The sequence below is a fragment of the Scomber japonicus genome, chromosome 7 (genome assembly GCF_027409825.1).
Source record: "Scomber japonicus isolate fScoJap1 chromosome 7, fScoJap1.pri, whole genome shotgun sequence".
Taxonomy (NCBI): domain Eukaryota; kingdom Metazoa; phylum Chordata; class Actinopteri; order Scombriformes; family Scombridae; genus Scomber; species Scomber japonicus.
In genome coordinates, this window is record NC_070584.1 from 2,728,867 (window position 1) to 2,866,266 (window position 137,400).

At 40.8% G+C, this 137,400-nt stretch overlaps 4 protein-coding genes across 4 annotated transcripts; 1 reads left to right on the forward strand and 3 right to left on the reverse strand.

Moving 5' to 3' along the window:
• Positions 1 to 28,080: 28,080 nt before the first annotated feature.
• On the reverse strand, positions 28,081 to 42,871 carry phb2b (prohibitin 2b). Its single transcript, XM_053321773.1, has 10 exons — positions 42,818 to 42,871; positions 41,714 to 41,846; positions 38,578 to 38,662; positions 38,421 to 38,500; positions 38,115 to 38,299; positions 37,699 to 37,828; positions 36,824 to 36,927; positions 36,097 to 36,174; positions 30,052 to 30,131; positions 28,081 to 28,756 (listed from the first exon to the last, which is right to left on the reverse strand). Exons 1-10 carry the CDS (start codon positions 42,836 to 42,838, stop codon positions 28,732 to 28,734), a joined length of 921 nt encoding a protein of 306 aa, XP_053177748.1. The 5' UTR covers positions 42,839 to 42,871; the 3' UTR covers positions 28,081 to 28,731.
• Positions 42,872 to 54,886: 12,015 nt separating this feature from the next.
• pde6d (phosphodiesterase 6D, cGMP-specific, rod, delta) lies at positions 54,887 to 71,131 on the reverse strand. Its single transcript, XM_053321775.1, has 5 exons — positions 70,910 to 71,131; positions 62,087 to 62,175; positions 59,687 to 59,812; positions 57,017 to 57,122; positions 54,887 to 56,479 (listed from the first exon to the last, which is right to left on the reverse strand). Exons 1-5 carry the CDS (start codon positions 70,957 to 70,959, stop codon positions 56,398 to 56,400), a joined length of 453 nt encoding a protein of 150 aa, XP_053177750.1. The 5' UTR covers positions 70,960 to 71,131; the 3' UTR covers positions 54,887 to 56,397.
• Positions 71,132 to 101,231: 30,100 nt separating this feature from the next.
• rpl36 (ribosomal protein L36) lies at positions 101,232 to 103,926 on the reverse strand. Its single transcript, XM_053321779.1, has 4 exons — positions 103,873 to 103,926; positions 102,761 to 102,855; positions 101,630 to 101,764; positions 101,232 to 101,356 (listed from the first exon to the last, which is right to left on the reverse strand). The coding sequence occupies exons 2-4, from the start codon at positions 102,851 to 102,853 to the stop codon at positions 101,267 to 101,269; spliced, it is 318 nt and encodes a 105-aa protein (XP_053177754.1). The 5' UTR covers positions 102,854 to 102,855; positions 103,873 to 103,926; the 3' UTR covers positions 101,232 to 101,266.
• A 5,050-nt stretch (positions 103,927 to 108,976) lies between these two features.
• Positions 108,977 to 124,293, forward strand: lmnb2 (lamin B2). The gene is made up of 13 exons (XM_053321754.1): positions 108,977 to 109,398; positions 111,465 to 111,601; positions 111,739 to 111,895; positions 112,695 to 112,820; positions 113,363 to 113,461; positions 116,822 to 116,893; positions 116,977 to 117,102; positions 117,189 to 117,409; positions 117,893 to 118,130; positions 118,698 to 118,805; positions 119,800 to 119,919; positions 121,358 to 121,435; positions 122,172 to 124,293. Exons 1-13 carry the CDS (start codon positions 109,186 to 109,188, stop codon positions 122,205 to 122,207), a joined length of 1,731 nt encoding a protein of 576 aa, XP_053177729.1. The 5' UTR covers positions 108,977 to 109,185; the 3' UTR covers positions 122,208 to 124,293.
• The last annotated feature ends 13,107 nt before the right edge of the window (positions 124,294 to 137,400 follow it).

A 137,400-nucleotide genomic window follows, 5' to 3' on the forward strand; every position in this document is an offset into this window, starting at 1 on the left:
AGTAAAATGAGAAGTCTTTTAGAGAAGGGTTTAACATACGCCAAATATCAACCATGCCTGTATCGGCTGCCCACTGACGCAGTGCCTCGGATACAAGACGTTGGTCTCTGGTCTCAATGTCGCCCGTTTTGTCCATACTGCTGTCCCACACTGCGTTGAAATCTGCCCCTAGAACTAAATGAAATCCTGTGAGATCAAGCAAAGCTTTAGTTAATAGTCCATAAAAAGCGGCATCAAATGCGTTAGGGGCATAAGCAGAAATAAGTGCAATGTTACAGACAGATTTTGGCAATGGCCATCCGACCCGCATTGTCTGCCCAAGAATCAGTCATATCAAATTTCAGTTTTCGTTTACACAGTACCATTACTCCTTTACATTTAGTAGATGCAGAAGAAGTTGCAATGGGGTGATAAAACTTATTGGCTAATCGACCTGCATCTTTGGATAATAAATGTGATTCCTGAATCATGGCAAAATCTATATTTTTCTTACGGAGAAAATCTAGTACAGTAGTTCTTTTATGTGGAATGTTAAGACCCCTGGCATTGACTGAAATGAGATTAAGAGCAGTCATATGCTAAAAGATGTTGTAAAATAAAAAATGAAGTTGCCTCCATGGTAGCAAGAGAGAAGTCTGGATCCATAAAAGAAAAACACCCCAAAACAAGAAAGGACAAAAAACATCAAAAACACCAAAAAGAACAAAGGAAGGTGAAGAAGATAAGTACTTTCAAACCTTCCTGATAAATCCACAACCAGACAACTAACTCAAAGAACTATGGGTTTCTGGCCACCCAAGCAAGGCAGCAACACCACCAATTATCAAATATCAAAAATAGCAGCAGTGTGAACTTTTTTTTTTTTCCCTCTTCCAGCTATAAAACATCTGGTTTGTAACAGTTATGTGACACCTTTAGCAGTTTATGACATCTTTGGTCAAGCTCCCCATCCCACATACACACCCCGTGGATCCACATCACTTGCAGCCTAGGCACTGATACAGTATGAATGCACACCTACTGATAGTGCACATATGGCCTGTAGATTATAATAAAGTGTATGCCAATAAAAACAATAGTGATGACGCCGGGATGAAAAAACAAAACAAAACATTCCCATCTTCAATGTAACGAAACGAAAAATGTTCATCTAAATGTCCATCAGAGAGGGGGCTGAAGATATGAAGATAAACATAAACATAAATCACGTTGTCTTACCCAGGTCACTCTGACAGGGGGGGGGGGGGGGGGAGTCATTTGAAGTCAGTGTCACTTACAGGTTTTTTATGCATTTCAGAGCCTTCTTAGGGTCATCAAAACGATGCTTTATCCCGCTTGCTGTTGTGAATGAGAGCACAGCTGGATAGCCGATGCCAAACAGGATTTTAGCTGAGTGAAGCAGACGCTTACACTCCAGAAAGGAGTGTCGTTGCTCCTGCGTGGCCTTGGAGAAATCTTGATAGAAGCTTATTTTGTGATTCTGCCAACGTACGTCTCCGATTTCTCTCGCCAGTTGTCTCACCCGCTCCTTCTGTTGAAACCTCAGGAAGCGCACGATGAAAGGCCTTGGGGGGGCTCCGGGTTTAGCTGGCAATAGCGACCGATGGGCACGCTCCAAATCCAGGCCCCCTTGGAAGTCAGCTCGGAGGATTTCGGGGAGTGTAGCTCTCAAAAACGATATAGCATCTTTATCTTCAACCTGTTCTGGGAAACCATAAAAGCGTAGATTAACTCGCCTTTCCCGGTCCTCATACTCAGTTAGCTTGGCGTTCAGCCTTTCAACCTCAGAAGCCGCAGCCGGGGGCGAGTCGCACCGCTGCCTCTCTGCTTCTTCTAGCACGTCCAAACGAGCCTCTGAGCTAGTCATCCTGGTCAGCTAATTTAGCTTCGACCGCCTCGACAGCTCTTCTCGTTTCTGACACTTCTTTGCGGATGTCTGCAAAGTGTTTGGTTTGGTCGTTGAGGATTTTCGTTTGAGACTCTGACAGTTTCTGAAGAAGATTAGCAGTGGAAGTTGACTCATCCACGGGCTGCCGGGCTGGCGCAACAGAAGAGGTCTGGTTAGCTTTGAAGCTAGTGGTAGCCCTGGTGCTCTGTTGTTGTTGAGATGCATTTGCATCATTTTTCCGGTTATTCGGCATATCGGTGGTGAGAAAAAGTTACAATTGGCAATTTGTGAGAGAAAAATTTGGAAAAAAATGCGAAAGCCGATAACCTGAACTAAACAGTTAAGTGTAAATTATTGTCTTTACCTTTAACAAAAAGGGAAGCACTGGGCAGCTGATCATGTAGTGATAAAGGATGTAGACAGCTTTCAGGTTCATCTGTAACATCTGGTACTTGGCTGATCAGGGTTTGCATGTGGGTGTGTCTGATTTAAACTAAAATTCAAGTTAAAATAAGGATATAAATAACACTGTACAGTGCCTTAAAAGTATTCACTCCCCTTGGACATTTTCCCCTTTTATTGCTTTTATAAATTAAATCATGGTCAATATAATTTGGCTTTTTAACAAATAAAAAGAATTTACCAAAAAAACAACTCTTTAATGTCAAAGTGAAAACAAACTACAAAGTAATTCACCCCCTTTAAAGTGACTGACCTTATTCAATAGAGGTCCAGCTAATTATTGCTAGTATTCTCACAAATAGTGAAATGGAGATCACCTGAGTGCAGTGAATGTGTCTCAGGTGAATAGTATAAAACACCTGTGTCTGGAAGGTCCACTCACTGGTTCATCAGTATTCCTGCTATAACTACACCATGAAGACAAAAGAACACTCCATGAAACTCCAAGAAAAGATTATTGAAAAGAATATGTATATGGGGTTCAGTTCAATCCATCATTAAGAAATGGAAGGAATATGGCATATTTTGTGTAAATCTGCCTAGAGCAGGTTGTCCTCACAAACTGTGACCACACAAGAAGGAGACTGGTGAGGGAGGCCACCAACACACCTATGACTAGCCTGAAGGAGTTAAAAGCTTCAGCAGCTGAGATGAAAGAGATTCTGTATACAACAACTGTCGCTTTATGGGAGATTGGCAAAGAGAAAGCCATTATTCAAGAAAACTCATTTTAAATCTTGACTAGAGTTCACCCAAAGTCATGTGAACTCAATCAGTAGAAACTGAACTTTCTTTCAGTAGACCTCCAAGGCCTACTGGAAGAAAGTTCTTTGGTCTGATGAGACCAAAATGGAGCTTTTTGGCATCAGACTAGATGCTAGACACCAAACACTACACATCACCACAAACACACCATCCCCACTGTGAGGCATGGTGGTGACAGCATCTTGAAGCATGGTGGTGGCAGCATCATGAAGCATGGTGGTGGCAGCATCATGAAGCATGGTGGTGGCAGCATCATGCTGTGGGGATGCTTCTCAGCAGCAGGCTCTGGAAGGCAGAGGGTAAAATGAATACAGCAAAATATAGAGAAATCTGACAATCTGATTCAGTCTGCAAGAGAACTATGACATGGCAGAAGATTATTTTTTCTAGCAAGACAATTACATGAAGCATACAGCGGAAGCTACACAGAAATGGTTTAAAGTGGAGTGGCCGAGTCAAAGCCCAGACCTCAATCCAATAGAGAATTTGTGGCTGAACTTGAAAAACACTGTTCACGTCTGATCCTCTTGCAACCTGACCAATTTGAGTGGTTTTGCAAAGAAGAATGGAGTAAAATTGCAGTGTCCAGATGTGCAACCCTGATTGAGGCCTATCCACACAGACTCAGTGCTGTGATTGCAGCCAAAGGTGCATCTACTAGATACTGACTTGAAGGGGGTGAATATTTATGCAATCACTTATTTCACATTATCTATTTTTTTCACTTTGACATTAAAGAGTTTGTTTTTGTAAATTCTTTTTTTTCAGAGCCAAATTATATTGACCATGATTCAATTTATAAAAGCATTAAAAGGGGAAAACGTCCAAGGGAATGAATAGTTTTTATAGGTACTGTATATAGGCAGGAAAGTACATGAGAGGAAACAATACATTGACAGGTAATATGAAGCATGTAGGTTACTAAGAAGGGTATTTAACATTTTGGAGTTATACTGATAGGTGTTAATAATATTTTGTCCATTCCATAGATGAATTTGGGTAGACTAAAAGGTAAAAGGCAATACTTAACACTGTAGAAATGGGAAACTGTACTGATGACTGAAGTGATGCTTGACACACCCTGTGACATAAAATAGGCACACAGTTGTACAACAAAATTAACAACATCCTGTGATTAATGCTTAAAATAACCATGGAAATGAAAAAGCATTCAACATTAAAGTATAAAGTTTAACTTTAACCAAAGAGACAACACACAAACATGCTGCTAGCAAGCAGTAAATGTGGCTTGTTAATACAACTGGGCTTTATGATTGGTAGCAGAAGTCTGTCCTGATGAAAAAGGGGGAAATATCTGAAAGATGTTCTCCCCTTAGTCCCTCACACTTCTATGGAACTGCCACGCGGCAAGTTGCCTTTTAGCGCAGGTGGTTCCTTGAAGCTCAGACCTCCTATAGGCCAGCTCTTTCTAAGTCCCTCCCACCTCCTCCTGGCTGGCTGAAACCTGACACCATCTGTTCCTGCAGCCTGTGATGGAAACAAGAGACACACCTATGCAAAGATCACAACTCACATCCACAGCAGCTGATTATCTGTCTGCTAATCAGAGCAAGTGCCTAACCAAGTACATGTTTTCTTATGATAATCTGAGACCTACCTGAATAAAACCATGTCCATACTTCTGTACTACACATTAGGCTATTATCTCTGTATGCTATCAGCTTCCAGTGCATGTAAACCTAGTTGCTGTTTCCAGTGTATTTTAGTATCATTGTAGCCACTTTTCTAAATGTTAATATCCCACAGCTCTATGTTCCCACATTACTTAGACCTTTTTTTCTCCAAAATTAGGCCCTATGTTCCCACAGCCCGATGTTCCCACATTTCTAACTTTTCTTTTCAAAATTAGGCCCTATATTCCCACAGGGTTAGGGTTATATTTTACAACTGCATCCATTACATTCACCCCCCAAAATGTTTCCCATACTCGTCCGGGTATACGGCACCCAGTGTCACACGTGAATCTTTTTGGCCCAAGTGGGAAACAAACCCCAGTCTCCAGCATGATAGTTAGGCATAAGCAGATTGGATAGAACTTCAACATTTAAATGTTTTAAATTTGAGAAATTAAAAATTAATGAAAAATTCGGCTCGATAAGTCCCTGGTTATATCAATGCTCAAAGCAAATGTGCTGTGCCGTATCAGATGGATTGGTCAACCCGATGAGGAGAAAAGCCTGGTCTACCTGATCTTGCGAGCACAAAAAGATGGCCCAATCAGGACAGTGTTGTGCCTGCCCCAGTGTTTAATTTGTAAAATATTGCTCATGAGGGACTTTCACTCGTAGCCTCACAGAGGTACCAGGACACCCCACATGTCTGTGGGACGGAGGGCTGTGGGAACATAGGATGTAAATTTTGATAATTTCTTATAAATGTGGGAACATAGAGCTGTGGGAACATAGGGTCTATATTTTAATAATCTCTTGGGTTGTCTGTATATTTATTTGTATTTTTATATCAAGTAGGCCACACAAAAAGTTCTTCACCCTCTGGTTATGATTATATAGCTGCAAAAAGTAGATTAAATTTAAATGCCCACTTCCCATGCTGTGGGACTTACAAGCCTCAATTTCAGTTAATATCCATGGTATAAATAATATGAAAAAATAGTTTACAATTATTTATGCTCTGCACAGCACAGGTAATTGCCCACATCACCACAGGTGGGACTTACAGTAGTCATACAGTCAGCAATTAATTTCCAGGTCTAACTTGCAAAATATATATTTTTAAAAAACAGAGCTTGCAATATATAACACGGATCTTCTATATTATTATCTTATTAATCTTCATGTTCGAAATAAAATAAAATCAATCATCGTTGGCACAGCGGCCTATTAATAGACAGTATGCTTACCATATTTAGTTGTTCAAAACACTCCACATCACGAGCAGGTCCGGATTCTCCTCCCCCTCTCTGTTTCGGGTTTTACTGCGTGGGTCTGTGGCAGTTCTGTGTCCTTTGGCAACCCACGACCTCACGTACGGGACTGGATTGAATTTATCCAGAGGGGGTCCAACAAGATTTAAGAAGAGTAAAGATGATATGGTGGATGTGAGCAGAGAGGCGCGGTTGGGGGTGCAAATCAAGTTCATTTGAGAAAATCCACGCTCACATTCAGCACTTGCAATGGGAATGCTGTTGACAGCCACAAGTAACTCCATCAGTTCATCAGGTGTCTCTTTTCCATCGGAGTCTCTGCACTTTCTGTAGGCCCGTGTATCTACTCCGGTTAAGAACCACGCTTCTTACTGATGTCCACAATCACTTTATTCACCTTCAGTGATGAAACACCGTGAAAACTAGAAACAAACAAAAACATTTCAGCAATCACATAAATCAATCTCAGTCATCCATTTCTTTGACACAAATGCCCAACAAAATTAACCAAAATAATTATTCTACCCTGTGCGCCTTGCAAACCAGCAGTAGATAAGTTGAACATCGAAAAAAGGTCCGCCGCACCATCATCCTCTCTCTCTCTCGTCTCTCTTTCTAACTTTTAATTTCCGCTCACAACATTCATCACATGTAGCCCCGACAGGAAGTGGTTGCGCACAAAAACATTCCCTACAAAATAAAGATTTGGCAGAAAACCATGACCATATAGTATATAAGCATGTATATATATATATACACACACCTATAAAATAATAATAAAAGGAATCAGATAACATATAAATTACACACTGACTTCCTGTGTTGTCATGGCAACCCATAGAACATTACTATGAGCGTCAGCTACACTCCCACCAAATTACCCTTTGATTAACACAATTGTAGATGTCAAATACATTTACACTCTTCCAAATAATCAATGGTAATTTCAAGGCATTGTTGTGTCCTTATAGAAAATGAACCATATGAAATGTTCAAATATCCTAACTTCAGCAATACAAATTAACAATAGAATTTACATTTCTACACAAATATTACCCAATTATGGATGAACTACTGTGTAATGACCACCTTTAACTTAGAAAGAAGATATTTAATCAAAATCTGAATTCTTCCCCTTTTAGCTACCTTTAACTAGAACTACCAACTTCTGAATGGATCTTTGAATGATGGAAAGCTGGTTGAGTCGTTCCCCCCTTTTTCCTAACTTTCTCTCCCCCATCTGCACTGTCACTTTTCGTACTAGTCCGTCATCATCCTCATGTGCTTCAACAACCCTGGCAAGTTTCCAGTCATTGCGAGGGACGTCCTCCTCTTTAATGATCACGATATCACCCTCTTCCACGTTGCGCCTTGGTGCAAGCCATCGCTGTCTGAGAGTAAGGTTTGATAGATATTCTTTTCTCCATCTGTGCCAAAATTGCTCGGACAGATATTGAACCCTTCTCCACCGTTTTGTAGCATACAGATCTTCCCTGATGAACTTGCCTGGTGGGGGAAGTGGTACAGAGGATTTCATTGTGATCAAATGATTTGGTGTGAGCGGCTCTAAACTTGTGGGATCGCTGATGTTATCGACAGTGAGCGGACGGTTATTTACAATGGACATAGCTTCATAAAAGAAAGTCCTTAAGGAAGTATCGTCCAACCTTCCAGCACTGTCGGCCAGGACTGTGCACAGTACGCTTCTCACTGTCCTGATTTGACGCTCCCATACACCCCCAGTGTGACTTGAGTACGGCGTATTCATCTGGAAATCGCACTGCCTGTCTGCCAGGTATGAAGCCACTCTTTCCTTATTGAGTTCTTTTAGAGCCTTTGCCATTTCATTCTTTGCTCCCACAAAGTTAGTGCCCTGATCAGATCTGATGTGTCTAACAGCTCCACAGATAGCGATGAAGCATCTTAAGGCACTGATGAATGCATCGGTCGTCATGTCCTCTAGCATTTCTATGTGCACTGCCCTGGAGCAAAGACATGTGAAGAGGAGGCCATACCGTTTTTGTTCTTTACGACCTTGTTTGGTGTGGAAGGGACCGAAGCAGTCCATACCACAGTAAGTGAACGGTGGTGTAGGATCAACGCGGTCAGTAGGTAAATCTGCCATCCGTTGTTCCTCTGGTGGTGCGCGAGCTCTCCTACACTGTACACACTGCCTGATGTGTTGGGCCACAGCTTTACTTCCACCAACAATCCAATAACCATTGGTTCGTAGTTCATTCAGAGTTTGTCCTCTGTCTTGGTGTTGTATGTTGTCATGATGGTGTGCGATGATGAGGTTTGTGACAGCACCACTTTTAGGGAGTATTACTGGATGTCTCAATTCAAGAGTCACAGGTGCCTTTCTCAGTCTTCCTCCCACTCTCATTATACCATCTTGGAGGAATGGGTCGAGCTGATAGAGTTGGTGGTTACAAGGAAGTTTTCCTGATTTCTGGCTAAGCATGTTCAACTCCCTTTGAAAAGCATCTTGTTGTGCAAGCTTGACGAGAGTCAGTGCAGCTTGCCTTCTTTCTTCCACATTTAAAGGTTCTGTGGTTTTGATCCTCTTAGCCAACCGCCGGATGCGAGCGATGACCTTGACCGCTGTGATCCATCTGGAGAACCGTGACAGATGCCCTTGGATGTCAAATTGCAGTTTTCAGCACCAGTGTACTCCTCACCTCCGGATCTCCCATCAGAAGCTCAGATGTAACCTGATTTGTGGCTATTTTTCTCTCCCATAAAAACTTGGGACCGGAGAGCCAATTTGACTTGATAAGGTCAGCCACCTTATGGCCTCTGGAGGCATGGTCGGCAGGGTTTTCTCCTGTGTCGACATAGTGCCATTGTCTTGTGTCAGTGGTTTCTCTAATTCTCTGGACCCAGTTTGCAACGAAGACATGAAACCGTTTGGCTTCATTGTTGATGTAACCTAGAACCACTCGAGAATCTGTCCAAAAATATTCCTCATCTATCTTGAGCTCTAGCTCCTCCCTTAACATGTTGCTCACAGCTGCTGAGGTTACTGCAGCGCTTAGCTCCAATCTCGATATGGTGAGTATTTTGGTTGGAGCAACTCTCGCTTTGCCCATGACCAAGGAGCAGTGCACATTCTCTTTGCTCACCACTCTAATGTAAGAGCACTGGCCATATCCTTGGCTGCTCGCATCAGAAAAGTGATGAAGCTCAACTCTCTGAACCTCACCAAACCTGTCAGGTATGAAGCATCTTGGAATCTCAATTTTCTCAAGGTTCTCCAAATCCTTCATCCAAGTCTCCCACCTTAACTTCAAACCCATGGGTAGCGGTTCATCCCACCCCGTACCTCTCTGACACATCTCTTGTAGCACCCTTTTTCCTTCAAGGATGAATGGAGCTAGAAACACCTAGAGGGTCATATAAAGAGGCTACAATTGAGAGAATCCCTCGTTGTGTCGCTGGTTTCTCGTCAAGTGACACCTTGAAGGAGAAGTGGTCGCTTTCAACCTTCCATCTTATCCCTAGCTCTCTTTGCACTGGTAAGTCGTCATGGTTGAGATCAACATTTTTCACCTCCACAGCACGTTCTGCAACATCGATAGACTCTAGCACCTGTCGGTTGTTGGAAAGGAACTTGTGCAGCTTTCCTTTGGCACACAGAGCTTGAGCTTCCTTCACTAGCTGAATCGCCTCACCAACCGACTCCACACTTATGAGCCCATCGTCAACATAGAAATGCTTCCTGATGAAGCTAGCTGCAGAGGGGAACTCTTTCTCATTTTGACTGGCAAGGTGTTTCATGCCATAGTTGGCGCAGCCAGGGGAAGACGATGCTCCAAATAGGTGCACCTTCATGCGGTATTCTGTGGGTTCTGAGTTGGTGTCACCGTTTTCCCACCAGAGAAACCGCAAATAATCTCTGTGTTCTTTGTTGACATGAAACCTGTGGAACATTTTCTCCACATCACACATGATTGCAACAGGATGTTTACGGAAACGGCACAGTACAGCTGTGAGACCATTTGTAAGGTCGGGTCCTGTTAACAGATGATCATTTAATGAGGTGCCTTCGTACTTTGCAGAGCAGTCAAAAACCACCCTGATTTTGTCTGGTTTCCTGGGGTGGTACACCCCTTGATGAGGGATATACCAGAGTTTCCCCCGCTCTGGTTGGGTGTCTACTTTCTCTGCATCATCATCTTTGAAAACGCCTTCCATGAACCTTACATAGTCACTTTTGAACTTGGGATCTCTGTCCAGCTTCCTTTTAAGTTGCTTCAACCGGGCCAAAGCCAGCGTCTTATTGTCTGGGAGGTGAGGACGTGCTTTGAAAGGAAGCGGCATCTCAAGGTGACCATGCTCATTTTGCTGGACTCCTCCTTTTAAGATCTGCAGGAAGCAAATGTCTTCTTGAGATATGCTTTTGTCACCTGGTTTTGTGTCTGCAAAATCGGACTCAAGGGCCTTAATGACAGCTGATGGTGTTATAGGTGGTAACTCTCTGACAGATACCCGATGACAAAGCCCAGTCACGTTTATAGCATTCAAACGCTGTGATGCGCTTCCCACAATGCTCCAACCAAGGTCTGTTTTAACAGCATAAGGCTCATGGTCACCTCCAGTGATGACCTTTCTTGGAATTAGAGCTCTGGAGCAGTCATAGCCAATCAATAGTCCGACACCACAGTCCATCAGTGGGGGTATCTCCTGGGTTATGTCGGCAAGGTGCTTCCATGTATTGGCTGTGTGACAGGTGGGAATATGTGCGCGGTCAAGAGAAATGAAGTCTCTCGTATAGGCTGGAGGCAAGTCAATGGAAATGTTTGAGGAGAATCCTCTGACTTTAAGACCACATACTCTTTGACTTTTCACCACTGAGTCTTTCCCCATCATCGTGGAGAGCTTGAGCTTAACTGGTTCCATTGCTGCCTGGAGCTTTTCACACACCTGCTGATCGACAAATCTGCTTTGTGTGTCCAGTAGGGCATATGCTAGGGTCTCTGTATCAGGAGCGTTAGGTGCTGAGATCCACACTGGCACAATCATTGATGTGCTTCCACCTTCGCTTCCATTCACACAGCAGGATAGTGAGGATGTATTTTCATCAATTGTACTTTGTGTTGATGGTGTCTCTGTTGGAGAACGATCTTCATGTAATGCAGTTGGATGACTCTTTCTGCATATGCCACACATGGCTGTGTTTCTACAGTCCCTAGAGTTGTGACCCCTTCTCAGACATGCAAAACAGTTTATTTTCATGTATGCATTTTTTCTTTTCCTCTGTAGACATTTCCATTAGCCTCTTGCATTTATGTATGGAATGGTTTTCTCCACAGCAGATACACTTGCCTGTGTTTGAGTTTTGTAATGGTGTGCTGCATTTCTTTGTTTTCTCAACATCTTTTGACTTGATTTCATCAAAGTCAAGTTTGGCTGTGGAGCTCGATGGAGCTGGGGCTTTCAAATTTGTGGCAAATGTGTTTGCTTTTGAGCGCTTCATCTCTCTCACTGATATCTCAGTAGAGTGTCTTAAGGCATGTAAGGAAGATAGTGGATTGCATGCTATGCGTGCCTCTTTAGAGATGAATGACACAAAGTTATGAAAGCTTGGATAGTCATTACCTCGATCCAGCTGCTCTGTGACGTGACGGTTCCACCTGGATGTCACCCATTCAGGAAGTTTAACCAGCATTTTCTGGTTCTCCTCACAGTCATTCAGAACCTGTAGACCCTTTATATGAGGCATGGCATTACTACACGTTTGGAGGAAATCACTGAATTCTCTCAGCTTGACGTACTCTTTTCCACCAATCTTTGGCCAACTATTGAGCTTCTCTCTGAATGCCCGTTGCACTACAAAGGAATGACCATATCTGGCATTCAATCTATCCCATGCCTGTTGATAGGCTTCTTCATCCTTTCTGTAGAAACTGCCTTCAAGAGAGGATTTTGCCTCCCCTGCTATGTACTTTTGTAAGTAGAACAGTCTATCTGCAGGGTTAGAGCACCGCCTCTCTATAAGAGCTTTAAAGCTTGTGCTCCATTCTGTAAACTTCAAAGGATCACCTGAGAATACAGTGGGTTCTGGAGTTGGAAGTTGGCGAGTAAGAGCTAATGACTCTTGTAATGTCTGGACCAAGGTTGTCTCCTTTTGCACAGTTTGCAGTTCTTGATCTGGGATGTAGTGAGTGGGTGGGTTTGTATCATTCACTTTGCTGCGTACAGAACTGCATGTCCCATCCCTTTCCTTTATTTCTTCTTCTGTGTAAACACTTAACCTTGCCTTAATGACTTCAATGTCTCTCTGATTTTCAAGTTTTTTCAACTGCTGACGTTGAGCTTCAATGGCCCCTTCCATATCAATTTCAGCTTTCTTTGCAGCCAACAGAGCAGTCATCTCTGCCCTCTTAGCTGTAATGCTAGGTGACTCTGAGAGGTGGCCAGAATGGTGACAACTGGGTGCAGTAATTCTGGAGGCTACAGATCCATATATGGATCTAGCATATTCATTATCGAGTAGTATGCGTAACCTTGATTTTTCTGCCACAGCATCAAATTCACCTCCATCTTCTGTTAGACGCACTCTCATCAATTGCAGTAATTCTGCTGTCACAGCTGAGCATGCATCTACCTTTCTCCGAATTTCTTGACTTGGTGCTGTTTGGAGTCGAATACTGTCATATATCTCCTTTAACTCGGACTCTAGCTTCTCAGCTTCATCCATCATGTTGTACATGTCTCCGTCAGAGCACACTTGCTTTAACCTTGTACGAATGTCTCTTACATTGTTTTTCCACTTCTCATATGTTGCTTTAAACTTCTTCTCCTTTTGAATTAGCTCTTGCTCTTTCAGTTCCTGCATTTTAGGTGTTAGTATTCTTTCACGAGAGGATTTTCTTATTTTTGTCTCAGATTTCTCAGATGCTTCACTCTTTCCCTCATCTTGCTCTTGCAGCATATCATCAGACTGTCTATCACCACTTTGAGACATTTAGAACCTTCAAGAATTATTATATGGAGAAGGCAGGGTGAGTAAGATAAGTTACGGGGATATAACAGTTGTAATTGGCAGTAAATAACCAAAAAAGCATTAACACTTAGTTAGCACCTGAGCTTAGCTTATAGGCTTATAGAAACCAAATAGATTTTAAACAGTCTCAGCCTCTGTAATATACAATATGGATTCAAGTTTCAGTCTTGCAAACAAAAAACAGCAAAATGATAGCAGTTATTATCAGAACATTCAAATGATATCTTTACACACTTTTTGAAGTTCTGAGTCCCTTTAATTTCTTGTTTGTTATGATTAATCTTTGGCATATGTTCTATCCATCAACCTCCTGAGGTACAGCAAGTTGCACAGTCTAACCTGAGGACTCACGCTGTAGCCTGAAGAGGCTCCAGGTAATGCACGCTGAGACCTGTAGCACGCTGCAGGATGAGAAGCACCGTTGTACGCCGAAGCCTGTAGCTCGCTGCAGGATGAGAAGCACCGTTGCACGCCGAGGCCTGTAGCTTGCTGCAGGATGAAAGTACCGTTGCACGCCGAAGCCTGTAGCTTGCTGCGGGATGAGAAGCAACGTTGCACGCCGAAGCCTGTAGCTTGCTGCGGGATGAGAAGCACCGTTGCACGCCGAAGCCTCCGGATGGATTAGGACACGTTTTCACTGTATCTACTCCGGTTAAGAACCACGCTTCTTACTGATGTCCACAATCACTTTATTCACCTTCAGTGATGAAACACCGTGAAAACTAGAAACAAACAAAAACATTTCAGCAATCACATAAATCAATCTCAGTCATCCATTTCTTTGACACAAATGCCCAACAAAATTAACCAAAATAATTATTCTACCGTGTGCGCCTTGCAAACCAGCAGTAGATAAGTTGAACATCGAAAAAAGGTCCGCCGCACCATCATCCTCTCTCTCTCGTCTCTCTTTCTAACTTTTAATTTCCGCTCACAACATTCATCACTTGTAGCCCCGACAGGAAGTGGTTGCACACAAAAACATTCCCTACAAAATAAAGGTTTGGCAGAAAACCATGACCATATAGTATATAAGCATGTATACATATATATATATACACACACCTATAAAATAATAATAAAAGGAATCAGATATCAACATATAAATTACACACTGACTTCCTGTGTTGTCATGGCAACCCATAGAACATTATTATGAGCGTCAGCTACAGCCCGTATAACTGAGTGTGGGTTGGCAATGTTAAAGCGCTGACACAGCTGTGTCACTAGTGACTCAACCTCAGTCTCTCCATACAGCGCACCTGCATCCTCCGGCCAATACTGTGTGTAAAGCACCTTCAACTCTAGTGACGTGCGGTCAGGGGAGGCAGGTGAGGCCGTGCCTCACCTGTTATCATGGAAAAAGACTTAAAAATGAAAAAAATAATAAATGGTTATATTTGTCCAGTGATTTGCACTATAAAGTTATTTTCTATCTAACTTTACCAGTTTCGGATTATTTTTAATTCAAAATCGCTGAATTTTCACATGTACTGATCAAACACTGAAAAGAGACGCGCAGTGAGGCAGCAGCGAGGCGAGCCTCACCATGGATTGCGCAATGACTCGGTTTACTGCGCTGGCATGCTATGCAGTGAGACAGTACAGCTGTACAGCTGTCTCTCTGTATGTCGCTATTAACATGTTCAAACACTTTTACTATATGAACTAAATTTCCATAGTTTAGATGATGATATAATGTACAGTGTTTGTAGCGTGTTTCGTGTGCTGCGCAGCATAAAACGGCTGCAAAAAGTCACTAAGTGAGGCACGCAGTTCTCCGGCCTCATGGCAGGGGGCGCTCCTGATCCCAGTGATTCTTATTACGACTCATTAGCTGCAGAATAAGTGACAGTAAACTACAACTCATACAGTCTATGCTACAACTACAGTGAGCTAGTCGGCAAGTAAAGTAAGTAAGATAAGTAAGTAAAGGTAAGACAATAATAACGTTTTTTAAATTAAATGTGTTTTTTTGTGTGCTACAGTTTGTATGTGTAAAGAAAGCTGATATGAGATTTTAAACATAACCTGTTAACTGCTGCCAATCAAATGGTGAATAAGCTACTCTGTAGGGTTCATATGTTTGTAAATCTGATTGTGATGAAGTCAGTGCCTCACCAGACATGAACCTCACCGCACGTCACTGTTCAACTCCTCAATGAACTTGTTATATCCAGTTTTATCTGGCAAACGGCCTCCCTGTGATAACATACGATCCTCCAAGTTTTTGGCCACAGGAAAAACTGCTTGGGGTCGAGTGTTTTGTCGCTTGATTTTCCTCCATTCAGTGTGACGCCATGGAAAGAGTTTTCCTCAATTCCCCTTTGGCTCAGTTCAGTGTAGCGCCCTGGCCGATCTGACATTGCCTCAAACACCCTGATTTCCCAACAAATTGTCTTGTGTGCTGAAATGATGCTAATGTCTCGTTTTTGAAGCTTGACTGAGAGCTCGGATAATTCTTGTAATGAATCACACATGATGCCCAGGTTATTCACAAACGCATGTGAAGATATGCGCATAGCAAGCCCACTGTAAGTTTGCTTCGTGATGCTATCACGGGAGGGATCTTCTGATGCCGTTTTGAAATGCTTGTGAAGTGCTGGGTAGTTCTTCCACACAGCTTCAACGGTTCTAAAACTTGATGCCACCCATCTAGTGTCTAAAATCCGACCTATTTTGCATAGCTGGACATCGTGGCTCTCAGCACACTCTCTCAACTGCATTCGATTTTTGTTTGATGCACTACACAGTGCATATAACTTGTCCATCAATATTTTAAAGTGATTTATAGCGCCCATCTCTTTCACTACGTCTGAGACTGCGAGCTCAAGCCTGTGGGCTGAGCAATGCCACAGAGTGATGTTGGGGAAAATGGCCTGGAGTCGACACGCCACTCCGCTTTTACGCCCCAACATAACAGAAGCGCCATCACAAGTCACTCCAATGAGGGTTTTAGAGAGAAAATCCTGAGTCAAATGCAGGTGCTCCAGAGTAGATAATAGTTTGTGGACAATACCTTGTGCAGTAAGATCATCTAGCTCTACAAGTTCAGTAAAAATGTTCACAGGCTTGTCCATATCAGGCAACTGAGCCCTAAGGTAGATTATCAAACAGCTCTTTTTGCTTAAACTGGTTGACTCATCCAGCATTATACTGAGTTTAGGTGCGCACTGTACTATTTTTTCAAACAGTTTCCTTTTCATTTCTTCTGAAATATGTTTCTGTATGTTTACGCAGGCAACATTGGAGTGTAAAATACTCTTGGCAATCAATCTTGTGTTCAAATCCATGTGCGGGACGGTGGCGTTTGGCCTCTTTGTATGCTGTGCGAAATACGCGAGCTGTAGTGGCCATCTGTTCAGACTGACTATTAATTATAGACTGTCCTAAAGTGTCTGCTTTAGCCTTCTCAAGAATGATTGCTGCTGCTAAGTGAGCTTTGGTGCGGGCATGTTCAAATACCTTTTTTCTGAGTGCGCGTTGCTGTTTTTTAATATCTGGAGCAGATGAGGTCACTGTATTTGAAACCCACTCTTTTGCAAGTTTCATCCCTCCCGTCTTCTCTGGCCCCAAAGTCCCCACCGCCTTACAAACTGAGCAGCCCAAACCTGAATTTTCCATAAGAAGCCAGGGGTAATACGTCTGCTTCAATTTGAACTGGTCTGCGGTCCAAACAGCAGCCCTACCCCAGCTCTGACCTGTCACTGCTGGAGGTCCCACATTCTTCTCCGCTCAGTGCACTCTCTTCTCCTGGATCTTCCTGTGAGCGTGCTGATGTCGCGGTTCCCGCCTCTTGCTCTGATTGTATCGGGCCTGCCGGTGTCGGGGTGCTGGCCTGTTGCTCCGGCTGTTGGTGGTCCACCTGACTGACTGCTGTAGATGGCTCTGATTCTGGCTGCCGGTTGATGTGATCAGCTGCTGCCACAGAATCAGCCTCCCGCCCCGGCTTGGCTAGCTGTCCATGAACCTGGCTAGCTGTTGCGGCGCTAGCCTCCTGCTGCAGCCGGTTTTGCACGTCTTGTCACGCTTGTTGCTTTTCTTACACGTTTTGACGCATCATGTATCTCCTCCTTCTTTTTAAAAAAGGACAGTAAATTCAATTGTCTTTTAGACATGTTTCCATTCAAATGCTGTTTGTTGTTCTCCTCTTGCTAGCAGCTCTGATGCGCAAATTTCAAAAGTAGTTTTTTTTTGTCAGGGGCGTGGTTTGCTGGCCCAGTGCATCAACAAATCTCTGACTCTAAAATTACATTAAATCTTAATAAATAACGTAAAATTCGTGGTATTGATTTTGTAAATGAGCATGCATACTATTTTATTTTATAAACATATTTTATATTAGGCCATTACTATTTTATACACGAGAGGTGCCGGATCTGCCCAAATAAGTCCCGGAACACAGGGGGGTCAAAGTCAAGAGGTGCCGGATCCTGTTCTGGCAGGATCCGGCACAAATTAACCCCTGGCGACGCATGAATGGCATGATTGAAAAGGAGTTGGAGCGACCTTGGTTAATGATTTCAACGACTGAGATTATCATAGTGTATAAGAATGGATTAACTAGACTATTCGTGTCCCCATAGAACAGCGGTGGCTACTACGGGGGTAGATTTCGAAGAGGCGGAGGAAGCGACCTGGCAATTGTCCATGAGTTCTGGGGGCCATTCTGATGCTAACCATCTACCGTTGTAGAAACCCCCAAAATCAGCAGAAGGAGCGGCATCAGTGTAGCTGGATGTCAAGGGAGTTGTGCTGATCATCATAAAAAGAAGGAGATACCGTTCCAGCTAGAGAGGAGATGGAACCACAAGCGAAGCTCGGCGAGACAGGATTGGTTCCGTGACAAGGAAGACAGAAGCGACAGGACGATACGATAGACCGCAGGTGGCTCTAAGAGCGTCGATAATGAAATAGTTATGGTGGTGAAATAGGACGACATATATATGTTACTTTGAACGTGTGACAGGGGCATTGATAATGAAATGGTAGAAGTGATTAGATAGGACGAAGTGTAGGTTACGTTAAACATATGAAAGGGGCGTTGATAATGAAATGGTCGAAGTGACGAGAGAGAACGACAGGTAGTTTACGTTAAACGTGTGAAAGGGGGTGGTCTCAGCTGGCCATTTGGCGGAGAACGATGCATCGTTCTGTCTGATGAAGTTGCAGGAGTAGCACTTGGGGGCAATGACATCCCGGTGTCACTGCCCGGGAGAAATGAGCTGCAGGGATCAGTGTAGTCAAATATGGGTTATCCTGATACCTTGATGATGAGACAGCGGGGCGCTGGAAGCCCAGGGGCAGATGTTCCGGTTGAAGCAGAGTGCTGGCAGCTCTCGGTGCCAGGAGCCTTGACTAGAGCAGGCTTCTGTGGCAACTAGAGCAGGATGTCCACGATAAAAGCTGCCTGCTGTCGAACTAGGCGAGCCAAGGTTGGGTTGAGTAAACGGCGGGGTCACTGACATCAAACATCCTGGCCGAACTGAGGAGACGTGACAGTGGAGCAACTTGAACCTGTGAGTTTTGGTCTATGTAGTCTCTGTCCACTTATCCAACGTACTTAAATATGGGTAATATTTCAGAAAAACGCTCTAGTTTAGTCAATGTGTCAGCTTCTATTTTTGCCGGACATCAGAGCACGGCGCATCAATCACACAGAGCAGATCGTGCGGGACAGGAAATCGTGTACAAAATACAAAATGAAACACCGGGTTAATTTTCAAAATAAAATGCAGCGTGTTTACAGCGGATCATATTTCCCTCACTACAGGTCTGAAGTACAGGTCCGAGGTTTAGATATAAAGTTTATTGTGACTTTGCTACTAACGTGTGGGCTAACAAAATAATAATAATAATAATAATAATAACATAGTAATTTCAGCATTCTGGGGATATAAGCTGTATTATTACTCATGTTGACAATCATTTGTTGACACAAAATAAATGGCGATTTCATATCACTTTCACCTACAGGACACACAGCTAAGTAGTTTGCTTTCTATTAGCACTTTATTTTTTAATTTTACATTAATTTCCATATTGTGTAAAGGACCGAAAAAAAAAAAATTGGCACGCACATGCTGCCCTTTTCTGACTTTGAGCCCCTGCCTCTCTATAATCATGTGCACGTCCCTGCTGATGTCCCTGTCTAAACGAAGCGCTGCGGTCGTATTGAGGAAATGGCGTGGTTGCTGGTATCACTGTGACTGATGTTCCGTCTAAACAGAACACTGTGGCTGGAGTAAAGAAAACCGCATGGGCATCCCGGTGCCTGATGTGCAGGGGTGGATTGGCCATAGGGACTACCGGGACTTTTCCCGGTGGGCCGGTCAATAATGGACCGCTGGCTGCCGTTTTTTTATTTTTTTTATTTATTTATTTAGTTTTTGCTGCTCCTTGCCATGGTTACTCTTCCGGCCCAGGGGCAGAGACATGCACCGGCCCACAGAGCTCCGCTGCAGCCTGCAGACACAGCAGAGGCCCATTGGCTTGTCTGTCTAAAGAATACCTGGCCCAGTGGCCCTATGATAGGCTACAGAGGCCCAGGAGTCCCACCCACGCGGGTTCTTGACCCCCCCCCCCCCCCCCCCCCCCTCGTCCAATCACCTTTGATGACAAGCAATCAGATGAGAGATAGTGAGAGATACTACTACAACAAAATGGACAATGCGGCTAAAAAGCGAAAAGGCGGAGCGGAAAAACAAAGAGATAAAAAAAGAAAAGCTCTAACAACCGACGCTGCTACGAGCAAAAAAATGTCAGAAATGTTTGCTGCGGGGGCCAGCGTGGCCGGAGCGGCTTCAGGAGTGGGTCCCTCTCAGCAGCAGGTGTCGGACAGTGAGTCAGGTGAGGATCCCGCTGCCATGGTGGTGCAGCAGCAGGTTGAGGAAGACTCTCCACCATGTGGAAGTGATGATAGAGTTTTAAGCATGTGTGATCCTGCCAGCATGGTGTGGATAAACACTCATTAAATGTTCAGAATGGTTACTAACTGTCTATGAACTTTACTTAACATAAATAGCAAACTCTGCATAGTGTGGTGTGTTACAACTAGGCCTAAATCTAGTTATCTAAAGTATTGGAAAACAATCATATTCATATACTATCCTGATTCATTGATTAGTTGCTTTTATTAACCACTTAACCACTATTTTCATCAAAGGATGCCACATAATTACAAATCTGCAAGTTTATAACTCACATGTTGCAATGTGATGTGGTGTGAGCATGTAGATCTGCTATTTTCACAATTTTTGATCATTTCTACCTATAATGACTTCCCCCAAATCAGGTCACCAGAGTTAAAGTGTTTTAAGTGTCAATATGCACCTTTATTTTTTTCAGTCAGTGTTTATGGTTTATTGTTCGTTCAACAGTTTCACATTATACAGTTAAAACTAAGTCAAGCCTATTCAAGTCTCCAGAATATAAGGGATATTGTTCAGTATAGTACTGTTATTAAGGGCTTGTGTGTTTAAATGTACATCACTACAATCCATGCACAGTATTTGAGCATGGATTATAGTGGGCCGGTCTGGACCAAAAAGTCCAGGGCCGAATTTTTGTCCCAGTCCAGGCCTGCTGATGTCCCTGTCTAAACGAAATGCTGTGGCTGGAGTAAGAAAACCGCATGGGTCGCAGGCATCCCGGTGCCTGATGTCCCTGTCTAGGAGCGGCGCTGCGGTTGGAGTGAGGAGACGGCAGGGGGTTTATGACTCAGACAATATAGAAGCAATTTCAGGTTAGTTGTATTTGTGATAAATTGTGTTAGTACCTTGCGATCCAGCTTTTAACGTGGACGATACGGAGTGATTTCGGTTAGTATTGTGATAACTGTGTTAGTAACATGCAATACGATGTGTTTAATGGCAGATGATGCCTAAAATGACAATTGACTCGATATACTGGCAACGTGCAACCTGGTGTTTGTAATGTTCAAGCACGTGTAACGGTGTGCAATGGCAAAGTTAGAGTTAGAGTAGCTGCGCGAGAAGCTTCCAGCTGGTATATGGAAAAGACAATGTGGAAGTAACTTTAAATTAATTATGAATCTTTACGTAGTGGAGATGGATAACGTATGATGCAGGACTGATGCCGTTGGTATAATGCCATAGACTGTATAGAAGACATGGACGTAACAATGTGACGTCACCCACTGGTTTGTGGACTGCTGCTCGGGAGCCAATGGTTTCTAATCTGCACTTGAAATTGTGAAAATTTCAAGTGCATGCTGGGAAAAATAAAAACACAGATTCTACTTGAATGAGGCGGAGCGGGGGAGGTTGCGGGGAGGTTGCAATCAACCTGTCGATCACGACGTAACCATGCCCTAATGCATACCCTGCTTTATCAATATAAAATCAGGGATGTCAAATTTTTACAAATGATCATACTGCATTGAAAAAGCTTTAAACTAGCGATTGAGACCACAACACATTTTGAAAATGTTTACTGAGGTTAGAAATCAAGTGAGAAGTTGGTAAATTCTTCATTGACTTGTATAGAGACAGAAGTCCTTTTGACACCAAAACGATAATGATAATACTGACAAGTCTGAGTAGAATTAGTAGCGCAATACTACCTGGCCGCTGCCGGGGGGCGCTGTGGCCGTGGGGCTACGGGGCTCTGTGACGTCATGCGTGCCGAACCGGGCGATGATTGGCTTAGACGAAAACCCAGAAGGCGGGAGCGCCGGTTGCTGTTGTTGATGCTGAGTAAACAATGGAGCTTTAGTTTAATGTGGCTGAGGTTGATAGGGAATGCATCCTATGCAGGAATCGTTGGCAGTTCGGTCGCTGATGTCGGGGTTCGTTTGTGAAACTGGAAAGCGAGAGTGAACGAGGGGGAAGCTGTTAGGTCTGTTTATATAGGAGCCGGAAGGGGTGTAATTGGTGTGTGTTCCCGCTCCTGAAACTGCGCTTATCAAGCTTCGATTAATTGCAACAGTCGTTTTATAGTCATTCATGTGGTGTCATTATTACTGTCAGGCCTAGTGTTATATTGCTATGCTAATGAAATTGCCATCAGAGCTTTGATGAATATGTGTATTATTGTTGTTATTGAGATTATAAAAAGTGACCAATAATGTTGCAAAGGTGGTATCAATTAAGTCTGTGACAAGGGTAATATAGTATATATATAGGTCCAATTCCCATTCACCTGTTCCCTCTTCATAATGGCGTGCCCTTTTTTGAAGGATGTTCTGGACGAGGAAGCCCTAATCATCAGACGAGTATTTAGGTGTGAGAGAGTCTTCCCGGGACATCTTGGACCCATTGGCTTTTGGAGATGACCATCTCATTGAGAGGTATCGATTCTCAGGCGACGGACTGAGATATTTATGTAGGCTGCTGGGGCCAAAAATACAGCACCAGACAGCACGAAGCCAGGCCCTCACTGTTCCACAGATGGTCTGTGTTAAACTGAGGTTCTTTGTGGGAGCTTCCTGTATTCTGTTGGGGATGCAGAGAACCTCAATAAAGGAACCATATGCCGCACGATAAGACATGTTTGTCTGGTGCTGAAGTCTCTTGTGCATGTATTCATAACCTTCCCTGGCCACAGAAGACCCCTATACATTAAGGAGGAGTTCTACAAGATTGCAGGTAACATAAATTTCAACTTGCAAATATTAGTTTCCAATTGTACTGTAATCAGAGTTGGATAATCACTATTTTTTGTCACAGCTTTCCCTAATGTCATTGGTGCAGTGGATTGCACTCATGTCAAAATCAAACGGCCATCAGGGGAACACGAGGGGGACTTCATTAACAGAAAATCCTTCCACAGCATCAATGTTCAGGTAAGAGTGGTTTGTGGTTACTGTGACTTACATGAAGTAATAGACCTTAAGGCAGTCAGCATCACAGATAATCTGAAACGATAAGATCTAACCATTATCAGCAATGTAGAGGCAAAATGGCCTGGCTCAGTCCATGACTACAGAGTCTTTCATGCGAGTCCAATTTATGAGAGACTCTCACAAGGTAAGCCACACATCTTATTTGTAAGCACCTTGGACATTATGAGTGTTTAACTCTGCTGTGTAGTTTCATAAATTATATCTTGCATCATCAGGTGAATTATCTGGTGTGCCTCTGGGAGACAACGGCTATGCCTGCGAGTCCTTCCCCTTGCAGACCCCCAAACCTCACCACAGCAGGCCTACAACCATGGTCATGCAAAGACAAGGGCTCGAATTGAGGTGACCTTTGGCCTTCTAAAATCCCGATTTCAGTGCCTGTATTACCTGAGGGTGTCCCCCGGACAGGGCCTGTGATCTGGTTGCAGCATGTGCAGTGCTGCATAACACTGCATGCCTGAGAAAGGAGAGCGCCCCCCCCCCCCCCCCGGGTGGCAATTGATGTTGAATGGGAAAATGCTGCCATTTTTCCAGACAACAGAAATGGCAGGCTTGTCAGAGCATTACATTGAGATTTTTTTCAGTTAGCTTTGGATTTAAGTCACCTATAAAAGATCATAAGTCTGGCATTGGTAGCACAGTGTGTGGTTTTCACTTCACTAAACACACTCATGAAGGAGGGAGGACATCACAATGTTTTCCAGTTGAAGTTTTTATTTTATTTTGCGGTCCTCATTTGTCTGGAACCTGGAATACAGAGGGCAAAAGTAACAATACACTGCATACAGTCAAGAGCAGCTCAAGGCCACGTTAGCCAATCAGAATCCCACATAGCAACAACAACAACATCACTTCATTCCTCCACATAGAGGAGAGGATGAAATGTCCGTTTATGAAAATAGCCATGCACGTGTAAACGTAGTCTGATATTGTCACAGTCTGTTCTGCTCTTCTCCTGCTGCTGGTAACTTGCCATTCACCACACCCCTGCTCTACCCCTGCTAATCAGCCACACCCACCTCATCAGTTAACTCTGTTCACTTGGGCTTCATCAGTAATCACCTGGACTCTCAGCTGCACACCATCTGTAATCAAGCCTGTGTATATATCCTCCTGTTGTCCACTCACTCTTTGCCAGATCTTCATTTTGCAATTTCTACATGCCAGACCTTCCAGCAATTATTCACTGACTGTTTTCTTGGTTTCAACCCTGGTTGCTTTGGACCTCCTCTCCTTGTGTCTACCCAGGTGAACGCACCAGCCTTCTGTCCCTGACCTCGAATATTGCCTGTTCCTGTTTGCCTGTGGCTGTGTGGCGTCCTCCGGCTTCGATCCTGTCAGGAGATCCCAGGACATCCAGCTTGGTCAACCTTATGTCCCTGAGTGCTACTGGCATTATCTTACCTGCTGCCAACTCTGTCTTCAGTAATCCTGAGCCCTGCCTGTTGCCCTACACATTCAAAGATCATTTCAAACTGCTCTCTGGTACTCTGTGCTGCAACTGGGTCCTACCACCTCCACCCGTTACAGATCTAGTCCCTGCAGCAATTTCTGAAAATGCTGCTGCTGTAGTCACAGCTATACTGCATACACATTTTTGCTGTGTTTACTGTGATTATAATATTAGTTACTACCACTATTGTTACTTTAGCATCACCCACTGCTATGACTGTTGTAGAACTATTACTTAGCACAACTATCACTGGTTGGCTCAGGGTGTGCATAGTCTATATGTCAGTCTGATAATCTAGATATGTTTCTAATTTTTTTCCAATTGGTCTCATTGTTTAATTTTGTGCAAATGTTTATCAGCTGGTGTTAAGAACAGTCCTTTACAGTGAGATAGCATGGGTTGTGAGGTGGTAAGAGGATGAGAGGGGCTATGAAGGGAGGGTAGAATGAGGAAGACAGGAGGACTTAGGGGAAAAAATGGAGGAAAGGTGTTAATGGAAGCATGTGGACATAGGCTATTTAAATCATGTTCATGTGAAATAGTTCTCTGTAGCATGCAGAATGGTGTATACTAGAATAATCATTTAAAAAAACTAATGTTACATCAAAACTCTGACACAGGAAATACAAAATTGAAAAAGTAGAAAAAGAGCACAAACAGCACTTTGGTTATTAGTCCCACTTTGAGATTGAAGATTTCAACTGGTTAGTGGAGTGAACATAATGTCAGGCTTTGTCACTGTGGCACAGAAGTGAACCAGCACTACATTATTGGACTACCTCACAAACCGTCCACAGTATGTGAGGTCTTGGGACTGTCAGATACAATAGTTTGCAGGGAACAGTCCCGGCTTCTTCGCTTCACCCTCTACACTGCAGACTTCGCACACAACCACCTGTCACCTGCAGAAGTTCTCTGACTCTGCAATCGTCAGCTTCATCACTGATGGGGACGACAGAGTACAGAGAACTGAGGCAGGACTTTGTAAACTGGTGCCTGAGGAACCATCAGATCAACACGGAGAAGACCAAAGAGCTGGTGGTGGATTTCCACAGGCAGAGACACTCCCCTCTGACACAAGTGGACATTGTGATGACATCTTAAGTACCTGGGTGTGCACCTGAACAATAAACTGGACTGGTCAGATAACACCACTGCATTTTACAAGAAAGGTCAGAGCAGACTACCTCAGGAGACTGGGGTCTTTTGCAGAGGGCACTCCTGAGGACCTTCTTTGACACTGTGGTGGCATGGCTGATGCCACCACAGTGTCAAAGAAGGTCCTCATCTTTTATGGGGTGGTCTGCTGGGGTAGCAGCATCTCGGCTGCAGACAGGAAGTGACTGGACAAACTCACAAAGAAGGCCAACTCTGTACTGGGATGCCCCTTGACCCACTGCCCGCTGGAGGTGGTGGGAGAGAGGACAATGATGGCTAAACTGTCTTAAATGAACAATGACTCCCACCCCATGAAAGACACCAACTGCACGGGAGAGCGATATCACAGATCCTTCCTGTCTGCAGCTGTCACTGTACAACCAGCACTGGTCCCAGTAGTCCCCACCCACCACAACCCCCTAACCTGGACAATTTGACAGACTCCATACCAGTATTACTGTAGTGCTGTAAATGTCACAATCATTTATTTCTACTGTTTTTTTGTACTTTTTTAAAAAATTTTATTGATGCACCTCCATTTTACTGTCCACTTGCCTCTGTAATACTGCAATTTGTTTCCCCATTGTGGGACTAATAAAGGAATATCTGATCTCTTATCTTATTGCTGAACCCTTATGCATGATGCCAATGTTGCCATAGAAACATGACAACTGAAATTACATACTGAGAGAGTAAGATGTTTTAGACTCACTGTAGGAATGAACACAAGTTCAGCACTGATCAATCCATATTCACCCCCCCAATACATTAATACACACACTCACACCTTTTATGGTTGAGTTTCACTTCCTTCTAGTGGAGGCACCAGGACCTGCTTCCACAAACATTACTGCTGTAAGGCCGAGCTCAGTTCAAGGAAAGTCACAAAGAAAAAATTGAGGGTTTCTTCAGACCAAAGAGCTGTATTTCCATGGCAATAATAAATGTCATCTGCTGATAAAAGGGCAAGATAGTTGCCTTCAGTTACTGTTACGATGTCCTTGTTTGTTCTAGAAGGACAAGACAAATCTGAAACCCTTCCTTAGTCTTAAGGCTCAAAAGACCCATAATATACATCAAAGCACTGAAGAACTAGATTTGTGCAATATTAGTTTAGCCTGTCGGAATTTGTAAAATGTAAAAGCCTGTGTCAATGTGCCTGCTGAACTGACTGACCTCAGTAACAAACTAGAGCCCACTCAGAGCCTCACACCTCAGAGGTACACTGCCCTCTACATTTAATTCAATAATAGAACATTTGTGGACAGTTTAAATAACTGAATCAATCAATCTTTAAATCACAACAAAAGTCATCTCAAGGAACTTTACGCATAGAGCAGGTCCAAACCATAATTTTAAAGAGACCCAACATTCCCACATGAGCAAGCACTTGGCGACAGTGGCAAGAAAAAACTCCCTTTTAACAGGAAGAAACCTCAAGCAGAACCAGACTCAGAATGGGGGAACATCTGCCTTGACCGCTTGGAGTAGAGAGGAGAGGTGTTTGGTGTTTCTGCACCACTGGTCAGACCCCATGGTCCTCACATAAACACTGACTATACTGTGGAGCCCTGATATAAGTACAACTGATGACCTGATAACTTATATGAATATGAATCACTAACCCTTAATTCACGATTCATTACTTATGATGATAAAGATGAGAGAGGCGTCCAGGTGACTCCTGGAAAAAAAGCACTTTGTGCCAGATAACTCTAATCCTTCCATAAACTGTTTTGCTTTGATTTGTTTTCATCATACAACTACAATGAACTATAAACATGGCCTGGGGCAGGCTCAACATTCTGAGGCTTTTATTGTAATCTCTGGTGATTTCAATTGTGTCACACTGGATTCCACCCTCTCTGACTTTCACCAATTTGTGGACTGTCCAACAAGGAAAAACATTAGATCTTATGTATGCAAATGTGAGAGATGCATATAGTGCCACCCCCCTGCCCCCACTGGGGAAATCAGACCACAACCTAATCTGATCTTGGAGGAGACCCTGACAATGTCATTTAGACACAAAAAGTGTCTAAATGACATTGTCAAGATCACTGGCGTCAAGCTCAATGACCTTTGTCCTCTTTGGAAGATGCAAATGATCCAGAAGGCTAATAGAATAGTGTGCCAAACTGATCACTGGCTTCATAACCAATTTGTAACCATGCCCTCAGGCTGGCATTATTATGTACCAGCATGCAAAACAAATCGTTATGCAAATTATTTTATTCCTTCAGCCATAAGGCTCAAAATGCATAACTGATCTTGGTTCTTTGCATCTGGCTTTTCACTGTGTGTCATTGGTTGGTGCTGATGTTGTGAGGATTATGATGCTGTTAATATGCTTCATGGTGGATGACAGCTGCTGTATCTATGGTTGTTGTCTTTTCTCTTATATCTTATTCTATTTTTTATGAATGGGCTGACTGTAAAAATGAATTCTGATTCTGATAATCTTTCTCCAGGCAAAGTACAAGCCACCAGTGCAAAAGCAACTCACAACCAGCTGGATTAGATTGTGAGGTAAATTTAAAAAAGCATACTGCTATTTATGGATGACATGACAAAGTTCACTTAAAGTAAAAGTTTATTGAATCATAAATTAGGTTGTATTAACTTGGTCTGCCAATGCAAGTGGCTGAATCCACACACACAGCCAAACATCTGTTACAACACCTGGCAAACATTCTCATGTCATACCTGTGAGAAGTATTAGGAGGCAGAGTGGAACAGCTTGTGATGAGATGTCTAGAGTAAAAAATATGGGAAATTAATACTGCAATGAAATCTGTCAATTAGCACTAGGATCTGTGCTGCAGTGATGTCCCATACATCATAGACATTCTGGACCTATTAACTCCTCCTGAATTACTGTTGCATACATTTTTATTTAAAAAAAGGCTCTTGCAAGACACTCCAATCACAAAAAAAAGAATCACTGGATAAGTGTGCTTCCTCTTGGTTTGTTTGATTTTGTATTTCTATTTGTCAAAAAACAAATCTCTTACTACTGATCAGCTCATTGTGAAAATTAGAGCACTCTTTTGTTCCCTCACATCAATTCATTGACAAACATCAACGATAATGCAACAACTTCCAAATGTCTGAGTGGCAAAAATAAAAATAAAAATCTCCATTCTTGATTCTCTATGTAAAACTGACAGACTGTTCATATAAGTTTATAACAGATGCAGATCCATTGCTTCTCTTTGTGTCTTCATCACTTCTTTTTGGCCAGTGACAAACTGAAAAAGAACAGCAAAGTTAATTAACCAGCACTATCACACTGCTGCACAGAGTAGGTTTCATCACTTCTGTCCATGTTACTGTAAGTGAGAAGTTTTTTGTGTCTATTTTATTCGAAATATTGTTAGGATCTAATGTTTTTATGCCATTGTGTTAACTTATTTTATATATTGTTATGTATGATTATTGTGATGTTTCAGTCAGAAAACAAGGGCTAGATTTTTTCCCAATATTGTGGTTCTTCTTTGAATGATCCATAATTGATTCTTGAGATAGAGATTGATTTTTGCATTTATACCCATACTCAGGAACCATGTGTCCATGTTATGTGTATGCAGTGTTTACTTTATAAACTGTGTTATTATAATGTGAATAAAAGGCTTATTTTAAGTTTAAAGAGTAATGTAGATAATTGAAGTGGATGCACTTGATTAAGTTGGAACGGCAAGTACTGAGTCCATGCGTTGCTGTATGTGATATGCATAATGATGAAGTCTTGCTAGTGATGTAGGTCTTTTATTATTCTTGCTTCACTGTTTTGCACATGTAGGCCTAAATAATATAGATGTGTCATGTTTGAGTCTTTTTGCATTTACTTAAGAAAAAAATCCTTGGTTCATAACCCTTCAGTTATATAACAAGGAAATGTGCTGACAATCCAGCCTGTAATGTTAAAGGAAACAGTGTTGCTCACTTGTTGAATGTAGAAATAATTTAATTTCCAAGGGTAAACTGAGAAGAACTTTCTATAACAATAATATTTATCTGATGCAACTGAGTCCAGAATTGAATCAAACTGAAATGAATGGATACTGGACAGTGGATCAAAATCAAATGTTAGATCAGTGGCGAAATCCAGCCCTACAATAAATTAACTACCTAACTAAAGGTAACCCTTGGAGTTTTGTAGTAAACAGTTATCTGTACTCACCAAAACTAACTGTCTGTCACCGTTAGCTAACAGACCAGAGATCACTTCTAAAAACACACTCTTTGGTCCAGTTTACAGTCCTTTAGTTCTAAATCTAACTAAACTCGACTAAATTATACAGTGATTATGAGATGTTGTTCAATTACATTAAATACACTTTATCCAATTTATCTGAAGAACACCATGGGCGGTTGAAAAAAATAGAAAAATCCATCATGAATCATGAATTAACAGTTTTTTGTCAAACTTACTTTGAAAAGGTCAATAAAAAAGGTTTTTGTGTGTGACGGTCTGTATAGGATGAATGACATGAGAGAAACTAAATCTGTGTGTGTGTGTGTGTGTGTGTGTGTGTAAACCTACTTGTCAAAAACTGTATGGTCTTGTAGGTTCAGGACCAAACTTTCAGCATTAAGGTACACCTTGTTCTGAGATGATGCCACCTGGAAGCAGACACAACAGCCATCATTATCATCTTCATCATCACCATCATCACTATCATCACGACCATGTTATATCTATGTTAATTTTGAACATGTAACAAAGAAGTAAAAACAAAAACAAAAAACTTAAACAGTAAACATACACTGTAAACTTTAAAACAAATTCTCATAAACAATATAAATAAATATTATATGTCCAAAAAAGAGTAGGAAGCAGTAGACACTAGTATGGTACTACCCCTTCTTCATACACTATCATCACCACCATTGTCATCATCCCTGGCATACCATCATCATCTTTATCACTATTACTATCACACCATACAATCAAGTTGAAATCAGTGCAACAGTCGTAGAAAGTAAAAGACAGTGACAAACAGTAGCAGGACTGCAGTAGACAGTAGTAGTCTGTAATAGACAGTGGCAGACAGTAGCATGCAGTATTAGAAAGTAGTTCATAATAGCAGACTGCAAAAAACAGTAACAGACAGCAGCAGACTGTAATAGACAGTAGCAGACTGTAATAGACAGTAGCAGACTATAATAGACAGTAGCAGACAGAAGCAGACTGTAATACTGTAATAGACAGTAGCAGACTGTAATACTGTAATAGATAGTAGCAGACTGTAATACTGTAATAGACAGTAGCAGACTGTAATACTGTAATAGACAGTAGCAGACTGTAATACTGTAATAGACAGTAGCAGACTGTAATACTGTAATAGACAGTAGCAGACTGTAATAGACAGTAGCAGACTATAATAGACAGTAATACTGTAATAGACAGTAGCAGACTAATAGACAGTAGCAGACTGTAACAGACAGTAATACTGTAATAGACAGTAGCAGACTAATAGACAGTAGCAGACTGTAATAGACAGTAGCAGACTGTAATAGACAGTAATACTGTAATAGACAGTAGCAGACTAATAGACAGTAGCAGACTGTAATAGACAGTAGCAGACTGTAATACTATAATAGACAGTAGCAGACTGTAATAGACAGTAACAGACAGTAGCAGACTAATAGACAGTAGCAGACTGTAATAGACAGTAGCAGACTGTAATACTGTAATAGACAGTAGCAGATTGTAATAGACAGTAACTGACAGTAGCAGACAGTAGCAGACAGTAGCAGACAGTAACAGACAGTAGCAGACTGTAATACTGTAATAGACAGTAGCAGACTGTAATAGACAGTAACAGACAGTAGCAGACTGTAATAGACAGTAGCAGACAGTAGCAGACTGTAATAGACAGTAGCAGACTGTAATAGACAGTAACAGACAGTAGCAGACTCTAATACTGTAATAGACAGTAACAGACAGTAGCAGATTGTAATAGACAGTAACAGACAGTAGCAGACAGTAGCAGACAGTAATAGACAGTAACAGACTGTAAGAGACAGTAGTAGACTGTAATAGACAGTAGGAGACAGTAACATACAGTAGCAGACTGTAATACTGTAATAGACAATAACAGACAATAACAGACAGTAGCAGACTGTAATAGACAGTAACAGACAGTAACAGACAGTAGCAGACTGTAATAGACAGTAGCAGACTGTAATAGACAGTAACAGACAGTAACAGACAGTAGCAGACTGTAATAGACAGTAGCAGACTGTAATAGACAGTAACAGACTGTAATAGACAGTAACAGACAGTAGCAGACTGTAATAGACAGTAACAGACAGTAGCAGACTGTAATACTGTAACAGACAGTAGCAGACTGTAATAGACAGTAACAAACAGTAGCAGACAGTAGCAGACAGTAATAGACAGTAACAGACTGTAATAGACAGTAACAGACAGTAGTAGACAGTAAGAGACAGTAGTAGACTGTAATAGACAGTAGCAGACAGTAACAGACAGTAGCAGACTGTAATACTGTAATAGACAGTAACAGACAGTAACAGACAGTAACAGACTGTAATACTGTAATAGACAATAACAGACAATAACAGATAGTAGCAGACTGTAATAGACAGTAACAGACAGTAACAGACAGTAGCAGACTGTAATAGACAGTAAGAGACAGTAGTAGACTATAACAGACAGTAGCAGACAGTAACAGACAGTAGCAGACTGTAATAGACAGTAGCAGACAGTAATACTATAATAGACAGTAGCAGACAGTAACAGACAGTAGCAGACAGTAGCAGACAGTAATAGACAGTAACAGACTGTAATAGACAGTAACAGACAGTAGTAGACAGTAAGAGACAGTAGTAGACTGTAATAGACAGTAGCAGACAGTAACAGACAGTAGCAGACTGTAATAGACAGTAACAGACAGTAGTAGACTATAACAGACAGTAGCAGACAGTAACAGACAGTAGCAGACTGCAATAGACAGTAGCAGACAGTAATACTATAATAGACAGTAGCAGACAGTAACAGACAGTAGCAGACAGTAGCAGACAGTAGCAGACAGTAATAGACAGTAACAGACTGTAATAGACAGTAACAGACAGTAGTAGACTGTAATAGACAGTAGCAGACAGTAACAGACAGTAGCAGACTGTAATACTGTAATAGACAATAACAGACAATAACAGACAGTAACAGACTGTAATAGACAGTAACAGACAGTAACAGACAGTAGCAGACTGTAATAGACAGTAAGAGACAGTAGTAGACTATAACAGACAGTAGCAGACTGTAATAGACAGTAGCAGACAGTAACAGACAGTAGCAGACTGTAATAGACAGTAGCAGACTGTAATAGACAGTAGCAGACAGTAATACTATAATAGACAGTAGCAGACAGTAACAGACAGTAGCAGACAGTAGCAGACAGTAGCAGACAGTAATAGACAGTAACAGACTGTAATAGACAGTAACAGACAGTAGTAGACAGTAACAGACAGTAGCAGACTGTAATACTGTAATAGACAGTAACAGACAGTAGCAGACTGTAATACTGTAATAGACAATAACAGACAATAACAGATAGTAGCAGACTGTAATAGACAGTAACAGACAGTAACAGACAGTAGCAGACTGTAATAGACAGTAAGAGACAGTAGTAGACTATAACAGACAGTAGCAGACTGTAATAGACAGTAGCAGACAGTAACAGACAGTAGCAGACTGTAATAGACAGTAAGAGACAGTAATAGACAGTAACAGACAGTAGCAGACTGTAATAGACAGTAACAGACAGTAGCAGACTGTAATACTGTAACAGACAGTAGCAAACTGTAACAGACAGTAGCAGACTGTAATACTGTAATAGACAGTAGCAGACTGTAATACTGTAATAGACAGTAGCAGACTGTAATAGACAGTAACAGACAGTAGCAGACAGTAACAGACAGTAGCAGACAGTAGCAGACAGTAATAGACAGTAACAGACAGTAGCAGACAGTAGCAGACAGTAAAAGACAGTAGCAGACAGTAACAGACAGTAACAGACAGTAGCAGACTGTAATACTGTAATAGACAGTAGCAGACTGTAATAGACAGTAATACTGTAATAGACAGTAATACTGTAATAGGCAGTAGCAGACTGTAATAGACAGTAACAGACAGTAGCAGACTGTAATACTGTAATAGACAGTAGCAGACTGTAATAGACAGTAATACTGTAATAGACAGTAATACTGTAATAGGCAGTAGCAGACAGTAATAGACAGTAACAGACAGTGGCAGACTGTCATAGACAGTAACAGACAGTAGCAGACAGTAATAGACAGTAACAGACTGTAATAGACAGTAGCAGACAGTAACAGACAATAGCAGACTGTAATAGACAGTAACAAACAGTAGTAGATAGTAATAGACAGTAACAGACAGTAACAGACAGTAGCAGACTGTAATACTGTAATAGAGAGCAGCAGACTGTAATAGACAGTAGCAGACTGTAATAGACAGTAACAGACAGTAGCAGACTGTCATAGACAGTAACAGACAGTAGCAGACAGTAGCAGACTGTAATAGACAGTAACAGACAGTAGCAGACTGTAATACTGTAATAGACAGTAGCAGACAGTAATAGACAGTAGCAGACTGTAATACTGTAATAGACAGTAGCAGACTGTAATAGACAGTAGCAGACTGTAATAGAAAGTAATACTGTAATAGACAGTAGCAGACTAATAGACAGTAGCAGACTGTAATACTGTAATAGACAGTAGCAGACTGTAATATACATTAGCAGACTGTAATAGACAGTAATACTGTAATAGACAGTAGCAGACTGTAATAGACAGTAGCAGGCTGAAATACTGTAATAGACAGTAGCAGACTGTAATAGACAGTAACAGACAGTAGCAGACTAATAGACAGTAGCAGACTGTAATAGACAGTAGCAGACTGTAATACTGTAATAGACAGTAGCAGACTAATAGACAGTAGCAGACTGTAATAGACAGTAACAGACAGTAGCAGACTGTAATACTGTAACAGACAGTAGCAGACTAATAGACAGTAGCAGACTGTAATAGACAGTAACAGACAGTAGCAGACTGTAATACTGTAATAGAGAGCAGCAGACTGTAATAGACAGTAACAGACAGTAGCAGACTGTAATAGACAGTAACAGACAGTAGCAGACAGTAATAGACAGTAACAGACTGTAATAGACAGTAAGAGACAGTAACAGACAATAGCAGACTGTAATAGACAGTAACAGACAGTAGTAGACAGTAATAGACAGCAACAGACAGTAATAGACAGTAGCAGACTGTAATAGACAGTAGCAGACTGTAATAGACAGTAACAGACAGTAGCAGACTGTAATACTGTAATAGACAGTAACAGACAGTAACAGACAGTAGCAGACTGTAATACTGTAATAGACAGTAACAGACAGTAACAGACAGTAACAGACTGTAATAGACAGTAACAGACAGTAATAGACAGTAACAGACAGTAGCAGACAGTAGCAGACTGTAATAGACAGTAAGAGACAGTAGTAGACTATAACAGACAGTAGCAGACTGTAATAGACAGTAACAGACAGTAACAGACAGTAACAGACAGTAGCAGACTGTAATAGACAGTAACAGACAGTAATAGACAGTAACAGACAGTAACAGACAGTAGCAGACTGTAATAGACAGTAAGAGACAGTAGCAGACTGTAACAGACAGTAGCAGACTGTAACAGACAGTAGCAGACAGTAACAGACAGTAGCAGACAGTAATAGACAGTAGCAGACTGTAATAGACAGTAGCAGACAGTAATGGACAGTAACAGACAGTAGCAGACTGTAATAGACAGTAACAGACAGTAGCAGACTGTAATACTGTAATAGACAGTAACAGACAGTAACAGACAGTAACAGACAGTAGCAGACTGTAATAGACAGTAACAGACAGTAATAGACAGTAACAGACAGTAACAGACAGTAGCAGACTGTAATAGACAGTAGCAGACAGTAACAGACAGTAGCAGACTGTAATAGACAGTAGCAGACTGTAACAGACAGTAACAGACAGTAACAGACAGTAGCAGACAGTAATAGACAGTAGCAGACTGTAATAGACAGTAATAGACAGTAAGAGACAGTAGCAGACTGTAACAGACAGTAGCAGACTGTAACAGACAGTAGCAGACAGTAGCAGACTGTAATAGACAGTAGCAGACAGTAACAGACAGTAACAGACAGTAACAGACAGTAGCAGACAGTAATAGACAGTAGCAGACTGTAATAGACAGTAGCAGACAGTAATGGACAGTAGCAGACAGTAATAGACAGTAACAGACAGTAATAGACAGTAGCAGACAGTAATAGACAGTAACAGACAGTAATAGACAGTAGCAGACAGTAGAAGACAGTAACAGACAGTAGCAGACAGTAACAGACAGTAGCAGACTGTAATACTGTAATAGACAGTAGCAGACAGTAATAGACAGTAATAGACAGTAGCAGACAGTAGAAGACAGTAATAGACAGTAATAGACAGTAACAGACAGTAGCAGACAGTAATACTATAATAGACAAACAGCAGTACTAACCGTCTTAGCGATGTTCTGTGCTGCTCTGATTCTTCTCAGCTTCAGGTAGCCTGGGTTCTTCGTCACTGCTCGCCCCAGCTGACAAATACAGTTTTTGTTTAGTCAGCATGTTGCCATTCTCATACAACATGAACATGAATGTGATGCAATGCAGAAAATGGCAGTTTACTTTTTTCTTCTCCAGATATTTAAATTCCTCATAGTTAATAAAACTGCTGTGTTTGTGTGTTTTGATTGTGTTTTAAATAAAAGTAGATTGAAAGGGTTTTGGAGTAACTTGTATAAACGTATGTGTTAATAAATGAATAACTATTGGTGCATTCAAATGAACCAGTCTTTGTTAGAAGCATGAGACCCCCAAAATAGACTGCGTCTTATATACAGGTGCGACTTATACACAGTTTTTTACGGTATATGTCTACTGAAGAGACAACAAAAAGATGAAAACATCAGATCTGTGTGGAGCAATGAGGAGACTGTAAACGAGACCTCAAATGAATATGATGAAACAAACTAAAATGTTACATTTCCGTTGCATTTACTACATTGGTTTTTCTGACTAGAACATTTGTACTACCAGTCATTTATGTTGATATAGGCATACCTATAGTGGATAGTAGCATATATCAATTCAAATCATCTTGGCATTTCCTGAAAAATCTGGTTAGAATTTGAGCTACATTTGGATGGAAACCTGGTTATTTGTACAGTCAGTCAGTTAGTTTACCATTTTGGCAGCTTCAGCCTCTCCCTCAGCCTGGATGATCTTCTGTCTCTGATCTTGTTTGGCTTTCTCCACGTAGAACTGGGCTCTCTGGGCCTCTTGCTGGGCTAAAAAAAACCACACACACACACATACAGACACAATTAATGAGTTCTTAGTACAGATTTAATTCATTTTAAGACTTTGTCAAAAGCCTCCAAAGTAAACATAATACATACCATTTCTAAGGCAAGAAACAATTCTACAAACAAAACAATAACCTTGTTTATGGAATACATCTGTCAGTGAACATAGTTACATGCAGTGAAACTGCTGTAGTGGACAGACTGCTGTTTGCTTACTCAGTACAAACTTTACATGAGAATGTAAATGAGAACTTTTCTTGACATTTTCTCAGTTTTAAGTGCCTTCAAACACTGTGCTGTTATTCAGCTGGCATTTCATATAATCCAGAATCATGGATATATGTAGTCTTTGTGCACACACTGGGGTTGCACCAACTGACAATCATATCAGCTGTTAACAATTGAAAAGACAGTGGCCTGCTGATTATAGAGACCATTTTATTTCATTCTTTCATAGTACTTTTAATCATTGAGTCTTTGTCTTAGCTAAGACAAATGGTGAAGAGCCAGCCATGTGATTGTCTGTTGGCTCAATCAGACCGAAACAACATGTTCTTCAAAAATCCCAGGTTTCCTTCTTAGCTGTATAAACAATTCAAACATTTTTGAATTGTTTATAAACAATTCAAACATTTTTGAATTGTTTAAATTGAAGCTCAACACAAAATAGTCTGAGGTTAATGGAGCTGTTGAACAACACACCAAACATGTAGTCAGTCAGTGTGAGCCTTTATGTGGTATTGTGAGCCTTACCAACTTGCTTGGCCTCTACAGCAGCAGTGTACTGGCTGCTGAAGCTCAGCTCAGTAATGGCCACATCGTCAAGAATGATGTTGAAGTCTTTGGCTCTCTCAAACAGCTCCCTGCGGACCAGCAGGGACACCTAGACAACAACACATACCAACAATATTCAACACAGGTATGGACTGAACTCTGTGGCAAACCTTGAGACAGTGGTTTGTAGTCTAAGTATATTGGCTTGCATTAATCTTTGAGGTGTTTGGACATCTTTCTGACAGTGCCACAGTGTCATTATATGCTTTGCAATATTACTAATAGTTTCCAGTAAAGCTTAAACATTGATTATTACATCACTTGATCATGAGAAACTATACATACCAATAACTATCACATCTGTATCTGCTGTTATGCTGTAGTGAGAACAATACCTGTGCTCTCTGCGTGATGAGCTGTGAGGCGTTGAACTTTGCCACCACTGACTTAAGGACCTCATTGACAATGGAGGGTAAGACTCTTTCATCATAGTCCTTCCCCAGCTGTTGGTACATAGTTGGTAGGTTGGATGCCATGGGTCTGGACAATACTCGCACCGCTATGTTGACCATCTGCAGATCTGCACACACACATACAGAGATTAAATATTTTACAGAAAATTAAGTTCTGTCTGTTAGAAGTTTCCTCCCACTCTTTTGTGTTTGTGTGTGTGTGTGTGTGTGTGTGTGTGTGTGTGTTACCTTTGCTGCCAGTCAAAGAGGATATCTTCCTGGGTCTGGCTCTGATATCATAGACAATAGGGTACTGGAACCATGGCACCCTATAACACAGACGCTAATTAAACACTCATCAGTTTAAATACTGAAACCAGTCAGTTCATCAATCAGCTGATCTTACCTGAAATGCAGCCCCTCAGCCAGAACAGTGTCCATCTGCATCCCTCCGATCCTGTTGAAGATGACGGCCCTGTGACCACCCTCCACTGCTCGCCAGACACACACACACACACACACACACACACACACACACACACACACACACACACACACACAGAATATGAGATTAACTACCACTGGTAAAATATAAGCACTGAGAAAGATTCAGTGATTATGGCTTTCTGTAAAACTGGAAGCATGAAGGTTGAAGAGGCCTAGGAATAATCCCTTAGGGAACTTCACATCAGTTTATACTCTTATATGTAAGGATGCCCCCAAAACCCAGTTATTAGAAACCGGTTCTAAATTAGTTGTAACTAATTATTTTTCAAGGAATCACACCACAAACTTTATGATTAAACTCTTGCTCAGTTGGTAGAGAACCAGCTGAGCAACTGCAGCAAAATGTGCATGTGTAACCACAACCATGGAATAAAAAAAAAAATCAACAATTCGATTTTAAGTTATGTATGTATAAACATAGCACAAAAAGTAAGGAAATTTGTGTTTGGTAGAGTATTTCTTTGTTGTAACAATGCTGCTTGGCAATAAATCTTATACGTTTGGAAAGCCTGTTTATTTCCCTTTTAAATGGAGCCACATTAGTAAAGAACATGCATGTGTGGGATGAACAGCAGAGCTGAGTATGTGGGTTGCGCCCATGAAAAATATGTCGAAATCTTCTCTGCCTTCTTTGGTAGAGGTAGTGTGATGGTGTGGGGCGGCATCTTCCTCGCTGGAAAACATACATGCAAATACATATATGTATATACATTTCCTACATCACCTAACCTCTTGGAGTAAGTCAAGAAACATGCACCTGCACTAGTCTAGATTAGTAAGATTGAGGGTGCTATGAAAACCAAGAATGCATCAAGAAATTTCAGAGCTACATAAACAAAGAGTGTCCCTGTAACTTAGTAACTCACTCTCACAGCTGCCTGCGTGTGCACGGTGCAAGACAAGAGGGTGAGACAGTGTGCTGCTGTCAGAACAGCCACTGACTAAGACTACCTTGAGCAGCACACAATATTCAGAGCTGCATGAATGTTCATGAACCCTTTAAAATTTGTTCTATTTCTAAAAGGTAATTAGATTTTTAGATTTAAGTCCAAAAAACTAGATAAAGGGAACCCAATTAAACTAACTAGACAAAAACAATAAATGTATTAGTTTATTTATTGAGGAAAATTATCCAATCTTACATATTACGTGTTTCGTCTCATAAAAGTTTGTGAATCCTTACATTCGAAAACCTTTTGCAGCAATAACAATAACAACCAAATGTTTGTACTAACTGTCATTTCTCGTCGCTGCTCTCTGGTTGCTACTGTATTCTGCCTCTCTGTTCTGTGCTAAAGGTCCGGACACAGGGGGACAGAGTTGCTCCACCAGTAAACAGCTATAGGGGTATTAAAGGTAAAAGGTGTTAAATGGTGACTTTCACATAGGTGTTCTCTTAAAAGCCTTTAGTAGTTTAATCCTTTTTAAATACATACTCATCTGTGTTCACTATCTAAGTTACACTAAAGTTAAATTGTGTTCAGAAGACTCATTCACCTCTCAACTCTTGCAATGTGAGACAGTTAAACTGAAACACAGGATGGACTGATGCTGCAGTGAATGAAGAGAGGGAGAGCTGACAGTAAGAACCTCCAATCAGCCTTGGCGTGCTGTTTAACAGCACACTGCAGCGACAGTATCCTGCTTTGGTCAGTTCAGTTTAAAATGAGAGATATTTCCATTGGTTCAATAAATCAACTATGATCCTGATCCACTTCTAAGTTCGTGCACCTGAATGATGCATTTGACTTTCTTCCAGGGGAGCATGCCCCCGGAACATCCTAGAGGGTCGGATTGAAGTCCACCCACCACTGAGCATTGAATGTCAAATTCTCATTGGGAGCTGAGGCCCTCTAAAGTTCTGATCCGTGAATCGCCCATCTACTGGTTTTTGGTATCTGTTCTGGCGAGGTTCCAAGTGGGCTGAGCCATACTAAAATGTGACATCAACAGACTGCCGGCCACTGATTGGTCAGAGAGAGTCGTGAGCGTGGCGTCCGACGTAAGAATCGAACCTGCCATTTTTAAATACCAGCAAAAGGGTTACAGAGATTCAGCTTTCTTTTCACAGGCTGAGCAGCAAGTGCACCATCACCTCCATTGTTTATGTTTTTGTGTCGCATATAAAACGATGTCACAGCAGTTTGGGGCAGCTGTTCTATGACGACCCTGTTCATGTAGAGGAGGTACTATGAAGTAATGGAAAATGACCTGCCTGGTACCAAAACTGAGTAAAGTCGACTCGCGTAGTGCTAGAACTGTATAATGGAAAAGCGCCAAAACCAAGTAGAGTCGAGCCGAGTCGAGAGACTCTTCAAAAGCAGCCCAAACCTTGACACTGCCATGTTTCACATATGGGATAAGATTCTTCTGCTGGAATGTAGTTTTGTGTCAGTATGCCTGATAGACAACTGGTGTCGTAATTCTTTAGAAATGGGTTTGGAACCCTTTCCAGACTGTTAAGTATCAGCAACTCTTCTTGTAAGGTCCTCTTTCACAAACTTGTGTAGTGAAGCTCAGACTTTGACAGTGAAAATAAGGAGGGCCTCCCAGAATCAAACCTGATTGTCATCCCATTGATTGAAACACTCAACTCTCATTTTCCCTTCAGAGTAACTGATAATCCGAGAGATTCACATACTTAAGCCACACACAAATATGTAACACTGGATCATTTTCATTCTTTCATTTCATTCTCAATAAATAAAGGTGTAAGGTTTTTGTCTCATTTGTTTATCTGTCTCTTTATCTGGTTTTGGGACTTGCATGGAAATCTGATCATGTATTAGCTCATAATGATGCAGAAAAAGAGAAAAATCTAAATGCTTTGCAAACTTTCATCAAGCAAGTCTGTAATAGATTTGTGTCTATTTCTCACTTTCCCCCTGATGGTCTGAATAAGCCACTGCTGCTGCTGCTGCACAGCGCACTGTATTCTCTGTCCATGCACTGACACTGTCTGCTTTTTACTCCCTGATGTTATCAGTCATGGAATATTAAAGCTGGGTGTGATTACTGTATGAGTGTGTCTTTACCTGTGTAGGTGGCTTCTTTAATGCCATATGCCAAAGCACCAGCTCCAAGCAGCAGCTTCAGTCCTAATCCTGCCCCTCTGCCACCAGACGAAGATAGCCGACCTGCCAGATCTCTCAAGTGCTGGACAAAGCGCTACGGTTTATGCATGTGTGAAGATGAGAAAGTGAAAATGAAAATAAGATCATAGTCATACCCTCAATGAGTGACTTTAGAGTAGTGCTGAAATTATTTGTCAATTAATTGATAACTGATTTGGTAACTATTGCCACAATCAACTAGATTGTGAACAAAATAAAAAATAAATAACAAACACATTCTGCCAGTAGAAATGCCTCTGAGCAGGATACAGTACACAGTAGAAATACACAATGCAGGTTTTTACTCATGTGAAGAAGTTTGTCAAACAGGTAACAGCTGCAGAGAGAAAACACAGCTGCTCTGTCAGTGATAACTGTGTATCTTTATTACTACTATCACAGTGCACATATGTGCAGAAATAAACTCCATCAATAGTTGCTACAGCTGTTGAAGCTGGCTGACAGCTGATCCAGCAAGATCAGCTGCTTCAACAGAAACAGAAACAATGTCTCATGTATCTAAAAACATATTTCCTCGTTTCCTTTCTCATCACTTGGTGTCCTCGCGTCTCTCCATACATCCACAGTGGGAGAGAAGAAGACGTAAAGAAAAGATACACGTGAGGGAAATGTGGATGCAATTTAAGAGACTTGAGTCTACCGAACTGCTCCAGTCTGTCTGTTTAAACCCATAGACTGTATATAAGAGGTTTAAACGCATAGGATAGATAGAACATTAGTTTGTAACAGTCACGTCAGGTCGTACAACATGACCTTGCTATAACGCCGTTACAAAGTACTAGCGGAAACAACCGCAAAGACTACTGGGACATGTAGTTTAGCAAGTCACCAGCAGAGTCAGAACGTGACAGTCTGACTGGCAGAAGCTGGTAAACACTGAGCTGGTTAACAGAGTAAACTTGAACTCATTAACAGATAACTGATGACCACAATGTACAAGCATCACTACATTCAGCTTCCTCACACCTCGTTTTATAAAAATCATTTAGCATTTTAAACACTTACACTGGGCTCCTTGTTCGCCATGCTGCTACACGTCAAACGCCAAGGTCGAGACGATCCCCCTTCCTCGTCAACCGCAAAGACTACTGGGACATGTAGTTCTTTTTTATCCCAAGCGCAAGAAATATTTTAAACACTTCCAAACAAGCAAAGCACAATACGCACACGGGAACTTGTATGCACTTATATTTTTATACCTTTCATATTTTTTTAATATTTATGTATTTTATCTATTTTAAGAATGATTTTATGGCGTTTATGGATTCAATGGTTTTTATGTAATATCTGTCTCATGTATGGCTGTTATTGGTGAGCCAAAGATCATTTTCCACCATGGTGGACAATAAAGTAGCCTACTATTCTATTCTATTCTAGTTTATTGTAGTCTAGTTTATTCTAGTCTATTCTATTCTAGTTTATTCTATTCTATTCTATTGTATTCTATTCTATTCTATTATTTTTCACTTGAATAGACAATAATGCCACTAGAACTAGAATCATTGTTAATTAATGAATTATTAAATAATAGAACAGAACAGAATAGCATAGAAACATTACACAGTATGATAGTATTACTATTAATGATAATAGCATGATTAAGTGTTCTTGCCATGACATGCAACGCATATTAAATGTTATATGTGTACTGTAATTATATAATTTATTATAATGGCTAGTGTGCAACAACTTGAAGGAGGTCCAGCACAGAGTAGTAACAGAGTGAGTACTGTGTATACTGTAAGCTTATAGTTGAAGTCAGTCAGAAAGACAAAACATAGAACCACCTTAAGAAACTTGATGAAAGAGATGCAACATGTTGTGGTAAATAAAAATGTAATAGTGTTACAACATTTTATGAAGCTTTGTGATTCTAAATCTGTCTCCACTTGACTGGTCTGTCTCAGGACTGTAGTCCATTCACTTCTAAACACTTTGACACTTGAGCTTCCTGGTCTTTATGAGCACACCGCCATCTTCTACTTCTGTGGAAATCTAGTCAAACTCTCTCAGTCATGTCTTTTTTCTCTAAAAAGATCAGTAACTGTACTCTTCAATACAAAAAGGAATACAAAAAGGAGGCAAACAATAAAATGGTGGACAAAGTATAGAAATGGCTGTTTGATGATGAAGGTTAATGGTTGAATGCTGATTAAGTTGAGGTTGATGAAGATAGTGCATTAAATGTTTCAAACATTTCAAGGAATTCTTAGAAATTCATCTGAATTTTGAGCATCCTTTTAAATGATAAAAAGTATTCAGGTAGGTTTGGGAACAATTCACTAGATGGCAGACTTGAAAACCTATAGATGGTTGTCAAAACATGAATTCATATAAAGGTCTACACAGAGCCAAATCTCTATTACAAGAAGCACTTTGGTAATGGCCTGTCAGAGAGGCAGAGGTTGTCAGTTCTCTGCAATCTATTCCTTCTATATGAAAGGGCATTGCACTGTGATGAAGCAAACCAGTAACATCGGGGAAAGCAATATTCCAGCTTGTTTTGAGGATCATCCAGAAAAACAGGGATAATGTTTAAGGAGGGAGATATTCGATATTCATATATATATATGTAGATGGAGGCAGACTTCCAAGAAATACAGTTAAGTCCATAAATATTTGGACAGTGACAGTTTTTGGTAATTTTGACTCTGTACATCACCACAATGGATTTGAAATGAAACAATGCAGATGTGATTGATGGATGGTTTCAGCTTTAATTTCGAGAGGTTGGACAAAAATATAGTTTAAAAATGTTAGGAACTGTAAGCATTTTTATACACACTTGACTTAAACCACACAATAAATAAAATGTAAAAAATGTTCATTTAGTTGAGAATCCTTTGCAGGCAAAGACTGCCTGAGATCTGGAAGAACATCATCACATGCTTTGTGATGCTCCTTTACTGCAGCTGTCTTCAGTTGTTGTTTGTTTGTGGTTCTCTCTGCCTTAAGTTTTGTCTTCAGCAAGTGAAATGCATGCTGGACGGGGTTGAGATCAGGTGACTGACTCGTCCATTGTAGAATATGACACTTCTTTGTTTTAAGAAACTCCTGTCACAGTGTGTTTTGAGCCATTGTCCATCCATACTGTGAAGCGTGGTCCAATGACCTTTGCTGAATTTGACTGAATCTGAGCAGACAGTATATATCTCTATACACCTCAGAATTCATCCAGCTGATTCTGTCCTCTGTCCTTCTGTCCTTCTGGCCTGATTACACAGTGAGCCACCTGCTTATCTGGCCAAGCTTGGCAAGTGGTTGTGGAATCCTGGTCGTGAGAGATCCTCCTGATGCTACATCTGCTGCCCCTGGGATCTTGGGAAGCAATATCATCCGTAGATGTTATTGGGAACTCTTTGCAGTGTATGGTCCCGCCCTTTTCGGCTCTCCCTCAGTGGTTCAAGCTCCAGGCCCAGTCCTCAAAGCTCTGCAATGGTGCCATCAGGTTGCCACAGAATGTCAGGGGAACATCATTGGGACCGCCAGGGTTCGGGGCAGGCGGGCAGTACGCATACCTGGGGGAGTAATGAAGCTTGTGGCAACCACTTGTCCAGAGCAGCTGGCAGGTCAGGCCGTGCTGTTTGAACCAGCAGAGTCCGGCCTGGCAGCAGGGCTGCTGGCTTCCCCTTGTCTTGTCCAGGTTGTCTGCGGTAGCACTTACATCCCAGTGGTCAAAATGGGGACGACTGACGTCCTCCTCTATCCACGTACTGGCCTTGGGGTTTTAACTAGTGCCCAGGTCGTCAGCTTGCCGGCTGGTTTGACAGAGGTGAGGTCCACTACAGCATCAGTCTCTTCCCAGGCAGCTGCTGGTGTGGCATCAGGCGGGGTGGAAGCTGCAGACCTATCTGCCTTAGCAGAACAAGAGCAGATGGAGGTGCAAAGTCTGCTGCAGAAATATCATGCAGTTTTCTCCAACCACGATGGTGACTTGGGTTGTACCAACCTTATCTCTCATGAAATCCCCTTGCTTGATGACGCTCCAGTGAGACAGCGGTACCAACGGATTCCTCCCTCTGAGTACGAGGAGGTGAAGGCTCACATAGATCAGTTACTTGAAGCCAAGGTGATCCGGGGAAAGCAATAGCCCCTTTGCTTCCCCCATTGTCCTTGTGCGTAAAAAGGATGGTAGTCTCCGTATGTGTGTTGACTACCGCCTACTTAATAGCAAACACGGAAGGACGCATTCCCTCTACCTCGCATTGAGGAAAGCCTTGATGCCCTTGCGGGAGCTCGCTGGTTTACCACCCTGGACTTAGCGAGTGGATATAACCAAGTCCCTGGGGCCTCCTTGAATGGAATCGCATGCCATTCGGCTTATGCAATGCCCCCAGCACCTTTCAAAGGTTGATGTTTGGGGATCAACAGTGCCAATCCTTGCTTCTATATTTGGATGACATTATTGTATTCTCTTCTTCAGTCTCACAACACCTGCAGCGACTGGAGGTGGTACTTAGTAGGCTGCAGAGGGAAGGCTTGAAGGTCAAACTTGCAAAGTGTGCCTTTTTCCAGCAGGAGGTCCGTTATCTGGGGCATATCATCTCCAGTCAAGGAGTTTCTACAGACCCTGCCAAGATTGAGGCAGTGGCAAAATGGCAGCGTCCCTGCCATGTGCAAGAGCTGCGCTCGTTCTTGGGGTTCGCCAGCTATTACAGGCGGTTCGTTGAGGGGTTCACTAAGCTGGCAGGTCCCCTACATAAGCTGGTGGCAGAACTCGCAGGCACCCGGTCCAAGCGAGGCTCTGGGCGGGACCTGAGCTCTGCATGGACACCCCAGTGTGAGCAATTTTCTGCCCTTTTGGAGGAAGCTAAGCCTACTCATGACATGAGGCAGCAACTTCCTACTTCTGCATTGACACTCCTGATATATTATGTATATTGTGCCGCTGGACGTTTCGTTCGGATGGGGGAGTACCTCCAGCTTGTCCTACCTGCTGTGGAAACACTGACTCAGTTGCACCAAGACCATGGTCACCAGGGCATCGAGCGCACCACTGATGCGGCAGCGCTGCTACTGGCCGGGGATGTCTGCCGAAATCAAGCAGTGGGTCCAAACATGCGAGCGTTGCCAGGTTGCCAAGGACTCGGGGTCAGTGCCCCATACTTTCATGGGTCACCTACTGGCATCTCAGCCGAACGAGATTGTCGCCATCGACTTCACATTGTTCGAACCCTCACGGAATGGATTGGAGAATGTTCTGGTAATGACTGATGTGTTTAGCAAGTACACAGTGGCAGTCCCAACCCGGGATCAGCAGGCAGCAACTGTGGCTCAGGTCTTGCTGACCGAATGGTTTTTCAAATTTGTTATCCCAAGTCGTATTCATTCTGACCAAGGTCGAAGCTTTGAGAGCTCCTCGATTCAACAGCTCTGTCGCTTGTATGAGGTAGATAAATCGCGAACCACTCCTTACCTACCATCCAGCCGGCAACGGGCAGTGTGAGCAATTTAATAGAACTCTTCATGATCTATTGCGGACGTTGCTAGCCTCCCGGAAGCGGGATTGGGTTTCTTGTCTCCTGCAGGTGTTGTTTTGTTATAACACTACACCACATCAAAGTATAGGAGAGTCGCCCTTCTCTTTGATGTTCGGGCGAGAGCCTAGGCTTCCCGTGGACTGCCTTTTGGGTTGGGTCCGAGACCCTGAGCCAGGGGAAGTGCAGGACTGGATGACAGAACATCAGGAAAGGCTCAAGGTGGCCTTTGATAATGCTCGTGAGAGGTTGTTGGCTGCTGCAAGCCGACGGAAAGAGCGGTGGGCCAGCTGGTCTACCTCCAAGACTGTGGTGTTAGGGGTCGGCACAAGCTCCATGATAAATGGAGCTCAGTGATTTATCAGGTGCTGAAAGTCCCATCAGGCGACGGAACGGTTTATACCATTGCCCCTGTGGAAGAGCTGCATAGGGCTCGGCAGGTGCACCGAGACATGCTGAAGGCCCAGGTCTTGTCCAGTGCTCGCCCCCCTAGAGTGCCGTCTCCACCTGCTTCAGCAGCACTGGCAGACTCCGGTGATCCGTCTAGAGATGGTGAGGGGGGTGAGGGCTCTCTCTGGCGTGCCCAGCTTTTTCGCACCAAACGGGTGACTTAAGGTAAGCATGGGTACTGCCATACATTTATTTTACATATATTTTCCATGGGGCATAATGGTATGATAGCTGCCGTTGTTTGACCACTTTACAGCGGTGTCGGCCGTGCCGTTGTGGCGTGCAGTTGTGGGGATCTTGAGGAGTGGTGTCTGCTCTCTGCCCTCACCGTGAATTGGTAATTGCGTGTTGGGCACGGTGCTAAGCTCGCTTTGCTCGGGTAAGTTTGCCATTATTTACACCAATGATCTGCTATCTTAAATAGCCATTTATTAAAGTTGTCCTGTTCCCTGCCTGCTATAACTGTCGAGGCCACAGGTTGTGCCTCCTCTCCTCCGGCGCTCGGCGTGGGGATGCAGTGTCCAGCCCAGGGACGTGCACCGCTAACTGGGCAATCTGGGAGACGGCTTTTTACGGCCACCAGCCGTGGTGCTGTCGCTCCGTTTACTGCTATTGTTGCCACTGGATATGGTCTGATTTAACGGGACAATAAATCTCGTTAGTGTCCGCTGCTCACGCAGCTTTTGGGGCTTATCCTGTCACCACAACTTTTGTTTGATTAATTTCTTTATTTACTATTTTTGTTTATTGGTTTAGATTATTTTCTTTCTCGTGTATTTTTTTGTTTTCAGCTGTGGACCTGTCTGTAATGTGTTCTGTGTATTGGTGGATGGTTTTTGCCCATTGTGTAGTAGATTTTATTGTTTTGTGTGTGTGTGTGTGTGTGTGCGTGTGCGTGCGTGCGTGCATGTTAGTATTAATCTCTTTTAAATTGTGCAATTTACATTTGCCTGAGTGTCCCTTTTTTTCCTGTATGCGGTATTATAATTGTTTTCTTTTCTTTTCTTTTCTTTTCTTTTCCAGGACAGGAGCTGGCATAGTGTGCGGCAGGCCCCCGGGTGGTTGTTCCCCTCGCACTCCCCTTCATTTGGTGTGACACGTGGTGGTTTGGTTTGTAGTTCTCTTTGATTTGCATTATTTTCCTTCGCCCCCTTTGGTTTTGTGTAGTCTGTCGCTCAACCTAGATCCTAGCCCTGTTCCTGTTATTTATTGGTTGATTTATTGATTTATTATTTCTTTGTTACCGCAATTAATATAATTTTGGTTGTTTGGCACTCACTGTATTCACTGTATTAGCATGTCATTTTAATTATTACAATTCTTCGTTAATAAATTTTGTACATTGTGAAGTCCGTCTCCATCCTCTGTGAGTGAATCTGCATGACCTATGGGTTGGTGTATTTCCTGGGTGTTAATCCCAGGTGGCGTAGTTGATAACTCTCCCTCATTTGGCCAACAGGTGGCGTAGTCCGACAATTTCCCCCTCTCCATTTTTGCCACACATGCATGCCCAACCATCACATTGTCTTTACAGATGATGTGGTATGCTTTGGATTATGAGATGTTCCAAGCCTTGTCCAAACTTTTTTCTTCCCATCATTCTGGCTCAGGTTGAAAAGAAAGCTGTTCCTGAACTGTGCTGCTTTTAGAAGTGTTTTTTTTTTGTCAAAGTCTAAACTAGCCCTGTTTCACCTGCATTGAGAGTTCTTTATATTGCATGTTAGGTTCACAGGAACAGCTTTCAAATGTAAAGACCACACCTGCAATCAACTCCATTTTGACATTTTACCTGTTGATTGATGATGACATAACAAAGGAATTGTCCGCACCTGTCCATGAAACAGCTTTAAAATCAGTTGTCCAATTAGTTATGGTCCCCTCAAAAAGAGGGTGGGTGGAGCTGGGTGTGAATACCCTCAAATTAAAGCTGAGAGTCTGCACTTTAAACCCAGATTCATTATATAGCTGTAAGTTGAATTTGTGTCAGTGTCCTAATATATATGGATCTAAGTGTAGGTCAAATCTGGACAAAATACCCAAAACTTCCTACATGATTAGAAACCATGGAACAGAGGACAAACATCAAACATCATTGCTGTGCCCAAACTGTCCTTCCAGACTCAGCTCCTGTCTCATGGAGATCACCTAAATGCCACTAGAGACCACTGCATCTTAGACTGACACTAAATCTGCTGCATGTCATAATGTTTAAAGCCATCAAGTGTGATATAGCTCTTTGTATTACCAGACAACACTTTTGTATGTTAGATATTTTCAGAGTGTGTCATATAATCACTGCATGGTGATATAACCATACAGGAGGAAGCTGGCCATTAATTAGGCTAGGTCTGAAACTGATCTGAAGGCCACAGAGCCAGTTAGCAACATATACATCCTCTGTCCACTGGCTACAAGTATATATAACAAGACATTAAAGTCCGTGTAAAGTAAGAATAAATGTGTTCTGAGTTTGACATACCACAGAAAAGTGTGTTGTTAACCACCCTGCCAAATTTGAATGATTAAAAAAATCGCCAAATATATGAAATTAGGCTTCAAAGTTGTGTAAAATTCAGCCACTTTCTCTGCTACCAAATGCTGTGGGAGTGCCTGCCGAGTGTAACCCTACCAAGTAACCTTACCAAGTATCACTTGTCAATTAAAGTCACCAAAGAAACATGGACGTGCCATGTCTGAGAGCTTTCAGCTGCTAACTCGGCTGCTAAGGCCTGGTTCACACCGGGCGCGGAAGTGCCGCGATTAGCTGCGAAGTGCCGAGGAGCGTAGCTACTTTCCTTTCGGTGGTGTGAACTGAGGGGCTGTGGCACGCGCAAGAACTTCCAAGCGCGACGCTTCGCAGCGCTTCCACGCCCGGTGTGAACCAGGCGAAATTCAGCTAACTGGCTAACTGTAGACTGTAGTAGTAGTAGTAGTAGTAGTAGTGTGTGCTGAATGTATTTATACCTCTACAGCAGCAGGGGCATTTATGGGGTTTATGCTAATCAGATTTTTCAGACCCCCTCCCTGAGCTACTACCTTACCATGGTGGAGGGGTTTGCGTGTCCCAATGACCCCAGGAGCTCAGTTGTCGGGGGCTTTATGCCCCTGGTAGGGTCTGCCATGGCAAACAGGTCCCGGGGGAGGGGCCAGACAAAAGGTAGCTCAGAAGACCCCAATGATGAGCAACATAGTTGGTTTTTCGTGTCCCTTGCCCGGACGCGGGTCACCGGGGCCCCCCCCTGGAGCCAGGCCTGGGGGTGGGGCTCGGAGGCGAGCGCTTGGTGGCCGGGCCTTCACCCATGGGGCCCGGCCGGGCACAGCCTGAAGAAGGGACATGGAACCCCTCTCCCACAGACATACCTTGGCGGTCCGATCCTCGGCTGCAGAAGCTAGCTCTAGGGACGTCACCTCTCTGGTGGGGAAGGAGCCTGAGCTGGTGCGTGAGGTTGAGAAGTTCCGGCTAGATATAGTCGGCCTCACCTCGACGCACAGCAAGGGCTCTGGAACCACTCTCCTCGAGAGGGGTTAGACTCTCGTCCACTCTGGAGTTGCCACTGGTGAGAGGCGCCGGGCAGGGGTGGCAATACTTATTGCCCCCCGGCTTGGTGCCTGTATGTTGGAGTTTACCCCAGTAGACGAGAGGGTGGCCTCCCTCCGCCTTCGGGTGGGGGGACGGATCCTGACTGTTGTTTGTGCCTATGGTCCAAACAGCAGCTCAGAGTATCCAGCCTTTTTGGACTCCTTGGAGGGGGTGCTGGAAAACACTCCCCCTGGGGATTCCCTCGTTCTGCTGGGGGACTTCAACGCCCATGTTGGTAGCGACAGTGAGACCTGGAAGGGTGTGATTGGGAGGAACGCCCCCCCCCCCCGATCTGAACCCGAGCGGTGTTCTGTTATTGGACTTCTGTGCTCGTCACGGATTGTCCATAACGAACACCATGTTCAAGCATAAGGGTGTCCATATGTGCACTTGGCACCAGGACACCCTAGGCCGCAGTTCGATGATTGACTTTGTAGTCGTGTCGTCGGACTTGCGGCCGCATGTCTTGGACACTCGGGTGAAGAGAGGGGCGGAGCTGTCAACTGATCACCACCTGGTGTTGAGTTGGCTCCGATGGTGGGGGAGGATGCCGGCCAGACCTGGCAGGCCCAAACGCATTGTGAGGGTCTGCTGGGAACGTCTGGCAGAGTCTCCTATCAGAGAGAGTTTCAACTCACACCTCTGGGAGAGCTTCAACCATGTACCGGGGGAGGCGGGGGACATTGAGTCCGAGTGGGCCATGTTCCGTGCCTCCATTGTTAAGGCGGCTGACCGGAGCTGTGGCCGCAAGGTGGTCGGTGCCTGTCGGGGCGGCAACCCTCGAACCCGCTGGTGGACACCGACGGTGAGGGATGCCGTCAAGCTGAAGAAGGAGTCCTATAGGGCCTTTTTGGCCTGTAGGACTCCGGAGGCAGCAGACAGGTACCAGCAGACCAAGCGGAGCTCAGCTAGGGCGGTCGGTGAGGCAAAAACCCGGACATGGGAGGAGTTCGGTGAGGCCCTGGAAAAAGGTTCTGGACCACCATCCGGCATCTCAGGAGGGGGAAGCAGCGCACCGTAAACACTGTGTACGGTGGGGACGGTGCGCTGCTGACCTCGACTCGGGACGTTGTGGATCGGTGGAAGGAATACTTCGAAGACCTCCTCAATCCCACCAACACGCCTTCCGGTGAGGAAGCAGGGCCGGGGGACTCGGGTGTGGGCTCTCCTATCTCTGGGGCTGAGGTTGCCGAGGTGGTTAAAAAGCTCCTCGGTGGCTGGGCCCCGGGAGTGGATGAGATCCGGCCCGAGTTCCTCAAGGCTCTGGATGTTGTGGGGCTGTCATGGTTGACACGACATCGGATTGGCGGTCCCCCTTTTTAAGAAAGGGGACCCGAGGGTGTGTTCCAATTACAGGGGAATCACACTCCTCAGCCTCCCTGGTAAGGTCTATTCGGGGGTGCTGGAGAGGAGGGTCCGTCGGGTAGTCGAACCTCGGATTCAGGAGGAGCAGTGTGGTTTTCGTCCGGGCCGTGGAACAGTGGACCAGCTCTACACCCTCTGCAGGATCCTTGAGGGTGCATGGGAGTTTGCCCAACCAGTCCACATGTGTTTTGTGGACTTGGAGAAGGCATTCGACCGTGTCCCTCGGGGGATCCTGTGGGGGGTTCTCCGGGACTAAGGGGTATCGGACCCCCTGATAAGGGCCGTCCGTTCCCTGTACGACCGGTGTCAGAGCTTGGTCCGCATTGCCGGCAATAAGTCGGACTTGTTTTCAGTGAGAGTTGGACTTCGCCAAGGCTGCCCTTTGTCACCGATCCTGTTCATAATTTTTATGGACAGGATTTCTAGGCGCAGTTCGGTTTGGTGACCTCAGGATTGGGTCACTGCTTTTTGCAGATGATGTGGTCCTGTTGGCCTCATCAGACCGTGACCTCCAACTCTCACTGGATCGGTTCGCAGCCGAGTGTGAAGCGGCCGGGATGAGAATCAGCACCTCCAAATCCAAGGCCATGGTCCTCAACCGGAAAAGGGTGGAGTGCACTCTTCGGGTCGGGGATGAGATTCTGCCTCAAGTGGAGGAGTTCAAGTACCTCGGGGTCTTGTTCACGAGTGAGGGAAGGATGGAGCGGGAGATCGACAGGCGGATTGGTGCGGCGTCTGCAGTAATGCGGACTCTGCACGGATCCGTCGTGGTGAAGAGGGAGCTGAGCCGAAAGGCGAAGCTCTCGATTTACCAGTCGATCTTCGTTCCTACCCTCACCTATGGTCATGAGCTTTGGGTAGTGACTGAAAGAACAAGATCGCGGGTACAAGCGGCCGAAATGAGCTTCCTCCGTAGGGTGGCTGGGCTCTCCCTTAGAGATAGGGTGAGAAGCTCAGTCATCCGGAGGGAGCTCGGAGTCGACCCGCTGCTCCTCCGCGTCGAGAGGAGCCAGATGAGGTGGTTCGGGCATCTAATTAGGATGCCTCCCGGATGCCTCCCTGGTGAGGTGTTCAGGGCACGTCCCACCGGTAGGAGACCCCGGGGAAGACCCAGGACACGCTGGAGAGACTATGTCTCTCGGCTGGCCTGGGAACGCCTCGGGGTCCCCCGGGAAGAGTTGGACGAAGTGGCTGGGGAGAGGGAAGTCTGGGCTTCCCTGCTTAGGCTGCTGCCCCCGCGACCCGACCCCGGATAAGCGGAAGAAGATGGATGGATGGATGGATTTTTCAGACCCGCCCACTAAATCCTGAACACAGAAATCTTGAAACACAGTTAGTGAAGCCTAGCTCCATATTTCAAATCTAAATGGTTGAAATGCTTTTTACACCTTTTTTAGAAATACATTCATGACCTATTTAATCTGTTTAGAAGAAAATGTCTGAATTCACTTTACATGGTCTTTAACTCATAAGCAACAGGGACTCAATGTTAATATTTTCCCATAAATGTAATGTATTATTACTTGGAGTATTCATACTGTCAGTGTTGTTGTTGTCATGCTTTGTTTGTGTGTTTTTTGATGTTTTAATTAACTGGACAGGCAAGCCAATGTTCCACTTTTGTGAACAAAGTTGTATTCTATTCTTTCTATGCAGAACAGTTTCTTTACGAGTGTTCTTTTACATCACTGATCACTGATGCGTTCATAGGCAATATAAGCAGGGTTTGGTGCTTGTTGAGATAGGTCTCATTTTCACTACTTTCTTTAGTATTGTTATATCTACAGGAATGTAACCAATCTTACAAACTTATGTTTTGATCATAAAATTTTGATCTGCTATGTAACCACTCCAGCTGTCAGATCATTGTAGATAAGTAGTAACACCCTGTTTCTTTCTGTAGTGGAACAGAGGTACAAAGCTGTAATAACTTGTATTTTCCCCATCACTGCCTAATATAGTGCTGTAGACTGTTTTGTTCATCAAGTATTACTACTATATAAACTGTAAGTGTTCCTATCCTTTTTCTGATTTACTTCCTTACCAATTGATAAAATAGCAATAACTGTAAAAACAAACACATGTGGTTTCACAATCTCACATTTTCCTAGATGATCATGTATTTTGTCCATATGTTAAAGGGTTTGGAGAGTAATCCTAACCCATACACAATAAAGACCCTGCACACACATCATGTTATTACAACATTGGATGATTTTAATCCACAAGTCCTGTAATATTAAAACACAAGTCTATTTTATACAGCTCAGTTAGCAGCTAAGAAAAAACTAACAATGACATGACTGTAATAAATTGGATGGGAAGCCAAAGTTAAAAGTCTAGCCAGGATGTACAGGGCAGAGAAGAGCAGAATTTAACGCCTTAAGCAGCTGTTAAGCTCTGGATAAAATTGCAGAACAGGTGAATTACTGAGAATACATGATGCATGTCTTGATCTGCACCCGATTATGATTTAATTGAAAATGGAATATTTTAATTAATTACACCTCTGAAGGTAAAGTACACATAAATGAATGCAATAAAACTCTATTTGCTGATGAACGTTCCTCAAATACCAAATATGTCATCATAACAGCAATGTGCACGTTTTCATTCCAAACACTACAGACAAGAAGCAATCCGATTAAACCAGCAGCTTTGGTGGTGGACTGGAATAAAAACAGGCGCTTGGTCATCCATCTTACTACACTAAAAATCAGTGTTCCACACTAGTTCATGTAGTCAGAAAACAGAACATGTTTGGTTGCTAGAAGCTGTGTCCCACTGCAGAAGTTGCCTGCTTAGGTGTGTCCTTTAGAGGATTACAGTTACATCAGCAGCTCCAGAACTAGGCCTCACAGAGACCACTATTAACAGTGCATTCATGCAATCCTCCTCAACTGTGGGAATCTCAGAATACAGTTGCTAGCTGAAAAAATGTATATGCTCAGATATATCCATTTGACTTCCATTGCTCTGATAACAAACATTTTGTGAGGATTTTGGGGTTACATTGTAGAAAAATGCACCTGTTTTGTATTTCAAATGTATATAATGAAAGGCTGAATATGTTGGGCCTTTAGAACCCCTGATGATGTACTCTGCCAGGAAATGGTTCTGGAATGGGACACAACTAGAGGAAATGTATTGTTTTATTATGACATCTTGAGCATAGTTCTGAAGACACACTGAGCTGCATCTTCCCTTGACAATGACGTGCAGCTCATGTTTCCATGTTCAGGCAAAAAGGAGAATATCAGATCACAGATGGTTACAACACTGGTGTTCTGTTCCTGAGTAAAAGCAACCTTGGAGTGAGAAAGGGCAGACTTTTTAAAAAAAGCACAAATTGTGTCATTTACAGAGTGGCTTCCTGGCTGACTTAAGATCAGTGGTAATGTATTTACAGTGAAACAGTCTGTGGGGGAAAATGCAGAGAGAGTTGATCTTGGAACAGGGGAAACAACAGAGTTCTCTCTCATCCTCTTCCCTCTCCTCCCAAGGTCTAGAAGTTTTCAGGTCAACACAAAACAAGAAAACAACCAAATAAAAGGCTTACTTCACTGACTGTGGGGTCACAGCTGGGTTTCACCCAAATGTGCTGATCCCAAGTCAGCAATGAGCTGTTTACTGCTGCAAAATGTAGCTAAACTTGGTAATTTATAGACCTTGGCAGGACATCAGCATGGGAAGGTGTAACCAGGGGCCAGAGGTCAAACGTAGAAGAGTCGTACCCTGGAGGTGCTGACATGGAGATCATCATCATAGAACTTGGTCTCTATGATCACATTACCACTGAAATATAAAGAGACATATTCATTTGATCAAATTCCACTACTTCTGCTGCCACAGAAAAACACATGTACACTGTATAACACTGCCACTGATGCATGAAATGTAAGTAAATTACAACCTGGGTCTTATTCCTGCAGTTTTAGCGAGCATTCCTGTCAGTTATGATGACAGTGTGCTAACCAAGTTAATACCAGACAGCTTGTTGTTATTATTACAGATACAAATGATGGACAAAATATGTAAATAAGTTTATAAGTTTATATATATATATACATATATATATATACATACACATATACTGTATATATCACAAACAATGATCAAATCATGATAATGTGCAGATACATACAAATTGGTGAATACGTTGACATTACCTTTATTTCTAACATGTACACAATATCCACTGATTTTGTATCACTGTATGTTAGTATATCAGATGTAGCAGTAATAATAGTTGTAAAGGATGGCAAAGGTATACTGTACTGCAGGTGTCAGCAGTATGGAAACATAACACATAGGAAAGACAAAGAAACTCACGTTAAAACATTGGCTGGCATCATCTGGGATTCTGGGGCTGCTTCTATCAGAGACTGCCATGTGTTGGTGGAGTTGGGGATAACAAAACCAAACTCAAAGAACCATTCTAGACAGGGAGACACAGACAGACAAAGAGCTCAGTGCACCAAAATGGTTAAATACAGATCCAGAGACTTTCTCTCTCTGGTAGAAATCAGCAACATAAACATGTTGTGTTGGTATGGATTGTGTGTTCTGTGTTTTTCAGTGTAGGACCACATATAACCCTCCTATAATAGCTGCTGTACCATGGGCCAGAAGGGTAAACATCAAAGTGTAGTGAATTACAAGCAATCAGTTGTCTGTCTTGAATCCTGTCCTGTTTGCCTCAAAAATTAGACTAAAATTGACTTATCATTAGTGTAGCTGCAGAGAGGAAGTGATCTTACATGCACGTCATGCAGACAGATGTGATAGGCACCGCACTTATCAAATAAATTTTTTTTAAATTAAAAAAAATGGGAAAAAATGTGTGCACTGTCTCATATGTTCAAGCACTGTTTCACTGTACACTTTGTATGGTTGGTGCTCAATAAAACATATTTGAAAAAATAAAAAGTAAAAAAAAAAAAATAATAATAATAATAATTTCATTTTTTTTTAAATATTTTTTTGTATAATGATTTATACACGATTACATACAACACTGTCACTGTGTTTCTTTTTCCTAATGACAGACAAACTTCATGAACTGAAATAAATGTTATTGTTGTTTTTTGACTGCCATGTGTTTCACTGTTCTTTGACAGTGAAGGCTGAATTCAAAAATGAATTATGGCTGCTGATAGTACCATGAATTGTGCATCATTTGCAATTGGGGCGGTTTTTTCTATGGGCAATGTGGGCAACCGCCCAGGGCGCAATCTACGTGGGGGCACACGAGCGCCCACCCCACCCCCCGCCCCCCAAAAAAAAAGAAGAAAAAGTTTTCTAGACTAATACCGCTCATTTCCACATCAAGTTGGTGCAGTGGGCGATGAGGCGCCCCTACTATCACGTCAACTTGCTGCTGAGAGTCATGTATACAGGTTGTGTGTGTCAGAAGAAAAGGCAAAGGGGAGGGGGTGGGTTGTGAGTGAGTCTCACTCTCAGAGGAAAAGCAAGGGGGGAGGGGGGCGGGGGATAGACTGACCTGTGATGATTATGATCCCAGGCCACACAACACAAACTGCTGCTTCAGTAATACATTTATAAAATTAATACAGACCCGTTATAGCTACATGTAAGTTATTGGGTTATGTGAAAATGCAATAAATAAATAAATAAATAAAATGCAAATAAACGAATCTGTGCCTGCAGCTATGTGAATTTATTTACATTACGTCAGTCTTGACTCTAGGTATTTGACGGACGGAAAAGGTAACAAAGTCAATGGTGTATCATGGACAAAAGGCCAAAAAAACCATCAGGTGCCCAGTTCAGGAAGAGAAGGAGAGAAGAAGAGGAGAAATGTTCAAAAGACAAAGGTATGCAGGTCTCTGTGAGTGATGTTAATTGTGCATGTAATGAAACAGTAGCCTATACGATATTTATTAGCCTCTTGCTAATATGTTGCTACATAGCCACAGAAGACTACTGTATTTGGTTTTTAGTTTTACTGAACTAGCAACTATTAGAATTTGAGGCATCATATCATGCAATTAATTTCACCCATAGGCTAGTTTGTGTTTGCAACACAACAAGTGTAAGATTGGCCTATTAGTCTGGGGATTTGTTAAACAATCCTGACTGTGGAATTTTTAATGCTATACGTGGGTCTGTGCTAATTTAAATAACTTCTAATATACATTGACATGACATTTTGTAAGCTATATGTAATATAGGCTAGCTTTTTGAATAATTTGTAGTATGTTATTCCTAGTTAATAGGATGTTAACAAATGATGATACATTGTGCATTATTATGGGTTTTTTTAATTGGGTAACTGATGCATGTTTAGTGTGATCTAACTTACATATTGTATCTTAATTGTAAATTCAGGGGCACTTTTGAAATATTTTGGAGCAGCTCCCACTGGCCAAAATGTGGAGCCATCTACCTCCACAGCCACACAGGCTTCTGAGATGCTCCTGGAGTCTGATGAGGAGGAGCCATCTACGTCTGCGCCCTGGTCGGTCCGTCCAGGGCGCAAAACTAACCAGGACCGCCTCTGCTTCTAGGATACATGTTAGACAAGCTGATGAGGCCTCTGGATCTACCACTTCCTTGATATTGGTCTTTTAGATGCTTTAAAAGCAGGCCTAAGATCTATGAAGTCTATTAAACTTACTGTGGGCTTTATTAAAGATGTCCTGTGAGTTGTTCAGGTAAACAAACAACTTATGTCTACATACAGTGCTACTCACCAAAACGTTTTGTGTGAATCTCTGAAGTCGAGCAAACATATTAAATATATTTCCTTCCTCATCAAACATTTTCAAATATGATTTTTTTAAACATGCATTGCTAACATCCAAGTTTACATCCTAGCAGTCTTGTTTTTGGAAATATTGGCAAGCATCGCCAGCTTGCACAAGAGCAAATAAAATGGAGACCCACACATTTAAGCATAAGTCACAGTACTACTGGTGTTCAAAAACTCCACAGCGTATCTTTAACTGATCTTAATGTATTTGCTTTAAATAGTATTACCTTCTAGACACTGTCCTTTGAAGAAAACTTTCTGCTCCAGCCTGAACTTCTCCAGTTTCTCTGAGGAGGAAAAGTTCAGTTCTCTGGACACTGCTTTACACTTCAGGATCTTCTTTGGGACACGAGCTGGAGAGACAGGGAGAAACTATAAGGAACTTTTCGAACAAAGTTAGTTCTGAAACTAGAGATTCACTGGCAGAATTATTGAGTCAAGCCTTGCTGTGGGTTCAGTCGCAAAATGTGACTAATAGCAACCAGAGCTTTCAAAAGGAAACCAATTTTTTTTACTGTACATTATTTATGATAGACATATCTAACATCAAACACTTTTTTGAGACGCTCTGACTGTTAAAAATCCATACAAATTCAGCATTAATAAAGAACAGAAGCCACCAGACATACAACAATACACCATAGCAATTCATGTAACTGCATTTTTTAATGACATAATACCCATAACCAATGTTTTGTTTTGTTTTTCCCCCCTCAGATGGCCTGTTAAATAACTTCTTATAGCCAGAGAGAGAGAGACAGCACACATTACCTTCTTACAGGTCTGCTTCAGCTTTGCTGTGCTGTTTGTTAGTATTGATGTGGCGATGCTGTTCAGACAGATGCTGCAGATGTTAATATTAGTATTTCAGATAGGTTTGATGATAATTGTGATAGTACTGTTTACCATGATAAATATATATACTATTGATTTATAATATTATTATAATCATTGTAGCATAACAAGTTGATGCCACTACATCTCTTGTAAGGGCAACATGTTTAATTTATCTCTAAATTGTTACTTGCACATTTTCACATTTACTTATGATTTCTTTTAGCCTTTTTTTTGTAATTGTAATTTTTACACTTCGCACAACATTTCATGGTAAATGGACTGTACTTATAGAGCGCTTTTCTAGTCGTTATGACCACTCAAAGCGCTTTTACAATACATCTCATTCACCCATTCACACACATTCATACACTGATGACAGGTCATGAATGTGTGTGAATGTGTGTGTGAATCACACAGGGTGCCAACCTGCTCATCAGGAGAAACTAACCATTCACACACATTCATACACTGTTGGCACAGCAACGGGAGCAATTTGGGGTTAAGTATCTTGCCCAAGGACACATCTACATGCGGACTGGAGGAGCCAGGAATCAAACCGTCAATCTTTCTGTGGCTCAGAGGCCATTAATTCAAGGCTAAATTGAGATACCCTCTGCAGAGCGAGGTCAAGCTGTTTACAATGTGTTTCTACAAAACAAATACCAAGACCTCAAGGTGAGGTCAAGGAAAAACTTCAAGGAGGCTGGACAGCTGCACTACAAGCTTCTGTTGTCTGTGCCCCAAAGCCTCGCTGCATACAAATTTAACAATAATAATTATAATAATAATAATAATAATAATAATAGATGTGATTTATATATCACCTTTCACAAACTCAAGGACACTTTAACTTTTAAGTATTTCCTGTGGCACAGACATATGCCAGTATTACCGTCTGTCTCCTTTCCTATTCAATCTCACAATTAAACCCTTGAAAAAGAAGAATACTGGATGAAAAATGAACCAGTATCCTGCAGTTTGGTTAATAATGCTATCACATCTCCAAATGACTGCAGTTGAAAATGAGCCAGCTGGCTAGCACATGTACAGCAATGTTTAATTAATGTGTGTCATCCTTATAAATACATAAATGAAAGGAAACACCTTGATAATAACTGTATGATAACCTCCATCTTTGTTGCAACTTCTAAACAACTGCTATAATCCATGAACATTTCCTTCACCATGCCACTGGCACTTTACTTTACTCTTGCACTTTGTAGAGAGACCACAGACCTACACTTTCACTTTACTATGACCACTGATTGTACTTATGCTGTTATGTGTGTGTGTGTGTGTGCGTGTGGTTGTGTATTATGTCAGTATTTGCACACTGTGTGTGTGTGTGCATGTGCGTGTGTGTGTGTGTGTGTGTGTGTGTGTGTGTGTGTGGGGGGGGGGGGGGGGGGGGGGGGATTTTTGTCTATTTTTGTCTATGTCTTTTTACATGTCTTTTTAACTGCACATTGGAGACTGGTAAAACGCAATTTCAGACTTCTGTGCTAACCCTGTTACATAGATTTTTGACAATAAAGTTGAACTTGAACTTGAACTTGAACTATAAATTGGTGTCATTTCATTCCTGCCTGCCAGCTTGTGTAAAGCTGTGTCTTGCAGAGTCCCTGCAGATCTCAGCAGCGTATTGTAGCTGATCAGCAAATGCTATCTGAACTGATGAAAAAAAGAACAAAAGCTGCAAAAGATTAGTAGTAAAATAAATAAATAAATGACCAGAATCTGCTAGAATACATCCTATGTGCATCTAGTTTTACATTTAAATATGAATGTACCTTCATGTTCTACTCCTGGTACAGAGAGGTCCTCTGTTCCCTGCCACAGCACTTTGCCCGTTTCTGCATCTCGAAGGTTCATCCAGTTTCTGGGATGAAAAGGTTAAGTGACCATAGTGAAACAAATACATATGCAAAAGGAACTAAAGGGAAATAGCCATGAAATATTCTAAACACTACCAGGAATAAGAGAACTACGGTAATTGCCTTTCAACACAGGGGTTTGTAATAGAGACAGCAGTTATAGGTAAAACCAGGCTGTGGAGAAATATTCATCAGCTCACAGTTGTTCAGAAGGGAAGCAGGGTAAGAAGCTATGTTCAGGTTAACAGGGACAGGATGGAGATCAGGGTCGGCAATCATACTCACTGGGCATTATTACAGTATGGGAGCATGTCATAATAGAATTATCATGACATGCTGCCCATACAGTAATAATGTCATCACCAACAAGTCATCCTGTAGCATTGGACAAAACATATGGAGCATATGAATATATGGAGCTTACTAAGAAAAAAACACATCCCTAACATAGGATTTTATCAAGAGCTTTCACTTTCAACACATTGTACAGCCAACTAAGATAGAACAGTAACATAATTCACATTTGTTCACATTTGTCACCATTTAAATATCAAGCTGTGGCCAACTTTAAAAGAGTGAGATAGTCAATCATTAAAATGGGTCAACATTTAAACATACGATATTGCCACACTTCCATATTGAAATTGATGAAGGTCGATCAGTTCATTGATCCTTATCAGCTGTATTAATTAGCAAAATTGAGCAAATAAGGTGATTTAAGTTAGTTTATGTATGAAACAAGTGTAACCTTTGCTGTCATTTATCCAGTATCAAAGGTACAGTAAGTATCTGCCCTAAGCACCAGGTCTGAATGAGATTCATGGAGCACTACTTGGCCGGGGCTAAAACTGCCATGGAGGAAAAAGGCGTCCGAAGCGTTTTTCAGCATCTGTACAGCAGAGAAGGAATGTGTTAAGCTGCCAAACCCCACTTTCACAGATGATATGGAGCTCAGAGAGACAAACAGGCAGTCTTATATAAATACTACTACTTTATGCTGTTTACCACAATGGTTTGAACAGCTAATTGGTTAATTTGTGCAGTAAGGGAAAAAAGTCAATAGCAGCTCTATTAGACACACAGCACTGTAGACTAGAACATGTCATAAATGCTGACTTCTATCACCAGCAACTCAGCCGTTTTTTTTACACAAATACCTTCATATACTGTATACAACAGTGAAATGTCAGATAGGTATGAAGATATGAAAAAAGAGATAGTTCAAAACCCACCATGTAGCTTCATGAACACTGCTCTTAGGACTGTGTGGAACAGAGAGCCACCTGAGAGCCACTAGGAACTACAGTACATGGTCAGTATCCTTGATTCTGAAGTAAAGGCCTGGTAAACCTGGCACGAGCATTTGACTTGGACACCAGGAAATACAACATTGGCCAAAAAATCCAGCAATAGCATGCTTTAAAAACTCACGTTTCAAACTGAATGAAGGGTGAATAAAAAGGACCATTAGTAGCTTCTATGAGACCTCAGCAGTGTGTAAGAGAGAGGGGAAGCTGAACAAGGCTTTGAGGAGATGATGCTGGCTGCTAGCTGTCCCACAAGTCTGTCAATTTGTCAGCTGTTTCTGACCTCCACAATAAACACAATACAAGCGTCAATCACAGACGTTATAAGTACCTAATCAGTGATTCCATTGTACTTCTCAAGCTGTGTGTTTACAGTCACTCTACAAAACAACACACGTTGGACCACATATACTAAAGCATACTGTGAGTGTCAAGTCTGTATTTCCTGTTGTGGTACTACAGGTTTGTGATTTGAGTCTGCAGCTGATAATACTTTCTACTACTGCCCCCATTGGCCATAAGCTAAATTGCTACTTGAGGACATGTACAGCCAATGAACCCAGGAAAATGTAAGCTAGCTATAATGTGATGTAATAAAACACGTAGTTAAAATCAGCAACCTAAAAACCTACAGCAGGAGTAGAAAAGATTCATACAGTAAATAAATGGTAAATGGCTGCATTTATATAACACTATAATCCAAAGTGCTTTACAATGTTTATGCTGTTCAGTCATCCATTCACACTCACATTCATCCACACACTTGCACACCAATGACAGCAAGTAACCATCTAAGGTGTTTGCATAACAAGAGAGAGCAGTTTTAAATATGTTGTCAGTATGTTGCCCGAGCACACTTCAACATGTGGACTGGAAGAGTGGGGAATCAAACTTAATACATAAATAATGACAACAGTAAAACAACATAAATGCACACCTCCCTAAATGCATCCCTGTAGTGCCAAATCATTTTATATTAATTTTTCAGGCTTGTCTGCTTATATTATGCTTTCTCTTTGCTAGTCTTAAGTCTTCCCCTTCGCAAACGTATTTCACCCAATCCTAGAGTCACAAACACTAACTCAACTCATCAAATTCAGCCTCCCCTTATCTAAATGTCTGTATGTTCTGACACTGTGCTGCCTCATCTTATGATCCTGTCTTTTTGATATGTTATATTGCACCAATTAAACAAAACACAGTATTATTATCATCATCATCATCATCATCATCATCATGTATGTATGTATGTATGTATGTATGATTATTATTATTATAATAATACAAAATGAGTAGAAAAGCAGGGCCTTTATGTAGGTTTAATACACCAGCGACCACATAGATTCATTTAAAGCAAGTGAAAAATATGAAATTGTCTGACTTAGATGATTGCTAGTGGTAGAATCACAGACACTACGTTAGCAGTCCACATGATGCCACCCAATGCTGTGAAAGCCACATTTTATCTTTGGATATCAGATGGATGGACACAAGAACCATCATCCCACAGCCCTTTGTTCTAGAAGATTCTCCACTCAGCATCCTGTCACACTCAGATACTACTTAGTGTCACATACACTCGACTCCACACCATCTGTGAAGCCCTTTATCTCCCCTCATCACCACCACCACCACCTTCAACTGTCTAAAAACACATAGCGAACGTTCAGTGACAAAGATAGTCATGAATACAGCTGGTCAGGATGTTGTGAAAGACTTTTAAAAAAAGATTCAGGCTATGGTTGTAAATGCCACTGTAATAATGTCCAGCATCTTCACCAGTAACATGCTATGCATGTAATATCATCTAATCTAAATTAGGCTACAGATTGCTTCACTTCTTTGATTAATTTGTTTCTTAAAATATTAAAGAAACTAAACAGGCAGAAAAGTTACACCAATCACAATTCCTGGGCGTTGTTATTGAGTGAACAGATCATGAATGGAATAAAGAATAAGCTACTATTTTATATTTGTATTTGATCTACAATGAAATATTAAAGGCAGGAAAAATACATAATCATTTGTTTTTTGAAAATGTTTATTGTTTTCTAATAAAAACTAAAACTACGCTTCTGATTTAATCAGATTCAATAAACAGAGGAAAAGCCTAAAAATACTCAACTCTTCACTGAAAATTCTTGCAGTTCCAAGTTTCAGCTGGTTTTAATGAACATTTCAAATCACCTTCTCAATTGTCAGTAAATTTGCATCTATACTATATAAGTTAAGGATTTATTGAGCAGCAAACCCTAAAACACTTAAATCAGTGCGGCTCTAACTGCAGTGGTCCTTTCAAAAAGAACGGGAAGTTCTGTAGCATAGCTGTACTGGCCGTCAGAAACTATTATGGATCAGATCCCAGTGACAGCAGAGCTCCACCATCCCCCACCTTTTCCTCTGGCTTTCTAGTAAAGTGTGCTGAGGTGAATGGTTTCTCTAATCCTCTCAAGTCTAACTAAATCCAAACTCCTGCATTAAACTCATCATCCTCCACACCGTCCAGAATAATCCAAGCTACATTGCAAAGTTTTCATTGATGCATTCTCACCAGGCCGTACTACTCTAATCTCTATACATGTGTCTCTGTAAACAAAAACAAAAAAGAGAGAGAGTGAAAGGAAACATAATTTTAGCGGGTCAGCTGTGGCTCAGGAGGTAAAGCCACTATCAAGGTCTTCCACTAATCAGAAGACTCCTCCACTCCACATGTACAAGTGTCCTTGGGCAAGATACTGAACCCTAAACTGCTCCTGATGGCTGTGCCAACACCTGCATGGTGGCGTGCTATGCAGGTCCTTCCTGTATGAATGGGTGAATGTGGCTTATAGTGGTCGGAAAAACTAGACAGACACTATATATGTGCAGTCCATTTACCATTTAGCAAGTCCATTATGACACTAACACCAATAAAAGCTTGTTCAGATTTAGGAAGGAACAATCATCACAAGTGCTGACTCCATAGAGGTGGTGGGAGAGAGGAGGGTTTTGGCCAAACTGTCCTCCATCATGGACAACACCTCTCACCCTCTGCATCAGACTGTGAGGGTCTTAAGCAGCTCCTTCACTGACACACTAATACACCCCAAGTGTAAGAAGGAGCGCTTCCACAGGTCCTTCATTCCCACTGCAGTCACACTGTACAATGGTGCACTATTATACACTGGCCATTTTTTTTTTCTCTTATCACTATCTGTTTGAGCTGCTGTAGCAATGAATTTTCCCCACTGTGGGATCAATACATTTATCTTATCTGATAGTATCTGCCCCTTTTCTTCATTCTCCCCCAAATCACTTCCTCACAAACTAAAGAAAACCTTATACAGCAATTGATTTCAGCTACTACAACATCACATACAAGGTTGTACCATGACCTCTCAAGGGCCCACTGCTGGTTGTGTGTGTGTGTAAACCACCAAGGTGCCTGCATACATACAAGTTAATGAGCCCCCAGTGAAAAGCTGCTGTTACCATTTAGTCTGCATTTATTTTAAAGACAGGTTAATAGCTTTCAAGTATTGGCAGCTTCCTAACTCCAACCTTAACTCAATTAGTCTATGGACTATTTTTCAATAGGTGTCATGTGGCGATGCATTGTGGCAAAAGTTGAGCCCAGTTCATCTTTTTTCTGGACAACCATCCGTTTGTTTTGCTGACACCTCTGTGTTGGCACCTCTGCTGCATCATACACTGCCCCTATTCAAATGAAGCATGCCTGAACGCTGCCATGGTTGCATGCTTCTGTTCAAAGAATTCTCATGTAAGCCAGAAATGAATACCCATCATCATAAAATGTTTGATATTTTTACTTTGATTAAATAAATGCCATTCAATATTTTTCTGTCAATCAGGTAATTAACCAGTCAAGTCAAGTACAGAGCCAGATCTGTTTCAAGAGATGTGTAGACCTGTTGAGTAAAACAGGCCATTTCAGTCCATGTTACTGTTCTTTCACTTTTTCGACATTTTTGTGACTGTTTACCTGTCCCCATTTATTCTCAACCATCTCAGAAATTCAGCCAGACTTTGGGTCTGAATATGTGAGACTACAAATAACTTACTACAGCAGATGCTACTCATTTTAGAGATGTTCTCTATGCTCTGAAGAAAAGAAAACATTGACCAACCAACCAAGTCACTTTAAAGTGACTAGTTTTATATTCTTACAGTTTTTTTTTCATGTTCAACAACAGATGGTAGCAATGTTAACGTTACAGTGTAAATACATGGGTGCTGTTCAGCTTCTGTGTTGCTTTGTCAAGGCTGCATGAACAGAAGGCAGTAAATCCCCATTCGACTAAATCATGGATTTAGGTATTACCACATTACAGCAAAAGGCCTGACCTTACCAAGAAACATAGATAAATACTCACAGCTTCATCTTTTATATAGACTGGGATATATTAGGGTCACAAGTCTCATACATAGTTAAATAACATCTGGTTCATGATCAGTTTAGGTTATATGTTTCTTGTTTTTTTTACTGGCTAGACAGTACTGGGCCTTTGGCTGCAGTAATTGTAGCATGCTGCAGTGCTGTCCTGCTTATTCTAGAAGGTATTACTGTGGCTAATTTAGTCCTATATGGTCACATGAAGTCCAGACAGTAATATAGAAAATATCAACTTGTCATGTTGGCTCCACTCACACACAATCACATTCCAGATGCAAAGCTCCACTTTGTTTTCATTACAAATGCATTCTTTAAGGATTAAAAACATGATCGAAGCTTGGTTTTGGAGCCACCATAGGAGGGGTTCAGTGTTAAGCATGCTTGGCATTTGGATGGAAAATTAGTCAGTGATGTTGGATGTTATGACATGTAATATAAATCCATGTTCTAACTAACATGTCACCCCAGCCCCCAACAACCTGCCTTGAGTAAGCTACTCTTTCACCCCCTCACCCCAGAGCCACTTCAGCATCCATCCCCAACACACACACAAACAAAAACAATAGCAGAACAGGAGACCAAAGGACTGTATATTCATTTGGATACATCAAGAAAATGGGAGACATGTTTCTAAAAAAAATTAAAAAGCAACAAGATCACAAAGTAAACTACAGAATGGACTGAATAAATCTGGATATTAATGTGAAGCCTTCATTCAGACCTGCGTGCATTCCTAGCTAGCTGCTTTCTCACCAACTTTTTTACAGCAAATTATCATTTCTAATGAACAACAAAACAACTTTAAAGAGACCACCATCAAAACAACATGCTTTTAATGAGCTGACATCAAGCTATTACAAATACTTTTTGCCTTGGGATTATATTTTACAGCAAGGGATCAAATTAATGTAACTAGAGGCTTCTGCATCACAATAAGTCTGAAGTGGACTGAAAATTGTATCATCCTTCTACTTTCCTGTTCAACAAAGGTGGATCATCTTAAAGTACTAAACATACGCCTCGACATGGAAACAAGAAGTTGGTTCTGTTTATATTACATCAGGTGTCTCATACGTCCACAGATGTGTTCACACATATGGCCTGTGCATTCACACATTTTTCACATGGACAGAAATATTTGTCATGCAGACCTTTGTGGAATCATATCAAGTGCATCACAACCGCTGTCCAAGGTGCTGAACCCAGGACATGCAGGCTTTCATTGATCCACTGACAGGCTGCTGCAAATTCTGACAGGATACAATATTCACCAATGACAGGATTTGTTGTTGTATTTGAAACATACATTAGATGTTATTTTAGGAAGCTCTGAAGCAAATTTGGCTGTTTTGTTTGTTTACTGTGATATTTCTTTGAGCTGATATCACCATGGTGATGTTGCTCATCTATATGCATTTAAAGAAGGGCATACATTACCCTGGATGGATTGGAGTGGATTCAGCCTTAACCTTTTTCTTTGAAATGAGTTTTAGTAAAACATTATTGGTACTTGAAGACAATAAAACTCTGGTTTACTCCACAACAAATATTAAGTGATGTGGCTCTGTCAACATTAGACTGCTGATAAGAAGGGGGGGAAAGCCACTGTCAAAAAGACAAAAGCACCTACTGATAACATGATTTTAGACTATCATGTATGATGGGACTAAGACATCTTAGCCTTAAATTATTTAGGCAAACATGCTCCAGATCAATTATTGACAAAATGAATGTCAAGAAAACTGATAAGGTGAATAAATGATAAGATCACACTGCAGAGTGTTCCATAAAAGTGGATAGCTAATACATTTCTTCTGTTGTCCTTTAATCCAAAACACGAGTTATGAATTTGAAGTCATGAAGAAGTTATTCAATTCAAATTATTGTTTAACAAAATCAATCAGTGTAGTTTTACAATCCCCACTGAGATGGCCTACCCAAGTTCCAACATCTACAACTTGCTTTAAAACATTAAAGTATGTGTAAAAGTAGCTGTACAGAATACACTGAACAGTTTCAAATGTAAATCTACTAATTCACAACAACACAGCATCACTTTTTCTTGAACTAATGAAACAGATGAACTCATGACCTGTGTTGAGCAGATAAGGAAAATGTTCAACACTTCAAGGCTTACAGGTGCACATGATTCACTCTAATGTTAACCTAGTGGTCTAGGAAAAATATCATACAGAGGGAGGGAGAGAGACAGAGAGAGAGAGAGCGCATGTGTGTGTTGGAAAATATACAAATATAAAAACAAATGCACTTGTTTCCACTATAAGTTCATTTTGTTTAGAACAAGTGACCGCTACACACTGATTTGAAAACTCGCTGTATTACAACAACACCACAAATCTGGCAGTAACAACAACAGACGTTGTGCTTACACATTTAACGTCTTCAAAATATTGAAAATGGTCGACAGTTTGGAAAATACGTTTAAAATACACTGACATAATCAACAACACCTCAGCAGAGCACAAGACCCAATATATAGCAATCATAGTTATCAAACAGCAAAACCAAATAGCAAGCCAAGTACTTAACACCGGTTACATTTCTGCTTTTAACTTTCCTTTACCTCCCTTTGCTAATGGGAGGTAAAAGTTTGATCAAGGACAGCCGGTATCTGACAGCCACCTGCGTCAATCTAATATGATCTCCATCAGCATACTGAGCAGTTAGCCAAGCAGTTTAGCAACCGGGCAAGGCCAAACATTTAGCTGGCCAGCCGACATTCAGGTAAGAACGAGCTAGCTTGGTAATTACGCTAACAATTTCATCTAGTCACATGAAATAAAGACGGCTCATTTGATAACGTCAGCTATGAGGCTCTCGTTATCAAATGAGAGGTGAAACTAGCGGGTTGGTGACAGCAGCTAACCTTCCTGTACCATTACACTACACAGCACTCACAACATGCTTCTACCATCTTGTTAACGTTTTCTCGCAACAAAGTGGAAAGACACTTCGCCTAATAATAACTGTGTCTAACATTAGCAGAACACCAAACCGACTCAACGGCAAAAAGGATACAGTTTGAAGCCCTTCAAAATTTCCTTGGCCCTGTCTTCGTCTGAAGACATTTCAGAAATCGTCTGTTTTCGTTCCTTAAAGAAAAACCGGATCTGCTGAAGTAACAAAGCTGCTGTTTATGTTTGCTTCACTGATTATTTTACTACACTGCCAGCTAATGTTCGCCTGAAAATAGCGTACAGTATATGTACTTAACTCTGTATTGTTGGACTGCAGGTTAAATCTGATCCGATAATGCTATCAGCTAAATATACACAGAAAACTAACAGACAGTTGACCTAGCCAGTCACAGGCAGAGGGTAACGCCTTACAGCCAATCACAAGCCGAGAATGAGAAGCACGGGTGAAACTAAACTGGATAGAGACGCGTCACCAAGGGCAACGCCACAGACACGCACGCTCACTCACACATGCACACTTTATGAAGGGTGATGCAGGCTGAAAGCTGCACGCATTTTTTTTTTAGATACAACATTTCTAAGCACACACATGCATACAAAATACGAGACTACCGAAAGACAATTAACGGGAAAAAATGAAAGAATTATTGACGCTATTGAATAAAAAGAGAAAATTGCATACTTTATTATTTTACATAATTTTTACTTTACTGTTTAAATGAGTTTATTGGCTCACAGCAGACTCAGACTAGAGCATCCTGTATGAAGCAGCCACATGCAGATATGTAGTTGGATGACACACACACACACATACGTAGGTTATTGTTTGTCAAATAAATTGATATGTCTATGGAAAGCCCTTTGAGCATTTATTCCATATCCTTGATATCAAACGTAAGTTTCCTCGACTAGTTCGGTCTTTGGCAGCACTAGTTGGCCATTTTGCCGTAGCCTACTAGTCGAACCAAAACTCGTACTAGTTATGCTTTTTCAGCAACTAGTGACACTTTTGGCCAACTAGTTCGGACAAAAGTCGTAGCCTACTAGTTGAGCCGAGCGCCACACTAGTAGTGCCAAAGTCCCAACTAGTACGCTTTTTTGCGCACTAGTTGACTACTGGACCCAACTAGTAAAGCTCAAAGTCTTACTAGTTAACTAGTGCGCTGCAAAACCGCCGACATGTTAACTAGTCGAGCGCAAATTCACCTTACTAGTTGACTAGTGAAGCTCAAAATGTTTACTAGTAGTACTAGTAGGAGCCAAAATGTCCTCTAGTACTACTAGTAAAACCCAAAATGTCTACTAGTTACACTAGTGGACTGTTTTTGACCTTACTAGTACTACTAGTAAGAGCCCAAATGTTTACTAGTAGTACTAGTAAGAGCCAAAATGCTTACTAGTTACACTAGTTGCACAAAATGCAAATGACGAGGCATGAACTGAGGTGAATGAGGTTTCCAATTGGCACTCCAGTTCAAAATAAAGAAAACCAACCAATCAGGACTCAGAATTTCCTCATTATCCCGCCCGTTTCACGTGCATGCAGTCAACTAGTACTACTAGTTACTGTATTCCCGTACTACTAGTGAAGCTCAAAATGTTTACTAGTAGTACTAGTAGGAGCCAAAATGTCCACTAGTAGTACTAGTAGGAGCCAAAATGTCCACTAGTTGCACTAGAAGGGAGTATGGAAAGCCCTTTGAGCATTTATTACATATCCTTGATATCAAACTTAAGTTTCCTCTACTAGTTCGGTCTTTGGCAGCACTAGTTGGACATTTTGTCGAACTAGTTGGCCATTTTGCCGTACTAGTCGAACCAAAACTCGAACTAGTTACGCTTTTTCAGCAACTAGTGACACTTTTGACCGACTAGTTCGGACAAAAGCCGTACTAGTTGAGCCAAGCGCCACACTAGTAGCGCCAAAGTCCCAACTAGTACGCTTTTTTGCGCACTAGTCGACTACTGGACCCAACTAGTAAAGCTCAAAGTCTTACTAGTTAACTAGTGCGCTGCAAAACTGCCGACATGTTAACTAGTCGAGCGCAAATTCGCCTTACTAGTTGACTAGTAAAGCTCAAAATGTTTACTAGTAGTACTAGTAAGAGCCAAAATGTCCTCTAGTACTACTAGTAAGAGCCAAAATGTCTACTAGTTACACTAGTGGACTGTTTTTGACCTTACTAGTACTACTAGTAAGAGCCAAAATGTTTACTAGTACTACTAGTAAGAGCCAAAATGCTTACTAGTTACACTAGTTGCACAAAATGCAAATGATGAGGCATGAACTGAGGTGAATGAGGTTTCCAATTGGCACTCCAGTTCAAAATAAAGAAAACCAACCAATCAGGACTCAGAATTTCCTCATTATCCCGCCCGTTTCACGTGCATGCAGTCAACTAGTACTACTAGTTACTGTATTCCCGTACTACTAGTACTACTAGTGAAGCTCAAAATGTTTACTAGTAGTACTAGTAAGAGCCAAAATGTCCACTAGTAGTACTAGTAGGAGCCAAAATGTCCACTAGTCGCACTAGTAGGGAGTTTTTGACCTTACTAGTACTACTAGTAAGATCCAAAAAGTTTAACTAGTTAACTAGTAACACTGATTTTTGTCTTACTAGTTAACTAGTAGAGTACATTTTGTCGGACTAGTAAGACTTTGTACCGAACATGTAAAGACTTTGACCGAACATGTAGGAAATTTTTCGTACATGTTGACACTTGACTTTAACTAGTTGAGCCTCGCGCCGCACTAGTAAGAAACTGCACGCAACTAGTAAGACTTTTATTTAACATGTTGGTATGGAAAGCCCTTTGAGCATTTATTCCATATCCTTGATATCAAACGTAAGTTTCCTCAACTAGTTCGGTCTTTGGCAGCACTAGTTGGACATTTTGTCGAACTAGTTGGCCATTTTGCCGTACTAGTCGAACAAAAACTCGAACTAGTTACGCTTTTTCAGCAACTAGTGACACTTTTGGCCAACTAGTTCGGACAAAAGCCGTACTAGTTGAGCTGAGCGCCACACTAGTAGCGCCAAAGTCCCAACTAGTACGCTTTTTTGCGCACTAGTCGACTACTGGACCCAACTAGTAAAGCTCAAAGTCTTACTAGTTAACTAGTGCGCTGCAAAACCGCCGACATGTTAACTAGTTGAGTGCAAATTCGCCTTACTAGTTGACTAGTAAAGCTCAAAATGTTTACTAGTAGTACTAGTAAGAGCCAAAATGTCCTCTAGTACTACTAGTAAGAGCCAAAATGTCTACTAGTTACACTGGTGGACTGTTTTTGACCTTACTAGTACTACTAGTAAGGTCAAAATGTTTACTAGTAGTACTAGTAAGAGCCAAAATGCTTACTAGTTACACTGGTAGGGCGTTTTGGACCTTACTAGTACTACTAGTAAAAGCCAAAATGTCCACTAGTTGCACTAGTAGGGAGTTTTTGACCTCACTAGTACTACTAGTAAGGCTAAAAATGTTTACTAGTTGAACTAGTAAGAGCCAAAATGCCCACTAGTAACACTAGTTACGCTAAATGCTAATCGGGAGGCAGGACAGGGGCATGAATTGAACCTTCCTATTGGCTCTCCAGCAAGAAGTCCACCCAGCCAAAATGTAACCCTATAAAGCCTGATCAGTTTTCACTGTTGTTAACCACCAGCTCTTTGCTTGCTATCCATGCAGGATAAAGCAAGAATGAATTACTTTTTCTATTAACGACAATGAATATAAAGGTATTCAATTGTTTTTCTGTTGTTCACTGCTTGATTCATTTTCCTTTTGGCCTTTTTAACACAACACGGTCACATGAACATTTTATCATTCATATCATATCATCATATTATTTAGCAGTGGTGATGGTTAAAACCAAGTAACCACAGAGAAATAATATACTATATTTTTGCTGATGAGTGGCATTAACTCAACTCATATCATGCAATAATAATTAAAATCAAATGTGTCTACAACTGTTTATTCACTACTTTATAAACAATGAATGATCCTATATGAGAAAAATAAACTGTCAGGCTCACTTTTATCAACAACGAGCATATTACACTTATATGTTGGCAGCACGGCTCTGTTATTTATGTCCCTCATTTCAATTGATATGATTACAGTGAAGGGGTTCTGGGGTATCCAGTAGCAGCTGCAGTGCGCACTGACAACCACCAGGTGGCACATTGAGCGGTCCAGATGCAGCGTTTGTCTCTAGACTTACTCCTACAATTGGAAGTTGTAAATATTGAATTGAGAGTACACTAAGGAGTTTAAGGGGGCGGTAAACACACGTGTGTAATCAGTTTTTAAATATTGTTAAATAGGTGAACATTCATTTTAGCCATATTTACCGCTCCCCCAGTTGTTGACTATAATCACATGATAGCTGAGGTCCAGAGCTATCTATAACAGTTGGTCCCATGTCTGAAGCCCCTTTCGTTCCTGAATTATAAGCCTTCAAACATGCACCGAGGTCAAGGTTCAAAGGTCAATATTTCAAAGCAAGAGCCATGTAGAACCTTCATACCAACATATGTTACTCTCCAGGTCGAGACCTTTCCAACAATGTGTTTGGTTTAACTCTACGACAAAGTTCTAATTTTCTCATTTCACAGACACAAGCCATCCCAGGCCTAGTTTCAGAGACAACTTTGAAGGACCAAGATATAAAATTAGGCTTTTTCTTTTTTGTTTGTTTTTTCTTTTTTAGGGGAAATAGTGACCAGAATGAGTCCCTTTCAGAGATTACAATACTGCTGACAATCAAGTCAGGCTTTGAAAATCAAAACTGATTAAATCCTGTGCGACTGCGTATTTCCCAAAGCTGTACAGAAGTAAGCAACGTAATATATCACACATTTTTGGGATAAAATATATATTATGTCTAAATGAAAAGAACAAAATACTTTATTGATGTAGCATATGTAGACCTATTTATTTATTTTATTAGATCCTGTGCTTGCACTATGTTGGGTGTTACTTTTTAATAGAATTAAAGCCATTCTATCATCTTGGCTTTTATTTTTATGTTTTTACACTTCACTTCCACTTCCTGTCTGTCCCTAATATGGATGTAAGTTTTTAAAATGTTGTCACTAGTACTACTAGTACTACTAGTACTACTAGTGAAATGCAGCTAGTACTACTAGTACTAGTAGTTGCATTTCACTAGTAGTACTAGTAGTACTAGTGGAAGTTTTAAGAAAATGCAACTAGTAGTACTAGTAGTACTAGTAAAATCCTACTAGTACTACTAGTGAAATGCTACTAGTACTACTAGTACTACTAGTAGTACTAGGGAAATGCAGCTAGTAGTACTAGTAGTACTAGTAGCATTTTACTAGTACTACTAGTACTACTAGTAGCATTTCACTAGTAGTACTAGTAGTACTAGTAGACAACTAAATGTTAATTAGGAGGTGGGAATGGGGGCGTACAAAGAAGCTGCCTATTTAAAAATAAAAGATGTTAGATTAGAAATGTTGCTGATATAATTCATAACAATTTGTAATTAACATAATTATCATAAAAAATAATTTAAATGAAATAGGAACAGTCTTTTTCAAATAAATTGTGTAGTTGCACATGTTCTATACATAAAAAGATTAATGTCACATTCACTTTGGTTTTCATGTCATTGTACATTTAATCTACAAAATGCATTCAATGTATTGGCATGTTAATACAAAATAAAACACACAAACAAACATTAACACACTTCCTGAAATGGCTGCTGCTTACTATACAGCGCAGGCACTTTAAGAGGTCCAGCACACAGTTTCAACACTGACCAATCACAATCTTTATCCCGCCTGCTTCATTTGCATGCAGTCCACTAGTACTACTAGTTGCCCTATTTCTGTAGTACTAGTACTACTAGTGAAGCTCAAAATGTTTACTAGTAGTACTAGTAGGAGCCAAAATGTCGACTAGTTGCACTAGTGGAGTGTTTCTGACCTCACTAGTACTACTAGTAAGAGCCAAAATGTCCACTATTTGCACTAGTTGAGTGTTTTTGACCTTACTAGTAGTACTAGTAAGAGCCAAAATGTCCACTAGTAGGAGCCAAAATGTCCACTAGTTGCACTAGTAGGGAGTTTTTGACCTTACTAGTACTACTAGTAAGATCCAAAAAGTTTAACTAGTTAACTAGTAACACTGATTTTTGTCTTACTAGTTAACTAGTAGAGGAAATTTTGTCCGACTAGTAAGACTTTGTACCGAACATGTAAAGACTTTGACCGAACATGTAGGACATTTTTCATACATGTTGACACTTTGCTTTAACTAGTTGAGCCTCGCGCCGCACTAGTAAGAAACTGCGTGCAACTAGTAAGACTTTTATTTAACATGTTGGGCTTTTTGTCGAACTAGTTGAGGTCTTTGGCGCACTAGTAGATGTTTTCGTCGTACTAGTTCTACAAAAGTGCGTACTAGTCAACACAAGTGTGTGACTAGTACTACTAGTGACGTCATAAAATTTCACTAGTTAACATGTATGACAGTTGCAATGCTTTACTAGTTAACTAGTCACGTGCTCATGCCGACTAGTACGCAATTTTGTCGAACTAGTAAGACGAAAATGTCGACTAGTGCGTCGAAAATGTCGACTAGTGCGCCGAAAATGTCAACTAGTTCGACAAAAAGTCTTACTAGTTGCGCGCAATCGCTTACTAGTGCGGCGCGAGGCTCAACTAGTTAAAGCAAAGTGTCAACATGTACGAAAAATTTCCTACATGTTCGCTCAAAGTCTTTACATGTTCGGTACAAAGTCTTACTAGTCGGACAAAATGTACTCTACTAGTTAACTAGTAAGACAAAAATCAGTGTTACTAGTTAATTAGTTAAACTTTTTGGATCTTACTAGTAGTACTAGTAAGGTCAAAAACTCCCTACTAGTGCAACTAGTGGACATTTTGGCTCCTACTAGTACTACTAGTGGACATTTTGGCTCTTACTAGTACTACTAGTAAACATTTTGAGCTTCACTAGTAGTACTAGTAGTACGGGAATACAGTAACTAGTAGTACTAGTTGACTGCATGCACGTGAAACGGGCGGGATAATGAGGAAATTCTGAGTCCTGATTGGTTGGTTTTCTTTATTTTGAACTGGAGTGCCAATTGGAAACCTCATTCACCTCAGTTCATGCCTCATCATTTGCATTTTGTGCAACTAGTGTAACTAGTGGGCATTTTGGCTCTTACTAGTACTACTAGTAAACATTTTGACCTTACTAGTAGTACTAGTAAGGTCAAAAACAGTCCACTAGTGTAACTAGTCGACATTTTGGCTCTTACTAGTAGTACTAGAGGACATTTTGGCTCTTACTAGTACTACTAGTAAACATTTTGAGCTTTACTAGTCAACTAGTAAGGCAAATTTGCACTCGACTAGTTAACATGTCGGCCGTTTTGCAGCGCACTAGTTAACTAGTAAGACTTTGAGCTTTACTAGTTGGGTCCAGTAGTCGACTAGTGCGCAAAAAAGCGTACTAGTTGGGACTTTGGCGCTACTAGTGTGGCGCTCGGCTCAACTAGTACGGCTTTTGTCCGAACTAGTCGGCCAAAAGTGTCACTAGTTGCTGAAAAAGCGTAACTAGTACGAGTTTTTGTTCGACTAGTACGGCAAAATGGCCAACTAGTTCGACAAAATGTCCAACTAGTGCTGCCAAAGACCGAACTAGTTGAGGAAACTTACGTTTGATATCAAGGATATGGAATAAATGCTCAAAGGGCTTTCCATATGTTGGGCTTTTTGTCGAACTAGTTGACATTTTCGGCGCACTAGTCGACATTTTCGTCTTACTAGTTCAACAAAATTGCGTACTAGTCGGCATGAGCACGTGACTAGTTAACTAGTAAAGCATTGCAACTGTCATACATGTTAACTAGTGAAATTTTATCATGTCACTAGTAGTACTAGTCATGCACTTGTGTTGACTAGTACGCAATTTTGTCGAACTAGTACGATGAAAACATCTACTAGTGCGCCAAAGACCTCAACTAGTTCGACAAAAAGCCCAACATGTTAAATAAAAGTCTTACTAGTTGCGCGCAGTTTCTTACTAGTGCGGCGCGAGGCTCAACTAGTTAAAGCAAAGTGTCAACATGTATGAAAAATTTCCTACATGTTCGGTCAAAGTCTTTACATGTTCAGTACAAAGTCTTACTAGTCGGACAAAATTTCCTCTACTAGTTAACTAGTAAGACAAAAATCAGTGTTACTAGTTAACTAGTTAAACCTTTTTGACCTTACTAGTAGTACTAGTAAGGTCAAAAACTCCCTACTAGTGCAACTAGTGGACATTTTGGCTCCTACTAGTACTACTAGTGGACATTTTGGCTCTTACTAGTACTACTAGTAAGGTCAAAAACACTCAACTAGTGCAACTAGTGGACATTTTGGCTCCTACTAGTACTACTAGTGGACATTTTGGCTCTTACTAGTAGTACTAGTGAGGTCAGAAACACTCAACTAGTGCAACTAGTGGACATTTTGGCTCCTACTAGTACTACTAGTAAACATTTTGAGCTTCACTAGTAGTACTAGTACTACAGAAATAGGGCAACTAGTAGTACTAGTGGACTGCATGCAAATGAAGCAGGCGGGATAAAGATTGTGATTGGTCAGTGTTGAAACTGTGTGCTGGACCTCTTAAAGTGCCTGCGCTGTATAGTAAGCAGCAGCCATTTCAGGAAGTGTGTTAATGTTTGTTTGTGTGTTTTATTTTGTATTAACATGCCAATACATTGAATGCATTTTGTAGATTAAATGTACAATGACATGAAAACCAAAGTGAATGTGACATTAATCTTTTTATGTATAGAAAATGTGCAACTACACAATTTATTTGAAAAAGACTGTTCCTATTTCATTTAAATTATTTTTTATGATATTAATTATGTTAATTACAAATTGTTATAAATTATATCAGCAACATTTCTAATCTAACATCTTTTATTTTTAAATAGGCAGCTTCTTTGTACGCCCCCATTCCCACCTCCTAATTAACATTTAGTTGTCTACTAGTACTACTAGTACTACTAGTGAAATGCTACTAGTAGTACTAGTAGTACTAGTAAAATGCTACTAGTACTACTAGTACTACTAGCTGCATTTCCCTAGTACTACTAGTAGTACTAGTAGTACTAGTAGCATTTCACTAGTAGTACTAGTAGGATTTTACTAGTACTACTAGTACTACTAGTTGCATTTCACTAGTAGTACTAGTAGTACTAGTAGACAACTAAATGTTAATTAGGAGGTGGGAATGGGGGCGTACAAAGAAGCTGCCTATTTAAAAATAAAAGATGTTAGATTAGAAATGTTGCTGATATAATTTATAACAATTTGTAATTAACATAATTAATATCATAAAAAATAATTTAAATGAAATAGGAACAGTCTTTTTCAAATAAATTGTGTAGTTGCACATTTTCTATACATAAAAAGATTAATGTCACATTCACTTTGGTTTTCATGTCATTGTACATTTAATCTACAAAATGCATTCAATGTATTGGCATGTTAATACAAAATAAAACACACAAACAAACATTAACACACTTCCTGAAATGGCTGCTGCTTACTATACAGCGCAGGCACTTTAAGAGGTCCAGCACACAGTTTCAACACTGACCAATCACAATCTTTATCCCGCCTGCTTCATTTGCATGCAGTCCACTAGTACTACTAGTTGCCCTATTTCTGTAGTACTAGTACTACTAGTGAAATGCAACTACTAGTACTAGTAGTACTAGCTGCATTTCACTAGTAGTACTAGTAGTACTAGTAGTACTAGTGACAACATTTTAAAAACTTACATCCATATTAGGGACAGACAGGAAGTGGAAGTGAAGTGTAAAAACATAAAAATAAAAGCCAAGATGATAGAATGGCTTTAATTCTATTAAAAAGTAACACCCAACATAGTGCAAGCACAGGATCTAATAAAATAAATAAATAGGTCTACATATGCTACATCAATAAAGTATTTTGTTCTTTTCATTTAGACATAATATATATTTTATCCCAAAAATGTGTGATATATTACGTTGCTTACTTCTGTACAGCTTTGGGAAATACGCAGTCGCACAGGATTTAATCTGTTTTGATTTTCAAAGCCTTACTTGATTGTCAACAGTATTGTAATCTCTGAAAGGGACTCATTTTGGTCACTATTTCCCCTAAAAAAGAAAAAACAAACAAAAAAGAAAAAGCTTAATTTTATATCTTGGTCCTTCAAAGTTGTCTCTGAAACTAGGCCTGGGATGGCTTGTGTCTGTGAAATGAGAAAATTAGAACTTTGTCGTAGAGTTAAACCAAACACATCGTTGGAAAGGTCTCGACCTGGAGAGTAACATATGTTGGTATGAAGGTTCTACATGGCTCTTGCTGTGAAATATTGACCTTTGAACCTTGACCTCGGTGCATGTTTGAAGGCTTATAATTCAGGAACGAAAGGGCTTCAGACATGGGACCAACTGTTATAGAGAGCTCTGGACCTCAGCTATCATGTGATTATAGTCAACAACTGGGGGAGCGGTAAATATGGCTAAAATGAATGTTCACCTATTTAACAATATTTAAAAACTGATTACACACGTGTGTTTACCGCCCCCTTAAACTCCTTAGTGTACTCTCAATTCAGTATTTACAACTTCCAATTGTAGGAAAAACACTCATAAAAAAATACAATTTCCAAGAGACAAACGCTGCATCTGAACCGCTTGATGTGCCACCTGGTGGTTGTCGGTGCACACTGCAGCTGCTCCTGGATAAATGATTTCAACCCCTTCACTGTAATCACATCAATTGAAATGAGTGACATAGAGCCAACATATAAGTGTGATATGCTTGTTGTTGATAAAAGCGAGCCTAGCAGAGTATATTTTTCTGATATAGGCTCATTCATTGTTTATAAAGTAGCTGAAAAACAAGAAGTTGTAGACACATTTGATTTTAATTATTATTGCATAATATGCTGGATGAGTTATTGCCACTCACCAGAAAAAATATAGTATACTATTTCTCTGTGGTTACTTGGTTTTAACCATCACCACTGCTAGATAATATGATGATATGATATGAATGATAAAATGTTCATGTGACCGTGTTGTGTTGTTTAAAAAGGCCAAAAGGAAAATGAATCAAGCAGTGAACAACAGAAAAACAATTGAATACCTTTATATTCATTGTCGTTAATAGAAAAAGTAATTCATTCTTGCTTTATCCTGCATGGATAGCAAGCAAAGAGCTGGTGGTTAACAACAGTGAAAACTTATCAGGCTTTATAGGGTTACATTTTGGCTGGGTGGACTTCTTGCTGGAGAGCCAATAGGAAGGTTCAATTCATGCCCCTGTCCTGCCTCCCGATTAGCATTTAGCGTAACTAGTGTTACTAGTGGGCATTTTGGCTCTTACTAGTTCAACTAGTAAACATTTTTAGCCTTACTAGTAGTACTCGTGAGGTCAAAAACTCCCTACTAGTGCAACTAGTGGACATTTTGGCTTTTACTAGTAGTACTAGTAAGGTCCAAAACGCCCTACCAGTGTAACTAGTAAGCATTTTGGCTCTTACTAGTACTACTAGTAAACATTTTGGCTCTTACTAGTAGTACTAGTAAGGTCAAAAACAGTCCACTAGTGTAACTAGTAGACATTTTGGCTCTTACTAGTACTACTAGTAAACATTTTGGCTCTTACTAGTACTACTAGTAAACATTTTGAGCTTTACTAGTCAACTAGTAAGGCGAATTTGCACTCAACTAGTTAACATGTCAGCGGTTTTGCAGCGCACTAGTTAACTAGTAAGACTTTGAGCTTTACTAGTTGGGTCCAGTAGTCGACTAGTGCGCAAAAAAGCGTACTAGTTGGGACTTTGGCGCTACTAGTGTGGCGCTCAGCTCAACTAGTACGGCTTTTGTCCGAACTAGCCGGCCAAAAGTGTCACTAGTTGCTGAAAAAGCATAACTAGTACGAGTTTTTGTTCGACTAGTATGGCAAAATGGCCAACTAGTTTGACAAAATGTCCAACTAGTGCTGCCAAAGACCGAACTAGTAGAGGAAACTTACGTTTCATATCAAGGATATGTAATAAATGCTCAAAGGGCTTTCCATAAGTACGCAATTTTGTCGAACTAGTAAGACGAAAATGTCGACTAGTGCGCCGAAAATGTCAACTAGTTCAACAAAAAGGGTCAACCTGTCTTTATCAACTTCTGTTAAAGCTTTCGTCAGCTCATTTTTTGCTCCCATGAAATTTGTCCCTTGATCTAACCTGATTTGTCTTACAGCTCCACAAATAGCTATAAAACACTGCAGTGCATTTATGAACGCATCCGTTGTTAGGTCGTCCAATATCTCAATGTGGATTGCCCTTGAGGATAGACAGGTGAATATCAGTCCGTATCTCTTATTCTCTTTACGACCCTGCTTAGTCAGAAAGGGCCCAAAACAATCCATCCCACAGAAGGAGAATGGTGGAGAGGGATCAATACGGTTAGCAGGCAAATCTGCCATCTTCTGTGTTTCTGTTGGCCTGCGAGCTCTTCTGCATGTGACACATTGTTTGATGTAGTTTGCCACAATTTTGCTGCCACCGACTATCCAGTAACCATTTGCTCTGAGTTCATTGAGAGTCTGTCCTCTGCCTTGATGCTGACCTTTTTCATGGCAGTAACCTAAGATCAGACGTGTGATCACCCCATTTTTTGGTAAGATTACAGGGTGTTTCAGGTCGTGAGGCAAGGAGGCCTTCTTTAATCGCCCTCCCACTCTGAGAACACCATCTTGCAATACTGGGTCAAGCTGGAACAACTGATGGTTCTGTGACAGCTTACCACCTCTCAACATATGTATTTCCTCTTTGAAGGCATCCTTTTGTGCTAACTTCACAAGAAGAAGACTGGCTGTCCTTCTGTCTTCTACAGTTATGGGATCTGCTGTTTTCGCTCTTTTTGCCAGTTTCTGGACACAAGCAACAACATTCAAAGCTTTATGCCATTTTGAGAAACGCTCAAATCTCTCTAGAAAATTGTCCTCTTCGACTGCTTTTGTCTGTAGTACTTGTGTCACTTTGATTTCTGGATCTCCCACCATAAGATGTGGAGTTGACTTTGGTGTGACAATCTCTCTTTCCCACAAGAATTTTGGTCCAGTGAACCACGTTGAACTCATCAATTCTGCCACCTTCAGCCCTCTAGAAGCGTGGTCTGCTGGGTTTTGGTCGTTTCAATATAGTACCACTGGGCTGGGTCTGTTGTTTCTCTGATTCTTTGGACTCGATTAGCCACGAAAACATGAAACCTGCGTGCTTCGTTGTTAATGTAGGCTAAGACTACCTGTGAGTCTGTCGATTTGGTCGATTTTGAGCTCCAGCTCCTCCTTTAACATACTGCCAACTGCTGAGACCACTGCAGCTGTCAGCTCCAGCCTAGGTATGGTTACAACCTTGGTGGGTGCAACCCGTGCTTTACCTATCACTAAGGCGCAATGCACTTTGTCTTTTGTCACCACTCGGATGTATGAACACTGCCCGTATCCATGGCTACTCGCATCCGAAAAGTGATGCAATTCCATCCTCTGTACTTTCCCTAAGTTTTCAGGGACAAAGCATCTTGGGATTTGGAGTTTCTGCAGATTCTCTAGATCGTTCAGCCAGTTCTCCCATTGAGGCTTTAATTCTGCAGGCAGTTGTTCGTCCCATCCAATGCCCTTTTGGCACATTTCCTGCAGAATTTTCTTACCCAGCAGGAGAAAAGGGGCCAGGAAGCCCAGCGGGTCGAACACTGAGGCGACTGTGGAGAGAATTCCCCGCCGTGTTGCTGGCTTCTCATCCAGGGAAACATTAAAGGAGAATGTATCACTGTTCACACTCCACTTCACTCCCAACACAGTGTGTACTGGGAGTTCTTCACGACTGAGATCCACATCCTGTACTCCACTAGCTCGTTCACTGTCAGGAATAGACTCCAAGACTTCTCTGTTGTTAGAGATAAACTTGTGTAGGTGTAAGCTGCCCTTTGCACACAACTTTTGCGCTTCTTTGACTAGTTTGATGGCTCATCATCTTGTAATATACTCTTTTCCCCAGGGTTGGTATCTTTAAAGTCAGCTTCAAGGGCTCTGATGACATTGGCTGGTGTCAAAGGTGGAAGTTCTTTGACAGAGACACGATGGCACAGACCTGTCACTTCTGTTGACTTTGCGACCTGAGGTGAGTTGCCAACGATGCTCCAACCCAGGTCCGTTTTGATACCATACGGCTCATAGTCACCTCCTGTTATGACTTGTCGTGGGGCCAAGGCTCTGGGGCAGTCATAGCCTATGAGGAGTCCAACTTCACACTCCATCAGCTCTGGTATTTCCTGTGCTATTTGGTTCAAATGTCTCCACCTTTTGGCAGTTTCAGGGGTAGGGATGTGAGAATGTTCGAGTGGGATGAAATCTCTAGTATAAGCAGGTGGCAAGTTGACAAAGGTTTTTGAGGAAAATCCTCTAACTCTAAGACCACTGACTCTTTCACTCTGAACAATGGAATCTTTTCCCATCATAGTGGTAAGTTTCAACTTGACTGGCTCTGCACCCGCCCCCATCTTCTCAATTACCCCCTGGTCTACAAAAGTGTTGCTACTTTGCGTATCTAGTAGAGCATACACTAAAGTCTCTGTTTCAAGGGTGGTGGCTGAAGAAATCCAAACAGGCACTATCATGGAAGTGCTCCCACCTTCACCTTTATCAATGCAGCAGGAAAGGGAGGATGTGTTTTCTTCCGCTTCTGTAGCATGAGAGGAAGATGCGTCTGCGGCAGCAGAACGGTCTTCATGAAGTGGTGTTGGATGAGGTTCCTTACACACGCCACAAGTAGCTTTATTCTTGCAGTCCTTTGAATTGTGTCCCCGCCTGAGACAACCAAAGCACAGATTATTTTCAAACACAAACCTTTTCTTTTCCTCAACAGACTTACTGGAGAGCTTCTGACATTTGTGGGCAGAGTGACTCTCTCCACAGCACAGGCATGTTACTGGGTTTGCAGATAATGCTGACATGCTCACTTTCTTTGATCCATTTGAATATTTTGAGCTGTTCTCTGCAACAGTGTATGTTTTCATCACTGTCGTTGATTTATCAGTCTCATGTGCTTTCACATTTGTACTGAATGCATTCGCCTTTGTTTGTTTTACATCTCTTTGTGACTTTTCTTCAGGTGACTTTAAGGCTTGCAAGGATGTCACAGGATTGCATGCTATTTCTGCTTCATTTGCTATGAAATCAGAAAACGCCTTGAAGTTAGGGTATTCCTCTGTTTGTCGCAGCTGTTTTGTGACATGGCGATTCCAGTGGGAAGTCAACCAATCTGGGAGTTTCTGCAACATCTTTCGGTTTTCTTCACAGTCATTTAACACCTGAAGTCCTTTGATGTGAGGCATGGCATTGTTGCAGGATGTCAGAAAATCACTAAATTGTCTTAATTTAACTGACTCTCGTGAGCCAATCTTTGGCCAGTTGTTGCAAAGGGGTGGCCATACCGAGCATTCAAAGCATCCCATGCTTGGTTGTAAGCTTCACTGTCCTTTCTGTGCTTCTACAGAATGCTACTACAGATCGTGCTTCACCACTGAGATATTTCTGCAGGTAGAACAATCTGTCTGCTGGGTCTATGCATCGACGTTCTATCAGTGCCTTGAAACTTGTTCTCCACTCTAAGAACTTCAGTGGGTCTCCATAGAAGACTGAGGGCTCAGGTGTAGGCAGTCTTGTAAGAACCATTGTGTCATGCAGAGCTTGTACTAATGATGCTTCTTTATTTGTACTGGTTGCTTGATCATTGTTATTCTCACATGTTTGTTCCTTTTTAATTTCTCTACGTGGTACTGGAGGACTACATGATATTGGAGGACAACTGGCCTCATCACTTGCTGCTTGGCTTTGGCTGCCACCCCCATTTGAGTCAGCATCAGAGTATGCCTTAAGTTTAGCAGCTATCACATCAAGATCTCTCTGTTTTTCTAGTTTCTTAAGTTCTTGCTTTTGTGCAGCAATTGCTTCTTCCATGTTCATTTCTGCTCTTTTTGCAGCCAGCTGCGCAGCACACTCTGCTTTCTTGACTGTTAGGCTTTGCCTTTCTGCTGAATGTGAAGAATGATTTGAGTGGTGGCTACGAACAGTAGATTTAGTTTTTGAAGACCCAAATACTGATTGGGCATAATCTCTGTCCAGCATCACATGAAGCCTTGCACTTTGCTGCTTTGGCATCAAAGTCCTCTTGCCCTACTTCACTCATGAGTACCTTCATAAGTCCCATCAAATCTCCTGTTACTGCTGTGCAGGAATCCATCTTCCTTCTAATCTCAGTAGAAGGTGCTGATTGAGATTGTGCATTTTCATATACATCTTTCACTTGTTTCTCTAGTCCTTCAACAGCATCCATCATGTCACTTGTTTCAGATTGGTGCGTGCAGCCTTTACCTGCTCTTTCCATTTTTCATACATTGTGAAGAATTTACTCTCCTTCTGAGAGATCTCTTGTTGCTTCAACTCCAGCATTTTTGGGGTTAACGTTCTCTCACGTGAAGATTTCCTGGGGTTGTCTGTCAGGAAGGTTGTGGAGGTAGGCTCAACCATTGTCTATTTCAGCAAAGACATCACCTATAAGTGATTCTAATCTCTCTTTTTCAGCTTCATCAGTTTGAGATTTTAACTGTATTCTCAAGCTACTTAAGTCTTCTTGAAGAAACTCAATTTTTTCACTTAATTTGGCACTTTGTGATTTTTCCTCATTAACAGACATTTCACAGGTTTTTTGAAAAGGCACTGCATACCTCAATTATTGCTGCATGTGCAGATATAACCCTTTAGAACTATGTAGTTATCAGTGCAATTAACTGCTATTTCTATTTACCCAATCTCGTTAAACTCAGTATTTAAACTCTCAGATAAACTATTAACAAAAAAAACATTAGACCATTAAAACCTTCATAACAATTACAGTGATAAATCAGGAACCGCAATTAGTCTATAAAGAAATGAAATTACTCTCTCAATAATTAACCCAGCGTTTTTAACAAGTTTCTTGTAACGGTTTTTGTTTGTTTTATATAAGGAAATATGAGTTACTCTCTCTTTAAGAACCAGCAGTTTTGTCCGGTCCTTCCTTTCAAGGTATCCAAAGTTCCATAAGAACTTCAGGGTAGCACAGTCAAACCTGGTGCCGTCTGTAGAGCATGCCCTCTTTGTGTTGACAGTGTGGGACGAGAAACACACACACTGCACGCTGCACCCGGTAGGGGATATTTGCGGAGCTGTAGTCCGCACAATTGTTGCCCTCTGTTAGCGAAATCGCGGCACGCTCCACCCGGTGTCAGGATCGACTCTCCCACCGTCTTCCTTGGATTAGCACGCCTCTTCCTTAGCCTCTTGTCCGGTCATACACTGCCCCGGCGATGCTTCTCTCTCTCTTCTTCACAGACACACATGCTGCTCTTTACAGTAGACTCTTGGCCACACGGCGTACGTTTTCACTATAATTGCACTGGTCCAATGAATAAGGCCACGTCTCATACTGATGTCTCAGTTGTTTTTATTCTTATCTCTTATCCTCTCAAGACACCGTGAAAACTATAAAAAACACATAAAACACAACAAGTCAAAAAATATCCCTCTCTATCATCCACAGTCTCCACTTTTCCCCATTACACAGGCCCAAGCATGGCAATAAAAGGCACACCAAATGTTTTATAAAGAATTCCCACAAATGCCACACAAATATGACAATTGAAACCACAAAACAAGGCAAACAGTTACCGTGTGCGCCTCTTGAACCATGCAAATTACTTTCTGGCTGTATGCCTTCTTTGTAGCCACATTGGCGTTCTCTGCTTACATCTCTTCTCACCCATAATGTAACACACCTCCCCCAAACACTGACCTATGACCTTACTAGTAGTACTAGTAAGGCCAAAAACAGCCCACTAGTGTAACTAGTAGACATTTTGGCTCCTACTAGTACTACTAGTAAACATTTTGAGCTTTACTAGTCAACTAGTAAGGCGAATTTGCGCTCGACTAGTTAACATGTCGGCGGTTTTGCAGCGCACTAGTTAACTAGTAAGACTTTGAGCTTTACTAGTTGGGTCCAGTAGTCAACTAGTGCTGCCAAAGACCGAACTAGTTGAGGAAACTTACGTTTGATATCAAGGATATGGAATAAATGCTCAAAGGGCTTTCCATATATGTCTACATTTATAGTTACTAGGAATTAATCAACAACCTGATAATTGATTAATGTTGGTAGTTCCTGAATTACCATCCATCCATCCATCCTCTTCCGCTTATCCGGGGTCGGGTCACGGGGCAGCAGCCTAAGCAGGGAAGCCCAGACTTCCCTCTTCCCAGCCACTTCGTCCAGCTCTTCCCGGGGGATCCCGAGGCGTTCCCAGGCCAGCCGAGAGACATAGTCTCTCCAGCGTGTCCTGGGTCTTCCTCGGGGTCTCCTACCGGTGGGACGTGTCCTGAACACCTCACCAGGGAGGCGTCCGGGAGGCATCCTGACTAGATGCCCGAGCCACCTCATCTGGCTCCTCTCGACGCGGAGGAGCAGCGGGTCTACTCCGAGCTCCCTCTGGATAACTGAGCTTCTCACCCTATCTCTAAGGGAGAGCCCAGCCACCCTACGGAGGATGCTCATTTCGGCCGCTTGTACCCGCGATCTTGTTCTTTCGGTCACTACCCAAAGCTCATGACCATAGGTGAGGGTAGGAACGAAGATCGACTGGTAAATCGAGAGCTTCGCCTTTCGGCTCAGCTCTCTCTTCACCACGACGGATCTGTGCAGAGTCCGCATTACTGCAGACGCTGCACCGATCCGTCTGTCGATCTCCCGCTCCATCCTTCCCTCACTCGTGAACAAGACCCCGAGGTAATTGAACTCCTCCACTTGAGGCAGAATCTCATCCCCAACCCGAAGAGTGCACTCCACCCTTTTCCGGTTGAGGACCATGGCCTCGGATTTGGAGGTGCTGATTCTCATCCCGGCCGCTTCACACTCGGCTGCGAACCGATCCAGTGAGAGCTGGAGGTCACGGTCTGATGAAGCCAACAGGACCACATCATCTGCAAAAAGCAGTGACTCGATCCTGAGGTCACCAAACCGGACCCCCTCCACACCCTGGCTGCGCCTAGAAATCCTGTCCATAAAAATTATGAACAGGATCGGTGACAAAGGGCAGCCCTGGCGGAGTCCAACTCTCACTGGAAACAAGTCCGACTTATTGCCGGCAATGCGGACCAAGCTCTGACACCGGTCATACAGGGAACGGACGGCCCTTATCAGGGGGTCCGATACCCCGTATTCCCGGAGAACCCCCCACAGGATTTCCCGAGGGACACGGTTGAATGCCTTCTCCAAGTCCACAAAACACATGTGGACTGGTTGGGCAAACTCCCATGCACCCTCAAGGATCCTGCAGAGGGTATAGACCTGGTCCACTGTTCCACGGCCCGGACGAAAACCACACTGCTCCTCCTGAATCCGAGGTTCGACTATCCGACCAATCCAGAGGCACTGCCCCCGATGTCCACGCGATGCTGCAGAGTTGTGTCAACCATGACAGCCCCACAACATCCAGGGCCTTGAGGAACTCGGGGCGGATCTCATCCACCCCCGGGGCCCTGCCACCGAGGAGCTTTTTAACCACCTCGGCGACCTCGGCTCCCCCGGCCCTGCTTCCTTACCGGAAGGCGTGTCGGTGGGATTGAGGAGGTCTTCGAAGTATTCCTTCCACCGATCCACAACGTCCCGAGTCGAGGTCAGCAGCGCACCGTCCCCACCGTACACAGTGTTTACGGTGCGCTGCTTCCCCCTCCTGAGACGACGGATGGTGGTCCAGAATCTCTTCGAAGCCGTCCGGAAGTCTTTTTCCATGGCCTCACCGAACTCCTTCCATGTCCGGGTTTTTGCCTCAGCGACCGCCCTAGCTGCGCTTCGCTTGGTCTGCTGGTACCTGTCTGCTGCCTCCGGAGTCCTACAGGCCAAAAAGGCCCTATAGGACTCCTTCTTCAGCTTGACGGCATCCCTCACCGCCGGTGTCCACCAGCTGGTTCGGGGATTACCGCCCCGACAGGCACCAACCACCTTGCGGCCACAGCTCCGGTCAGCCGCCTTAACAATGGAGGCACGGAACATGGCCCACTCGGACTCAATGTCCCCCGCCTCCCCCGGTACATGGTCGAAGCTCTCCCGGAGGTGGGAGTTGAAGCTCTCTCTGACAGGGGACTCTGTCAGACGTTCCCAGCAGACCCTCACAATGCGTTTGGGCCTACCAGGTCTGACCGGCATCCTCCCCCACCATCGGAGCCAACTCACCACCAGGTGGTGATCAGTTGACAGCTCCGCCCCTCTCTTCACCCGAGTGTCCAAGACATGCGGCCGCAAGTCCGACGACACGACTACAAAGTCAATCATCGAACTGCGGACTAGGGTGTCCTGGTGCCAAGTGCACATATGGACACCCTTATGCTTGAACATGGTGTTCGTTATGGACAATCTGTGACGAGCACAGAAGTCCAATAACTGAACACCGCTCGGGTTCAGATCGGGGGGGGGCGTTCCTCCCAATCACACCCTTCCAGGTCTCACTGTCGCTACCAACATGGGCGTTGAAGTCCCCCAGCAGAACGAGGGAATCCCCAGAGGGAGTGTTTTCCAGCACCCCCTCCAAGGAGTCCAAAAAGGCTGGATACTCTGAGCTGCTGTTTGGACCATAGGCACAAACAACAGTTAGGATCCGTCCCCCCACCCGAAGGCAGAGGGAGGCTACCCTCTCGTCTACCGGGGAAAACTCCAACATACAGGCACCAAGCCGGGGGGCAATAAGTATTGCCACCCCTGCCCGGCGCCTCTCACCAGTGGCAACTCCAGAGTGGACGAGAGTCCAACCCCTCTCGAGGAGACTGGTTCCAGAGCCCTTGCTGTGCGTCGAGGTGAGGCCGACTATATCTAGCCGGAACTTCTCAACCTCACGCACCAGCTCAGGCTCCTTCCCCACCAGAGAGGTGACGTTCCATGTCCCTAGAGCTAGCTTCTGCAGCCGAGGATCGGACCGCCAAGGTCCCCGCCTTCGGCTGCTGCCCAGCTCACACTGCACCCGACCCCTTTGGCCCCTCTCACTGGTGGTGGGTCTGTGGGAGTGGGGTCCCATGTCCCTTCTTCGGGCTATGCCCGGCCGGGCCCCATGGGTGAAGGCCCGGCCACCAGGCGCTCGCCTCCGAGCCCCACCCCCAGGGTTCCTGAATTACTCTGAATCGAATTAGTAGGCTATATAATGACGAGTTACTAGAAATCAAACTGGAAGATGGAATCATTAGGTAATGTCAAGTTAATAAATATCTTTGGACAGGTGTCGTGCCAAAAAGTGATCGTCTGCCAGAATCTGATTTGTGGCCGTGGGAGCGCGCACAGCAGCCCGTCGAGCGGTAGCGCTATAAAACGTCTGATTTTCTTTGGATTAAACGGTCATAATATGCATATACACACAACTGTACGTCCGCAATTATAGCAAAGGTATGTGTCTTATAAAGTTTAATGTTTGTTACGAAATTATCACAACTGTGGCCAAAAGAAGTGTAGTTTGTAGCGAAATAAGGCATGGCAATTACGTGATAGACATGTCTCTATAGTATGTTTGATTTATGGGTGTGTTTTCAATAAAGAAATTATCACTTTTGCAATGATCCTCGTGACTATGCATTGTTTTTTATCTGATCTGGGCCCTACGTAGTATTTGCTTCCCATGTTTGGATGTGTTTTGTATATCTAATATTATTGTTTATGCCTACTATTAAAATAAACAGTTTTCACCTGCCAAAAATTGATTGGAGGCCAAATGCAGTTACTGAATGGTTATTTCTGCCTAAATATGACTTGATCTCATTCAAGAGCTTCATAATATAAACTCTAGAGCTCACAGGACAGTTTGGAACTCTTTTAAAGGACCATTACAACACAAAATGGGCTTTTTCACCTGCCAAAAAATGATTATTGCCATTAATTTGATAATGAAAAGTGTTTTCTTGCTTAAAATGACTTCCTATTACTCAACAGAGCAATATTTAGCTCATTATAGATTAACCTTTACTCTGTACCCTCTGGAAATGGTGTAAAGGGCCAATGCTACGCATAAAATGCAGTTTTTTACTTGCCAAAAATTGATTCCCGCTCCAAATTTGATACTGAAAATGGTTTTCTGCCACAATATGTCTTCATGTAACTCTTCAGAGTTATATTTACCTGATTATACCTTAACCAGTACTTTACTGTTGAATGTCTTCAATAAAACAATGTTCCTACCTTATGACCATAGAAACAGCGTCTTAAAATAAGTAAGCCACTCCATACATGTCATCACAAAATATTATTATTTTTTACATACATACATACATACATACTTACATACATGAACTATGAACTATGAACTGTCATAAAATGTCTTAACAGCATGCTAACAAATATATACAAAAATACTACTACATTAGATAATAAAAATATAACAAAATGAAACTATATACAATTGGGGTTACCAGCCAGTAGCTACCCTTGCTACTGGCATGCTGCACAAATAAATGTCTTTTTTCCTCTGTCTGGCTTCTTTGTACATGTCCTATGATATCACCATGGGCACATGTCACAGCCAATCTGAAATTATTAGACATTTATAATATTAAACACTAAAATGTATTTTGTTTTGTGTATTCATTTAATGAAATTTGAAATAACGTTTGGATTAAAAAAAAAAAAAGCTTAAGAAGGACAAGGAAAACATAAGCAGTTACCCAATTGGTGTCCCCATCCAGCTCCCCACAGATATGACACAGGTTTGACAAGTCATCTGCCAAAACAAGGAATAAAGATAATTTTCTTAACTATGAGCAATGTTTGTCAGAGCAAATGAGCCTAATATATGTTAATTTTAAAATGTAAGAAAAAAGAATAACCTGTGTTCTCAAGAAGAGAGACTGCAATGCACTCTCTTATATTGTTGACACCTGTAGTGGAGTTGTCAAACTCCAAGAGTAGTCCACCCAAGATGGACTCAGCAAACTGTGAATAAAAGATGCAAGAATGGATTTATCATGGGAAGGAACAGTAATCTTAAAATAATTATTTGAATGTCATTGAACTATACAATGCCCAACACCAACACTACCTTTAATCTTTGTGTAATTTTAATTAATTAAAGCAACCCAGTGCATGTAAAATTGGAATGCCAGAACAGAGTTTAGATCATCTAATCAATGATGGAGTTAATGTGACTGACATTAGCTTCAACTTATACATGTTACAACTTTCAGACGTCTCTAGTAAATGTTTCTAGATTGACTACATCAAATGATCAATAGCCAGTGTGCACATTATCAATTAAACTTTCTATTTTGATGACCCAAGAGCTTTTGCTGGTTGTGATTAAACATTACTTTCATTCAAATTCTTATAGTATGCTTAATCATACTGTAATACAAACCTTCAATGCATAGGCCCCACAGGACGTTGCATCATTTTGAATTGGGTGGGGCATGGTCTCACATGCCCATCTTGAGGGATTTAGCCCCCTGTGTCTCATGAATGATCTAAAAGACAAAGACATATTATCTATATATGCAGTAAAAATTGGTGCAACGTTACTTGAACAGTCTTTTAATAAAATGAACATTTTAAATGTCCATTGCATCAATGTCATTAAAATTTTGATAAAATATGCAAAGTTTCTTACAGTTTCAAACCACATTTTTATTGGAATAAAGCATGAAAATGGAGAATGATGAAGTAATTACAGACATAACTTTGACTTGTAAGGACAGAAAGCGTTGTAAAAGGCTAAATCTTTTACAAATGTTTACTACAGCACTGGGAAACAATATTACTATAACCTTTAACTTGTTTTTTTTTCCTCATTTGCTTCAAAATTGAGATTGACATTGAGAAATGAAAAAAAATCAGGGTTTCAATAAAGTAAGACTTTTGAAAAAAGAAATGGTGAAATAACAGTCTAGGAAAGTTCTATATTTTTAAAGTCATGTGGCAGACATTCAACAGTAAAGTACTGGTTAAGGTATAATCAGGTAAATATAGCTCTGAAGAGTTACATGAAGACATATCGTGGCAGAAAACCATTTTCAGTATTAAATTTGGAGTGGGAATCCATTTTTGGCAAGTAAAAAACTGCATTTTATGCGTAGCATTGGCCCTTTACACCATTTCCAGAGGGTACAGAGTAAAGGTTAATCTATAATGAGCTAAATATTGCTCTGTTGAGTAATAGGAAGTCATTTTAAGCAAGAAAACACTTTTCATTATCAAATTAATGGCAATAATCAATTTTTGGCAGGTGAAAAAGCCCATTTTGTGTTGTAATGGTCCTTTAAAAGAGTTCCAACCTGTCCTGTGAACTCTAGAGTTTATATTATGAAGCTCTTGAATGAGATCAAGTCATATTTAGGCAGAAATAACCATTCAGTAACTGCATTTGGCCTCCAATCAATTTTTGGCAGGTGAAAACTGTTTGTTATTTTAATAGTAGGCATAAACAATAATATTAGATATACAAAACACATCCAAACATGGGAAGCAAATACTACGTAGGGCCCAGATCAGATAAAAACAATGCATAGTCACGAGGATCATTGCAAAAGTGATCATTTCTTTATTGAAAACACACCCATAAATCAAACATACTGTAGAGACATGTCTATCACGTAATTGCCATGCCTTATTTCGCTACAAACTACACTTCTTTTGGCCACAGTTGTGATAATTACGTAACAAACGTTAAACTTTATAAGACACATACCTTTGCTATAATTGCGGACGTACAGTTATGTGTATATGCATATTATGACCGTTTAATCCAAAGAAAATCAGACGTTTTATAGCGCTACCGCTCGACGGGCTGCTGTGCGCGCTCCCGCGGCCACAAATAAGATTCTGGCAGACGATCACTTTTTGGCACGACACTGGCATACTGACCACAAAGCTACTGTGACAGGGGCAGGGTGAGAACTATGGGGAATGGTCGACAACGCCACCTAGGGGGATTTCAACTCCAGGAAATTATAAAGGGGAACTTAACCACTTGTGAGGGGAAAAGGTAAAATAGGCTACTCAATCTTTTTGCAGACACAAGCTAAAAAAAATCAAGAGCTGTCATTATTATATATTGTAGGTATCACATCTTGCACAGTGATACAGGGGCCCAATAACAGGTTTGGTGCTTACCTCAGGGGGAGGATTCAAAAACTAAACAGCACCCTACATTGCACACACCACTGGAAAGGGGGATTGTGAAAGGACACCACCACCAGGGGATTGGACTGCCAACAGCATCTGTCTAGCAAAAAGAAAAACACATACAGTTTTTTTTCTGATTGCTTAGGCACTATCTTTGAAACTATAGGCAATTTTTGCAAAACCACAAAACCTTACACCAAACCAGGAAAACACTACATAGCTCTTCAAACTCTTAAAAAATGCACACAAAGCACCAACTACACACTGACAGTATAAATGAAAATGAAAAATGAAATAATGAAATGCTTGTGGCTTTTCGTTTTTCTGTGTGCAGGACAGCAGTTTGCAATATGTTTTGTCGTACATGTAGTAAACACACGCACGCACACACACACACACACACACACACACAAAAGTATAATCAGTGGTGGACAGTAACAAAGTAAATTTACTTGAGTACTGTACTTAAGTACAGTTTTTGAGTATCTGTACTTTACTTGAGTATTATTTTTGGGAGATACTTTTACTTTCACTCCACTAGCCTACATTTGAAGGACAAATATTGTACTTTTTACTCCACTACATTTCTATTGATGCTCTCGTTACTTGCTACTTTTGAACTTACGTCAGCTGATTATTATTATTATTATTTTTTTTTTTGCAAAATTCATAAAAAATAAACGTTCTTCTGATTTGCATATGGTTTGTCTTAGTCGTATTGCCGTACCTGTACTACGTCATGCCATACAAAGAAATGAAGAATGAATGAATTGAATGATTAAGTTGACTTTCTGTTCATGTTTTTTATACAATTCATATGAAAGAGTCCAAGGTAGGGGTTAGGTGTACTGAAATGTAACGTTGTTCTGAGGCTTCTTGACTTTATGTGTTTATTTTTGAGCTATAAACATTTCTGAAGCAGAATCGCATCAGTGTATTGTATAATGACAATAAAGCTACTTTCCTATATTTTTAAATACTTTTACTTAAGTAATTGTTTAAGCAAATACTTTAGTACTTTTACTTAAGTAATATTTTGACTAAGCTACGTTTACTTGTATTGGAGTAATATTTGACAATGAGTATCTGTACATTTACTCAAGTAGTGAAGTTGTGTACTCTGTCCACCTCTGAGTATAATGAGTATAAATGTTTGAACACTCCTCAAACAACAAAAGCACAGTAGAAGAAAAAAAAATGTATAGGCTAAATCTCATCTTCTTTGTGGGTCTGGCCGTAAGACTTCATCTACATCATATCATTTAATTAGTGCGCAGGCTCTGATTTGTAAGTGAACTGATTTTCAAAAGGTGTTTTTACATGTGTCAGTGTGGAAAGGCAACTGGCAAAATAGTGTAGCATGTAAAGACTAATGTGTGTTATTACAAACCGAGTGTAAAGCAGAGAAGTTTGGCACACTTGGTAAATGCACTTGGTAAATGCAAGTGTTAATGGTTTCCAAGATAGTGATTCAAGAATAACAGTTAGTGTTTAAGTATTCAGACAAGAGTTTTTGGAGAGACAGCATTGTTGGGCTCCTCAAAAGAAAGCTGGCAGAAGACACAACCTTCACATCACCAAAATCATTTGTGTCAAATTTTGAAAAAGCTGAAAACAGACAGTGCTCTTCAGTCTGCACTGTTCTGCTTTGGCAAGATCACAAACCTTGCTCCAAATGAGCACTGCAATAGGTATACAACCCACTGCAGTGTCTCAATTTCAATTTCAATTTCACTTTAATTGTCATTCTTATGCAGGTACATAAAAACAAAATACTGTTGCACAAGTTAAAACACTTTAAAAAAAAAGGGAACAGTGCAATAATTAACATTCAAATTGTCAGTTAAGATAAGACACTTTTATAAATAATAAAAAATAATATTCCATGAATAGTTAATAAATAAGTGCTAAATTTGTTTTAAATTTAAGAAATGAAGTGCATAGTGCATAATGGAGGGGACAGAGAGTCAGTGATTGTTGTGATTATTGTTGTGCATTCAATAGTCTGACAGCAGATGGGAAAAAGCTGTTACGTAATCAAGAAGTCTTTGTCCGAATGCTCCTGTATCTCCTTCCTGACTGCAGCAGAGAAACGTGTCTGTGAGAGGGGTGAGAGGAGTCCTGGATGATGCATTTCCCTTTGCGTGTGCATTTCCAGCATTGGTAACAGCCGGACACCAATAATCCTCTCTGCGGTTTTAATCACTCTGGGAGAAAGGCAGCTTTTTTATTAGTATATATATCAGATATGGTTTATTTGTTTATTGTGAGTGTGCTTTATGTTTGCTGTTCATTTGCATTGTGTTTCTGATGTTTTTCTTTGGAGTGCAAAGAATCTGTATGGCAACTTTCATAGAAAAGAAATCAGTGGAAACATTGTGACACACTTGATCACCAGAAAAGTCCACAAATAGAAATGTTTCACTCATTAGTTTCTTTAGTTAGCAGGGCATGCTTGTTGGTTATTCTTGTTTGTGTTATTTCTTACTCGTATTTATCTATTATTATTATCATTATTATTATTATTATTATTATTATTAATCTGTTTTACATGTTTTAAATAAATCCAAATCTACTGTAAGGTGTGTCATAGTTTTCATGGACTTTATTAAGGCATATTCATTTTTAACTACATTATTGTAGGATCTAATTCTTAACTTCCTATTTTGTTATTTGGCTCAAGTGTGCACTTATTTCAGTCATGAATATCTTGTTGTATGTTTATATCAGCATCCATAAATCAATGGCAGTCTCCTCATTCACCATTGAAAGGGAAGATCTGGTTATGCTAAATCATGGTTTACTACTATTTCAAACTATATTATTCTATTATTATTCTATTCAAGGCATGACATTAAATTACAGCAAGTGTTGGACTGTGAGTGGATTACTAGCTGCCTCTGCATCTCTTTCATCCATCAAAGTGGCAGGCTCATCTCAGTGGCCTGCACTTTCACTGAATCACTGAAATGTTATGCTTTATCATTTCGCGCAAATTGAAAACTTCAAATTGTTTTTTTGCCATCTGTACAATGAAAAATTGGGCTGCATTAAAAAAAATATTATGGTATAACAATTTCAGGTGAATTTGCAGAAGAGAGCAGAACAGCAAAGACTTCCTTTCAGTGAGGGCTATATGAGAAATGTTTTTGTCAAGCCAAACCAGTCAAAGGCACAGTGTTCCCCTCCTCATGACTAACCCGAACCAAGTGGGTCTGTCCACAGATAGACCTACTTGCTTAAAATAGAGCAAGATAGAAACTGTTTGATTTGGTGTGTGGGTGAAAATGATATTTTAGGTACCAAGATATGGCAATGCCTGCCCTGTGGGTGGAAGTATGGTTATTTTAAAAGCAGGTTTTCTTCAACTAACCCTGAGTTTCTCCTCCTTTTTAGTTGAAGCCCGCAGACTGAAGGAGGTGTCAGACATGGTGTGTCCTTTTCTTAAATATTGAAGCACAAATCTCCGTCAGGGTGATCAGACCCCGCTGGGATGTTTTATCATTCTCTGATGATGTTCTGTTTGAGTGTTTCTATTTTTCTGTACAATCGATAATTTATCTGAACAATATTCTCAGCCCTCGTATTGTCTGTAAGACACCACATGGACATGCTCTCAGTTCAGAATAAGTTCTCTGTTCAAGTTTATGTTTCCAAGGCAACCGTCTGTCGGGCTGTCACAAATGCAATATTTGAAGGTGATTGATAGCCAAGTGGTTACTGCTCATGCTTCATAGTGACAGTGTCGCTGGTTTGATACCAGTGAGGAACTTTCTCTCTCTCTCTCTCTATACCAGCTACTGTTAAATTAAGGTGAAAGTGCCCAAACATAAAACTAAATTTAACTATTGCACTTAAACGTTTACACTTTTGTAGTGTTGTATGTATAAAGGCATAGGCGTTGCTTTCAAATAGACAATATTAAATACTGGCAGTGTTGGGATGGCTGAAAAATTGACTCTTTTTTGCTTAGATTTCATCAACGAACTGAAATATATATAACATGTTGAATGTAGCATTTAAATGCTGTTTAATGAGGTAGGGCAGGCTAAACACCACAATTGCTTGTAATCAATACCTTACTTGTTTGAGCTATATTTTTATATTTCATATTCAGTTGCTGCCAAGTAGGCCTATGTTTTGTACCTGTTGGGGTCTGCATGAATGTTAAATGTGCCACGCACACACATACACAGAATATAAATGTTGAATAAGTTGACCACTCAAGACAAAATGTTTCTCTTTTTCATTAATATTCACTGTTGACTGTCTTTTCTTAAATATACTCATCGTCTGCATGTATTCATTAATATTTCTAACTCCTTTGGGGAGAAGTAGGAGGACTGAGCCCTTTGTTTCTCCTGTTGTCATGGTGAATCATGTTATCTGTGCTCCATTGATGAGGGCTTGGTATCTCCTCATGCAGAAGCTTCACTCAGAGTTAATTTGACTCAGAGTTGATTGAACTAACTGTTAACACTTGTTCTGAAACCGAAAACTCTGAGTTTGACAGCTCAGAGTTGGTCAACCTAGAGTTAAGGTTTTAATGCTTCCTGAAACAGGCCCCAGATGTTTAATGGTTTGATATGAAGTGAAATTTGATGTGTGAGGGGAATAAAGTTACTGACTTCAATTCACCATCTGTACAGTAATGCTATCCTGTCTTCAAATGTTACTTTTTTTCTGACAAGTGACATAACCTTTCAAATGCTGTTTAGCACATACACTATGGTTATAAAGGAGGCCCCTGGCCCACAAACTGGAGTAAAACCATTCCAGCTGACTACCTCATGGCAAAGTGTGCAAAGCTGTCAAAGTAAATGGTGACAACTTTGAGGAATCTAAACATAAAAAAAGGTGTTTAGGTTGGTTTGACAACTTTTTGTTTACTAGCTTATTTTATAGTTTTGGTGTCTTCAGTATTGTTACTCAATGTAGAAAATATTAAAAAATACAGAAGACCCTTGAAGTAGACACTTTAAATTAGTTCTTTTTAAAAATATATATTTGGTCGCTTTCTTCTTCATAACCCTTCATGAATTGTAGTGTGCAGTGTTACTCTTATGAAGCATTTTAGACCTCAGACATAGCATGCTACAGCTAGACCAAAAGCAAAAACAAGACAGTCTGAATGTTGGAGCTAAACAAACTTTTATTAAGTGACAGATTAGTCCTTCTTAGCGGCTGCCTTCCTCATGGCGGCCAGCACGTTGCTCAGCTCCTCTCTCTTTCTCTTGGCGCGGATGTGAGTGCCAATCTGGGAAGAAACACAGCAACATGAAACTCACTCACTTCAGCAGTGGTTAGACTTTCAACATTCTCCAAAGACCTGCTACTGTCTGAGACAGCTGTGTCATGAATGCTCTGAAGAGGCCAGATGAACAAAACTCTACAGGTTCAAGACTAGCTCTGTGCACACATCCAAAAAGTCTATTTTTCCAGCAGAGAAATCAAAACATGCTACAGTTGGTAAGCTTTTACTGGCATGCACCTTTAATTGCTTTTAGAAAAATAAAAAGTATAAACTCACCCTCTTCTTGATAAACTTGAGGGCTCTCTTGTCCTTGGACACTTTCAGCAGCTCCATGGCTCGCCTCTCATACGGAGCAAAGCCACAAACTTCACGGATCATATCCCTAACAAACTTGCTGTGTTTGGTCAGACGCTGCAGAGGAAAGACAACACACATTAGACAAAAGATTTTCAACACGATCCACTTCACCTGAAAGGTTTGATCAGTTGAAACGCTTATTGCAGATAGATAACATCTTTGATATAGGTTAAAAACGAAAAAATTTAATCACATTTTTATTCAAATTACTTCATTTCATTTAACTTTATTGTCCATAATGTAGAATTGTCTTTGGTTTGACCACAATGATTTACAAAATGGTAAAAAACAGCAACCTTGTAGAGTTTGGACTCTTTCGCGTGAAATAATAATTCTAATCATTAATAGATTATTTTTGATAAATTGGATTTAAAAAAAAGTCCACTCCATTCAAAAACAGAACATTTCAAGTTGACAGTGCACACAATGACACTAATATTGCTGCTTGAATGTCCCTGAGCTGTTAAAGTAACTTAACTTAATAACTTCCCTTTTTTAAAAAGGGACCTGAGCTGTCAGAACTATAAATAAATGATCAATAACAAAGAAACTGATTTTACTGCAGACTGATTCACAGTGATTTCACACACAACTCTGAAAAAAAACAATGCGTCTGTGAAACTATTTTACATGGTATGAATTGGTGGCTTATTTGGTAATTACCAGTTTTACTTTTTGCATCAGTAAGCTACCATACTAAACTCTGTGCACTAGATTCCCCTGCTGCCATATTCTACAGCTGACTGAGATCTTGTCAGCAGGTAGCAGCCAATAGTTCACACTAGCAAGAGGGCACCCACTGTTAACTGATCCATATGGTGACATTTCAATGACGTGATGTCCAAAAGCGACTTATGTGTGTGTGTGTCTCTCATCCCCAGCAAGATGCTGCACACACTTTCTATTTTTATGTTGTGTAAAGTAAACAATTTAGAACATTTCAGAAATATTTAATACAAGAAGCTGCAAGGCTGTGGCAGCAGAGGGCAGACTGAGAACACCTGGTTGCTCTAAACCACTTTTACAATAGTCAATGCAGCAGATACTCACCCCACGCCGGCGGCTGTGTTTGGGAGCTGTTACATTTTTGGTGACTTGATGGCCTTTGTTAAGGCCAACGGCCATGGGGTAGCGAATAGCCATGTCTGTAGAAGACACACATACACACAAACATTGGTTCGAGAGAAAATACAACAGTTTTCATTGACTACCATTAGTGCCGAAGCAAGATACTGATGAATCTGACCTTTTTGTGGCAGACACTGTGTAAACGATCATTAGTACTTCAACAAACACTTTTTACAAGTAACACTTTAACTTTGTATTTCTATTGATTCTGTATCAACAGAATTAATCAAATCTGTTATCAGTAAGCCATCAAATAAATTAGTATTAAGTATTTAAAAGCTTGTTATGTTATATTATCCATTGTGTCACAAACACAAGTGGAATAGAAAGTACAATATTGCCCTCTAAAATGTAGTGGAGTATAAAGAAGCATCAAATAGAAATACTCAAGTTTAAATACCTCAAAATTGAACTCAAATGCAATGCTCGAGAAAACGTACAACACTGGAACACAGAAACCCCCATCCCTCCCCCTCAACACGTTTATAACTTTTGTAATCCCAAACTAAGCTTAAACGTCATTTTGCACAATGTAGCTGTAACATGACAGTAAAATAACAAGAAAACACATTTGAGCGTTAATGAATTTTAAATTAAATGCGAGTTAAATTAAATTCGTCTGGCAGCACTAACTAAAACACAGTGTAGCAGGTTAGTTAGCACTAATGATAAGCCCTGGCTGGCTCATATGTAGAAGTAACGCACATTGACTTCTGAACAGGTTAGACAAGTATTTGGATCTTTAACACGTATCAAGCCCCTCACTCAGCGTGTTCTTGTCCCTGCTCCATTATGTATATTCAGTTATTAAATGTGGCATGTGCAGCACCAGTGTGTTGAATAAGCAGATATTGTCTAGTCAGACACGGCTGTACATTTTTAACAGATTCATTGTTCGTGGTGTCACAATACTCAACGGAGCTTTTAAGTAAGATCAATAGATTATGGTATTTTCGATTTATTCGATAGAAAACAACGGATGGTGAAGATTTTACATGGGTTTTAGCTGAAACAAATCGACACTAAAATCCTACCTGCTGTCTGTAATGGCGGTCAAGCCGGAAGGACGGTTTGCTGAGGGAGGCGGGATAATGACAGGGTTGACCCGGAACACACTGCTGCGATATCTGAGCGCCAGTGCCCCTAGAGGACTGGAAGAAATACTGTTCTTCTAACACTTTGAAATCTTAAAGTCTATTTCAAGACTTCTCAAGCCACGATGTAGCCTATTGCTGGCCTAGGTCTGCCAGGTGCCTTTCAAAGTAAAGATTTTAGAATTAATCATAATTTAGTTTTATAAAATTAACCTGGGTGCCATCACTCACATAATGACCTTTGACCTGAGAACACAATAATATATAGATGTAAGGGTTTCAGTAGACAGATGCTTTTCATTTCTAATTTCTAGTCATTTTTTCACAATTGAGTCAAAGATCTTCTAAATCAACCATCACTACAGTACTATGATAGATAGATAGATAGATAGATAGATAGATAGATAGATAGATAGATAGATGGAGTGTGGGAAATAATATTGAATGTTTAAAAAATCGGACAGGCACAGCCTGAAAAAATAATGTGGAGCTGCCACCCTGTGGGCCCACTACTTGCAGGGATGAAATGGCAAAGAAGGTGGCAGTGTGGGAAGAGTTCGGTGAGACCATGGACAAGGACTATTAGATGGCCTCAAAAAAGTTCTGGCAAACCATCAGGCGACTAAGGAGGGGGAAGCATGGCTTAGCCCAGGCTGTTTGTGGTAGGGGTGGAGAACTGCTGACCTTGACTGGGGATACTGTTGGGCGGTGGAAGGAACACTTTGAGGAACTTCTAAACCCGGCAAACATGTCCTCTGTGGAGGAGGCAGAGCTGATCCGGGGGGATCTTCACCCATGTCACTGGCAGAGGTCACTGAGGTAGTTAAACAGCTCCTCAGTGGCAAGGCGCTGGACGTTGTTGTACTGCTTTTTCTTAGTATCTCACACACACACACACACACACACACACACACGCTCGCACACACACACACACACACGCAAACGCTCATACACACACCTTTGGCGAACGGGAGGATGTCTCTCTGTATCAGCTGCATGTTCGGCCAGTGAGGGTATTTGAGACTCTGCTTCTTATCCAAAATGTTACTGCTGCCTTGCTTCCTTATTTCCAAATACAGGCCGGGACAATGGTCAAACACAACGTGTTTCACTAAAGTACACAAACCATTCTGTGAAACACTCCTTTACAAACTCCCTAATTTAATGTCCAGTTTTCTTCCTTCAGTAGTTTCACCTGTCGCCCCTCCCTGTATCCATTCTCTGCACTCTAATATCCGTTGGATGTTTACCTATTCTGTATAGTGTTTGGTTGAGTCATGTGTGTCTTATCCAGACACAAGCTATAACTCGTTCTTGTTTTTATTGCTTCAACCTGTCATATCCTATAGAGGTGTCTTCCTGTGTCACTGATATCCCATATTCTTGCCAGATTTTATGCATGGCTTTTGGTAATAGATTTAACCTCAACCTTACTTAAAGAAGGTTGAGGTTACTAACTTTGACTTTATTTATTGTTTGGCTAAAATCCTTTCACTTCACTTCCGCATTGCCTTCAACACCGTGCAGGAACCCAGAGGAAAGAAACATCCACACTTCAGTTGTGCTATCTGTATAACTGGTGAAATATTTCAAGTAATAGATTCTGTCTGCAAGAATTTCCAGATTTAATATTTGTTAGTTCTGAAATAATGTCTTAGACATATTGTTACACTGTGTTGACTATTATCTTCCACCTACTGTAAGGCTTAACTTATCTGTTGTCTTCTTTTTAATAACTACAGCTATCTTACACTTTGGGATAAAAAATGTTGCTCCTGTGTGTCCAGTTTCTGTTTCTTTAGAACCATATGTAAATATAAGTTATTTGGAAACTATTGATTGATATAATTTTGTACAATTGTCCATACTGGTACCTGTTTAGGATTGTCTTTGGTTTTTGCCAGTAAATTTATATTTATTGCTGAAGTGATGAATTTCCAGGGGAGGTATGACTGACACTATACAGCCATATCTAAGACTGCTCTCATGAGAGCCCAGTAAATATTTAAAAGAGATCATCTGAGCTTCTCATCAAATGTAAAGAAATCTTACCCCTTTGATCAGTTCAAGCGCCTGTCCATACCAAGACACTGGTTTTAAAATATTTGGACATCTTTATTTCAGTTAAATAAACTACAAACATGCCTTAAGGACATAAATACCTGGATGAGCTGCACATTTCAGGAAAGCTCACCATGTCCTCAGGGACCCATCTCACCCAGGATCCTCGCTCTTTGAGCTGCTGCCCCTCAGGCAAACGTTACAGGACATTGAGAGTACACACAAACAGATTACAAAACAGCTTTTTACGCTAAAGCCATAAATGCACTAAACTGCATTAAATAATGATAATCATTTATTTATTTTTATTTCTGCACTTTAAAGCCGGCATCTCAATTTCGTTGTGCTTTGTACAATGACAATAAAGACGTTCTATTCTATTCTATTCTAAACTCAGAAAAAATTAAAGTTATGGTGCTTGGCCCCAAAAACCTTAGAAACACATTATCTAATGATATAACTACTCTGGATGGCATTATTCTGGCCTGCAGCACGACTGTAAGGAATCTAAGAGTTATAAACCAGGATTTGTCCTTCAATTCTCACATAAAACACACTTCAAGGACTGCCTTTTTTTTTTTTGCTTTTGCTTCATTTCGAACATGTATGAGTAACACAAAACAAGTAATCTGAGAAACAAACAAACAAAACCAATGAAAATAGTCAAAACAAGACAAAAGTCAAAACAACAATAATAATGTGAACCCAACATGTCCGAAAAGGAGTAGGATGAAGCATATGCTTATTTAAACCTACCCCTTCTTCACTACTCAGTTAACAATCAGTCTTCCCATACATTTTTACATATTTACAAAAACATAGAAATTAAAAAAATAAGTGAACAAATACATAAATTATTTATGAAAACACCTGATTGTTCCTGATCTTCTTCCTCCCTGTACCTCGTGAAAACCATGTGTTTGTACTGCTTTTTAAACTGGGTCATGCTTGGACATTGCTTCAGCTCCACACCCAATCTGTTCCACAACCTCACTCCACAAACAGAAACACAAAAACGTTTTAATGTTGTGTGTGCGTGCTGATGTTTTAAATTGAACTCCCCCTTCAGATTATAACCCCCAACTCTGTTAAAATGAACCAGGTCTGTGAGTTTTAATGTTTTTGATTTTTAGAATAGTGAATTTGTATGATCTCTATAACCGGTATTATGAATTATTCTTATGGGTCTTTCCTGCGGTATGGATAGTGGTTGTATTGCACATTTATAAATATTGCCACAAACCTCTGCACAGTAATGTAAATATGGTAACAGTAGAGAATGTGGAGTGATTTGTGGTTTTGCTTTACTCAGAACTGAAATGCTTCTTGACAGTTTGCTTTGTATATGTTTTATATGAGATTTCCAGTTTATTTTATCATCAATTATTACCCCAAGAAACTTGTTTTCATATACTCTGTCGATGTCCACCCCATTTACCTGTATCTGTACTTGTGTATTTTTATTGTGATTGCTGAATAACATGAATTTGGTTTTACTTAAGTTCAATGATAATTTGTTTCTGTCAAACCACATTTTCAGTTTGCACATTTCAGTAGTGATCCTCCCCAGTAGTTCATGTAAATCCCCGCCAGAGCAAAACACATTAGTGTCACCTGCATATAATACTAATTTTAATGCATATGTCATTAATGTAAAGTATTAAGAGTTTTGGTCCTAATACTGACCCCTGGGGGACGCAGCAAGCAATGTCCAAGCATGATGATGTATATTCCAACCAACTTCACAAATTGTTTTCTATTAAATAGCTTTTCACCCAGTGCAACACTAACCCCCTGATCCCATACCGTTCAAGTTTATTGATTAATATGTTATGATTGATTGTGTCGAAAGCTTTTTTAAGATCTATGAATACTCCAACTGAATGTAGTTTATGATCTATGGCATATTTTATGATCTCCTCAATTGATTCAGTTAATGCCAGTGATGTTGAGCTGTTTGTTCTAAATCCATATTGACTGTCCGAAAGTAATTTATGCTTGTTTATGAATTTATTTAATCTGTTATTGAATTGTTTTTCTAGAATTGTGGAAGTAAAGAGACTGGCCTGTAATTTGTGAAGTGGTGTCTATCCCCAGTTTTATACAGCAGCACAACTTTAGCTATTTTCATTTTGTTAGGAATGATCAGTTACAGACATTTGTTAGTGGTTCAGAAATTGTCTCAATGACCTTTTTCACAACTTTCATATCAATCACATTTGAATCAGTAGATGCTTTGTATTTACATTTATTTACAATATATTTGATTTATTTTTCTTCCACTGCTGTAAGGAACATTGAACTGGGATGTCTCTCTATAAGGTTATCATTCCAATCCTCAGATAACAAAGGACCAGGAATTTCTCTGGCCAGGTTTGGTCCAACATTTAAATAAAATTATTGAAGCTGTAATATTGTAAAGTCAGACACCCTGTCTCAAAATGATGCAGAAAATCTAGTCTATGCATTTTACTTCTACGCTGGATTATTGTAATTCATTATTATCAGGCTGCTCTAACAAGTCTCTAAAGACTCTCCAGCTGGTCCAGAATGAGGCTGCACACATTCTGACAAAAACTAGTTTCTGTTTATCACTGTGCCTCCTCTCTGGCTGAGGTTTCTTCCCGTTAAAGGGTAGTTTCCCCTTGTCGCTGTCGCCAAGCTCTTGCTCATGGTGGGTCATGTTAAATTAAAGAGTACAGACTGAACCTGCTGTACGTGAGATTTGTAGAGAGAGATTCGTTGTTTTTTTCTTTTTAAGGGTTTTAGATTATAATAGCTGTATGATCTAAAACCCTTTAAAAAATGGTCTGATCCACACTCCGGATCAGAAGGTGGTGGTGATGCACCAAAAAACTGGATAACAACTGCCGTAAAATAAGAGGAAGAAGCGGAATCAGAAGAAAAAGGATAAGATGCAAAAAAAGAAAAAGAAGAAGAAGAAGCAGAGACAGGAAGTGTTCTCTGCTTTTGGCGCGGTCTTGATAGCGGTGTCGGCCATCTTGAAACCGCGCTCTGATTCAGGCAACTCTCGGAGACATTACAGGACCACACTACTCATTGATTGACATCTTATCTTTCTTTAAGAAGATACACTGTTTTGTGTCTTGCTTTAACGAAGAAAACAGATACTTTTGTTTTCTATTACTCACTTAGCGCTCAAGTAAACTCAGGATTGTTAAAATAACCGTTATGGCGACTGCTACCCCAAGCCGTGAAGCTGGCCGGCCGGCGGCCTCTACACCTCTGTCCCCGACCCGGATCTCTCGCTTACAAGAAAAACAAGATTTGCAGCACTTGAACGATAGGTTGGCCGTATATATCGACCGTGTCCGGGCATTGGAGCTAGAAAACGACCGGCTGATGGTGAAGGTGTCTGAGAAAGAGGAGGTGACTACTAGAGAGGTGAGTTGCACAAACATATCGAGCAGCAGGTTGAACGGTTTTCACTCGTGTACATGTCACAGGATCAGATCATTGACGGAGCAATATACGATATCTATCGACTGAAATGATTACAAAGGAATCCTTTACTATACACAGCGTGGGTGGCAACTGGCCATGAACAACGTCTAAATTGACCGACCATTTCAAATATTGTGCTCACAGACACTTAACAGTTGGTCAGTTCGCTCAAAGATATCTGCTACATTCGTTTAACAGCTTTGATAACACTGACATGGATATACTAGTGCTGTCCCTGCCGTGTTCAAACGTTTAACGGAACCGAGAAGATTGAGCGGGTATGTGTGGCGCGCCAATATAAAAATGATGTAAGATGTGACATCATGCGCAGCTTACTGAAATTTACGGCAGACTTAGCTATTATGTTTACATGTTTCGGTAACGCTGTGATGTGTTTACTACTGCACAAAAGTCTGTCTAAGACTAAGACTCAGCAGCTGACTAAAAAGTTTGGTGTTGGTTGTAATTTTGCACCATAGGTTACGTAAAAGACGGAACAGGTTTTGTTTGTGTACAGGCAGACAAAACATTTGGAGCCGTTGATTTAGTGCATCATAGTTTGGCATTTATACATTTATAGTCCTATGGTTACACGAGAGAGGCAGCACTACCTGCAGCGATATTGGTTATCTTATGGCCACTGTGTCCACACTAAGGGTTAAATTGCCGCAAGAACATAACATTATTTTTCAGATACGTCGCTATGCTTATTTATGTCCATGTAAGTTCTGAACAGATTTTTTATGCATGATCCATGTGTGCAAGCTAACAAGCTGCAGCTTTTAAGGAACTACACAATGTAACTGCATGTTGTGCAGGCATATTAAACGATTATGCACACACATTTTTAATTTATAAAGGGAGTGGAAATTGTGGAAATTATAGTTGAATTTAAAGATTGCACAACGGGAGATCTTTTGTCATCATGAGGATCTCAGTACAGTAGAATATATGTCGTTTACTTTTCAAATAGTCTGCTAATCAGAAATGTGCTCTGGGACATTTCTGCATTGCATAGTGACAGAAGTTGGGTTTAAAATAAGGGAAAATTAGGTTCAATCTATTTGCTATTTGTTCTTCAAAGCAGAGGTCTTATTGGCTGTTTGGCTGTCAGAGGTTTGCATCATGTGCTGAATCCTCTGAGGTTAAGCTCATTATTGTTGCTGACATCCAGTCTTCGCCATGCAAATGTTTTTCGGCTGATTGAAAAGACTTGTGCTCCTCAGTCGGCCTGCTCCATTTTTGAATTTTCACCCTTTTTTTTTTTCTTTTTTTTTTTTTTTAAGAATGAACCCAGCTGTTCAGTGTGGTCCACCAGCTTTAATCCTTGCTTTTTTAGCCTCATAATTATCTTCTCACTTACATGGCCAGTTCTTCACTAAAGTTGTGTATCTCTCACTTTCAGATGTTATGATGCGTATCTAGATACACAGTCCATGATCCAACTCAAAATGATATATATTAGTACGATATGATACATTTCAATTGAAAGCTGACACATTTTCCTTCAGCTGATATAAGGAATTAATATTTCTGCTTTTTGAATAGTGTGAAAGTTAGCACATAAACATCAATATAGGATTTCTTGTTAAAGACTAAATCATAAATACTCCAGAAAGATCTGTCCTCTGACACACCGACAGTAGCAAACATGGAGCTACAATCTAACTTTTTACACACATCCCCTTCATAAGTAAGATGTGTGCTTCCCCAACATGTTTTATATCTCTGCATGTGTGGAAGAATGTAAATGTCAGACAACATGCCATACCAAACCAACATTTATTTCAGTGTGAAGTAGGACTTTCTCTCTCTAATCACTGATAATTGAGAGAGAGAATGTGCACTAACCACTCGACCACTAGGGCGCTCCAATCACTTTTGAATTAGTTTGAGGATGTTACATCACTGAAGACTACTACTGTATGCAAACCCAGCCCAACCCAACAACAACAGTTTTCTCGCTGAGGCAACTAGTAATGAATTTGTGTGTCCCTCCCTTTTAGGTGACAGGACTCAAGTCTCTGTATGAGGCAGAGTTAGCTGATGCTCGACGGGTTTTGGATGAAACTGCTAAAGAGAGAGCCAGGCTCCAGATAGACCTGGGCAAGTCTCAGGCTGAGCTGGAAGAAGCCACTCGCAGGTAATATGATACAGTACACCTAAATATCATGCAACTCACATTGTTTAAGAGACAAGGTAAGCATTTGGAATCAGGGTCAGTGGCGAGATGGTTGGAGATGATAACTGTCTTCTCCTTGCTCTGTTCATGTATTTCAGTGCCAAGAAGAAGGATGGTGATCTTGCAGCCGCAGTGTCCAGGGCCAGTGCTTTGGAAGGCCAGCTGAACCAGAATGAAGCTGCTCTTTCTACAGCTCTAAGCCAGAATGCTGCTCTGACTTCTGAACTGGCTGACATCAAGAGCCTGCTTGCTAAGGTGTGTGCTTCAGGGTTTTAAAAATATTTTCTAATATCAAATTTGAGTGTAGCCCGATTACTGTTCATAGAGCCTAAAAGTCTCCTTGGGGCATCTTTAGCAATCAACATGTATGTTGACTGCAGAGCCAAACCAAACATGAACTCATTTTACTTTCAAGTAGAAAGTCTGTCTGGAATTTGATATTCAGTATTCCTCTGCTTTCTGCATTCCCTTGTTGTCCAAAAACAATTAAAACCACGTCCACACTGTGCTGGGCTAGGTGACATGTCCCTTGTCCTCACCATGGTTACTTTAGTTATTTGAGAGATGACTCCAAAGACTATTAACAGTTAAGTTTTCACTCTCTGGAAGTCCCTGAAGACACATACTTTGTGTTTGACATCATTTTTGGAGAAAGAAATCTGTCATCCTATTCTGAAAAGCCTTTCTCCTTCTCCCTCATTGATAAAGAATCCAGATGTATGAAAATGTAAAGCTGCTCGACAGATGATGTCTCATCCTTCACTCAAAGTCCATTCTTAGTGTATGTGCACTATGGATTTAAGGGCTTCCATATCACACATGTTGTCACACACACATGTACAAGTTGCGTACTGGATCACAATTGGCTCCCAACTAGTTGTGATGTCAACAATTTCCACTTTGAGCAGATGAATGTGAAAACATAAACTGTACATACATCACATCCCAAACATCCAACTCAAGGAAAAAAAAAGAATCACATCTTCTTAGTATGTTGGAGTGTCCATTGAATATCCATGTGCTAACATTGTCTATGGTGTCACCTGATCTAAAGGCAGATGACAGCCATGCTGTTGCTAAGCGCCAGCTGGAAGCAGAGACACTAATGCGTGTTGACTTGGAGAACCGCTGTCAATCACTAAGCGAAGAGCTGGAATTCAGGAAGAGCATGTTTGACGAGGTAAGGAAGTCTGGTGTGTGTGTGTGTGTTGGTGTGTGTGAGAGCGATGACATATATATATGATGTATATAACCGACAGTTTCAAATAGTTTTCAAATAATTTGATTATTTAATCTAATAGTTACCATTCTTAAATTAATCATGTGAAAATTATGACAAATGACCAGAAAAGGGATTATTAAGTCTGACTTCAACATGGCATAGACAAGTTATTACATTTAACAACAAAATGACAAACACATCATGATACATGTTGCATACTGCCCATCCTACTGTGATGAATAACATGCGACTTCAATAAGATTTGAACATAGACCTAAGCTAAATGAGTTCTGGTCAAAGGTTTCAAAACATCCTGCTGTTTATTAGCAGTTGATTATGTGTATTGTAATGTACTCTGCTCAGAACTAAGAATGCAAAGCAAAAAATTCCTCCCAGTTGCTCCCATCTTTCAATCAATCAATCAATCAATCTTTATTTATATAGCACCAAATCACAAAAAAGTAATCTGAAGGCATCTCAATCTTTGTCCCTGTGTTTAGGAAGTGCGTGAGTCCCGGCGTCGCCAAGAGCAGAGAATAGTGGAGGTGGACTCTGGAGTCAGGCAGGACTACGAGTTCAAACTGGCACAAGCTTTACAGGTATGTAAATAACTTTTCCTATAACTCTGCATCCTCTGCATGTAGACACAGAGGGAACAAGGAAGCTGCTGCTCACACTGTGTTTCCTGTGTACACACAGTGTCACATTGTACTTTATCAGCTCTCAATTTTAATAAAACATTTTGATGAGATTTTTTATCTTTTTTTTTTTTATCAGCATTTATGTTCTGTGAAACAAAATCTAGCGTTTTAAGGGCAATGAAACCTATGAACCTAATGCATAGCTGCTGTACTAGACTATGCTTGCATGTTGGAGAGCAGTGAACTTACACTTGGCTGATTCAGACACTGATCATTTTTTATTCTTAAAAAGCTTTTAACCTCTTAACGCACGCTGTTCCGCCTACGGGACGGGACGGATGTTAGGAGGTAGCGACACGTTCTTCTGAATGTTTTAAACACAAACCCTTAAACATTTATACTCATGCCGTACATTGTTGGAAAGCTTAGATTGCCCTGATTCATTCAAGACCACTCGCGACTTATATGGTTGCTCACAGCCGTAATAGTATTAGCGATTAGCTCGGCTATCCACTCAGCTAAGTGAGAAAAGCTATAATGCCTACATACCTTCAAAGTCTTCCCTTTATCCACAACGATCATCTTATGACACAGGACTTGATCTACAGCTCGCCAAGTATCCATTCTTGTGAAATATGAAATCCGTTTCCATAAAACCGAAATACTTTCCTCAATATGTCAACATGTATTTAGTCCAACACGTAACATAATAACACAAATAACAAACCATATACGGTCCGTTTATGTCATTTCCTGACCTGCACGTCCATCTCAGAGTACACGTGACTAGATTTTTACGACCGTGAGCCTGTTCTGCTTCTGACGACACCACACACAAGCCAATCGGTGTTTAGGATTAGGCAGTACATGTCTCCAAAGCCAATGAGGACATGTGACCGACGACAATGGCGACATGGCTTTGATTGACAGCTGTTGCAGCCTATGGAAATATTTGGTGAAATGAAGTTGATAACCTTTTAGCCAATAGTCTGAGGTTTCCAACGGTGTATGACACTAAGCTATCATGTTTGGCTGTCCATAAACAAACTCCAAGCGTAACCGCTGTGCGCCCTGTGCGTAAAAGAGTTGAACCATATATCATTACGCACACAGCATTTTGGTACACGGTTGGTTCTTCTTCGACTTAACATATGACTTATAAACAGATAGATAGATAGATAGATAGATAGATAGATAGATAGATAGTCAGTCAGTCAGTCGGATGGATATGGCCAAACAAAAAAAATTGTTATATATAATAATAATAATAATAATAATAATAATAATAATAATAATAATAATAATAATATGGTGTCAGCTTTCAGTAGAGACCAAGATTTTGATTGTAGGCAAAGGGGATGTGAAGTTATAGGTGTTTGATTGTGGTTATACAGCTTTGGTAACCAAGTGTCCATTTGGAGTCTCCAAAAAGGACCTGAGGAAAACGCATGGACATACCTGTTGAAAAATAACTCTGAAAAATTCATCTTTTGGTCTTTTGACTCCAAATTTGGACTGCATGAAGCCAAGACCTGTGGCTGTGGCCTCATTGTGTCTATATCCCACTGAGAGGTCCCTGAATGTCTGTATACATGTCATTGTAAAGGCAAACCTACGGGCGAGTAAACAACCCTATTATTGTAACCTCTGCCACTCTTTGTCAGTAAGTCACAGAATCACACAGACACTTTTACAAGAATCCTGAGAGTGTTACCTTTCCAACGATACCAGACACATCTCTGAGTCTCAATTAGGGCTGGGCGATATATCGAGTATACTCGATGTATCGCGGCTTGTTCTCTGTGGGATGTAGAAAATGACTATATCATGAATATTCGAGTATACATTCAATTTACACGCAGTTTGTTTTTAGTCGCGGCCCGTTGAACTACAGGTTTCTCTCACTCTCTCATCTCTCCGCACAGAGAGATAAAACAAGCGCACCTAGTTACGTACATCACATTCTGTTGTGCGTGCAACGTCATATGCCCGGCAGCATGTAGCAGCAGTAGCAACGATCTCAGGTCGCGGGAGCAGCAGGTGATATGGACAAGTGGAGGAGGGAGATTTAATTCCCAAAAAAACAATTCAGGATCCATCATCTGGCGGTGGTTTGGGTACAAGAGGGAGGACGTTGAACAACAAACCGTAATATGTAAAGTATGTCATAAAAGCGTTACCACAAAAGCTGGTAGTACAACAAAGTTATATCACCATGTGTGCTTGAAACTCTGCAAGAGCACATCTCCGGCCAGTGACATATTGAAGAAAGTGCCGAAGCAACCAGTACTGACGCAACTGGCGTCTTCTTTTTCCAGAACAGCAATACGACTAAAAATATTCCAAAACAGAAGGAGATAACGTCCGCAGTAACACACCACACAGAGATAGACATGGCCCCAGTGAGTGTGGTTAAAAGCCCGGATTCAGAAAGATCATCGACATACTTGATATAATCTACCTAGCAGAGACAGCTCTACCTTTATATCCTCGTGGCATTATGCACAAAATGTGCACTTTTATTTAGTGTTGTTTGAAATGTTTAATAGTGACATGATTCAGAAAAAGGCACTTTATTGTATTCATTTGTTTAAATATTGTACTGGCATTATGTAAAAAAAGTGCACTTTAATTTAGTGTTGTTTTGAAATGTCATCTCAGTGACACCCTGCGCAAAAGTGCATATTTTTCTTTTAAAATATCTTTGTGGCATTATGCACAAAATGTGCACTTTAATTTAGTGTTATTTTGATATATTAGTTACATCATGCATAAAAGACACTTTATTTGTTTTGAAATGACATGTTTGTGCCACTGCTTAATAACTCTTTAATAAATACAGTTTTGATGAATTTGTTTAGTTGTGATTTGGCATGAATGTTTAAAATCGGCATATATTAATGCAGTATGAACAATGTTTTAACGTAGAAACGTAGAATCATCATGCTGGCATGATTGTATGCATCAAAGTGTTAATTCAAGGCTAAGGCAAAATATCGAGATATATATCGTGTATCGTGAAACGGCTTAAAAATATCGGGATATTAGTAAAAGGCCATATCGCCCAGCCCTAGTCTCAATCTATGTGGGATCTGTGCTGCTCACAACTTGGGCATGTCGTTTAGGCTAACAACATAAAAAATAGGGGCGTGTATTAAGAGGTTAAAAAGTATGAAAATGAAGTGAGCTACAGTGTTGTGAATATGGCTTGGTTATGGTTTTGTAATGATTAAGTGCTGTAGAACTATGCAGTTTCCTGAATTGACCATGTGAACTATTAATGTACCCAATGAAATAAGTCGTGTGTGATCCCACCAGGACTTACGGAAGCAACATGATGAACAAGTGTCTCTTTACAAAGAAGAACTGGAGCAAACCTTCCAGGCAAAGGTGAGTGAAAAATCTCTTTTTTCCTTTTGTCTTTTGATACCCTGACATATCCACACTCACACACAGTCTGTGTTGGTCTGTAGTTGGATAATGCCAAGATGTCCTCAGAGATTAATGACAAGGCGATGAGCACAGCCAGAGAGGAGATGCAGGAGTCTCGTATGAGAATAGAGAGCCTTGGATATCAGCTGAGTGCCCTGCAGAAACAGGTACACACACATTTTGCCCTTCAGCTTCATAAGCTGTATTAATTGTCAATTACAGTGGTAGGATGTTGATGTGTTTGTATTTGTAGGCAGCTGCGTCAGAGGATCGTATCAGAGAGCTTGAGGAAATTCTGTCAGCAGAGAGAGACAAGCACCGCCGTGCCATCGAGGGAAAAGAGCAAGAGATGAGTGAGCTTAGAGACAGAATGAACGCTCAGCTCAGTGAATATCAGGAGCTGCTGGATGTGAAGCTCGCCCTGGATATGGAGATCAATGCATACAGGAAACTGCTGGAAGGAGAGGAGCACAGGTACAACACAAACCTTTTCCTCAATAATCCAATTTGAATGTCATTCTTTAGTAATACTAACTTTGTACGTGTAATCTCCTCCAGATACATTTCACATAATCACTGCCATATCAGTGCAAAAGGAAAACAAAAATGGATAAAAAGAAAGAAAAGGGAGAACATTTAACATGAATAGTTTTGGATTTCCACAGTGCGTAACATCCGTCCCTGCCTACTTTAAAGTTCAGTGTTGTTATTACTGCTATAGATTTGGACATTACTGTAGGAATTTTGCAAAATTGCATTAATTCTGGCCATTGCAAGAGCGGTTAGGGTTGTCAGGGTAGTTGCTAATGTTTAACGGTAAACCTCATAGGATTCAATACTCAATTCTAATTAGATAAAAGTCAGTTTGTCATATGAATAGGAAGATATTGTCATTTCTGATAACCTTAGACCCTGGTGTGTCATTCACTCACTGGTGAACTGTGTGCTTCTTACCAGACTCAAGCTGTCCCCTAGCCCATCAGCTAGACTCACTGTCTCCAGGATAACAGGATCTTCCTCCTCCCGCACCTCCAAGAGGAAGAGAGTGGAGGTAGAGGCTAAAGATGTGCCAGAAGCTGGAAGAGGAGAGGAGCAGCTGCTGGTGTCAGAAGAGGCCACGGCTAGTGGAGCCGTCACCATATCACCCACTGACATGGATGGAAATGCTGTAACACTCACCAATGATACTGAGCAGGTGTGTTCTTTTTTGAATCAGTAGTAGTTTCTTCTCACACAGAAAAAAATTAAAGTGAACCAAAATGCGTCATCATAATCCAGGTGAGAACATTGTGTCCTCTCACTGGTCAGATTATCTGGGGTGGGACAGAGAATGTGAACACAAGGGGATAGTCCTGTCTGGCCAAATATCAACAAGCCACTGCTACTTTGTTTCTAATCCAATCACATTCATTCTCCAGCTCTATCAGCAACACCATTTTGATCATCCATATCTAGTTAGCTCAAACTTACAAAATGTGGGTTGTGTCTTGGTTAGATAAAGGTTACATCACATTCCCATAAATGAACCCTTATTGTTTATTTAGTTGATTGGTAAGTAAGCTGAAATGATCTGCTTGTGTGTGCAAGAAACATATTTATTTAATGCAAATTCCGAGTAGCATCACAGTCTCAACAAAAACTGGAAAAGATTCCACTGTGATGGTACTAAATGCTGATCATGTAAACTAGAAGTAAGTCCACACAAACGATCTAACTGATGTAAGTCATTGTTAAAAGATTCTGGGTTTTTTTGCCTCTGCAGGACCAGCCTTTGGGCAACTGGAGGTTGAAGAGACAGGTTGATGATGGTGATGAGATCATCTACAAATTCTCCCCCAAGTTTGTCCTCAAGGCTGGACAGTCAGTCACGGTAAGAAATGGTAGACAATAGGTGTGTTTGACAGGGCTCAAATGTTTTCTGGAAATTCTAATTTAATACTTGCTTTGTTTGTGTAATTTTGTATACAGGCTAAAATGGTCACTTCATCCAAAACACACACAAACAATTTGTGTGAACAGTTTTAGATAAAACTTTTTTTGTTTTTTCTTACTGCTGATTATATTTTTTCACTCTCCTTCAATTTAAAGTATTCTCTTTTCAGTTTTTGTTAATATTGTCAAAAAGGTGAATCTTCTGCTTTACTTTAGTTCTACTTTGTTTATTGCTGAGGTTGTACTAAGTGATGGTGGTGTACTAGGGTGTATTATTTTGAAAGGTGTTGCTAATATTTTGCCCTCATGTGTGTGTTAAAGGAGTGGACAAAATATTAGGAACACCATTCAATATAATGAACCCTAGTACACCACCATCACTCAATAATAAACATGAAGTAGAACTATCATCTTCTTGTCAACAAAAATGAAAAAATAAAATAGAATTAATATCAGCTGTTGTATTGGATTGCATTAGATTGCACAGGTGTACATAAGGAGGCCAGTGAGTGTATATTATATAGTTGAGTTGTTTACTGAACTATATTCTACAGTAATCAGAAGTTCTATAATATTATATAGTTAAGTTGAATTATATTATAGTTGAGTAATATACAGTGTAAGCTGTAGGAGAGCGACTGTAGCTTCAATAGTATTAGCTTCACATTTTTTTGCTGAATCTGCTTTGTGCTTTCTCTTCATGGCTGCTGTATGAGAAACATGAGAGTGGTGACTTCAAGTTGACGTTTTGTAACATCAGCTGATGAAATGCACAGTCGTCCTGCATTCAGTTCAGCATGGTGCAGGTGTTGGCTGAACATATACATCACTGTAAATGTGTGTGGGAATTTGCCAGATTATAAGTGTTGGATTTGCGGGAATCAATTAAATGATGTACAATACCCACAATCCTGTGCTGTGTGTGTATATAGGTGTGGTCTGCAGATGCTGGCGTTGCCCACAGTCCACCATCTGATTTGTTGTGGAAGAGCCAGGCTTCCTGGGGAACTGGAAATGACCTCATTACCACTTTGATCAACGCTGATGGCGAGGTAACGACATTTCACATTCTACCCGTTTCCTCTGCTATATTTTTTTGTGATTAACAGTTTTTATTGATTTCTTTTAAAACATTACAATGCAATATACTTAACATCACAAATACTTAACCCCCCCCCCCCCCCTCCCCTAACCCAACAAACTTCTTGTCACTACCCACACAGTCAGCCTTGGTTGTTAACACAAATACATTTTATGCAATAGGCAGAGAAAACAAGGGGAAAGCAAAAAAAAATAACAAATAAATAAATACATTGGTAGACTCTATCAACCTTCCTCTGCAGCAGCAGTCCAGACATGAACACAGTTCAAATATGCGTATTCTCCCCACATAGATTTATACAGTCACCACCTCGCTCAACACTCCCGTATGGTACATCCCAGGTCAGTAGTCCTCCAGGGAGGTCAGGTATTTGCCCCACTTTTTAGCATACACATTCATTCTTCCCGACCGTTTGTATGAAATTTTTTCAAAAGCTGCAACTCTTGCCATCTCTGCAGTCCATTCTCGGAAAGGCGGCACCCCCTCTGTCTTCCAATTCCTGAGAAGAATCTGTCTGCCTATCATAAGACTAGTTTGAACCCAATTTTTAATGTAGTTATCTCCCCTTGGTAGGATCGAACCGTCACCTAGAACAAACACTCTTGGGCTAAGAGGAATTTGAGTCCCTGAGACCTGACAGATATTCTCACATAGCCTTTCCCAAAATTCTTGAACTTTATCACAGGACCATAAAACATGAATTAAATTGCCTTGCTCCGACTTGCATCACCAACAATTTGGTGTTTGACTTAACCCAAGTCTATACAACCTAGAGGGAGTCCAATAAAAGCGGTGCATAATCTTAAACTGCATTAAATGAATTTTGGCATCCCTCGACATTAATTTCATATTTTTAAAAATATTCTCCCACTCTTCAGCCTCCCATGACAGGTTCAGATCCTTTTCCCATATCTTTTTTAGAACTGATATAGCTCCATTACCCTGGTTGTTAATCAACATGGAGTAATATTTAGATGCCTCATGACCCCTACCATAGTTCTTTATCACATCATTTAATAAATCTGCAGCTTTAGGAGCTGATGTGTTATCGCCGAAAATCCCTGACAGCAGATGGCGAAGCTGTAAATATCTAAAAAACTGAGACCTGGGAATCCCAAAATGCTGTACAATGTCATCAAAAGATTTTAATATACCATCGTGATATATATCGCCCAGCTTGACAATGCCTTTCCCCAGCCAATCCTTCCAGAGAAAAGGAGATTTGTTAATACAAAGTTTTGGGTTCATCCAAATACTCGAACAGGCGTTCAGATATGGATCCAGATTAAACAGTTGTGCAACTTTAATCCACATTAATTTTAAATTACCAAAATAAACCTATGGGCGAGTATTGATGTGTCGTGATGTGCTGACTGACTGTCCTACAGGAGGTGGCCAGCAGGAGTGTAACCAAGACTCAGGTGGAAGTAGAGAATGGAGAAGAAGAGGAGGGAGAGGAACAAACAGTGAGTATGCTTGTTTTTATTTCCAGATTTAGCTGTATGATTATCCAAAAACACTTTGCTCCCCTTTTACTTCAGACTTGTGGTGGTGGGTGGTCAAATTAATAATAATAATAATAATAATAATAAAATATAAATAAATGACTCAATGTTTTAAAAACATTTTCTCCACAATAGTTTGTAGTGTCTCACACACGTGTTGAAAATAAAATGTCATGTAAAAAGGGTTCGTGCCCACACAATCTCACAGTATGAGTAATAGTCTGATGTGTAATGACCAACATCATACATTCAGACCTCAGCTATCAACATATTGAAGTTATGTACTCGGCCTCATCATTTTGATTTGTCATCCACATACAAAGTAACATAACATGAACATATTTCATAACATTGTCTAAGTGAAAGGAAACAACTGTACACATAGTGTGGTTCATATGTTTATCATCATTCTCATCTTCTAGTTGCATGTATTGTAAGTTCACACATGAACCTTTATTAACTCACTTATTTATTAACTTATTTATTTATTTATAAACACTTGTTTATTAAAACACTTTTTTGTGTTTATTCTGCCGCAATATCTGTTAGCAATTAATGTCCAAAATGTTCCAAAGTAGAACAACAAAAAATTATGTATTGATGTCAGATTGTTGTCAGCATTTTTTTTTTAACCCTTCTTGATTTTACAGTTAACCATAGTTGATTTTTCTGATAATCATTTGTGTTTTGTCTTCAGGGAAAGGTGTCATCCAGAGAGTGTGCCATCATGTGAAGTCTTCTTGTTCTGTTGCTGGCTTTGGTTTCAACATTATATTTTTTATTTGCCCAGAGCCACTCAGATATGACCCTGGTCATTGCCTCATTATTTGATGTTTTTTATTGTTTAAGACAATATTAGAATTTTTGGACTAATGGACTGTTTTTACTGCTCTTGCATTTCTGGACCTGCTTTAATATGAGTAATTTCTCTAAACATGACTTGCAATACCAATGTGTGTGTATCATGCAAAGATAATGAGTGAACATGTGTCACAATCATTAACAGTCTGACACACAACATGTGTCAGACTGTGGTGAGGTAACTGAATATTCCCACCCCTACTAACATTACTCTACCTGTCAATGATTGCTTCCACTGGCTGTCTTTCATTCATCAGTAAGCATTTTGGTTTTATTTTTCATGCACAGTAGAACCCTAACCCTAACCCTGCACATAAATCAACTTAAAGTTTTCAGCCTAAAGAACATCCCTGTATAACTCCAACATTTAGACCCTTTTGACCAAGAGGTCTTGAAGTTTTCCTCATCTGTAAATATATATGTCAGTGGTTATCACATTTTTCTGTGTCTTTCATGGAAAGAAGTGAGTGGAAATGCAGATGAAACTGCATTGATTTTAAAAGCCTGATGAAAGGATGCATTATGTGATTGTGTTGAAAAATGGATTTCACTGATCAAATATTAGCTTTTGAAACCACTACTGGTTTGCAGTCCTTTGTCATTTGTTGGGCTTCAAAGCTTAGATCACCACAAATGAACTCCCGACCTCTGGAACACACTGCCCCCCCCCCCCCTTATCAACGCCACACACACACACACACACACACACACCTTTTCTCCCTCTGCCTCATCTCTGTCCTTCATTCTTCCCCTCTTCTTTGTTTCTTCAAAGACAGCACCCAATGAAATGTGACTTAATGTGACCTCACTCTTACCTGTGGTGAGTCAGCAGCAGTGGCCAGTTAATATCACATTCTTCTGAACAGTACAGTTTATTGGAATAAAACCTTGGAACGATGATGTGTAACAGTTACTTAGTATGTGCAGCATATAAAGTCTCGTGTCTTGCCTCCTGTTGACAGTCAGTTCAGGATTCATTATTGTTGCAGTTCAGATTCAGTTTAGCATCACCATCTGAAGATAAGTGGTGTTCAGGCTCGGTTGCTTTAGTCACTTGAGTCAAGAAAATGAGCTGCAGCCGCACACAGAGCAGAAACGGGGAAGTGTGCATACAGACAGGAGAGAAAAGAAATTGATGCTTAACTTCATGTGGTAATCATGTCATGAAATTAGCACTGTCTGGAAGCACACTACAGAGGGTAGATGAAACAACTGTCACACAGGAATGGATCCACATGCATCTCTTGCATCAAAGAGGTGTTAGGTAATTAGGTTTACAGCCATAAACATGGATAACTCATGGTTATGTGTTAGCTTTTTTATAATAACAGTAACCAAGGTTTATCTGGTGGTGAGTTTCTGGAACCATGATACAATAACATTGCTGCTCCGAAAAACACTAAGTTGCCAAATTATGGCTCAAGTTGTACAGACTGGATGTGGGTTGGTATGTTTATCCTAGTTTGGCTGTTGAAATAATGAAAAGAAAAGCTGTCTGGCTGGCTTAATCGGTCTAAAATATTAAACTGACATGACATCTAAGTAAACATAAGGTAAACTGTGAAACAACACTTGTATGATGCATTTGAGATGATATTCAGATGGTTGCATTATCTTTATAATCTTGTTATTTTTGGAATTGCAGTACATTGTATGGGAGTTGCTCTTATTGTTTATACACCTTGTGTGCCATCTCTGAAAACTCTATTTCTCTTGTATGTTTGTATTCTGTGTGTTACATTGCTAGTTATTTTTCTGTAGAGTTTGGTCAATGTAATCTGTTTGTTTACATGAAATACTTCAATTATTAGCTTGTGTTTAGGAGCTCTGGGGTGATTAAGGTTGGGTGTAATCCGAAGAGCATAAAATCCGATTCCTGCGTGGCCAAACTGCCATTTACCATTGACCCCACGTTTAATATAACGTCATTTTGTATTTATCCTCTTAATCTGAAATAGCTCCTAGTTTTTTTGCATATTAGTGAAGACCAAAATGCAATATTTAGGACAGGTAAAATAAAGAAAGGAGGATCAGTTAAATGACTTGGGTCTGTTACTGATAGTTGCGACACAGCTCTGAATTAATATTGGACATAAGCACCCAAGTTTTAATCACTGGAGCAAACACCTGTCATGTTCATGTAAGTGGGGGTGGGGCTTAATTCATTCATAAATAAGTGTTGTTGAACTGCTTTTTGTACACACAATAAACGTTTTACATATATTCATTTGGTATTGGTTATAGATTAACCTGCAGGAAGACAAATGTCCTCCCCTCCATTGTAAACATAGGTGCTTTTCATCATCTAATATATGCTCTCCCCACTCCTTGCCCCTGACCCGGAAATCGTTCCCAGGGCCGTCCAAGGGGTCCAATCAGGCCCACTGGATAACTTTATGACATTTGAAAATTACAGAAAAGTTATTAAAATTTTTCAATAAAATACACTGCTAGTATTACTTATTTTTGCTTGCCATTTACAATCAAGAACATCCAACTCGAGATAATCGACTTGCAATGAGATTCAGATTTGAATTACACTAATGATCTAAAGCTGGCAACTGCTCAGGATTTGACACCTAATATTGATGCATTTATGAAGGCTAAGATTGTTGAAATGTTAATCATTTTTCTTGAGACATATCAGGCTGTTCATCTGTTTTGTAAATATATGCTTTACTATTCAGTTATAATATACAGTGGTGGCCAAAATGATTAGAAGACTTGGCATATTTAGGAGGTTTCAGTTGTTTTTGTTGAATTGGCCATTAAAACACCCATAAAACGAATGAAATATCAAAATGCTCTATAGGCAAGGCAAGGCAGTTTTATTTATATAGCGCATTTTATACACAATGGCAATTCAATGTGCTTTACATAAAACAGAAAAACATGTAATTTGAGAAACTACAATTAACCCCCCACCCCCCCATAATAAAAACAAAGTACAGAAAAATAGAAAGACATAAATAAAATGATTGCAGCATAAAATAATAAATTAGCTTTAAAATCATTAAAAGGACAAAGAGTGCAAATGAAAGATTAAAATGTAAAGTGCTTTAAAAGAGCTCAATCGTAAGCACAGGAGAAGAGAAATGTTTTTAACCTGGATTTAAAAGTGTTCACTGTTGGGGCTGATTTCAGTTCTGCTGGTAGTTTGTTCCAGTTGTGTGCAGCATAACAGCTAAAAGCTGCTTCACCATGTTTAGTTTGAACTCTGGGCTCAACTATCTGACCTGAGTCAGTAGATCTCAGAGCTCTACTGGGTTTATATTCTACTAACATGTCATTTATGTATTCTGGACCTAAACCATTCAGTGATTTGTAGACCAGTAGCAGAACTTTAAAATCTATTCTATAGCTGACTGGGAGCCAGTGTAAAGACTGTAGAACTGGAGTAATGTGCTCTGATCTCTTTGTTCTGGTCAAAACTCGAGCTGCGGCGTTCTGAATGAGCTGCAGCTGTTTAATGCTTTTTTGTGGGAGTCCAGTCAGAAGACCGTTACAGTAGTCGAGTCTACTTGAGATGAAAGCATGAATCAACTTCTCCTGGTCTGTTTGAGACATAAAACCCTTCACTCTGGATATGTTCTTAAGCTGATAGAAGGCTGTTTTGGTGACTGATTTGATATGACTGCTGAAAGTCAAATCTGAGTCTATCAGCACGCCAAGGTTTCGTACTTGGTCCCTAGTTTTTAGAGAGAGTGACTCGAGATGTTTACTGACAGCAATCCTCTTCTCTTTATTGCCAAAAACAATGACCTCAGTTTTGTCCTGATTTAATTGAAGGAAATTGTGGTTCATCCAATCAGTGACTTGCTCTAAACAGTGACACAATGACTGTATTGGACTGTAGTCATCTGGGGACAGTGCTAGGTATATCTGTGTGTCATCTGCATAACTGTGATAGTCTACATTAGAGTTCTGCAGAATTTGACCCAAGGGCAGCATATATAGACTAAACAGAAGGGGTCCAAGAACTGACCCCTGAGGAACTCCACACGTCATAGCCACTCGATCAGATTCATAACTTCCAATGGTCACAAAATAACTATAAACCCATCATAAGGAGATTTAGGTAATTTTCCTTATAAAAACCAAGCAGGCCTATTTCACTGTCAGGGTCACACAATCATGTTCCTTCACAGAAGAAGCCAAATTACTTGAGTCTTAGGACATAGGTGTGTGATTCTTTTGAATGTACAAGGCCTATCCTTCTCATTAAGTGATTGGTAACATCAGGGTTTTTTCACTGAGGCTACACCACCAATTGGTATAAATTCAAAGCCTCACTTAAATAAGTGTCAAGTCTTGAAGCACATGTTGCTCTTTGAACATGGCTAAGGTGAAGAAGGAGCTAACGAGTGAGCAATGGATTTGAATAAAGGCCCTTTTTGATGCTGGCTGGAGTTACTGCCACATAGCCATGGATTTGAGATGTAGTCCAAGCACTGTAAAGTAAACTTGTACTTTACAGACCGCCATGATTCACACCAGGGGAGAGGAGAAAAAGAAACTTTCAGACAGACAAGTGAAGCATCTCAAAATTAAGGACTGAAGAAAGACCTCACGAGAACTGCGTGATGAGATCAACACCACAACCCAGAGGAAAGTTTTACTGTTCAAAGCTTGATGAGCTCAATGAGAGTTCTCATTTCAGTCTCGTTGTAGTCTTTTTTTGGTCTCAAACTTTTCTCGTTTGTTTCTCCTAAAATTCACTAGGAGAAATAGGTGAGACATGACTACTAGCAACAGGAACCTTACTTGAGACATGACAGAGCTTTATTTGAGACCTCCTTTGGAAACAAAAATGAGCAATACTGGAGCATATATATTGACACTTGAAAAAAGGCCTTTATTAAAATCACCATCTTTAGTGTATAACACAGCAGCACTTTATAAAGCACAGTTTGAACATAATCATAACACTTGACATTTCTGACAATAGTGATCTCTTCAGAAGAAAATGCAGATTGCCTTGACCAACCAGTAACAACTATTTCAACTAGCAGTGTAAATGTGTGTTTTTTAATGTGTCTCCTCTCAGTGAAACTTCTTAAAGAAGTGTCTAACAGTGTTCCACACAGCTGCTCAACAATGCAGAGCATTTAATTACTCTAGTCTTTGAGCAGTATTTTGTATTATGACTTATTTGACCATGGTCACCTCAACTAATGTCTTCTCAACCGATGTCCATCCATCCCGTGTGCTATAGTGCATGATGTAAACTGCAAAAATGACAGAAAGCTCAAATTACAAATAAGAACACTGTGCTCCCAGTATGCAGGTCTACTTGTGGTTACTAGTATCTCTAAAAGTAGAACAGGAGGCAGAGCCTTCAGCTATCAGGCTCCTCTCCTGTGGAACCATCTTCCAGATTTGGTCCAGGGGGCAGACACCCTCTCTACATTTAAGAGTAGGCTTAAAACTTTCCTTTTTGATAAAGCTTATAGTTAGGCCTCTTAGAGCTCTTAGCTTATGCTGCTATAGGCTTAGACTGTCGGGGGACTCCCATGATGCACTGACCTCTCTCCTCCTCCCTCTCTCTCTCTATCCATCCATTAACATTCATGTACTGTTAATGCATTCAATAACCTAATCTTCTTCCCCGGAGTTGTCTGTGCTTTCTCGTCTCACAGGTAATCTGGGCCTGTAGACGTCCAGATGACAAATTCCAGTCCTGGACCTTCTAGCTTCATTGTTGATTTTCATTGTGCTTCTCTCTCCTATCCTTTCTCTCCTCTCAACCCCGACTGGTCGAGGCAGATGGCCATCCACTCTGAGTCTGGTTCTGCCTGAGGTTTCTTCCTGTTGAAAGGGAGTTTTTTCTTGCCACTGTTGCCAAGTGCTTGCTCATGTGGGAATGTTGGGTCTCTTTAAAATGAAAACCTGAAGAGTTCGGTTTAGAACCTGCTCTATGCGTAAAGTGCCTTGAGATAACTTTGTTGTGATTTGGTGCTATACAAATAAAGATTGATTGATTGATTGAAAATCAAAGCTTGGCATTTAACTTACATGTTTGTATTTTGTTTGTCTGTTGCCCATAGATTTTTATTTTTGTTTCAAATTCTCCATACAGACACACATATATACATATATACACATTCATAATTGTGGTAGCAGGAGTGCAGCAGATGTAATGAAGTCCACGCAGCACGCTGGATGCAAACTAATATTAACCCTGTAGCCTATTCATTATAATGTCCATGGACATAAATTGAGTTATTTTGCCTTAATAATGATAAAATAAAACACAAAAAAATGGTCAGATTGGGAAACCATATATGCATAATGTCTCCTTGTTGCATTTAGTGTTAAAGCATTTAATGTTGCCTTTTAAAAAGCTTTCCTCAGGCTGCTTATTGGATGAAAAGCTAGAATGAAAACTAACTAATGCTGTGTCTGAAATCACTCACTACTTACTATGGGCCTGGGTCAAAATGGGTGGGCCTGTACCTAAAATCCATTCTCCATTCATTCATCCATCCATCCCTCCATTCTAACCAGGTAATTTTGTTGTACATTCATTGTATAATGACAATTTACCCTTTACAATGCAGACCAGTCAACCAGAAACCCCAGCTCGTCATTTAAAAATTAATTTTATTTTAATACAATTTAAATTGTGCTTACTTCTTGGAGGGAATATTTTCACCGGAAATTTTTACTGGAAGTGTAAAAAGATAGGTACCGGACTTTGGCAGATTTTACCAGGTCCTGTAATTACCGGATAAGGAAACCCAGTATCTGTGTCTCCACTGTGGTTGTCACCGTCCGTTGAAATACTACGTATTAAATAGTGCGTCCTTTTTTAAATCACTAGACTGGGTTTGTCTCATGGGGTATTTCTTGGTTTGACAGTGATCAGTGATCAGTGATCAGAGAGGAATTGTTAAGTGTCCGCGAGTGTGACAGACGGTGTCCTGTCAGATGTACGGCAACTTGAATTGCATCCGTACTTTCTAATGGATTAACTATATTGTACCCTTCATTAGGCTACTTTATACAGAAGAAAAGAAGTAAATACACGTAATATTAGTGTTTATTTAGCCTAGTATTTTAATCAGGTTTAATCACAGAGTTGTAATGTGATGAATCCAGTTAATTCTTTTAAACCGTTGGACAGCCTAGTCTTTTCTGTGAGCAGTGCTTCTCCCCGTAGCCAAATGAGGCATCGCAGCTGGTTTTCACTCAAGCAGCTTATGGGCGTTTCCAGTCGGGGCCTCATTGACCACGTCATCGCTGGGGGATCACATTACCCCCCTGCGCCCATTATCGGCCAGTCAAGGACCTGTCAGGGACCAGCTAAGGAGCCGTCAAGGAAACAGGGGAACTTTGGAACGGCATCATCTGTATGTGTGTGTACACATGTATGCACAGCTCCAGAGACAGTACAAATTATATTGTGCTGCGTTCACAAGTCAGAGAATTTGTATCATCTTGCAGGCCTGCAGTAACTCTGTTATCTGCATGTGCTGGTGTGTGCAGCATGTAATTCAGCTGTACAGTTTTTAGTTTGAGCTCTTTGATATCAGCCTCAGTTTACTGTTAACTTTCCCATAGCCACATCAGAAGTGAATTTACTTACTCCAAATGCAATACCAATATTTCCTACTGCTGCCGCTTCACATTAAAAGTGTTCAACTGGTGAAATATATGCTGATTCTTATAGTAAAACAGCAACAGGAAATGCATTGTATTTGTCACCATAGTTAGCACCAAAAGTGATATTTGATTATAAATGTGTCTAAAATTATTAGTAGGCTTCCTTAAAATGCAGTCAGTTTTGTTGGTTGTTCTGCAAACAGATACCCAGTTGCCTGTTTTAGCTGCCCAATAAGTGTTTGATGTATTATTAAATTGCATTTGCCAAATTAACCAGGACTGAAATTTTAAGGATTACAACATAACTAATTTTTCCTTGCACATTGTTCCATTTGATGAATGTTTGAACTTCATGTGCAGAATGATGTATGAGTTAGATGGCTGTTTTCACATTAATTTGCTGAAGGGTGAAAATTTCTCTGTACTCACCTTAAATCACAGTTTCAGATTTGTGATATAACAAAGTTAGTACTGAGTGGTGGTCCAGTATGCAATAAACACAGATGTGATATATTTATGGCATATTTATAGAGGATTTTAGGATTTTTTAAATCAGGGAGAATAAATATTTCAGAATTTTTATAAGGTATTCAGACTTTCTTACGGACTATTTTTGTATGTCTTGAAATATGTCTGGAAGGGACTTTTAACTACTATCTCCTCACATTCAGTCTTCTTCAGGGAGGATAAATGCATACTTGCAGTTCCAAAAATGTATTTTCTTCAAATAATAATCAAATAATCCTAGTTTATTTATCCTACATTTATTTTCAGATACGTGCAAGATCTAGTATAACAGCCTGACCACACTTCATGCAAATTACATAAAGTGAAAACTGCATCAAAAAATTGGAGTGACACAAAATGATGTACCCCTACCACTATCAGATTCAGTGAATATCCTTGTCTGTGTCTGTGACATTAAAGTTAAAGTAGTGATTCTTCTTGGGTTACATACAGTAAGGTCACAGTAAGGTCCAAAAGGCAGTGTGGAGGTATCTGGGCCATCATACAGCTTCAAGAAGTTGTTGTGACAATCTCCAGGGTCATTCTCACTGATTTGGGTAAAGGTGACAGACACCATAGTCATAATGGTTAAGGTGGAATATCATTTGATCAATTTTGCTCTGAAAAAGGCCAGATTTAAATGTGTTTTCACTGTGGGTTCAAACTTAACTTTATACAGTGTAGTTCTTTCTCTTTGCCACAAGAGGAAGTATTCACCCAGGTGAGCGCTTGTAGATGAGCTAAAATTAGTAGTGTGTGTTACCTTTTGACAACGTATTCCTGAGAACTCTTAGAGCTCTTCTGATGTCATTTGGCCAAATGATGCAGTAAATGATCATCACATGTAAATTTCTCATATGTTATATGTGAAAGGGTGAATTGTGTATTTCATGTGAAGATAATTGTGAAGAAGAAACATATGGTTTAAATGAAAGAAAATCCTCATCATATCATAACCTCTGCTGAGATTCTGACCATGTATTTATCTAATAATCTCTCTCTTGTTAATTATTGACTTTATAGAATTGCAAATGAAATTGTGGTTAGTTTAAGTGTAAAAAAACAACCACAAAAACAAACTTAAACCAAACTTAAATCCAAAACCATAAGCATGACAGAGATGTTTTCAAGACTTTCATTCTGAAAAGGAAAAAATTGCTAATACTATCTCTTGAAGAATTGGCCTGATAGATAGATAGATAGATGTTAGGGGTTTGTCTTTTGTGGTTGTGTGTGTGTGTGTGTGTGTGTGTGTGTGTGTGTGTGAAGGTCTGGAATTAATAATCATTTAGCCTCATAAAATTAACCTGGGTGCCATCACTCTAGGGTGACCAGGCGTCCGGCTTTAGGCCGCCGTGTCCGGCGTCCGGCGCAGCATCAAGCCAGACACGTATTTGTCCTCCTTTTTGAGGCACTAGGCTTGAAGAGCAGAGTTTTTTCATCTTTGCTGGGATGCAGCACAACATCCAATCATAGACTGTAAAAAATGCATCCAAAGCAGTAACATATTTGGTCTAACAAATGATTGGCTAAGAGCGGTGTCAGATAAATATCTGCTTATATCATTGGTTAAAAACATAAACAAGGGTCCATGTGCTGCTACGTCATATGACATTGAAAGTAAGCATCATGCCAAAACCCAAGACCTCGAAAGAACAGAAATATTGCAGATAGACAATCAACTATTTTGGTGAGTACACTAATCTTATGATTTCACTGATGGGCTACATGAAGTATTTATATTTATTGGGTTGAAAACAATACAGATTTTGGAAGGTTGATAACTATATTGTTGCTATGTTGTTATTATTATTATTATGTACCAGTTATTATTATGTACCAGTCTCTGCAGGATATAAACAGGCCCAGGGGCAGTGGGGGCTTGGAAGCCATGATGACAGCCATGATGACAGAGGGGTTGTTGTCTCCTGAGCTGCTACAGAGGGTGAATGTGGAGTTTGCTTAAATACAGGTCTGCTGCACACACACAGACACTGTGGCTGTGTGTGTGCCCAAAAGACTGAAGCACTTTAGAAATGCTACACTTTTTGCGCAGTTAAATGTATTTTTTTTACAATCTCCTTTGTTGTTTACATAAAAGGTTATTTCGGCTTTTTAAAAAAAACATTTTTTGATTATGTATGTTACCTGTTAATTGTTTTTTACATTTAAGTCCACACATGTTATGCTTTGTGGTACAAGATTCATCTCAGTGGTCACTTTTTGAACACCACAATGTATTGAATAAATACAAATACTGTGAACAAACACTTTTTGACTTTTCATTAATATCTTTTCCTATTCAGTTACACAAACATCATATTTATACCACTCAAAATTGTACTATAAATGAGAGTATACCAGAGTCCTATGTACACCTTGGTCATTTATTGATATGCCACATAATGTCCTCCTTTTTGGTGTTATGGAAATGGTCACCCTAGCTGAGACCTGGAGCTTCTCCCGCTGCTGTTATGAGACACAGAGTTGGCAACACAGCCCTGCAGCCATCCAGACAATAACATCAAGCTATGTATTTTAGAAGGCTTAGCATTGCACATCTGAACCTCCTTTATGCCAAGGTCCAGAAGAGGAACATAGATTCAGTCCATATCAGTGGGTGCATCCAACAGGACATATAAAAGATCAGGTAGTAGCTGCATAAAATTGCATAAATGCAGGATAAGAAATGATAGAATATATTTGAAAGTCATATTGACTATTACAGTTGATTTGGGGTGCATTTAATTATTATGCTTAATCAGAGTGGTGTGTAGTGCTTGTGGGAACATAGGGCTGTGGGTACACAGTGCTGTGGGAACATAGACACGCTCCCAGTCCATCAGTCTGATAATCATACAACACAGTTATAAGAGTGATGGCAGCTTTACCTCTTGCCTTTGTCCGCTACTCCGTGGCGTACCCTGACTTTGTGGAGGCAGTCAGGTACCACCGTGCGTTCGTGGAGGCATGGGCAAAGTCAGGAGGGACAGGCACTTCTTGGCTTTGGGGACTTCAAATGTGAGACCCTGTAGAGCCTGTACCAGTCGGAGGACCCAGTACTGGGTAAAATGTAATAACGTGTGCATTGTAATGTAGCTGTAATGTCACCTGTGGTGATTATATTTATCTAACCAGCTGTCTGATTTGCACAGGTTTGTCAACTACCTCCAGAGGAAGGCCCCAGCTCCCGGGACGCAGATGGAGAATGCTGTCCGCTTCATCCGGAAGAGAGACAGGCAGAGAGCTGCTCCTGCTGTAAGTATTTGTCATGTTGTGACATTATACATGCTGTTGTATGTCATTTATTCCCCTTGTAGGCCTCTTGGCCCTGTGATGAAGGCCTTTCTCTCTGGGCGGAGTTCTCTGTCTAGGGTGGAAATGCAGGCCAAGGTGCAGAAGCTGAGGACACCAAAACCTGCACTTCCAGTGTTCCAGTGCAGTCGAATCATATATAGAGTACAACTTGCCTGTTTTTCTTATGTTCACAGTTTTTGCTGCTTCTTTGATGATTCCCTCTGTCTGTGATTTTTTATTTTTTCAAATTAACTTTTTAATTTTTTTATTAGCTTAAAATGATGAAAAAGACCCTCTTCCTTCAACATCATCTGAGGAGCCTTCAGATGAAGAACTAGTCAAGGCTGTAGTTGACACACACGCGCACATGACCACAAAAGACAGAACTCTTACATCTATCTATCTATCTATCTATATCATTGACTGCCACCTGATGAAGCAGGATTATGACGATGATGTTTCTGTCTGTATTGTGCACATGAGTTCTGTTGACAGTAACCTGTTCGATCAGTTAAAAAATCAGACTTAATTTTAGAATCAATTTAAAATCACAGCAGTTTTATTCAGCAATGCAAACTCACTCAAGAGCATGTCATAGTTCCTGGGTCAAAATAAGATAAGATATTTCTTTATTAGTCCCACAATGGGGAACTTTCCAGTGTTACAGCAGCAAGTGGACAGTAGAAATGGAAGAACATCAATAAGAAATAATAAATTACAATAGATAAGTACGAATAGTAGAGCATATAATAATAAACAATTACACAACATTGAAGAGGCCAATTCTTCAAGAAATAGTATGAGCAATTCTACATAGTAGGTCACATATGGGACAATGAAGCCACAGTACTGTAGTGATGGTTGATTTAGAAGATCTTTGACTCAATTAATATGAAAAAATGACTAGATATTAGAAATGAAAAGCATCCGTCTACTGAAACCCTTACATCTATATATTATTATGTTCTCAGGTCAAAGGTCACTATGTGAGTGATGGCACCCAGGTTAATTTTATAAGACTAAATGATTATTAATTCTCAAATCTTTACTTTGAAAGGCATAGAATATGCGGGCATACAATGTGATAACACACAGTACTAGTCGTAAGCATTACTATTCCTTCCTGTGTTACTATTTTATAATGCCTATTGATAACGTGCAGAATGATGTATGAGTTAGATGGCTGTTTTCACATTAATTTGCTGAAGGGTGAAAGTTTGTCTGTACTCACCTTAAATCTCAGTTTCAGATTTGTGATATCACAAATTAGTTAGTACTGAGTGGTGGTCCATTACGCAATAAACACAGGTGTGATGTGAAAATGTGAAGTCGTCAGTGTATTGAGCACAAAGTTTTCAGTGAAATGGAGACATGTGTTCAACAGTAATTTCTAGTCATTTTTTCATATTAATTGAGTCAATCTTCTAAATCAACCATCACTACAGTACTGTGATAGATAGATAGATAGATAGATAGACAGATGGGGGTTGGTACAGCCAACCAGGGTGGGGGTGCATTCTCTGTACACCAAATGGAGAACCTGGCTGCACATGTTGCATCCGTACGCTCCCCCACCTGATCCTCTCCATGTAACTCTGTTCTATGATTGTGATGAGAATTGGGTGTATCATGAGGCCTTCATGGACGTGGCGGGCAAGGGGTCGGAGGTGACATCCAACCTGTTTGTTCGCGGATCCTGAGGGAGTGGCTGCTGCAGTAACCTTACCCTATGAATTCATAAAAATATATGAAATGGCTGCTGAAGCAGCCCCGCACATCACTCTGGCCGTACATGCTGACCATCAAGCCAAAGAATTAGGTCCCATGACAAAAAGACCCAGATCCCACAGCTCTCATACTCTGAGTCTGAAAAAGCTTACAAAATCACCAAAACAGCAGTAGATTCTGTTCTACTGGAGCAAAGGCAGATCGAACGATTTCATGGCAGAGCGAAAACTGATCATCCTGACTCCTCTAATGACGCGTTTCCACTACACAATTCCAGCACCATTCAACTCGCCTCGGCTCGCCTCGACTCATTTTGTTTTGCGTTTCCACTAGGGATAGTACCTGGTACCTGGTACTTTTTTAGTACCTGCTCTGCTGAGGTTCCAAGCGAGCCGAGCCGATACTAAATGTGACGTCAACAGACTGCTGGTCGCTGACTGATCAGAAGAGTTGTCGCTGGAAGAGTCATGAGCCGTCCCCCACAAGAATCAAACCAGGCATTTTTAAATACCGGCAACAGAGTTACAGCCATACTTCTCAATTTTGACAGAAAGCCACATACAGCAGCAAGTACACCACTGCCTCCATTGTTTATGTGTTTGTGTCGCGTATAAAACGAAGTCACGGCAGTATCGTGGAGCCTTGCTATGACGACCCCGCCCACATTGAGTAGGTACTTCTTTGTAATGGAAAAGGAGCCGAGTCATGCTGGAACTGTGTAGTGGAAAAGCGCCATAATATGTTAGAGGCTCTGCCACCTTCTCTGTGGTCATCAGGACCGACAGATGTTGGATTTTGTTCCACTATTGATCCTATTACTTTTGATGTTAAGCCAGATGCAGGACCTATTTGGTTAAACCAGTATCCCCATAAACAGGTAGCCGAAGAGGGCATTGCAGACACCATTGAGGGTTTGTTAGCTACTGGTGTGCTAATTGACAGTAGTAGTAATTGGAACACACCTATTCTACCTGTGGAGAAGAAAAACACTGGCAAATTTCGTATGGCTCACGATTTACGCAGCATTAATAACATCATCACCACAGCTACATTGCCAGTGTCCAATCCATACATTGGCCTGTCCAGAGTTACTCCCTCTCATCAGTGGTTCACATGCATTGATTTGGCAAACACATTTTTCTGCCTTCCCCTTGATAAAGAAAATACATTTTTGGAAGTGCAAGTATGCATTTATCCTCCCTGAAGAAGACTGAATGTGAGGAGAGTTAAAGGTCCCTTCCAGACATATTTCAAGACATACAAAAATAGTCCGTAAGAAAGTCAGAATACCTTATAAAAATTCTGAAATACTTATTCTCCCTGATTGAAAAAATCATAAATCTATAAATATGCAAGTATTATTAATTTCAAAGTCTCAATTTCACTGAAAACTTTGTGCTCGATGTACTGACGACTTCACATTTTCACATCACACCTGTGTTTATTGCATACTGGACCACCACTCAGTACTAATTTGTGATATCACAAATCTGAAACTGAGATTTAAGGTGAGTACAGACAAACTTTCATCCTTCAGCAAAATAATGTGAAAACAGCCATCTAACTCATACATCATTCTGCACATGAAGTTCAAACATTCATCATATGGAACAATGTGCAAGGAAAAATGTGCTATGTTGTAATCCTTAAGATTTCAGTCCTGTTTAATTTGGCAAATGCAATTTAATAATACAGCAAACACTTATTGGGCAGCTAAAACAGGCAACTGGGTATCTGTTTGCAGAACAACCAACAAATAACCATTTTAAGGAAGCCTACAAATTCATTTTAGACACATTTATAATCAACTATCACTTTTGGTGGTAACTATGGTGACAAATACAATGCATTTCCTGTTGCTGCTTTACTATAAAAAATCAGCATATATTTCACCAGTTGAACACTTAATCTGAAGCAGCAGCAGTAAG

Bases quoted from the DNA above. Each gene is read 5' to 3' on its own strand.
- phb2b (XM_053321773.1), bottom strand. From the start codon at position 42,838: ATGGCGAACAAGGAGCCCAGT. The intron at 37,829-38,114 runs GTATTGTTCTCA...GTTGTTGTCTAG, and splicing joins TCATCACGCAGAGAGCACAG to GTGTCCCTGCTGGTCCGCAG. The intron at 28,757-30,051 runs GTAGGTTTACAC...GTTCTTTTTCAG, and splicing joins GACCATACAGTTTTTGACAA to TTTGTCACTGGCCAAAAAGA.
- pde6d (XM_053321775.1), bottom strand. From the start codon at position 70,959: ATGTCTTCAGACGAAGACAGGGCCAAGGAAATTTTGAAGGGCTTCAAA. The intron at 62,176-70,909 runs GTATCCTTTTTG...TTTTCATCCCAG, and splicing joins ATTTTGAAGGGCTTCAAACT to AAACTGGATGAACCTTCGAG. The intron at 59,813-62,086 runs GTACATTCATAT...CTGTCTCTCCAG, and splicing joins ACCAGGAGTAGAACATGAAG to CTCGTGTCCCAAAGAAGATC.
- rpl36 (XM_053321779.1), bottom strand. From the start codon at position 102,853: ATGGCTATTCGCTACCCCATGGCCGTTGGCCTTAACAAAGGCCATCAA. The intron at 101,765-102,760 runs GTGAGTATCTGC...TTTCCTCTGCAG, and splicing joins AACACAGCCGCCGGCGTGGG to CGTCTGACCAAACACAGCAA. The intron at 101,357-101,629 runs GTGAGTTTATAC...GTTTCTTCCCAG, and splicing joins TCAAGTTTATCAAGAAGAGG to ATTGGCACTCACATCCGCGC.
- lmnb2 (XM_053321754.1), top strand. From the start codon at position 109,186: ATGGCGACTGCTACCCCAAGCCGTGAAGCTGGCCGGCCGGCGGCCTCT. The intron at 109,399-111,464 runs GTGAGTTGCACA...CCTCCCTTTTAG, and splicing joins AGGAGGTGACTACTAGAGAG to GTGACAGGACTCAAGTCTCT. The intron at 117,103-117,188 runs GTACACACACAT...TTGTATTTGTAG, and splicing joins TGAGTGCCCTGCAGAAACAG to GCAGCTGCGTCAGAGGATCG.